The 113,562-nt window shown below is 35.3% G+C and overlaps 8 protein-coding genes, 2 long non-coding RNA genes and 1 pseudogene across 15 annotated transcripts; 8 read left to right on the forward strand and 3 right to left on the reverse strand.

Annotated features, from left to right (window-relative positions):
• Positions 1 to 12,079: 12,079 nt before the first annotated feature.
• On the forward strand, positions 12,080 to 13,515 carry LOC131171744 (uncharacterized). Its single transcript, XR_009142385.1, has 3 exons — positions 12,080 to 12,170; positions 12,614 to 12,671; positions 13,250 to 13,515. It is a non-coding gene; the product is annotated as an uncharacterized LOC131171744 (long non-coding RNA).
• Positions 13,516 to 41,515: 28,000 nt separating this feature from the next.
• LOC110640930 (BTB/POZ and TAZ domain-containing protein 1-like) lies at positions 41,516 to 44,508 on the reverse strand (annotated as a pseudogene).
• A 2,254-nt stretch (positions 44,509 to 46,762) lies between these two features.
• On the forward strand, positions 46,763 to 48,553 carry LOC131171956 (uncharacterized). 2 transcript variants are annotated; one of them, XR_009142636.1, is made up of 4 exons: positions 46,763 to 47,059; positions 47,138 to 47,295; positions 47,745 to 47,803; positions 48,379 to 48,553. It is a non-coding gene; the product is annotated as an uncharacterized LOC131171956 (long non-coding RNA). The 2 variants fall into 2 exon arrangements; XR_009142635.1 differs by having other exon boundaries at positions 46,763 to 47,035.
• An 8,607-nt stretch (positions 48,554 to 57,160) lies between these two features.
• LOC110640925 (probable pectate lyase 18) lies at positions 57,161 to 59,143 on the reverse strand. Its single transcript, XM_021792468.2, has 4 exons — positions 58,986 to 59,143; positions 58,121 to 58,861; positions 57,898 to 58,036; positions 57,161 to 57,801 (listed from the first exon to the last, which is right to left on the reverse strand). Exons 1-4 carry the CDS (start codon positions 59,081 to 59,083, stop codon positions 57,580 to 57,582), a joined length of 1,200 nt encoding a protein of 399 aa, XP_021648160.2. The 5' UTR covers positions 59,084 to 59,143; the 3' UTR covers positions 57,161 to 57,579.
• A 10,391-nt stretch (positions 59,144 to 69,534) lies between these two features.
• LOC110640915 (protein STICHEL-like 2) lies at positions 69,535 to 76,421 on the forward strand. 3 transcript variants are annotated; one of them, XM_058132571.1, is made up of 8 exons: positions 69,535 to 69,902; positions 70,558 to 72,261; positions 72,349 to 72,568; positions 73,324 to 73,509; positions 73,665 to 73,853; positions 74,304 to 75,039; positions 75,686 to 75,743; positions 76,014 to 76,421. In XM_058132571.1, the coding sequence occupies exons 2-8, from the start codon at positions 70,654 to 70,656 to the stop codon at positions 76,086 to 76,088; spliced, it is 3,072 nt and encodes a 1,023-aa protein (XP_057988554.1). In that variant the 5' UTR covers positions 69,535 to 69,902; positions 70,558 to 70,653; the 3' UTR covers positions 76,089 to 76,421. The 3 variants fall into 3 exon arrangements, with proteins under 3 accessions (XP_057988554.1, XP_057988552.1, XP_057988553.1); XM_058132569.1 differs by having other exon boundaries at positions 69,536 to 69,902; positions 73,635 to 73,853; XM_058132570.1 differs by lacking the exon at positions 69,535 to 69,902 and adding an exon at positions 70,006 to 70,212 and having other exon boundaries at positions 73,635 to 73,853.
• Positions 76,422 to 76,834: 413 nt separating this feature from the next.
• Positions 76,835 to 84,342, forward strand: LOC110640904 (probable Ufm1-specific protease). Of its 2 annotated transcripts, XR_009142637.1 has the most exons (14): positions 76,835 to 77,075; positions 77,186 to 77,542; positions 78,607 to 78,878; positions 79,046 to 79,133; positions 79,748 to 79,923; positions 80,954 to 81,044; positions 81,535 to 81,660; positions 81,788 to 81,835; positions 81,924 to 82,000; positions 82,737 to 82,825; positions 83,085 to 83,196; positions 83,327 to 83,429; positions 83,659 to 84,187; positions 84,250 to 84,342. XR_009142637.1 is itself a non-coding variant. In XM_058132572.1 (13 exons), the coding sequence occupies exons 1-13, from the start codon at positions 76,889 to 76,891 to the stop codon at positions 83,886 to 83,888; spliced, it is 1,956 nt and encodes a 651-aa protein (XP_057988555.1). In that variant the 5' UTR covers positions 76,835 to 76,888; the 3' UTR covers positions 83,889 to 84,342. The 2 variants fall into 2 exon arrangements, 1 of the variants encoding a protein (XP_057988555.1); XM_058132572.1 differs by having other exon boundaries at positions 83,659 to 84,342.
• A 515-nt stretch (positions 84,343 to 84,857) lies between these two features.
• Positions 84,858 to 88,273, forward strand: LOC110640896 (pentatricopeptide repeat-containing protein At5g50280, chloroplastic). The gene is made up of 2 exons (XM_021792439.2): positions 84,858 to 85,846; positions 86,599 to 88,273. The coding sequence occupies exons 1-2, from the start codon at positions 85,026 to 85,028 to the stop codon at positions 87,923 to 87,925; spliced, it is 2,148 nt and encodes a 715-aa protein (XP_021648131.2). The 5' UTR covers positions 84,858 to 85,025; the 3' UTR covers positions 87,926 to 88,273.
• Positions 88,274 to 91,460: 3,187 nt separating this feature from the next.
• Positions 91,461 to 97,450, forward strand: LOC110640883 (MA3 DOMAIN-CONTAINING TRANSLATION REGULATORY FACTOR 1). Its single transcript, XM_058132573.1, has 4 exons — positions 91,461 to 91,770; positions 92,234 to 92,510; positions 94,899 to 94,993; positions 95,282 to 97,450. The coding sequence occupies exons 2-4, from the start codon at positions 92,270 to 92,272 to the stop codon at positions 97,097 to 97,099; spliced, it is 2,154 nt and encodes a 717-aa protein (XP_057988556.1). The 5' UTR covers positions 91,461 to 91,770; positions 92,234 to 92,269; the 3' UTR covers positions 97,100 to 97,450.
• Positions 97,451 to 97,998: 548 nt separating this feature from the next.
• LOC110640888 (probable UDP-N-acetylglucosamine--peptide N-acetylglucosaminyltransferase SEC) lies at positions 97,999 to 102,732 on the forward strand. Its single transcript, XM_058132574.1, has 11 exons — positions 97,999 to 98,317; positions 98,566 to 98,785; positions 98,901 to 98,993; positions 99,078 to 99,179; positions 99,292 to 99,459; positions 99,545 to 99,633; positions 100,368 to 100,489; positions 100,648 to 100,829; positions 101,052 to 101,336; positions 101,962 to 102,109; positions 102,204 to 102,732. Exons 1-11 carry the CDS (start codon positions 98,115 to 98,117, stop codon positions 102,551 to 102,553), a joined length of 1,962 nt encoding a protein of 653 aa, XP_057988557.1. The 5' UTR covers positions 97,999 to 98,114; the 3' UTR covers positions 102,554 to 102,732.
• A 1,838-nt stretch (positions 102,733 to 104,570) lies between these two features.
• LOC110640874 (uncharacterized) lies at positions 104,571 to 105,656 on the forward strand. Its single transcript, XM_021792404.2, has one exon. It carries the CDS (start codon positions 104,737 to 104,739, stop codon positions 105,523 to 105,525), a length of 789 nt encoding a protein of 262 aa, XP_021648096.2. The 5' UTR covers positions 104,571 to 104,736; the 3' UTR covers positions 105,526 to 105,656.
• A 2,854-nt stretch (positions 105,657 to 108,510) lies between these two features.
• LOC110640863 (CBBY-like protein) lies at positions 108,511 to 113,184 on the reverse strand. 2 transcript variants are annotated; one of them, XM_021792392.2, is made up of 8 exons: positions 112,774 to 113,181; positions 112,284 to 112,354; positions 112,011 to 112,169; positions 111,344 to 111,410; positions 110,684 to 110,779; positions 110,316 to 110,362; positions 109,935 to 110,015; positions 108,511 to 108,789 (listed from the first exon to the last, which is right to left on the reverse strand). In XM_021792392.2, exons 1-8 carry the CDS (start codon positions 113,077 to 113,079, stop codon positions 108,666 to 108,668), a joined length of 951 nt encoding a protein of 316 aa, XP_021648084.2. In that variant the 5' UTR covers positions 113,080 to 113,181; the 3' UTR covers positions 108,511 to 108,665. The 2 variants fall into 2 exon arrangements, with proteins under 2 accessions (XP_021648084.2, XP_057988558.1); XM_058132575.1 differs by lacking the exons at positions 108,511 to 108,789; positions 109,935 to 110,015 and adding an exon at positions 110,203 to 110,256 and having other exon boundaries at positions 110,291 to 110,362; positions 112,774 to 113,184.
• Between the last annotated feature and the right edge of the window lie 378 nt (positions 113,185 to 113,562).

Here is a 113,562-nt window from a genome sequence, read left to right on the forward strand (position 1 = left end):
TCGTGGAGTACACGAAATGTGAAATAGAGTTAGTAGACATGTGAGATCTATCATGAGGATACGTACTCCAAGAAATGTTATATTTTTGTCGTATGGGTTTAAATGGTGTGCCCATTTAGTGTAAGACACAGTACATAAAAGTGAGTCTTAAAAATGCAGTTGCCTAGATAAGGATGAGGATACCACTCTTGGCGGTCATCGGTAGATGACCCAGTCGAGAATAAGTTTGTGATAATAGAAGATTCAGGAGAGATAAGAAATTAGGAGACCTAGTGCATCGGGCGTATCGTAGTAACTATACAATGTTCTCGATGTCCGCTCTGTAGTCGCAGACATGCATCATGAGATTATTGTGTAGAGCTGCGTGCATCCCCGTGGTGCTCCATAATGAGGGTGTTTGAGATGGCTTCGTTTTGGTACGATTATGCGAGCGAGTTCTATATTTGCAGAGGAGTTGGGAACTCGGCTAAGAGTCTAGAGTTAGAATATTGAAAGGTCACGGTTGGGTGATAACTAGAGTCGGTGACTCGATTACTGACATGAGCTAGAGTTACATCAAGAGTTGCCATCGGACTGCAGGTTTGGACTAGTTGCAAAGTAAAGGTGACACTTATAGAGTGAGAATAGTATACCTTGTGTGTATCAAGATGGAATAAAGTACAACTCTACTACCTAGAGAAGGTCGAAACTATGAATTGATGATTTATAGAGCTATGATATGATAAAAGAGTCATTAACTTGACATGGTTACGGCAAGGTGGTAGATGTAGTACCTTTGTTGCGACAAGTTAGGATATAGTCCTATCTTTTCGTAATGGATCGAAGGTTATTACCGATAATGATGACTTATGGAATAGTGTCCCGGATGGGACCGTAGAGTGTGGTAGAGAGTAGTTGGCTCGGGTATCTGGAGAGGATACAAGTTCCATTATAGGAATCATATATAATCGATCACGATGGATGTAAATCCTTTGAATTGGATGACGGGTTTGGGTGCGAAATCTTAAGTTTTGGAATTGAGTAAACATGGAAAATAATAATAATAATAATAGTGTTAAGAGTAATAAATTAGCGAAGATAAATCACGTAAGGCCAATGGATAAAGAAAGTGCGGAATGAAAGTTTGGGCAATTGATTGCGGATGCAATATAATCTAAATGCTAGTGGAAGTACTAGCTAGAGTGGTCAAAGAACCAAATCTGAGTAGCACGGACATATGATAACGCGATAGAGACTCAAAGATATAGTTAGCAAGTACACTATTATGTTAGGAAGAAGAATGGAACCGGGGATAGAATAGTCAAGTTCTATTTTGGGTAAGACAAAGGAAATAAATGAAAGGACAACCTAAAGAGCGCATAATAAAAGGAACAAAGTTAAGATATAGGATAGGCTAAGTGTTATTCTTGGCAAGGAGAATGACAAGGATGGAAAACCCAAAATGGGACCACATTAGTGAGAAAAGTGATGGAGGTATGGAATACAATAATAATGAGTAAATGTTAGAAGGTGTGCGATGGTATTGCGGACTACCTAAATAGGTAGAGAAAGAGAAGTTAGTAAGCGATAAGTTGAATAAAAGTCCGTCTAAGGGATCAAATAGGTATGATGAGAGGAAAAGAATGATAGATAATGACACATAGGTTTTAGGTTAGACTTTTGAGATAGTGAGAAGGTAGTTAGAGGTTCGTTATGAATGTCAGGCAAACATTTTTAGTGTGATCAACAGAATCACTTTGTAGTGAAGCAATAACGACAGGACAATAGTAGGGGTAGAACGAAAAGTGACAAGTCTGGATGGTTATAAATCAGTAGAAAGTTCAAGGATCAAATTAATGACCCTAGATAAGGGTGGAATTAGTGTTGGAATAATTTATTAGTGAGAGAAATCTTTCAGGAATCAACAAAAGTTAATGGCACAATAAAAACGATGATAGATATGAATCATAGGTCGAGTATAAGTAAAGTTAATAAATTATAAAATATTATGTCAAGAAGGAAAATGGTACGGTAAAGGGTTCATGCAGATGATACCTTATAGGTAGAGCATAATTGTGCTAGGAGATGATGAAATTTGGAGAGAAAGACCAAGAAACTTAGGTGAAACGTTATAATATGACAATCGGGTGTAGTTGAATATAAGAGGATATTTTCTTTCTTTTCAAGTTTAGCTTGTGCTTTTGGTTCTAGAAGGTTATATAAGGAACAGAAACTGAGTCAAGGAGACCTAGTTATTGAGAGTTTAGTAGGCACAAATTCATACATAATTTCCTGATATGAGAATGACAGTAAGTGCATACCTAGTATTAAGTATGAAAGGACGAACAGTAATGACAGGAGTTAAATTGAGTTAGCTACTAAGGCTTGCAACTGTTTTAAACTATGAGTGGAGGAAGTACTATTTATGGTTGAGATTCAATAGATGAAATTGTTCTTTGATGGGTAATTTGAGGTTGAAGTTTAGAAAGCTATGGGCGTATATATGATTATATTAAGGAGAATGAACACGTGAAGTATCTTGTTTGGAATTAAGGCATGACACATATTTCCCTACAGTAGTGTTAGTTCAGATGGAACTTATAGTTTATGGGGCTCATATTCATCCAGGATAAGCAATTTCCTACTAAGGCTGATAGGGAATGATAATGTTCTGATAGTTAAGTTGGAAAAAAAAAAAAAGGGGATACAAGAAAAAAAAAAAAAAAATTTCTATGGGTAATTATAAGTGTTACATAAGGTGAAGAATGTGCTGGTAGGAGTAAATCATAGGGTTAGAATTCTTGAAGTAATGAAACTAGTATTCAAGATAAGACTAAGAAATAAAAAGAAAGTTAAAGTTGATGATGGGATAGACATCTTTGAAGGAAAAGGTGTAAGGATGAGATAGGACTAAAATTAAGGAATAAGTACAGCAGGTTGAAATGATACCAACAATACCAAAAATAGGAAAAGGGAAGTGGATAAGATGCAAAGGACAGGAAGAGAGCTCGATAGAGTCAGTTATAATGATGAGGATAAGGAGTGTCTAACCATTGCCCCTGTGTTAACACTACCTATGAGCGGTGAAGGATACACCGTGTCTTGTGGACGCCTCGAGTTGGCCTAGGGTGTGTTTTGATGCGGAATGGAAAAGTAGTGGCTTATGCTTCAAAGGCGGTGAAGAGGCATGAGCAGAACTATCCCACCCATGATTTGGAAATGGCGGCTGTATTCTTTGCACTAAAAATCTGGAGACACTACCTGTATGGTGAAGTGTGCGAGATATACACCGACCATAAGAGTTTGAAGTACATCTTCCAACAGAGGGATTTAAACTTGAGGCAGAGGAGATGGATGAAGCTTCTGGAAGACTATGATTGCCCCATCCAGTACCACCCTGGGAAGGCCAATGTAGTAGCAGATGCTTTAAGCAGAAAATCTTCTGGCAGTTTGGCGCACATTTCAGCAGAGAAGAAGACGTTGATTCAGGAGGTACATGAGTTGATGGATCAAGGTTTAATCCTAGATCTTTCAGATGATGGGGTATTGTTGGCTCACTTTTCAGTGAGGCCAGACTTGAGGGACAGAGTTAGAGTTTCCCAGCACAGAGATCAACAATTGATGAAGATCATAGAAAGAGTACAGCAAGGTGAAGGTGGTGAGTTTGGGTTTGCCAATGATGGCGCCCTAGTGCAAGGTTCTAGGATATGTGTGCCCGATGTGGACAACCTCAGGAATGAAATCATGCGAGGCACACTATACAACATGCAGATATCCACCCAGGTTCCACCAAGATGTACCATGATGTGAAAGATAGCTATTGGTGGAATGGCATGAAGAGAGACATAGCCGACTTTGTGTCCAAGTGCTTGACTTGTCAGAAGGTGAAGTTTGAACACCAGAGACCGTCAAGGAAGCTGCAAGAGCTCCCTATCCCAGAATGGAAGTGGGAAATGAGTACTATGGATTTTGTGACTGGGTTGCCTCGTACCACGCGAGGATATGATTCGATATGGGTAATTGTAGACCGCTTGACCAAATCAGCTCACTTCTTACCTGTAAAGACTACATACTCTGTGGCACAGTATGCCCGGCTCTACATTCGAGAAATAGTCAGATTGCATGGAGTTCCGGCTTCCATAATATCGGAGGGTCCCATTCACTTCGGTTTTGGAGAAAGTTGCAGGACGCACTTGGCACACGCTGAACTTCGATGCGGCTTTCCACCCTCAGACAGACGGACAGTCCGAAAGGACGATCCAAACACTGGAAGACATGCTTCGCATGAGTGTTTTGGATTTTGGAGGTCAATGGGATGAGCAGCTAGCTTTAGTGGAGTTTGCCTACAACAACAGTTATCACTCCAGCATAGGGTTGGCACCCTATGAGGCACTATATGGAAGAAAGTGTAGGTCTCCTCTGTGTTGGACAGAAATGGGGGAAGCAAGGGTGCATGATGTAGACCTAGTGCAGTACACTTCAGAGGTAGTTCCTTTAATCAGGGAACGACTGAGGCGGCTTTCGATGAAGAGAAAAGTTATGCGGACCACAGACGGAGGGATGTGGAGTTTGCAGTGGGCGACTATGTATTCCTGAAGGTATCTCCAATGAAGGGAGTCATGAGATTCGGAAAGAAGGGCAAGTTGGCACCTCAGTATATCGGACATTTTGAGGTTACGGATAGAGTTGGAGCAGTTGCCTACCGGTTGGAGCTACCACCCAACCTCTCTCACGTTCATCCCGTGTTTCACATCTCCATGCTCAGGAAATACATTCCCGATCCTTCTCATGTACTGCAGCCGGATGTGATAGAGCTAAAAGAAAATTTGACATTTGAGGAGCAGCCTGTAGCCATAGTGGACTACCAAGTGAGACAGCTGAGATCAAAACAGATCCCTATGGTTAAGGTTTTGTGGAGAGTCGATCGGTGGAAGAGTGCACTGGAAGTCGAAGCGGGACATGCGTAGCAAGTACCCTTATTTGTTCAATGTATAATCATGTGCTTTATTCTGCCTTGTGTAAAATTCGAGGACGAATTTTCTGTAAGGGGGGAAGAATGTAACACCCCTGATTTTTTATATATTATTATTGGGCTTCGTGTAGGTATCCTCAATTCGCGGAAATTCGGCGGTTGTCGGATGCGTGAATTTCGGCGAACAGACCGACTCTAGGAAAAGTCTCGGGTGGATCGAGGTTTTGGCTACCCCACCATTGTCGGGCATCGGCGCGTTCAAGTCGGAATCGGCAAAGGTAAACCCGAACCTTGCTTTTTCGTAATTTTCTAGTGCTTAAATAGGATTAAAAATTCATAAAATATTCGTGGTAGCTTAGAAAATTACGATTCTTTTGCAATAGCTTAGTAATATTGCTAAGGACATGGGGCAAAGTTTTATAATTTTTAGAGCTTGTTTGGGCAATTTTTGCAAAAATGATCAATTATAAGGACTAAATTGAAATTTTTCATATTGTGATGAATGATTGATGTGATGGGCCCGGGATGGGCTGTGTGATGTGATTGAGGGGTGGATATATGGATTGTGGATATAGAAGTGTGTTTTGAGCCCTTTTGCAGTTGGGTAGGTCCTAGGTATAGGGAGACTCTGGGATTTTCGGCATGACTTAGGGCGTATTTGGTCTTTTCTTTATTCGTATTGAGTCATTTGTGTTAAATAAATGTAATGTAATTGTCAGGTGAGCGGAATGACCTTCTTCCTCCGCCCGGCCGCCACGATGATTGTCGTCAAGTCTGTGAGTAAAATATTAATTTTAATTATAATTTCGATATTATTATATGTTCAAGATGCCCATGCATCACTTATATGCATATATTTATGTAGTTAAACTCTAGGCACGATTTATGTTGCATTCATAAGCGTTAATGTGCCATGAGTGTTGTTGTGGTAATTTGGAGCAGCGGTGCGTGCGTTGGCGTGCGTGTGATGTGGTGTGGACTATGGATAGGGCGGGGTAGTCACGGCTTGAGTTCTTGGGACCCGTTCCTTCGAGGGGTAGTCACGGCTTGAGTTCTTCTGGGACCCTCGATTTGGTTTATTAAGCGAAAGTCCCGCTTGAGTTCTTCACGGCACGAGTTGGATCTAAGAGAGTGTATAGGGATCGGCTCCCAATATATTATGATTGATGCTACGAGTGCGTGAGTGCTCCAAATTACCTTTTGATGCTATGATGTGAATATGATGTTGATGTTGCATTTCACGCTACAGGTGCATTAGTTCTGAGATAGTTATAGAGATTATGGTTAAAATTGATATTTTACTCTCAGTCGAACGCTCACTCTGTTCAAAAATTTTTACAGCCACAGGAGGATATTTTTTGAGGTTAACTGCTTTCTCCCTCGCAGTCGATTACTCTTGTTTGTATAAACTTGTTAAATCTTAGAATTTCCGCATGTGTTAGAAATGTTTATTTGATTTGGGTCTCAGAACTAAATTATTATTTTTGGACACAGTAAACTTAAATGTGCTATGCATGTTTGATGGATTGGATGAGGAGCCGAGCTCCCATTTATTTTATGTTGATGAGTATGTGGAGGGTGAGCCGAGCTCCCAATTGACTATATATTGTGTTTACAGTCGGGTGAGTCGAAAACTCCCGTTGGAAAGTCCATTTTATGGCCGGACTCTGTCCGCTTGTTTTCTTAATTTGGGCCCAATGGGCCTTAGAATTGGGTAAATGAGCAGTTAAGGCTTACTACGGGCCTCGGGGCTTTAGGTGGCCGTGTCCTAGTCTTGGTCCGGCCCATAGGTTGGGTCGTGACAAATGTGGTATCGAGCTTAGGCTCCAGTTCTTAGGGAATGTTTGTCTAAAATGTTGGGAAGAGTCTACTAGGAGTCACATGCGGAGTATAGGATTACATTTGTCTTTTCTGTAATTCTTTGTTTCTAGATTCTACGTTATACCTCGGAAATATAAGATTACCTCGGTTAGTGTCTTGATTTTTCGTGGAGTACACGAAATGTGAAATAGAGTTAGTAGACATGTGAGATCTATCATGAGGATACGTACTCCAAGAAATGTTATATTTTTGTCGGTATGGGTTTAAATGGTGTGCCCATTTCGTAAGACACGAGTACATAAAAGTGAGTCTTAAAGTAAATGCAGTTGCCTAGATAAGGATGAGGATACCACTCTTGGCGGTCATCGGTAGATGACCCAGTCGAGAATAAGTTTGTGATAATAGAAGATTCGGAGAGATAAGAAATTAGGAGACCTAGTGCATCGGGGCGTATCGTAGTAACTATACAATGTTCTCGATGTCCGCTCTGTAGCTGCAGATTCTGATGCGACATGAGATTATTGTGTAGAGCTGCGTGCATCCCGTGGTGCTCCATAATGAGGGTGTTTGAGATGGCTTCGCTTTGGTACGATTATGCGAGCGAGTTCTATATTTGCAGAGGAGTTGGGAACTCTGGCTAAGACTCTATAGATAGAATATAGAAAGGTCACAGTTGGGTGATAACAAGAGTCAGTGACTCGATTACTGACATGAGCTAGAGTTACATCAAGAGTTGCCATCAGACCAGAGGTTTCGGACTAGTTGCAAAGTAAAGGTGACACTTATAGAGTGAGAATAGTATACCTTGTGTGTATCAGTATGGAATAAAGTACAACTCTACTACCTAGAGAAGGTCGAAACTATGAATTGATGATTTATAGAGCTATGATATGATAAAAGAGTCATTAACTTGACATGGTTCTGGCAAGGTGGTAGATGTAGTACCTTTGTTGCAGCAAGTTAGGATATAGTCCTATCTTTTCAGAATGGATCGAAGGTTATTCGATAATGATGACTTATGGAATAGTGTCCCAGATGGGACTGTAGAGTGTGGTAGAGAGTAGTTGGCTCGGGTATCCTGGAGAGGATACAAGTTCCATTATAGGAATCATATATAATCAGATCACGATGGATGTAAATCCTTTGAATTGGATGACGGGTTTGGGTGCCCGAAATCTTAAGTTTTGGAATTGAGTAAACATGGAAAATAATAATAATAATAATAGTGTTAAGAGTAATAAATTAGCGAAGATAAATCACAGAAGGCCAATGGATAAAGAAAGTGCAGAATGAAAGTTTGGGCAATTGATTGCAGATGCAATATAATCTAAATGCTAGTGGAAGTACTAGCTAGAGTGGTCAAAGGACCAAATCTGAGTAGCACAGACATATGATAACGCGATAGAGACTCTGAAAGATATAGTTAGCAAAGTACTATTATGTTAGGAAGAAGAATGGAACCAGGGATAGAATAGTCAAGTTCTATTTTGGGTAAGACAAAGGAAATAAATGAAAGGACAACCTAAAGAGCGCATAATAAAAGGAACAAAGTTAAGATATAGGATAGGCTAAGTGTTATTCTTGGCAAGGAGAATGACAAGGATGGAAAACCCAAAATGGGACCACATTAGTGAGAAAAGTGATGGAGGTATGGAATACAATAATAATGAGTAAATGTTAGAAGGTGTGCGATGGTATTGCGGACTACCTAAATAGGTAGAGAAAGAGAAGTTAGTAAGCAGTAAGTTGAATAAAAGTCATCTAAGGGATCAAATAGGTATGATGAGAGGAAAAGAATGATAGATAATGACACATAGGTTTTAGGTTAGTCTTTTGAGATTGTGAGATGCTAGTTAGAGGTTCGTTAGGAATGTCAGGCCAAGATTTTTAGTGTGATCAAGTGAATCACTTTGCAGTGACGCAATAACGATGGACAATAGTAGGGTAGAGCGAAAAGTGACAAGTCCGGATGGTTATAAATCGTAGAAAGTTCAAGGATCAAATTAATGACCCTAGATAATGGTGGAATTAGTCTTGGAATAATTTATTAGTGAGAGAAATATTTCAGCAAACAAAAAAAGTAAAACTCACAATCACAACGATCAAAGATATGAATAAAAGTTCGAGTATAAGTAAAGTTAAAAAATTATAAAATATAATTTCAAGAATGAAAATGGTACGTAAAGGGTTCATGCAGATGATACCTTATAGGTAGAGCATAATTGTGCTAGGAGATGATGAAATTTGGAGAGAAAGACCAAGAAACTTAGGTGAAACGTTATAATATGACAATCGGGTGTAGTTGAATATAAGAGGATATTTTCTTTCTTTTCAAGTTTAGCTTGTGCTTTTGGTTCTAGAAGGTTATATAAGGAACAGAAACTGAGTCAAGGAGACCTAGTTATTGAGAGTTTAGTAGGCACAAATTCATACATAATTTCCTGATATGAGAATGACAGTAAGTGCATACCTAGTATTAAGTATGAAAGGACGAACAGAGTAATGACAGGAGTTAAATTGAGTTAGCTACTAAGGCTTGCAACTGTTTTAAACTATGAGCTGGAGGAAGTACTATTTATGGTTGAGATTCAATAGATGAAATTGTTGCTGATGGGTAATTTGAGGTTGAAGTTTAGAAAGCTATGGGCAGTATATATGATTATATTAAGGAGAATGAACACGTGAAGTATCTTGTTTGGAATTAAGGCATGACACATATTTCCTACAGCCGTGTTAGTTCAGATGGAACTTATAGTTTATGGGGCTCATATTCATCCAGGATAAGCAATTTCCTACTAAGGCTGATAGGGAATGATAATGTTCTGATAGTTAAGTTGGAAAAAAAAAAAAAGGGGATACAAGAAAAAAAAAAAAATTTCTATGGGTAATTATAAGTGTTACATAAGGTGAAGAATGTGCTGGTAGGAGTAAATCATAGGGTTAGAATTCTTGAAGTAATGAAACTAGTATTCAAGATAAGACTAAGAAATAAAAAGAAAGTTAAAGTTGATGATGGGATAGACATCTTTGAAGGAAAAGGTGTAAGGATGAGATAGGACTAAAATTAAGGAATAAGTACAGCAGGTTGAAATGATACCAACAATACCAAAAATAGGAAAAGGGAAGTGGATAAGATGCAAAGGACAGGAAGAGAGCTCGATAGAGTCAGTTATAATGATGAGGATAAGGAGTGTCTAACCATTGCCCCTGTGTTAACACTACCTATGAGCGGTGAAGGATACACCGTGTACTGTGACGCCTCCAGAGTTGGCCTAGGGTGTGTTTTGATGCGGAATGGAAAAGTAGTGGCTTATGCTTCAAGGCAGCTGAAGAGGCATGAGCAGAACTATCCCACCCATGATTTGGAAATGGCGGCTGTATTCTTTGCACTAAAAATCTGGAGACACTACCTGTATGGTGAAGTGTGCGAGATATACACCGACCATAAGAGTTTGAAGTACATCTTCCAACAGAGGGATTTAAACTTGAGACAGAGGAGATGGATGAAGCTTCTGGAAGACTATGATTGCCCCATCGGTACCACCACAGGAAGGCCTATGTAGTAGCAGATGCTTTAAGCAGAATATCTTCTGGCAGTTTGGCGCACATTTCAGCAGAGAAGAGACTGTTGATTCAGGAGGTACATGAGTTGATGGATCAAGGTTTAATCCTAGATCTTTCAGATGATGGGGTATTGTTGGCTCACTTTTCAGTGAGGCCAGACTTGAGGGACAGAGTTAGAGTTTCCCAGCACAGAGACCAACAATTGATGAAGATCATAGAAAGAGTACAGCAAGGTGAAGGTGGTGAGTTTGGGTTTGCCAATGATGGCGCCCTAGTGCAAGGTTCTAGGATATGTGTGCCCGATGTGGACAACCTCAGGAATGAAATCATGCGAGAGGCACACTATACACTGTACAGTATCCACCCAGGTTCCACCAAGATGTACCATGATGTGAAAGATAGCTATTGGTGGAATGGCATGAAGAGAGACATAGCCGACTTTGTGTCCAAGTGCTTGACTTGTCAGAAGGTGAAGTTTGAACACCAGAGACCGTCAAGGAAGCTGCAAGAGCTCCCTATCCCAGAATGGAAGTGGGAAATGAGTACTATGGATTTTGTGACTGGGTTGCCTCGTACCACGCGAGGATATGATTCGATATGGGTAATTGTAGACCGCTTGACCAAATCAGCTCACTTCTTACCTGTAAAGACTACATACTGCGTAGCAGTATGCGGCTCTACATTCGAGAAATAGTCGATTGCATGGAGTTAGGCTTCCATAATATCTGACAGAGGGTCCCAGGTCACTTCTCGGTTTTGGAGAAAGTTGCAGGAGGTACTTGGCACACAGTTGAACTTCAGTACGGCTTTCCACCCTCAGACAGACGGACAGTCCGAAAGGACGATCCAAACACTAGAAGACATGCTTCGCATGAGTGTTTTGGATTTTGGAGGTCAATGGGATGAGGAGCTATATTTAGTGGAGTTTGCCTACAACAACGATTATCACTCCAAAGATAGGGTTGGCGCCCTATGAGGCACTATATGGAAGAAAGTGTAGGTCTCCTCCTGTGTTGGGACAGAAATGGGGAAGCAAGGGTGCATGATGTAGACCTAGTGCAAGACACTTGAGGTAGTTCCTTTAATCGTGAACGATCGAGGCGACTTTCGATGAGAAAAGTTATGCACCCGAGACGGAGGGATGTGGAGTTTGCGATGGCGACTATGTATTCCTGAAGGTATCTCCAATGAAGGGAGTCATGAGATTCGGAAAGAAGGGCAAGTTGGCACCTCAGTATATCGGACATTTTGAGGTTACGGATAGAGTTGGAGCAGTTGCCTACCGGTTAGAGCTACCACCCAACCTCTCTCACGTTCATCCCGTGTTTCACATCTCCATGCTCAGGAAATACATTCCCGATCCTTCTCATGTCTTTGCAATGGATGTGATAGAGCTAAAAGAAAATTTGACATTTGAGGAGCGACTGTAGCCATAGTGGACTACCAAGTGAGACAGTGAGATCAAAAGCAGATCCCTATGGTTAAGGTTTTGTGGAGAGTCGATCGGTGGAAGAGTGCACTGAAGTCGAACGGGACATGCGTAGCAAGTACCCTTATTTGTTCAATGTATAATCATGTGCTTTATTCTGCCTTGTGTAAAATTCGAGGACGAATTTTCTGTAAGGGGGGAAGAATGTAACACCCCTGATTTTTTATATATTATTATTGGGCTTCGTGTAGGTATCCTCAATTCGCGGAAATTCGACAGTTGTCGGATCTGTGAATTCCGGCGAACAGACCGACTCTGGAAAAGTCTCCGAATTGGATCGAGGTTTTGGCTACCCCACCATTGTCAGGCATCCCGAGCGCGTTCCCGAAGTCGGAATCGGCAAAGGTAAACCCGAACCTTGCTTTTTCGTAATTTTCTAGTGCTTAAATAGGATTAAAAATTCATAAAATATTCGTGGTAGCTTAGAAAATTACGATTCTTTTGCAATAGCTTAGTAATATTGCTAAGGACAAGGCAAAGTTTTATAATTTTTAGAGCTTGTTTGGGCAATTTTTGCAAAAATGATCAATTATAAGGACTAAATTGAAATTTTTCCATATTGTGATGAATGATTGATTTGATGGGCCCAGGATGGGCTGTGTGATGTGATTGAGTTGTGGATATATGGATTGTGGATATAGAAGTGTGTTTTGAGCCCTTTGCAGGTTGGGTAGGTCCTAGGTATAGGGGAGACTCTGCCGGATTTTCGGCATGACTTAGGACGTATTTGGTCTTTTCTTTATTTGTATTGAGTCATTTGTGTTAAATAAATGTAATGTAATTGTCAGGTGAGCCGGGACAGCCTTCTTCCTCCGCCCAGCCGCCACAGTGATTGTCGTCAAGTCTGTGAGTAAAATATTAATTTTAATTATAATTTCGATATTATTATATGTTCAGCATGCCCATGCATCACTTATATGCATATATTTATGTAGTTAAACTCTAGGCACGATTTATGTTGCATTCATAATCATTAATGTGCCATGAGTGTTGTTGTGGTAATTTGGAGGCGGTGTGCGTGCGTTGGCGTCGTGTGATGTTGTGTGGACTATGGATAGGACGGTGTAGTCACGGCTTGAGTTCTTCGCTGGGACCCGTTCCTTCGAGGGGTAGTCACGGCTTGAGTTCTTCGCTGGGACCCTCGATTTGGTTTATTAAGCGAAAGTCCGGCTTGAGTTCTTCGCTGGCACCAGGTTGGATCTAAGAGAGCTGTATAGGGATCAGCTCCCAATATATTATGATTGATGCTACAGGGTGCGTGAGTGCTCCAAATTACCTTTTTGATGCTATGATGTGAATATGATGTTGATGTTGCATTTCACGCTACAGGGTGCATTAGTTACAGATAGTTATAGAGATTATGGTTAAAATTGATATTTTACTCTCTGAGTCGAACGCTCACTCCTGTTCAAAAATTTTTACAGGCCACAGGAGGATATTTTTTTGAGGTTAACCTGCTTTCTCCCTCGCAGGTCGATTACTACTGTTTGTATAAACTTGTTAAATCTTAGAATTTCCGCATGTGTTAGAAATGTTTATTTGATTTGGGTCTGTAAACTAAATTATTATTTTTGGACCTGTAAACTTAAATGTGCTATGCATGTTTGATGGATTGGATGAGGGAGCTGAGCTCCCATTTATTTTATGTTGATGAGTATGTGGAGGGTGAGCTGAGCTCCCCAATTGACTATATATTGTGTTTACAGGTCGGGTGAGTCGAAAACTCCCCGTTGGAAAGTCCATTTTATGGCCGGACTCTGTCCGTTTGTTTTCTTGAATTTGGGCCCAATGGGCCTTAGAATTGGGTAAATGAACAGTTAAGGCTTACTACGGGCCTCGGGGGCTTTAGGCTGGCCCAGGTCCTAGTGCCGGTCCGGCCCATAGGTTGGGTCGTGACATTATGGTTCATTTACATTAACAATTAGCATCTAATTGAATTGAATAAAAAATAATGATAAAAAGAGTTAAATTTTGAATCTTGAGATCTTAAGCTTATAAAGTGTATATATAAATATAAATAATTATGATTTATCATTTTGATGAATTAAAATATTTATTTAATTAAGAGTTTAAATTTATGAAATGTAGTAAATTAAGATAATGACAAAAATTATCTATTGTTAATCTTGAATTAACACCCTTTAAAGTTAATATTTAATCTCTAAGAAGATATAAATAAGATAAAAAAAAATTAATCTAATTTTTTTAAAATATTTAAATAATATTAATAAAAACTAAAAATTATAAAAATAATAATGATATTTTATTAACCTCGTAATAAATCCATTCTAAGTGGTTTTTTCCGTTAGAAACAGAAATCCATGTGTATTGTAGAGTTAATTACAGGGCTCAGATCATGACGATATCCACCAAGCCAGGGAGTTAATTTTAAGGGCCTCCACCAAACGGGATAGCTAGTCAACACCAATTATAGATTGTATCTTCAGGATGTGCTTAAAATCACACAGCAAATTAAAACATAATTTCTATTCACCCATCAAAATATACTGTGAATTAGAAAGAGACAATATCCAATGAAAATAAACATATATAGATGGTCCAGTAATTAATAATGATTGATGCGGTGACTAATGAGAGATATTTTGTTGCGAGCATCTTTCATGGGTTTTGAGGATGTATCCTCCACAGGATTAGCAGCCAATTGACAAAAATTTGGATAAATTTTAATAATTATTTATGAATTTATATAGTTATAATATTATAATTTTTTAATTTTAAAATATAATATAAAATATTATAAACTTTTAAATTTTATACAGTAAAATCTCTCTAACTTGCAATTACTAATTTTTCAGTTAGAAACTGATGTGAATAACTATTGCATAGTACTTAGTCAATATTTCTCTCTTCTCTTTTGTGTAAAGTGTAAAATTATTCTCTTTATGCATAAAAAATTATTTTGTCTATAAAGAGAAGAAAGATTCAATTTACACATAGTTTAAGAGAAAAAAGAGAAATACTGACTAAGCTCCATACTAAAACTATCCAGGTCAGCATTAAACTGAAAAACTGATAATTAGAGGTTAGAGAAATTTTACTGTGTAAAATTTAAAAGTTGATGAGATTTTATATTACATTTTTTAAATTGAGAGACTGTAATATTGTAGTTAGATAAATTCAGAGATAATTATTAAAATTTATCCGATAAATTTTGACAATTGAAAGTGAAATAGAAAATAGATGTATGCACTTCATGAGATAAATTCAAGGATAATTATCAAAATTTATCTAATAAATTTTGACAATCGAAAGTGAAATAGAAAATAGATGCATGCACTTCATGATTTTGAAAATTACTGCACGCATTTAGGTTCAATCATCATGCATTCTGAATCACTTTTGATAAGACGTTGTTTAATTGAAATGAATCGGTTTCTAAAAAGTTATAAAAAAAATTATTTTTCACATTTTGAAAAGTGAATACTTACTCTAATTAAATAAATTAATTTTGTATATTTTCTAAAAATTTGAAATTCCTAACTCACCTACTCGATCAAAGGTCAGTTCTTAGTTGGGATCTATGAGAAGAAGAAATGCCTAGAGGGGCCTAAAGTATTTTCAAGCAGGGTCAAATGTCAATTATTATAATTTAATTTTTTATATATCATATTAGTTATTTATAGATTAATTTAATAATATATGATATATTTAAAAATTTATAAATTATTTATAATTTTTTTAAATTATAAATGATATTTAAATTAGTCCAAAACCACGTGATAATGTAAATTGTCACGACCTAACCTATGAGCCGGACCGGCACTAGGACCTGAGCCAACTTAAAGCTCCCGAGGCTCGTAGTAAGCCTAACTATTCCTTAACCCAACTCTAAGGCTCATTTGAGCCCAATTTCAAGAATTCAACCGGACAGAGTCTGGCCATAAAATAGACTTTTCAACGGGGAGTTTTTGACTCACCCGACCTGTAAAAACAATATATAATCAATTGGGGAGCTCAGCTCATCCTCCACATACTCAAATGTCATAAAAATAAATGGGAGCTCAGCTCCCTCATCCAGCCCAATACACATGCATAAAATAATAAGTTTACAGGTCCAAATTGATAATTTATATTACAGACCCAATTCAAATAAATATTTCTAACACATGCGGAAATTCTAAGAGTTAACAGGTTTATACAAATATTAATAAACAACCTGCGAGGGAGAAAAGCAGGTTAACCTCAAAAATATCCTCCTGTGGCCTGGAAAAATATTGAACAGGAGTGAGCATTCGACTCAAAGAGTAAAATATCAATTTCAACCATAATCTCTATAACTATCTAAAGCTAATGCACCCTGTAGAGTGAAATGTAACATCAGTAATATTTTCATATCATAACAGCAAATAGGTAATTTGGAGCACTCACACACCCGATAATGTCAAACAATACATATATGGAAGCTGATCCCCTATACAGTTCTCTTAATCCAACCTGTGCCAGCGAAGAACTCAGCTCGGACTTCCACTTAATAACCAAATCGGGGTCCCAGCGAAGAACTCAAGCCGTGTCTACCCCGAAGGACTGGGTCCCAGTGAAGATCTCAAGCCGTGTCTACCCGTCCTATCCATAGTCAACACCACTTCACACGCAAACCAACGCACGCACACTGCTCCAAATTACCACAACAACATCCATGGCACTTTAACAGTTATGAATGTAACATAAAACGTGCCTAGAGTTTAACTACATAGATACATACATATAAGTGATGCATGGGCATGCTTAAACATATAATAATATCGAAATTACAATTAAAATTAATATTTTACTCACAGACTTGATAGCAATCACTGTGGCAGCTGGGTGGAGGAAGAAGGCTGTCCTAGCTCACCTGATAATTTTATTACAATCATTTAATAAATTTGACTCAATACAAACTAAGAAAAGACCAAATACGTCCTAAGTCGTGCCGAAAATCCGACAGAGTCTCCCTTATACCTAGGACCTACCTAACCTGCAAAAGGGCTCAAAACGCACTTCTATATTCACAAATCATACACTCACAACTCCATCACATCACATAGCCCCTCCTGGGCCCCTCCAAACAGTCATCAATTACAATATGTAAATTTACAGTTTAGTCCTTATAATTGATTATTTTTGCAAAAACTGCCCAAATAAGCTCTAAAAATTCTAAAACCTTGCCCTGCGGTCCTTAGCAATATTATTAGGCTATTGCAGAAAGAATCATAATTTTCTGAGCTATCACGAATATTTTATGAATTTTTAATCCCATTTAAGTACTAGAAAATTATGAAAAAGCAAGGTTCGGGTTTACCTATGCCGATTCCGACTTCGGGGACGCGCTCGGGACATCTGACAATGGTGGGGTAGCCAAAATCTCGATCCAATTCGGAGACTTTTTCGATAGCCGGTTTGTCTGGCCGGAAATTCACAAACTCGAACAACTGTCGAATTTCCTCGATTTGAAGATACCTACACGAAGCCCACAACATGAGGGTTAGCACATAAATTTTACGAAATTTTCTAACCTCATTTAATCCTCGGAAAAACACTATGAAGTTTCGTGGGACCCACCGAAAAACAGTGTCAGAAAAATTTGAAATTTATATCACCGCAAAGCTCTCGATGAGTGGAGCGCTTTGGTACTCTCGATTTTCTTATGGGGTTCACGGTTTGTGAGAAATCTAGCCCAAAAGTCAAAATAGGCTAAAACTTTCCGGACAAAAATTGGACAAACTGCTCGATGGATTTTGGTGTTCTTAGTGTCTATGGAAAGCTCTCGAGGTGTAGATGTTGTTTGACACAAGACCCGGCCCGATTGGAGGCCGGATTGGCCGGATTTCGGCCGGGAAGACAAAGAGTCGTGTGCGCATAGGGGAGGTGTTCGCGCGCGTTTTCCGGCCGCCTGAAGCATCGGCCGGTTGTGGGGAGGTGGTGGGGTGGGGCGCCGGCGAGCTGGGGTGGCTAGGGAGGTGGGACACGCGCGGGGGAAAGAGAAAATGGGAGAGAGGAAGAGAGAGGTCGGGACACGCGCGGGGGAAAGAAAAAGGAAGAAGGAGCCGGTTCGATTTGACAGGTCCGATCCGATCCGATCCGATTCGATTCGGCCGGTTCGATTCATGATACAAAATTTTGAATTTTTACTTTGCCTTAGGATCGAAAATGAGGCCCAAAAATTCTGAAAAAATTCTAGAAAACTCAGAAAAATTTATAGACTCCGAATATATTTTTAGTTTTGCCACGTGGTCTTTAAATTAATTTTTAAAAATCATCAAAGTTTTATATTTTCGGGAAATCAAACCCGATTTCGAAAATCAGAAAAATTTCAAATAATTTCCTAAAATTTAAATAAAATTAAAACATCAATATTTGCCCATGAATAATAAATTTAAAAATTGGGGGTGTTACATTCTTCCCCCCTTACAGAAAATTCATTCTCGAATTTTACACAAGGCAGAATAAAGTATAGAATTATACATTGAACATATAAAGGTACTTGCTACGCATGTCCCGTTCTGACTCCCAGGTGCACTCTTCCACTGACTGGCTCCTCCACAAAACCTTAACCATAGAGATCTGTTTTGATCTTAACTGCCTCACTTGGTAGTCCACTATGGCTATAGGTTGCTCCTCAAACGTCAAGTTTTCTTTCAACTCTACTACATCCAGCTGTAGCACATGAGAAGGATCAGGAATGTATTTCCTGAGCATGGAGATGTGAAACACAGGATGAACGTGAGAAAGGTTGGGTGGTAGCTCCAACCAGTAGGCAACTGCTCCAACTCTATCAATAACCTCAAAAGGTCCAATATACCGAGGTGTCAACTTGCCCTTCTTTCCAAATCTCATGACTCCCTTCATCGGAGAAACCTTCAGGAATACATAGTCGCCTACTACAAACTCCACATCCCTCCGTCTGGGGTCTGCATAACTCTTCTGCCTACTGAAAGCTGTTTTCAATCGTTCCCTAATTAAAGGAACTATCTCTGAAGTGTACTGCACTAGGTCTACATCATGCACTTTCGCTTCTCCCATTTCCGTCCAACACAGAGGAGACCTACACTTTCTTCCATATAGTGTCTCATAGGGTGCCATCCCTATGCTGGAATGGTAACTGTTGCTGTAGGCAAACTCTACCAAAGCTAGCTGATCATCCCATTGACCTCCAAAATTCAAATCACTCATGTGAAGCATGTCTTCTAGTGTTTGGATTGTCTTTTCGAACTATCCGTCTGTCTGAGGGTGGAAAGCAGTACTAAAGTTCAACTGTGTGCCAAGTGCCTCCTGCAACTTTCTCCAAAACCGAGAAGTGAACTGGGGCCCTATGTCAGATATTATGGAAGCAGGAACTCCATGCAATCTAACTATTTCTCGAATGTAGAGTCGGGCGTACTATGCCACTGAATATGTAGTCTTCACAGGCAAAAAGTGAGTTGATTTAGTTAGGCAGTCTACAATTACCCATATAGAATCATATCCTCACGTGGTACGAGGCAACCCAGTCACAAAATCTATAGTAATCATTTCCCACTTCCATTCTGGGATAAGGAGCTCTTGCAGCTTCCCTGACGGTCTCTGGTGTTCAAACTTCACCTTCTGACAAGTCAAGCACTTGGACACAAAATCTGCTATGTCTCTCTTCATGCCATTCTATCAATAACTATCTTTCATATCATGGTACATCTTGGTGGAGCCTGGGTGGATATTGTACAGTGTGTAGTGTGCCTCTTACATGATTTCATTTCTAAGATTGTCCACATCGGGCACACATATCCTAGAACCTTGCAAAAAGGCGCCATCATTGGCAAATCCAAACTCACCACCTTCACCTTGATGTACTCTTTCTATGATCTTCATCAATTGTTGATCTCTGTGCTGGGAAACTCTAACTCTGTCTCGCAGGTCTGGTCTCACTGATAAATGAGCCAACAATACCCCCTCTTCTGAAAGATCTAGGATTAAACCTTGATCCATCAACTCACACTACAAGAAAATATCAGAACAGAAATCGACTTTAGAAACGGATTTATATCGGTTTATAATTTAAAACAGCTTTTGCAACGGAAATTGAGTAGAACTAGTTAAATTTATAAAAAACCGATTAGAAACGGATTTGAAACCGAAATTTGAAACAGAAAAACATCGGTTTCAAAATTCTAAATTAGCATCAGTTTAGAAATCGATTAGAAACCGATTAGAAACTAAAATCTAAAACTGACATATGTTCTATTTCTAATTTGAAGGCTCAAAATTAGTTCTATTGTATTAGGTCATATTAGAAACCAAATAACGTCGGTTTCTAATTTATTGAATTGAATTTAGAAACCGAATTTAATTTAGAAACCGATTGAATTCGATTTCCACAATGAATGTATTTTCTATTTATATTTAGAAACCGATTTTTATCGGTTTCAAAATTAATATAATTTCTATTCTATTTATTAAATTTTAAAGTGAAAATAAAAACCAATTATTTTCGGTTTCTAATTTATTGTAGAAACCGATAATTTTTAGTTTCAAATTTTATTTATTGTATATTTTATTTAATAAATTTTAAAGTTAATTTAGAAACCGATTTGTTTCGGTTTCTATTTCTATTAGGTATATTTAGAAACCGATTTTGCCAGTTTCAAAATTAATATTATTTCTACTTTCTTTATGAATTTTAATGTCAAAATAGAAACCGATTTTTATCGGTTTCTAATTTTCTTTTTGAAATTTAGAAACCGATATTTTTCGGTTTTAAAATTTATCTAATTGTATATTTTATTTAATATATTTAAAGTCAACTTAGAAACCGATTTTTATCGGTTTCTATTTCCAGTAATATTTAGAAACCGATTATTTTCGGTTTCAAACTAAATCTATCATCAATTTTATCGATTAAATTTAAAGTCAAATTAGGAACCGATTCATATCGGTTTCTAATTCTTTTGGTTAATTTTAGAAACTGATTATTTTCGATTTCAAAAATTAAAGTGTTATTTAATTTTATTTAGAAATCAATTATTTTTTATTTCAAACTTAATCAAATTAGAAACTGATTCTTATCGGTTTCTAATTCTTCTATTTATATTTCGAAACCGATTAATTTTGGTTTCAAAATTAATCTATTATCTATTTTATTTATTAAAATATTAAAAGGAATTAGAAGCCGAGTTTTATCGGTTCCTAATTTATTTTGTTATAATTAAAAACCGATTTGTGCGGTTTCAAAAGTTTATGTATACTTATATATATTTAGAAACCGAATATTTTCGGTTTCAAAAAACTCTTGAATTAGAAACTGATTTTAGTCAGTTTCTAATTGCCATTTATTTATTTAAGAAAAAAAAACTCTCATCTAATATCACTCAGCTGCCCGTGCCTGTTCTCCCAAATACCCAAATAGCTTTCTTTGCTCTCTAGAATAAATCTCCTCAATTCGGTGGATTGAAGCACGAGTGGGATCTGCTCTTAAGGTTTGCTATTTAATTTGATGGTCATTTTGTTTCTTTGCTTCTGGGTCTTTCACACTAGTTGGTCATCTTTGATGCTTAGGGTTTCTTTCGTCTCGATTTCCTCCTGGAGAGTCGACCAGAGACTTTACTATACGGATTCTTCTTGGCATTTTTACCTCTATTTTCAAGTCAAGCTCCTGTAATTTTCTATTTCCCTCTCTCTCACTCTCTTTTTTTGTTTATTTATTTTTTTTTATTCCTTCTTTCTGCGTTTACTCTTTTGTTTTCTTCTATACTCTATGCAGACCACTGTTATCATATTGTAGTTAGGGGTTTTTCTTTGAATTGCTAGATTTGTGCTTGCTTCTTCTATTTTGAGTTCATTGACCATTGATTTGTGGGCAGATTTGTTCTTTTGGGACAATGGTTATAAAGGGAGATTTGGGTTTTATTGCTTCTTTATGTATTAATTTAGGCCTTTAGATTTGAGGTGTTTTTCTAGAAAATTGCAGGTTGAAATTTTGGATTGAAGTCAAAAGTTCATTGCTTATTAAATATCTACTGTATGATTTTCTTTTGTTGCCTTTTGTGGTGGGATTTTATTATCTGTTAGTTTTTTGGAGCTTAATTCTACAGTTCTGGTGTTAATTTGAAGCTTTCTTGGTGGTACTTCAATACGATATACTATCTAGTTTATTCAAGTTGAGTGTGGAGACAATTATTTTTGCACAATCACATCTAAAGTGTTAACATCCCCAGTTCTTGGACTTTGTCCTTTTCCTTTTTCTTTATTATTTTTTCAAGATTTATATCAGTGATTAGTTGCTAGTTAGTGAAGACAGAAAATGAAAATACTAACCTCTGAAGAAAATATATTACAATGGGAACAGATAAGAGCAGGGGAGGACTGTATAAAATGGTGTTACATTACGGGTTTGGAAATATGGACTACTCTTCTTAGGCTCAGTGCAACAACAAGCAGCTGCCTTGTTTGGTGCTGCGCAATAAACCAAGCATTCAAACACTCTTGTCTTCACTAGCTTCTTCTTTGCAGGGAAAACTCTTCTTAGGCTCAGTAGCTAGCAAACCTTTGTTAAATTGTGAAGTGAACTGGAAAGCAGCATAACTACCACCTCTGATTCATACAGATATGGGTACAGTTCATGAGGTTCTTTCTTGGGCTAGGGCCTATCCTCTTGGCTAGTGAAATTTTCAATGATAGGATAATGGAATTTGATTCAATGTAGGGGGTAGGATTAGAGTGCCTTGTGGATAGGTTTTGCAGGTATAGGGATAGGCTGGATCTTGGATATGCAGTATAGGAGAAAACTAGTTTTAGTAAGGTAACATCAATATACAACTATTACCTAACATTTCTAGTGGTAATATGTAAAAGTGTTTTTCCTTTTCTTTTTCAAGTCAATACAATAGTGTACAATGATAGCATTTCTATTGTAATAAATAAATTTTAACACAAAAAATTCTAAAGGTGCTAAGTGAGAACAATTTGGTGATTATAATATTGACTTTATTTGCATGACATGGCTATTTAATGAAGAGTACAAAGTACATTCTGTTCTGAGCTAAAAAAAAAAAAAACTGCACTTTATAGTGAGATGAAAATTAGTGGGGCTGAGAACTTATCACCTCTAATATCAGCCTATAGCTGGAAATGTTTTGTACCTTCAAATGGGTGAAAATTTAAGATAAACAAGACTAGTCCATGTCATCCCCTTAAAATATTGACATTGCAATTTTTGTGCGACTATATATACTTAGAAATAATAGTTCTGGCAAAGAAGTTTAGCTGCATAATGATAATATAATGAAATATTAATGATCATCCAATCCACTTTACAATTTAGTTCGAGATCACTAATTGGCATTCCTTCTGGATTCATTCTTTTGTTTGTAAAGCCAGCCTTCATTTTTCGGATGGATAGAACAATGAGGCGGGTTGCTAGTTCAAAGTGATTGATTTGTTGGTATCTCTCTCTCCCTCTAACACACACACACACACCCCACACCAACATTGTTAAAGCTCATTTAGGTGATAGTAATGATGCAATAATAATGATGGTGATTGTCCTCTGTACTAATGGAGAGTGGGAAATTGAATATCCAAGTGCTGTTGTCCATTAGTAGTAATGGTGATTGTGAAATGTTGTGAAGTTGAAGTACTACCCAATATAATCGCGATGGCAAAACTTGATGTTGGTGACATAATAATGAGAATGGTGAATGTGATCATTTTTTAGTCTTCCCAATACAAGTTGTCTAGTTTAAATAAAGAAGGAAGAATTAGAGTTTTGGGTAATCAATTAACTAATACAATATTACTTTTAATAGGAGACGCTTAATTATAAAGGAAAAGAAAAAAAAAGGCTTTTTCATAGACTTCTATTTTAAATAATTAATTGATATGTAGAAAATTGATATAAAAAAAAAACTAATATGTAGTACCTCTGATATATATATATATATATATATATATATATATATATATATATATATATATTGGGTAAATACAAATAGTTAATAAATTATTTTATAATTATGTTCGGTACCTCCTAAATAATATGATCAAGTTCTGCCACTGCTTTCTTCCCTGGCAATATCCAACCTAGTGATCGGTAAGGCTTTCCCATCGGTCAAGCACGCACCAGCAACTCCCGAGAGCCTAAGAATGACGACAAACAAGGGCAGCAGAGAGAGAAAGAGGGGGGGGGGGGGATTCTATTCATTATTCTTGGCTACTTTAATATTATATTAAGATATGGGATTCTATTTTCTACTATCATGTCAATAATATATACCCTTTGTTAACATGATCATATTTGGTTACGGTTATGATGTTGTAGGATCAACTAAATCTAGCTGAAGTTAAGTATCCATTGGAACATTTTAAGGCAAATAAATTCATAGTGAAATCTTTATGCACAAAAAGCAATTTTTTTCCTTTTCCTTTTTGTTAGAGCTTGATTAATAGAGAATCTTGATTGCTTAGTCATCTATCTATTTTTGGATAACTGAATTCCATATGGCCTACCTTGTCCTCTAGTGTAAGGCTATATTTTAACCACATTATAGATCTTGATTGCTTATGGACTTCAGTTAGCTTTGCGACATAAATGAATCTATGAACAAATTTCAATATGTTGATATTTAGTAGCTAAATTATTGACGTAGACATTTGTTACCTTAGATGGAAATTTTTTTAATTGATTACTTAGATAATTTACTATGTCTATGAACAAGTTTGAGCCTGATTATATGTAAATCTTCGTTGGACCAAAATAACTCCCGTCAACCAAGTAGAATATTATAAGTAAATCTTCGTTTAATTTAAAAATTAAAAAAATATAGAATTATATATATATATATATATATATATATATATATATATAAAATTTTAACTAATATTTAAAAAACAGTTTTAAGTTATTTTCTATGCTTTTTCTTTATAATAAAAGTCATATTTTTATTTGATTTACAAATAACTTTTTTTATAAATGAAATTATACTATATTTTTCATTATTAAAATTAAATAATTATTTGAAAATTTTTGAATTTACAACAACAACAACAATAATAATAATAATAAATTAATCATATTATTATAAAAAAATAAAAAAAATAATACATATAAAAAAATTATAAAAGCAAAATAAGTTTTTTTAAAAATAAAATAAAAAATTATTTTTATAGTTATTTAGTAGGCTATTAGTTGTGGATGAGTACACTCAAATAGTTCAGATGTAAATTAGCAACCAAACTTACATATTTAATTACAAATAAAAGATTGTATGTTTATTTTATTGCTATACTAATATCTATTTTTTCATGTCCTTTAATTTTAATGATTATTATGTTTTTTAATTTTATACTATTATGCCATATAATGTAGTTATTTATTTATTTATTTACTTTTAGGTGTTAAATTTTATGCAAGAATTTACTGACAGAATTTCTTTTTTTTTTTTTTGGAACTACAGTCTGTCTCACTCTCTTTTGGTCACTATCTCTCGCTATTTTGTCCCTTGCTTTCAGTATCACACAGGTAAGTAATATTTTAATATGGCATTTTAATTTGTAGATGCATGCATATCAAATTTTGAGGTGATAATTTTTTCTATTTGTAGAAATTTCGTAACATCTCTCATTGTTCTTGTCACACTTTACCCCTCTGTAAGGCATAACATGATCCCGTAGAATACCTAATGAACTACCGAACTTCACCTACCGATAACTCATTAAGTACCCTACAAGGGATTTTAAAACAATTTTCTTATTTTTGATAAGTGGTGTGCATTTTCTAATAGGCATTTAAAACATTTAGTTAAAATTAAAACTAGTTAGTATTTTTGGTCCATTTTAGTTTTCCGCAAATTCTATAAAAATTTTGACAGAGTTTCCTCTGTATTTTGAGAAAACCGTTCTTCAAATTCCTGTAAAAAGCACTTCTAAAAGTTTTTCTCAACCACTACTTCGGTTTCACAATCAAACTCAATCAATTTCTCAAAATTCACAAGTTCAATAGTTCTCAAAATACTGTCAATCAATATCATTCGTATTTCATTAAAACAAAATAATTTATACACAACCTTACAAATTTATATCAAAAGAAACACAAACTAAACTTTATTACAAACTTCATACAAAATTGTGTACAAGCTGCTCAAGACCCATTTTTACATGTCCATACATTTATGTGCAATATATACATCAAAAGGAATATTTACAGTTAGGGTATAAATTATACCCGAAGGCTTCAAGCTGATGTCTTCACACACCTCAGCAGCTCAGTCTGCTGCTCTTCTAGTCTCTGTATCTGCGACAGCAATAAAAGCTATCGCTGAGTACTATGACTCAGTGGTGCACAATATACTAAAATAATCTTTATGTAAAACTTAAAGCACATTCATTCAAAAATTTGGCTAAACATGAAAATTAAATACAAATCATGCATTGTAAGATTTTACATGTAAACCAAGTTCATTTCAAAGTATCAAAACACATTTCATAAAACCCACAGCTAGATCATGCCATTCGAAACAAATAGAATCTCAATAGCCAGAGGCTAAAGAGAAATCACATGGATCTCAATAGCCAGAGGCTAAAGAGAAATCATATCACAAGGCTAGCTAGCTCAAATATATGGATATCCATTCACATCCTCTTCTACTGGCACACCTCAACACTTCTCCAGAGAAGGAATCAAAATTCGAAACTAATTACCCCCACTAGTCGTGCTAGTGAGGTGTTCAAATATGTGGTCATGACACTGTGGTTTCAAAACTTATCTTAACAATTTGCTAAACATTGTCTTTTCAAATATACATAATAACTTTCAACAATTTAGATCAAACATCATAAAATGCCATAATCCAATATTTCATATTATTCAAAACGATATGCAAAAGATGATTATAAAAGTATATGTTGTGCACAAACCTCAAACGAGTCGCCTGTTGGCCTTGACTCGACTCCTCAGGTTCTGTCCCGGTATTCTTTTCCACTGAAACACGAAATTTTCCCATGTTTCAGTACTAAAACTTAAAATAAATCCAAAATAAACTTAACTTCACATTTACCTAGCTCTAACGTGTTAAATTCGACGTTCTCGAAATTTTGTGTTTCGGGTTACTATTCACTGCACTATTCAAGTCAAATTATTGACTTTCTAAGGCTTAATAGGTATGGGAACTCCAACTTCACCCACATACCACATTTTGGTCACCAAACTTGTTGGTTTTGGTCATTTGTTTAAAGCTTAGGTCATTTTGGCAAAATTGCCAATTTTCAGTTTTGGTTCTCCGAAGTTGCACTGTTTCATTGGTCGGTCTACTGTTGGAATTTGACAAAAATTCCTTCATAGAAAATGTTCCTTATTGTCTTAAGTGTATTCTCATTTTTGGATCACCTCAATTGGAGTTTTGTAGCTCAAGTTATGGCCAAAATAAGTTTACTGTTCACGTGCACTATTCATACTGCATTTTTGGGTTCTGGCAGATTTTGGTCCAATTTTGGTCAGTAATTTGATTAAGTTAAGTTCATAATTTGGTCTAACTTTCTTCATATGAAATGTTCTAATATGTCTTAGGTTTCCATCGGTTCAAGAATCGCCTAAATCCGAGTTTTCTAGAGGGAGTTATAGCCATCCAAACATTGCTGCTCAAATGGAAATTCTGGAAATCTCAGTACAGTAAATTTCACTTTGCTCAATGATTTAATTAGGTTAATGACATAATTTGGATTGGTTTCCTTCATGAAAGTTTTAGATCTATATCTTATCTAATTACGGTTAAAATTTCAGGTCAATTTGATCTACCTAGCTCGAGTTATGACCAAATGAACAGTTACTGTTCATTTAGTCGATTTAGTGCGAGGCGACTGCTATCAATTCACTTTGGTCAATTGTTTCACCAAGTTTTGGTCAGTTTTTTGCCATGGTTCCTTAATGAAAATTGTGCTCTTTTATGTCTATTTTCATCTCCAATTGGTGGCATATCCATTAGGCTTGTAAAATTTGAGTTTAAAATGACTTCGCAATCGTTCCTGAGAAGGTCACTCATCGCTGTGACTCTCGGCTCGTTTAACCTCTTATGTTCTGTTTTTCTTATCTATAGTTAACTAATTAAACATTACTAATTATTTGTATTTATGGCTTCTCAAGTTGTCTTAAGTGTGGCCCTAATCCCAATAATTGTCCGGACCGACACCGGTCACCGGAACAGTGAAATCTACCAGGCTATGCAACGAGGGTGTTACAATTCTCTGGATGCAAATTTTATGTTGTGCACTTAGAGAACTAATGGGAGATGCTGCCGAAATTTTTACAAATATATGACATGTCATTATTTGTCTGTTATTGGTAGAGATGATACAATTCTAATTGGGTTAGGGCCTTACCTTTCAACGCATGATTGGGAATATGATGTAATTCTGATATATGACATATCATTACTAATATTCACTTAATTATTACACAGCTATTAGCAAAATGGGATCAGATCGGAGATGGATGTATGCTAGGTTAAAAGATGGTCTATTGACCTCAGAATTCATAGAAGGTATTGAACAATTCATAACATTTGCTAAGCAATATCCAGAGTGGATGGATGGGGATAAACTGAAGTGTCCATGTAATCATCGAAAGTGTCAGAATCGTAATTATGCTAATGAGAATACAATTCGGTTACATCTGATGAAGCATGGATTTGTGCCATATTATTATAAATGGATTCTACATGGGGAACCCCGCACAAGTAATATTGATAGTCAAAACATAAATTTTATGATAGCGGAGTCTGTTCAAGAGGTTGATAATAGCTCAAGCAATACCTATGAGCAAATGGTAATGGATGCAGCAGGTCCTGATTTCTTTCAGGATGTAATGGAGGAGCCTCCAAATCCATCAGCTCAAAAATTGTATGACATGTTACAAGCTGTTAATCAAGAGGTGTGGCCAGGTTGTGAAAGCCATTCGCAGCTCTCAGTTATTACAAGGATGTTGAACATCAAGGCAGAACATCATTTGTCAGAAAGGTGTTTTGATGACATTTGTCAACTTATGAAAGAGGTGTTACCGGATGAAAATTTAATGATTGAAAACTTTTACAGTACGAAGAAGTTGGTTCAAGCATTAGGCCTACGTGTTGAGAAGATTCATTGTTGTACTAATGGATGTATGTTATATTGGGCTGAAGATAGTGAGTTAACGAATTGCAAATTTTGTGACCATCCACGGTTCAAATGACATAGTCGAGGCTCTTCTAATTTTCAAACCAATGTGCCACATAAGAAAATGTACTACTTTCCTCTCACACAGAGATTGCAAAGATTATATGCTTCAAATGCAACAGCAAAAGAAATGAGATGGCATGCTGAGCATGACCATGAAGATGGGGTAATGTGTCATTGTTCAGATGCAACTACATGGATTCATTTGCTGCTGAGGTTCGGAATGTAAGGCTAGGACTGTGCACCAATGGGTTTCAACCATTCGATCAGTCTGGACAACAATATTCATCTTGGCCAGTCATTGTCACTCCTTACAATTTGCCTCCTTGGTTATGTATGAAGGAAGAGTACATGTTCCTAATGGTAATAGTTCCTGGTCCGAGAAACCCAAAAGACAAATTGGATGTGTACTTACAGCCCCTTATTGCAGAGTTGAAACAGTTGTGGGAAGTTGGAGTTGAGACATATGATGCATTAAAGAAGAATAATTTTAATATGAGGGTTGCGTTATTATGGACAATAAGTGATTTCCCTGCATATACAATGTTATTCGGTTGGAGCACAGCAGGCAAGACTGCTTGTCCATATTGTAGGGATGATTCAGATGCATTCACATTGACAAAAGGTGGTAAACAATCATGGTTTGACAATTACCTTAAATTCTTACTAGCTAACCATCCTTTCAGACAGAATAAAATTGCTTTTAGAAAGAACAAGACAGTTACAAAAAGTGCTCCCCCCATTCTATCTGGTGAGGAAATGTTAGAACAAATAGAACATCTAGGATTAATGTGTGTCACAGATATGGGCGCAGATGAGAATAATAGTTGCAAAGCAAAAAATACGGGTTGGAAGAGACAGAGCATTTTTTGGGATTTGCCATATTGGAGTACTAACATGCTTCGCCACAACCTGGATGTCATGCATATAGAGAAAAATGTATTTGAAAACATTTTTAATACTGTGATGAATGTTGAAGGGAAGACGAAGGATAACGCAAAATCAAGGGAAGATTTGAAAGAGTTTTATCACCGACCTGAGTTAGAGAGGGATATGGCAACAGGAAAGTATCCTAAAGCATTTACACATTAGATAAACAATCAAAAGCAGTGTTGTGTGAATGGCTTAAAAATCTTAGATTCCCAGATGGTTATGTGTCAAACATGGGTAGGTGTATAGACATGCAAAAACTAAAGTTGTTTGGGATGAAAAGCCATGATTGTCATGTCTTTATGCAAAGATTACTCCTAATAGCATTTAGGGAATTGCTTCCAAAAAATGTGTGGCAAGCATTGACCGAATTGAGCAATTTCTTTAGAGAGTTAACTTCAACAACACTTAGAGAATAAGCCATGTTACAGCTCAATGAAGAGATTCCTATTATATTATGTAAACTAGAGCGTATATTCCCTCCAAGTTTCTTTGACTCCATGGAACATCTCCCAGTGCATTTGGCTTATGAAGCATGGATTGCTGGTCCTGTGCAATATCGGTGGATGTATCCATTTGAGAGGTAACTAGTTTAATGTATTGTTGTATACTATCATTACATGGAGAAATAAAAACTTTGTTGTGACTAAATAGTAAATGGTACAGGTACCTTAGGAAGTTAAAAAATAATGTGAAAAATAAAGCCAAAGTGGAAGGTTCCATATGCAATGCATACTTAGTTGAAGAAGCATCGTCATTCTGCGCTTATTATTTTGAACCCCATGTTAACACAAGGCATCGAAAGGTTCCACGCAATGATGATACAGTCGAACATATGGATGAACATCTAGGGAATCTGTTAATTTTCACTCATTCCGGTAGGTCACTGGGAAAAGGAAAGGTTAGATATCTCACAAAACAAGAATTTCAAGCAGCACAAATGTACATCTTGTTGAATTTTATAGAAGTAAAACCGTACATTGAGTAAGTTTTTCTAACATTCAATTATTGTAATTGTTGCAATGCCATTATTGATTCCAAACATGTAATTAACTATTTTCATTGTGTGCAGCATTTTTGTTAATGAGTTACACATGGCCAATCCAAATATCAATGATAAACAAGTTGATGAGAAACTAGAACGTGAATTTGACAAGTGGTTCAATAAATATGTTCACAATCCCTCCAACAATATATCAAGCCAGTTTTTAAAGGATCTATCAAAGGGTCCATTAAGAAGTGTTATGTCCTATAATAGTTATGTAGTTAATGGTTATAAATTTCACACTAAAAGTCATGGTTCGCATAGGGCAACGATGAACAATGGGGTATGTATCAAGGGGACTAATTACAGTACTAATGAAAGTGAATACTATGGACAATTAATTAAAGTGCTACGATTGGAGTACCCTGGATTACCAATCAAAAGAACTGTATTGTTTAAATGTGATTGGTTTGATCCAACACCAAATGTGGGAACAAAGATTCATCCAAAATATAAACTTGTGGATGTTAATCATAAAAGATCCTTCAATAGGTATGAACCATTTGTTCTTGCTATCCAAGCTGCTCAGGTGAATTATTCCATATATCCAAGCTTAAAGCGTGACAAGGATGATTGGTGGGCCGTGTTCAAAATCAAAGCGAGATCTGTTATTGATCTTCCTGAGCAAGTGAATGTGACAACCCCCCCCTGCACGGGAAGAACCATTTCAAGAAGATGAAATGGAAGTCCCTTTGATTCAAATTGATGATGATGATGATCAACAACAATATTTGAATGATCAACAACAATATTTGAATGATCAAAATGGTGTACTAGTTGAAATTAATGAACAGGATGATGAAGATGAAGAAGAGCTTGAGTTGGACTCAGAAAGCGATGAGGAATGCGATGATGTATATGATAGTGATACTAATTAGAATTAGGTATTTCTCTTAATGAATTTATATTTCTAAACTTGAAGTATAAATTCTAACTATTGGAAAATTTCATCTATATTATGTATCATAAGTTGAATGAAGCTAACTTGTTAATACAATTATTTATGCAGGATGCGAGGCAACGGTCGCAGGGGAGGTTTGTTGGGTCATCACAGTCAAGGCAGTTACCTGTGCAGGATGAGCCCAATGATCAACTAGACCAATATACACAGGGTCAGCCTCAGGTTCCTTCACGATCCACTGGGAGGACGACACCAGATCCGGAGGGGTCTACTGCTTCAACACAGCATCGAGCTACACCTCCACCTCCACTGCCACCACCTATTACCCCATCTTATGAACCTGCAATTGGATCAACCTCTAGTTATGAAGGTCATTCAGTTGGGGCAGCACCAATATCATCAATGGATGGCCTATCACTCACTACATTTGGAAGAAAGAAAAAAATAAAGTTCATTAATGGCACGTAAGTATTAAAAATTAATTAACTTTATCTATGATTTGGTATTACATATCATTGGCAATTGAAGTACCATGTTTCTACATTTACATAAAATCAATATATTTGCTGTCTTTCTTTTGTACAGGTTACATCCATCTGAGGAATGTGCTAAGAAGATGAAGAATATCTTCAAGGAGAGGATGGACCCAGAGGGGCACTGTTGGAAAACTATCACGCCTGAAATAAAAGAGTTTTACTGGGATGAATTTCAGGTAATAAAATAAATATTTAAGTATAATTAGCTATCAGATAACTAATTTGCATAGTTTATGAAACCTCAAAAAAGAATGTTACGAACAAATATCATTTAAGTGATGAGAATTTGTGAATTAATGTAAAAGAACACAATTGAAGTATATTAATGCTTAAATGTTCTATGTACAGCTTGTGTGTTGAGGATCTTGAAAATATATATTGTTGTGAGTTGTTGTAGTTGGGGTGGATGTTATTTGTTGTTGAGAATATATGAAGTGTTTTTAACAGGTGCAATTAATACCTAACAACTAGGCTGGATTGTCCAAAATTAAGGGGAAATGCTGTCAATTTTTTTCTAAAATATTATCATACTAATAAAACTGTCTTAATTTTTATTTGTTTTATAACAGAAATACTTTGATTGGCAAAAGGTGACTCCACTGGAAAAGGAAGTTTGGAGGCGTAAGGCTGTAGAGCGCTACAAGGCGCTAATGTGCAATGTCAAGAAAGGAAAATCCAAGGTCATCGTGCCTAATAGTACAATGCAAAAATGGAAGGAGGCATGGAGTAGCCCAGAGTTTAAAGCCAAGAGCCATCAGTTCACTGCTAACCGCTGTAGTGAGATAAGGGGAGTTGGGGCAGGCATCTCTAGACACACAGGGGGTTCAGTTTCACATGCTACTCACGCAGATAGAATGGTAATGATTTCATATTTACTGGTTTTGTTATTGTCTGTCTACATATTAGTAGCAAATAATCGAACATTATTATAAACATCACTAAAATCATTATATCTTTTCAGAAAGCCCAGCTTGGCTGAAGACCTTTTCCTTATGAACTTTTCCATAAGACCCACACTAGGAAAGGCACCTCTGATATGGTTAATTCACGAGCGCAATCAATTAAGGTAAGTGAACAAGTATTTTATGTCTTTCAATTATACGAAAAAAATGAATAAGTGAGTTTGTTTATTCAATTGCCAAGAAAAATAAATTTAAAATATGTGTATTAACTTATGCAAGATGCATTTTTGGCGCTTAAGGAGCAGTCGTCTCAACCACAAGAGGGGTGAAATGACCCTTCTATTGTAGATGAGGTCGCACTATATTATCAAGTTGTGGGGGGGGGGGGGGAAGAAGAACAGGGTTTATGGCATTGGATCTCAAGCATCAATTTTTTACCCTAGCTCATCACATGGATCATCTTCTACTGCATCCTATTGCGCTCAGTCGGAGGCAATGAAGGAAGAGATTCAACAATTGCATCAGATTGTTTCAACGCTCAAGGATAGTTTGGTTGCAATGGAGGAGAGAGACCGACAACGCGAGTTGATGCTAGAGGAGAGATACAGACAACGTGAGCAGACACTGGAGGAGCGCATGCAACAAATGATGCAAAACATGATGGCACAAATGATGCAGTGCGATTCTGACCCCAACTGCATGCGACTCATCAGGATGATGGTAGAGAGGTTGATAGCGGTGATGAGTGATGATCTTATTGATGACAAGTAGCTTGTTTTTTTTTTTGTTATTATGATATTTTATTTTTCCATACAGTACATTATTGTCATAACCCTTCACTATCATATTTATATATAATATTGACTGATATTTGATATTTGACAGCCTGATATTATAAATATTCTGATATTGAGCATTTAAAATTAATATTATATTATATGCTTCAATACAGGAAATAATATATTAAACAAAAAAAATAAAAACTTTCTACTAGTAATTTGAAATGGATTAGAAACGAATTTTTCCATTTCTAATCCAATAGCATAAGGATCGGTTTCAGAATTTAGAAACCGATTTGAAACAGAATTTAATATTGACTGATATTTGATATTTGACAGCCTGATATTATAAATATTCTGATATTGAGCATTTAAAATTAATATTATATTATATGCTTCAATACAGGAAATAATATATTAAATAAAAAAAATAAAAATTTTCTACTAGTAATTTGAAATGGATTAGAAACGAATTTTTCCATTTCTAATCCAATAGCATAAGGATCGGTTTCAGAATTTAGAAACCGATTTGAAACAGAATTTCTGTTTCGAGAAAATTGAAACCAAAATATCAGTTTTTAAATTGAAACGGATTTTGAAACCGAATATATGTGGTTTCTAACTTTGAAACGGAATAGTGGTTTGAAAACAGCTTCAGAATTTGAAACGGACGCCACTTTTCGTTTCAAATTTATTTAGAAACTTGCGGATTTAAAACTGAATATTTCGGTTTCAAATCGATTTTTAAATTTATTTAGAAATCGATTTTCACTTATTTGAAACCGAATATTCGGTTTCAAATCTCCTTTTTTCTTGTAGTGTCATGTACTTCCTGAATCAACAGTCTCTTCTCTGCTGAAATGTGCGCCAAACTGCCAGAAGATTTTCTGCTCAAAGCATCTGCTACTACATTGGCCTTCCCAGGGTGGTATTGCATGATGCAATCATAGTCCTTTAGAAGCTCCATCCATCTCCTCTGTCTCAAGTTTAAATCCTTCTGTTGGAAGATGTACTTCAAACTCTTTTGGTCGGTGTATATCTCGCACACTTCACCATACAGGTAGTGTCTCCAAATTTTTAGTGCAAAGACTACAGCCGCCATTTCCAAATCATGGGTGGGATAGTTATGCTTATGCCTCTTCAGCTACCTTGAAGCATAAGCCACTACTTTTTCATTCTGCATCAAAACACACCCTAGGCCAACTCTGGAGGCATCACAGTACATGGTGTATCCTTCACCACTCATAGGTAGTGTCAACACAGGGGCGGTGGTTAAATACTCCTTAAGCTTTTGGAAACTCTCCTCACAGTCATCTGTCCAAATGAATGGAGCATTCTTCCTAGTTAACTTAGTTAAGGGAGCTGCTATCCTAGAAAAATCTTGCACAAAACGCCTATGGTAGCCAGCTAGACCTAGAAAACTTCACACCTCAGTGACTGTTATAGGCCTAAACCAATCAGTTACAGCCTCAATTTTCTTGGGATATACTTGAATGCCTTCACTAGAAACCACGTGTCCCAAGAATGAGATGCTTTCTAGCCAAAATTCACATTTTGAAAATTTGGCATATAGCTGGTGCTCCCTCAAAGTCTGCAACACCATCCTCAAGTGCCACACGTGTTCTTCCTCAGTCCGAGAGTATACCAAAATGTCATCTATGAATACGATGACAAAATGGTCCAAAAATGGCTTGAACACCTGGTTCATCAAGTCCATGAAGGCTGCTGGTGCATTAGTGAGTCCAAAAGACATAACCAAGAACTCATAATGACCATATCTTGTCCTGAATGCCATTTTGGACACGTCCTCATTCCTGATTCTCAACTGATGGTAGCCTGATCGCAGGTCTATCTTGGAAAAGAATCTAGCCCCTTGGAGCTGATCAAACAGATCATCGATCCGAGGAAGTGGATACTTGTTCTTCACAGTCACCATGTTTAGCTGTCTATAGTCAATACACAACCTCAATGACCCATCTTTTTTTCTCACAAATAGAACAGGAGCGCCCCAGGGTGAAGTACTCAGACATATAAAACCCTTGTCCAAAAGCTCCTGTAGTTGCTCCTTTAGCTCTTTCAGTTCTGCTGGCACCATCCTGTAAGGCGGCATTGATATGGGGTTTGTACCCGGAATAACATCAATGCAGAACTCTATTCCCCTTTCTGGTGGCAACCCTAGAAGCTCCTCAGGGAAGACATCCATAAATTCTCTGACAACAGGAACATTTTCCATGTTGACACCTTCTACAGATGTATCTCTTACTAATGCCAAATACCCTTGGCATCCACGCCTTTACATTTTTCTAGCACTAATTGCTGACACCAAATTATATGAAGCCACACACCTGTTACCATCAAAACTAAACTCTTCCACACCAGGTATGTGGAAATACACCTTTTTGTTCCTGCAGTCTAAAGTGGCATAATGAGTTGCCAACCAATCCATCCCCAAAATTACATCGAAATCTATTACTGGTAGAGGAACAAAGTCTGCTGGGAGGATCTTTCTATCCACTAATACTGGGCTACCCGGAAAAACCATCTCTACATCTATATTGTCAATAAGTGGGGTAGCTACAGACAAAGGGCATTCTAAAGTTGTAGGATTTCTACCCAATCTCATGGCAAACACTGAGGAGACAAATAAGTGCGTAGCACCCGGATCTATTAAAACACAAGCCTCATAGGAACAGACCAGAAGAATACCTGCCACAACTGCATTGGAAGCCTGAGCATCCTGGTGGGTCAGGGTTAAAACCTGAGCTTGACCCCTACCCTGAGTGGCGTAACCACATCGACTTCTACCTCCTGATCTGCCTCCAAATCCACGTCCCCCTTGTCCTCGGCCCTGTTGGCCACTGAACTGACTGCCTGCCATGCTGGAAGCACCAGGATACAAATGACGAGGAACATTTGCAACAGAACCCTGTGACCCCATCTGTGGCTCACTGAACAAGGGGCATTCCCTAGCAGAGTGACCTTGTTGGCCACACCTGAAGCATACTCCTGAACCCATCATACAAAGTCCTGAATGTCCTCTTCCACACTGTGCACAAGGTGCCAAGGAGGATCCTGAACCAAACCCAGAACTATTGTACCCCGAACTGTGACCACTGCTGGATCCATACCCTGGTCTGAATCCTCGAGATTTTGTCAAAACCACTCCTCTTATTCCTGCTTCTTCCTCTATAATTAGTTTGGCCACCACTATCCGTAGTACCCATGTGGGGAACACCTAAAGAACCCTCTGCTCTGTTTTTCTTTGCCCTTCCACTGTCATCCACAGCATAGCTAATCTCAATCTGTCTGGCTCGATCAACTACCATATCAAAAGACTGATCAGACATCATGGCCAGATTTGCATACCTCCTGTCCAGCCCCTTTAGGAATCTCTTCACCTTCATAGTTTCTGTAGCTACTGCTGTAGGGGCATACCTGCTCAGTTCCAGAAATTCTATTGCATATTCATCTACAGACCTACCATTTTGTCTTAAGGCCTCAAAGGCCCACTGCTTTTGATATCTAAAACTTTCTGGTACAAACCGATTGATAAACAGTTCCACAAACTGAGTCCACGACAAACCTTCCATCTGAGGTAATATGTAATCATTCATCCATTGTCTAGGCATAGGCCCCATGACATGCTGCACACACTCAATAAGTCTTCTATCAGTCAACTGCAATTCTGTTCCTGCCTGTCTGCAGGAATCCAAAAATCGATAGGCATCATCTGACACATCATAAGTACCAGGCACTAACTTCTTGAAATTGATTATCTGTTTGTAAGGTTCCCCTCTTGGTGCGGTGGACTGCTGCTGCTGTGGAGGGTGGACCATATACTGCGTCATCATATCAATGGTTCTCTGCAACCCAGCTAGATTAGCTGCCATGGGATCCATGGGACCCTGTGCCACAAAAGACTGATCCTGAACTGGTAGCAGCTGCTCTTCTACTTGAGCAGCTCTAGGCCTCCTACCCCGCCTCCTCGGGGCAGGCGCCTCATCTTGTGCTGACACCTCATCAGGCACATCTGGTTCTGGTGCAGTAGCAGCTCTCTTACTTCTACGCATTTTCCTAAAATTCAGCAGCATTAGCCTGCAAAATTCAAAACTGCACATTACACAGCTCTATAGACTCATATTTACACACAATATATGAAGCAGAGACTAAAAGCAAAGATGACAATGCAAGACGAATGTGGACCCTATTTTCCACATGTGACTCCTATTAGACTCTTCCAAACACTTTAGACAATTTTTCCCTAAGAATCTGGAGCCTAAGCACTGATACCACATTTGTCACAACCCAACCTATGGGCCGGACCGGCACTAGGACCTGGGTCAGCCTAAAGCCCCTGAGGCCCGTAGTAAGCCTAACTATTCCTTAACCCAACTCTAAGGCCCATTTGGGCCCAATTTTAAAAATTCAACCGGACAGAGTCCGGCCATAAAATGGACCTTTCAACGGGGAGTTTTTGACTTACTCGACCTGTAAACACAATATATAATCAATTGGGGAGCTCAGCTCACCCTCCACATACTCAAATGTCATAAAAATAAATGGGAGCTCAGCTCCCTCATCCAGCCCAACACACATACATAAAATAATAAGTTTACAGATCCAAATTGATAATTTATATTACAGACCCAATTCAAATAAATATTTCTAACACATGCGAAAATTCTAAGAGTTAACAGGTTTATACGAATATTAATAAACAACCTGCGAGGGAGAAAAGCAGGTTAACCTCAAAAATATCCTCCTGTGGCCTGAAAAAATATTGAATAGGAGTGAGCGTTCGACTCAGAGAGTAAAATATCAATTTCAACCATAATCTCTATAACTATCTAAAGCTAATGCACCTTGTAGAGTGAAATGCAACATCAGCAATATTTTCACATCATAACAGCAAATAGGTAATTTGAAGCACTCACACACCCGATAATGTCAAACAATACATATATGGGAGCTGATCCCCTATACAGCTCTCTTAATCCAACCTGTGCCAGCGAAGAACTCAGCTCGGACTTCCACTTAATAACCAAATCGGGGTCCCAGCGAAGAACTCAAGCCGTGTCTACCCCGAATGACCAGGTCCCAGCGAAGATCTCAAGCCGTATATACCCGTCCTATCCATAGTCAAAACTACATCACACGCACGCCAACGCACGCACACTGCTCCAAATTACCACAACAACATCCATGACACTTTAACAATTATGAATGCAACATAAAACGTGCCTAGAGTTTAACTACATAGATACATACATATAAGTGATGCATGGGCATACTTAAACATATAATAATATCGAAATTACAATTAAAATTAATATTTTACTCACAGACTTGACAGCAATCACTGTGGCGGCTGGGAGGAGGAAGAAGGCTGTCCCGGCTCACCTGATAATTTAATTACAATCATTTAATAAATTTGACTCAATACAAACTAAGAAAAGACCAAATACGTTCTAAGTAGTGCCGAAAATCTGGCAGAGTCTCCCCTATACCTAGGACCTACCCAACCTGCAAAAGGGCTCAAAACGCACTTCTATATTCACAAATCATACACTCACAACTCCATCACATCACACAGCCCCTCCTGGACCCATCCAAACAGTCATCAATCACAATATGTAAATTTATAGTTTAGTCCTTGTAATTGATTATTTTTGCAAAAACTGCCCAAATAAGCTCTAAAAATTCTAAAACCTTACCCCGCGGTCCTTAGCAATATTATTAGGCTATTGCAAAAAGAATCATAATTTTCTGAGCTACCACGAATATTTTATGAATTTTTAATCCCATTTAAGTACTAGAAAATTATGAAAAAGCAAGGTTCGGGTTTACCTATGCCGATTCCGACTTCAGGGACGCGCTCTGGACTTCTGACAATGGTGGGGTAGCCAAAATCTCGATCCAATTCGGAGACTTTTTCGATAGCCGGTCTGTCTGGCTGGAAATTCACAGACCTAGACAACTGTCGAATTTCCGCTAATTGAGGATACCTACACGAAGCCCACAACACGGGAGTTAGCACATAAATTTTACAGAATTTTCTAAGCTCATTTAATGCTCAAAAAAACACTACGAAGTTCCGTGGGATCCACCGAAAAACAGTGTCAGAAAAATTTAAAATTTATATCGCCGCAAAGCTCTCGACTAGTGGAGCGCTTTGGTACTCTCGGTTTTCTCGTGGGGTTCACGGTTTGTGAGAAATCTAGCCCAAAAGTCAAAATTGGCTAAAACTTTCCGACAAAAATTGGACAAACCGCTCGATGGATTTTGCTGTTCTTGATGTCTATGGAAAGCTCTCGAGGTGTAGATATTGTTTGACACAAGACCCGGCTCGATTAGTGGCCGGATCATCCAGATTTTGGCCAAGAAGATGGAGCGTCATGCGCACGAAGGGGAGGCGTTCGCCTGCGTTTTTCGGCTGCCTAAAGCGTCGGCCGGCCGTGGGGAGGTGGTGGGGCGGCGCGCCGGCGAGCTGGGGAGGCGGCGGCGCGGCGAGAGAAGGAGGGAGGAGAGAGAAAATGGGAGAGAGGAAGAGAGAGGTCGGGACACGCGCGAAGGAAAGAAAAAGGAAGAAGGAGCTGGTCCAATTCGACCAGTCCGGTTCGATTCGGTCGGTTCAATTCAAAATATAAAATTTTAAATTTTTTACTTTGCCTTGGGACCGAAAACTAGGCTCGAAAATTCTGAAAAAATTCTAGAAAACTTAAAAAAATTTGTAGACTCCAAATATATTTTTAGTTTTGCCATGTGATCTTTAAATTAATTTTTAAAAATCATCAAAATTTTATATTTTCGGGAAATCAAACTCAATTTTGAAAATCTGAAAAATTTCAAATAATTTTTTAAAATTTAAATAAAATTGAAACATCAATATTTATCTATAAATAATAAATTTAAAAATTAGGGGTGTTACATAAATCTACGCAAAAAATTTCTGGCGTGCTCGAGTCTCTCATGTGAATGTCTCTTCTTGTGGAGCTCCCATGGGGGATCAGAAATTTAGCTCCATTCACACTGGTGGACAATACTTTTCTGCCAACTCCCATCATTTCATAGTAAATCTGTTGATATAATAATAATAATAATAATAATAATAATAATAATAATAATAAAATAATAGATGAAATGTCTCTATCATTCGCTCTTATTTATTTTCTAATCACTTTCATTTTATTTTTTGACCCATCTTGAAAAAGCATATTTAAAGGATGACATATATTTGAAGCAACTCCACATGTTATTGTGAAATAAAATTAAAATTTTATTTTACATTAATTAATTATTATTTTAATATATCTAATTAGAAAATAACTACGAAATAACAATTTCATCCAAAAAATCAAATAAAACCTTAAACATTGATAACTAGAGGAATCAAGTAGATAGTTGTTGAAGAAATGAAGGGCAAACTATCAAATACTTGGGTTTATAGAAAATGTAATTTTACAAGCAACTGCTTCATCTACTACCTTTTCCTTCATATACATAATTACTTAACTTCATCATCTAATTTTCACTTTCTTCTCTACTCCTTTACAGGCTCTTTAATAAGAACAAATGGAGTGCAAAGGAACAAACCAAAATGCTTTCTCTCTTTTTCTTTTTCTTTTTTCGTTTTTTTACAACAAACTCGACACAGATTATTTAACCTCCACAAAAAAGAACAAAAATTATCATGAATCTTGCGGCATCATACTTCTTGTTGGATTATAAATTTATATCCGAAGGTCCTAGTCCCACTGTACTGTTTTGTGTCTTTCAGTTGCTCCTCTTTGCCTCTTGGGCAGGTTGAGATAAGACATCACTCTGGCCGACACTACCTTCCTTACCAGCAGCCTCCATAGTGCATCATCGCCCTTTTTCTCTTGTTGCATTTTCAATTTGAATTGCCTATAAAATGCATAAAACAGCCAGGATAAGCATTGGTGCTCATAATTTTGTGATTAAACTCTGACAAAATGACAATTCAACGAATGCAATAAACATAAATTGCTAAAATGAGATACTTGCATGCCAATCAATTAATGTATGGACCCCTTATTGCACCAGAAAAAGGAGGTATCATCAGTACTGCACTTTCAGTACGTTAATTCTTTTCTTTGTAACTATTCCTAACGGACCAGATAATCTTTAATTCGTAGTAGTAGAAGGGAAGTATTAGCCCGTTGTAATGCACCCTAAAAGGCTAAAAGCGAAGAATATTGGTATATTACAAGGTTCCCCCTGCTCCACTCTCAATTCATAAACTGTCCGTCTGGGCTTATTCTCAGCCTCAGATAAACCCATAAATACATTAACGTTGCTTGGTCACAAAACATTAAATTACAAAGTAGACTCTATTGAACAAAATGAAATCAAGATAAAATATCTACTGAAAATGATCTCTTTCTTTGTTCTCTTGGTACGATGTCCTTCTCATCTCATTCAGGAGACAGGAGTTGATAAATCATTAGTGCTTGTTTTTGGAGAGAGTTTATGGGTATGATTGTTTGTTTTCAAGGTTTTTTTTTTTTTTTTTTTAAGAGTCTAGAATAAGAAGAAGGGGAAAATCTACTGCGTCAGAAGTTACAGCCTAGAAAGTTGATATTAGATCAGAATTAACAATTACGGAGACTAGCCAACACTAGTAAACACTATATATATATATATATATATATATAGTACTAGGAAAAATTATTTTTATATGCTCTTAAAATATTATATAATTTCTCCTGCATGCTTAGGAAACAGTGACACAGAATAAAAGTGCCTTAAAATTTTTAAATTCTTCACAGAACCCTTTTAATAAGGATGATCATGTAACAAAATATAAAGGATCTAGGTAATTACCTGCAGAGAGGAACTTTGCAAGAATCGAGGTGGTCACACATGGAAGAATGAAGTCTTAGTAGTTGCCACATCCTCTTGCAACGGGAGCACCCTCCATTTACCCGATTCCTACATGTCGCGAAGTGCTTGATCAGAAGCTGCAGGCCCTGACATGTGGAGAACTTGCTGCATGGGCCTCTCTTCTTGTTGGGCTGAACGTCACACGGCCCAACGCTCGTGCACCCTTCGGTGCATATGTGCTCCAAGCAGTCCATAGCCACACTCAGCTCCATGTACAAGCTCTGCTCCTCCCTGTGCCTCCTCGTTCTCTTCTTCCTCTGTTGATAATTCCCATAATCACTGTTAATAACAGAGTACATAACTTAATTTCAATTACCCATTTAAACAGATTATAAAAGTTTTAGAATTTTAATAGAAACTTACCGATTCAGCTTCATCGATGAATTGGAGAATCTCGAGCTCCAGATACGGGTCGTGATTTTGCATGAACTTCCAGCCTTCAGTCTTCTCTAAAGCCTTGAAATGGCTAGAGATCAACTTCATGCACTTGAGGTAAAGATCCGGTGCATCGCAGAGCTTTGCCAATTGAAGCACATCCACCACATTCTCAATCGTCAACTGTTGACCAACAGCCTTGGCGCATCTCTGCTTCAGACGCGGGACCAGGTACACATGGGATAATGCCAGTAGATGGATCCCAAACTTCTCCAACTCCTCTTCATTGCACCTGCGACAGGGGTATTTTCGTCATCTTGGGAAATAACAACAAAATATCTAGTCAATCAAATTTCTACCTCCAAGTTTGGAGAATCGAAATCCAAATCGCCTAGCTTGCGTAACCGACTAAAATAAATAGCATGAAACATAATTCTTTTCTTTTTTGGTGGAAGCTTGGAATACAATTTTTATCATTTTTTTTTCAAATCAAATCACAAATCAGCCGTCGAATTCGACTTAGATTTTTTTTTTTTTTCCACCCGTAAGATCAGTTTGGAATGATCTAATGGACGGCCGAGATCAACATGTTAGCAAATACGCAAAAAACCAACCTCGAGGAGTAGATGAATCGAACAAACGCCGCAACGGCGTCGAAAGGGACGCCGACGATGGGAATAATTCTCTCGGAGCTGCGATGCTTGCGTGGCCTATCAATGATATTCTCCAATACTGATGATACGGAGGCCTATATCATTGCAAATCGAAAAGGAAAAACCAAAAAAATTAGTTAAATATATCGCAAATCAGTAGTAATTTTTAAATATAAATATATACATATATTTATATATATATATATATAGAGAGAGAGAGAGAGAGAGAGAGAGAGAAATTAAGTACCAGGACACCACTGTGCGCCGGAATGCGTCGGCTACCGGAGGTGATAATTTGGACATCGGGTTTAGGTAATTCACGAGAAATTTGATCGGCGATTTGATAATGAGCGTTCAGGTCGCAGGGGAGGGCGGTAGCGGTAGTGGTTGCTTTAAGAGTTTCTTCCATAGAAGGTGGAGAGGAACAGAAAACACGCCTCTTGAGTCGTTTGCTCTATATTGCAATAGCAGAGGAGTTGGTTGTCCCTGGGCTTTAAAGACATTGACAATGCCAGCCAATTAAAAAAAATATCTAGGATGGCGTGATAGGCGTTTTGGGTAAAACACGCCCTATTGGCTGTGCCTGGATGAACAATCATCTAGTCAAAAGAAATAAAGAATTGCAGTCAAATATTATCCAAGGAAGCACTAGGTCTAGTGTGGGGTAATTTTTATAATTTATTTTTAAATTTAACTGTATTTTATTTTTTTAATTTTAAATTATTACTAAAAAATTTTTATACTTAGAGTAAATTTAAAAAAAAATAAATTATTGTAATAATATTAATATTTTTTAAATAAATTTAAATGATGATTATAATAACAATATTTTTTTAGTGTGAGAAAAAAAGAATAAAAAATTAATTTATTTTAATATAAAAACTTATTATAACAGGTTAAAAAATAAGCTCGATAGTCTGTAATTTGTATACAAAGAAAACCAGTGGAGAAAAAGGCTTTGCCAAATCAATTTTAATTATTATTTGGTACAACGTGATGTGTTCACATACGTCATGGAAGTGTTTATATTATTTTAGATAAATTATTTCTTAGAATTTAACAAAAATATAGTGCTTTGAAATGATAATTATAGTAATTTTATTTTTTTATCAAAAAACACAAATTTATATTAAGTAAATAGAGAAATTTAAATTTGAAATCTCCATCACTCATATAAAAAAATTAACTAAATTATTCATTGACATTTTAAATTAATTTAATTAACTTTCCTTATATTTTAATTTCTTTCTTAATAATTTTAATCCTTTTTCAATGAAATTACAATATTGTTTTAGTAGTATCATATTTGGTATTGTAACAATTTAAGGGCCAAAACACAATTAAAATTTTTAAAATTTAAAATCTAAAGCAAAATCTAACTTAAGAATTTTAAGAATTAAAATGCAGAGAAAAAAAATCTGAGACTTAAAATACTAATTTTGATCAAAATGTATTTTAATAAAATTATAATTTTTTTTATTAAACATATTGTTTTACTCTATGGTTAAAACATTAAAAATAAGAATCTTATTACTATATATGCCTTAATTAGATGTGAAAATATGAAATCCATTAAAAATAATTAGTGTTTAAGATATGAAATATTTTTTAATTTAGTAATTAGAGGGTATTGAAAAATAATCTAAAATTAAATTTGATAAATTTTAATTATAAAAATATTAAAATAATAAAATAACTTTTCTGAAATTATTTTTTTAATGACATTGCTTTTTTTTCAATTTTAGCTCTTAATCATTGTGATCAATAGGTATTTAGAGAATATTTGATTTAATTATTTATTTTTAATTTAAAATATATTTTTTAACTCATTAGTTAAATTAAAATAAATAATTAATTATTTAATTAATTTACTTAAAAATAACTTTTTAAGTAATTTAAATATTTATTTAAGAGGTACTTAAAAGAATTTAATTTATTAAAATTGTTAAAAAATACATAATTAAGAATTATAATTATTAAAATAAGAATAATATTTATATTTTTTAAAAATTATTAAAACAATATAATTTTATATTTTATCGAATAATAATTTTGAAATAAATAGATAAGTCATATTTATTTATAATTTTTAACTTATTTTAAATTACTTTTTTAATTTACAAATCAAATTAAATATTAATTTATTTACGACTCTTTATTTATAAGTTAAATTAAATATTTATAAATTTTTTTTAGTGATATTTAAAATAAATTTTTTATAAAAAATTAATTATAACTTAACTCTAAAACAGATACTTAATTGTACATTCACCGCAATTTACCAAAATTTACCAAACTTAACCAACCAAACTAAATGTAACACCCCAAATTTTATTATTTATGAGTATTTTTGATATTTTAATTTTATTTAAATTTTAGGAATTTTTTTGAGATTTTTCGGATTTTAAAAATCGGGTTCGATTTTCCGAAAATATAAACTTTGATGATTTTTAAAAATTAATTTAAAGACCACGTGGTAAAACTAAAAATATATTTGGAGTCTACGTATTTTTCTGAGTTTTACGGAATTTTTTCGGAATTTTTGGACCTCGTTTTCGGTCCCGAGGCAGAGTAAAAATTCAAAATTTTGTATTTCGAATCGAACCGGCCGAATCGAACTGGACCGAATCGGACCGGTCGAATCGAACCGGCTCCCTTTCCTTTTTCTTCTCCCGCGCGCGTCGTCATTCTCTTTTCTCTTTCTTTTCTCTCTCCTCCCCTGCGGCGCGCTCGCTTCCTCGGCCAAATCCGGCCGATCCGGCCACCGATTGGACCGGGTCTTGTGTCTAAAATCATCTACTCGGCGAGAGCTTTCCATAGACACCAAGAACGCCGAAATCCATCGAGCGGTTTGTCCGATTTTTGCTCGGGAAGATTTTAGCCCATTTCGACTTTTGGGCTAGATTTCTCGAAAACCGTGAATCCCACGAGGAAACCGAGGCCACCAGCACGCTCCATTCGTCGAGAGCTTCGCAACGACATAAATTTCGAATTTTTCCGACACCGTTTTTTGGTGGGTCCCACGGAACTTCGCAGTGTAATTTCGAGCATTAAATGAGCTTAGAAAATTCTGAAAAATTTATGTGCTAACCCCCGTGTTATGGGCTTCGTGTAGGTATCCTCGATTCGCGGAAATTCGACAGTTGACCGGGTCTGCAAATTTCGGGCCAGACAGACCCGTGACCGGAAAAGTCTCCGAATTGGGCCGAGGTTTTGGCTAGCCCCCCATTGTCAGACGTCCCGAGCGCGTCCCCGAAGTCGGAATCGGCAAAGGTAAACCCGAACCTAGTTTTTACGTAATTTTCTAGTGCTTAAATAGGATTAAAAATCCATAAAATATTCGTGGTAGCTTAGAAAATTACGATTCTTTTTGCAATAGCTTAGTAATATTGCTAAGGACCGCGGGGCAAAGTTTTATAATTTTTAGAGCTTGTTTGGGCAGTTTTTGCAAAAATGATCAATAATAAGGACTAAATTGAAATTTTGCGTATTGTGATGGATGATTGATTTGATGGGCCCAGGAGGGGCTGTGTGATATGATTGAACTGTTGATGTATGGATTGTGAGTATAGAAGTGCGTTTTTAGCCCTTTTGCAGGTTGGGTAGGTCCTAGGTATAGGGGAGACTCTGCCGGATTTTCGGCACGACTTAGGACGTAATTGGTCTTTTTCTTTATTTGTATTGAGTCAGATTGTATTAAATAAATGTAATATGATTGTCAGGTGAGCCGGGACAGCCTTCTTCCTCCGCCCAGCCGCCACAGTAATTTGTCGTCAAGTCTGTGAGTAAAATATTAATTTTAATTATAATTTCGATATTATTATATGTTCAGCATGCCCATGCATCACTTATATGCATATATTTATGTAGTTAAACTCTAGGCACGATTTATGTTGCATTCATAACTGTTGATGTACCATGGATGTTGTTGTGGTAATTTAGAGCAGTGTGCGTGCGTTGGCGTGCGTGTGATGTGGTGTGGACTATGGATAGGACGGGGTAGTCACGGCTTGAGTAATTCAGGACCCGATCCTTCGATGGGTAGTCACGGCTTGAGTAATTATCTGTGACCCTCGATTTGGTTATTAAGTGGAAGTCCGAGCTTGAGTAATTCGCTGGCACCAGGTTGGATTTAAGAGAGCTGTATAGGGGATCAGCTCCCATATGTTATGATTGATACTACAGGGTGTGTGAGTGCTCCAAATTATCTTTTTGATGTTATGATGTGAAAATGTTGTGTATGTTGCATTTCACTCTACAGGTTGCATTAGTTTCAGATAGTTATAGAGATTATAGTTAAGATTGATATTTTACTCTCTGAGTCGAACGCTCACTCCTGTTCAAAAATTTTTACAGGCCACAGGAGGATATTTTGTTCTGGGTTAACCTGCCTTTTTACCTCGCAGGTTGTTTATCAATATTGTGTAATTTTAATTACTCCTAGAATTTCCGCATGTGTTAGCAGTAATTATTTGAAATTGGTCTGTAATATTATATTCATGTTGGACCTGTAAACTTAATATTTTAAGTCTGTTTGATGGATTGGAGGAGGGAGCTGAGCTCCCATTTATTATTATGTTGATGAGTATGTGGAGGGTGAGCTGAGCTCCCCAATTGACTATATATTGTGTTTACAGGTCGGGTGAGTCGAAAACTCCCCGTTGGTAAGTCCATTTTATGGCCGGACTCTGTCCGTTTGTTTTCTTGATATTGGGCCCAAATGGGCCTTAGAGTTGGGTTAATGAACAGTTAGGCTTACTACGGGCCTCGGTGACTTTAGGCTGGCCCAGGTCCTAGTGCCGGTCCGGCCCATAGGTTGGGTCGTGACACTAAAAACTAATCTTTAACCAAATCTTGTCATATTTTACCAAATCTTCGCTGGTTTATCTTATTTTGCAATAGGATTGAATAAGAACAAAAGATATTTCTCCATGGGTTACGTGGTGCATCTTTGTCTGGCAGTAATTACACTTCAATGTCTATGTTCTGTCTTCCTCCAGAATTTTTTGTTCCCTCCACTTTGGTTAAAACGGCGTGGATTGGATAGAAGATTATTAAGATAAGGTTAAAAGAGATGACACAAAATTGAAACAGAGAAGCCCCAAAAAATCTGACATGGAATGGATAACCCACTCTGGGAAATGAAGTGAAGTTCGGATCCTACCTCAGTCTGACGTGTGACCCGATCTCATCCATGCCAGCTAAAATTTCGTCCGCTTATATAACAAATGACACATAATCTATTAATTTCGACGTGGCTTATCCCCGTTGAATTCGCAGACATTATATCACAAGCTGTGACATCGTTGTCTCCATTCATATATCCACACGTGTCTGCGCGTTATAATTTTAGCTGCCCGCCTTGCATCAAACGAAATTAGATGGTTCGGTGGTGAGTGGTGCGGGGAACCGACACTATTCTAAGAATGTAATGAGGTCAAAGGTGGTGCGCCGTGATGCCAGATGATACTTCATTATAAGTTTTGGCGTTTTGGAGACAGGTTTATATGAGGCATAGGTAGGATTTTAGCGAAAAGGAAAATTAATTTGTTATTATAACCGGTTGAACAATATTTGCAGAGACCAAAGTCAAGACTTACACTCTGTTTGGATTTAGGAGGAAAAAAAAATTGAAATTTTTATTTTTTATTAGTTAAAAAAAAATAAAATAAAAATAAAGATTATTTTATTTTTATTATTTTTTCTCTAAATAAAAAATAATAACGATGTACTTAATGAAATGTTAACAGCCCCTCTTATAAGGTCCAAGACCTCCTCTCTCTCTTCCTCACCCCGTAGAGCGCTTGGCATGATACGTGGATAAGTAGTTTATGATTACTGATAATTACAATTGGTTTAAATCTCCTTGCTTGAAGCCTATAAAATGAATGAATGCACTATTCTACACTAATTGATATATTATATAAAGTTTTACATCAATTGAGAATTAAGGGCTAAGATTAAAGTATATATAATCTTTATCCTTTAATTAGAATTTTTTTTTATACGATAAATTTGTTAAATTTAATTATCAAAACAAATTAAATAATAGCTTAATATATGGATGCAAATCGATTTGATTTAAATTGATTCATTATTATTTAGCTAGAATAATACAATTATTTTACATTTCCACCTAATTAAATGGGCTAAGGTCAACCTTTTAAAAAGCTCTCTTAACTTACACAGAACATGCATATATATGATGCATCATAATTCAAAAATCTATATATCGATTATGTAACACCCCTCATTTTAAATTTATTATTTTATGAGTAAATATTAATATTTTATTTTATTTAAATTGTGAAAAATTATTTGAGATTTTTCGAGTTTTAGAAATCGGATTCGATTTTTCGAAAATATAAAACTTTGATGATTTTTAAAATTAATTTAAAGACCACGTGGCAAAACTAAAAATATATTTGGACTCTACGAATTTTTATGAGTTTTCTAAAATTTTGTTCGAAATTTTTGGGCTTCATTTTCGGTCCAAAGGCAGAGTAAAAATTTAAAATTTTGTATCCTGAATCGAACTGATCAAATCGAACTGGACTGTTCGAATCGGACCGGCCTCCCTCATTCTTTTCTTCTCTTCCCCGCGCATCCCGACCCTCCTTCCTCTCTCTCCCGTTTTCTCTCTCCTCCCTCCTCCCCACGCCGGCCAGCCACCACCCCAGCCTCCCCACCTCGCCGGTGCGCCACCTCGCCCTTCCCTCCTCTTCGGTCGCCGCTTGGAACGCCGGGAAAGTGCTCGCGAATGCCACCCTACGCCCAGAGTGCCGCTTCAGCTTCCCAACCGAAAATCCAGTCGATCCGGCTACTGATTGGGCCGGGTCTTGTGTCAAACACTATCTACACTTTGAGAGCTTTCCATAGACACCAAGAACACCAAAATCCATCGAGCGGTTTGTCCAATTTTTGCCCGTGAAGTTTTAGCTCATTTCGATTTTTGGGCTAGATTTCTCGCAAACCGTGAACCCCACGAGAAAACCGAGAGTACCAGAGAGCTCCACTCGTCGAGAGCTTTGCAGCAATATAAGTTTCGAAATTTTTCGACACCGTTTTTCGATGGGTCTCATAAAACTTCGTAGTGTTTTTTCGAGCATTAAATGAGCTTATAAAATTTCGTAAAAATTATATACTAACCCCCGTATTGTGGGCTTCGTGTAGATACCTTCAATTCGCAGAAATTCGATGGTTGCCAGGGTCTGTGAATTTCTGACCAGACAGACCGGTTACTGAAAAAGTCTTAGAATTGGATCAAGATTTTGGCTACCCCACTGTTGTCAGACATCCAGAGCGCGTTTCCGATATTGGAATCAGCATAGGTAAACTCGAACCTTACTTTTTCTTAATTTTCTAGTGCTTGAATGGGATTAAAAATTCATAAAATATTCATGGTAGCTCAGAAAATTTTGATTCTTTTTGCAATAGCTTACTAATATTGCTAAGTACCGCGGGGCAAAGTTTTAGAACTTTTAAGAACTTTTAGAGCTTATTTGGGTAGTTTTTGTAAAAAGGGTCAATTATAAGGACTAAACTGTAATTTTACATATTATGATTGTTGACTGTTCGGATAGGCCCAAGAGGGGCTGTGTGATGTGATTGAGTTGTGGGTGTATGGTTTTTGGATATAGAAGTGTGTTTTAAGCCCTTTTGCAGGTTAGGTAGGTCTTAGGTATATGAGAGACTCTGCCGGATTTTCGGCACAACTTAGTACATCTTTGGTCTTTTTCTTAGTTTGTATTGAGTCAAATTTATTAAATGATTGTAATAAAATTGTCAAGTGAGCTGGGACAGCCTTCCTCCTCCGCCCAGCAGCCACAGTGACTTCGGTTGAGTCTGTGAGTAAAATATAAATTTTAATTATAATTTCGATATTATTATATATTCAAGCATGTCCATGCATCACTTATATGTATATATCTATGTAGTTAAACTCTAGGCACGTTTTATGTTGCATTCACAACTGTTAAAATGCCATAGATGTTGTTGTGGTAATTTGGAGTAGCGTGCGTGAGTTGGCGTGTGTGTGGTGTAGTGTTGGCTATAGGGGTGGCTACGGTCTAGTTTTGAACCGGAACCGAACCAGAACCGGTTCGATCAAAACTGGATCAAAACCGATCAAAACTGGAACCTGCTTCGAACCGGGCCAAAATCGTCATTCTGTGGTTTGGTTCAGGTTTATATTTTTTCAGAATCGTGAACCGACGGCTCTTAACTGAATTGAACTGACGATTTCAAACAGGATTAAACCGGTGATTTAAATATAAAAAAATTCAATAAATATGTTACCTCACTCCTAATTCATTTATATATATCATTAATTCTCTACACAATTATTCTCTGCATTTTCTTCAATTCTTAATATTTTTTCAATTTTTCTCAAATTCTCTAAATAATTATTTTCTACACTCATTTTAATTTCCAATACTCTCTCAATTTTCCTACTTTATTATTTTATATACTTACTGAAATTTTCAATACTATCTCAATTACTTTGTTATTACTTTAAATCCTCAATAAAATTTCCAATACCCTCTATTTTAATTTTTTTTCTCTTTTATACTTTTAAATTATCAATTATTATATAATTTTTAAAAAAATGCAAGTAATAGAACTAAAAATTTTTATTCCTCTAAATCCTAAAGGATATTTAGGCAACATTAAATTCATACACTTTTTGCTAATTTCTTTAAAAAAAAATTAATTTCATCTCTAATTTTTTAATCAGGTTCAAGTCTTTATTTATTAAATTTTTCTTAAAGATAAATTATTTTCTTTCTTTTTTTTCTTATTTTATTTTGATTGAAATATTTCTAAGAAAAATTAAAATATTTTTACAAATATAACTTAAATTTTGAATCAATAAAATTTTTCTCTAATTTTTTTTATCTAAACCACCCATAATTTTCGAACCGCCCTTCAAACCTTTTAAAACTGGGGCTCAAACCGGAACCGGCGGTTCAAGAACCGTCTTCCAAATCGTCCCCTGGCGGTTTGGTTCAGGTTCATGATTTCATTGAATCTAAACTGGCGGTTCCTGAACCGTGGTCACCCCTAGTTGGCTATGGATAGGACGGGTAGACACGGATTGAGATCTTCGCTGGAACCCGGTCCTTCGGGGTAGATACGGCTTGAGTTCTTCGCTGGGACCCCGATTTGGTTTATTAAGGAAAAGTCCGGCTTGAGTTCTTCGCTGGCACAGGTTGGATTAAGAGGGCTGTATAAGGGATCAGCTCCCATATATGTATTGTTTGACATTATCAAGTGTGTGAGTGCTCCAAATTGCCTTTTTGATGTGATTTGTATGAAAATTATGACGATGTTACATTTCACTTCACATGGTGCATTAGCTTTAGATAGCTATAGAGATTATAGTTAAAATTAATATTTTACTCTCTAAGTTGAACGTTAACTCATGTTCATTATTTTTTTTCTAGGCTACAGGAGGATTATTGTTGTGGTTAACCTGCTTTTCTTCTTCGCAGGTCGTTTATTAATATTTGCATAATTCTATTAACTCCTAAAATTTTCGCATGTGTTAGAAATATTTATTTGATTTGGGTCTGTAATATAATTTATCATGTTGAACCTGTAAACTTATTATATGCATGTATGTTGGACTGGATGAGAGAGCTGAGCTTCCATTTATTTTTGTGACATTTGAGTATGTGGAGGGTGAGCTGAGCTCCCCAATTGATTATATATTGTGTTTACAGGTCCGGTGAGTCAAAAACTCTCCGTTGAAATGTTCATTTTATGGCCGGATTCTGTTTAGTTGAATTCGTAAAATTGGGCCCAAATGTGCCTTAAAGTTGAGTCGAGGAATAGTTAGGCTTATTACGGGCCTCGGGGGCTTTAGGCTGGCCTAGGTCCTAGTGCCGGTCTAGCCTATAGGTTGGGTCGTGACAAAGGACCATATCTTACTTTATCTCTACCTACATCAATGATTAAGAGTGAAAAGGGACATTTTACATTGATTAAGAGTTAAAAAAAAAACATTTGATATATGATGATATAAAACTTTAAGATGTACAAAATCTTCTAAAAAATTTTTAAAATTTATTAATTTTTATAATTAGATTCTAAAATTCTTATAATTGTCGATTAAATTTTCATATTTAATTGATGTCTTAGATTGATCCAACCGTTAATAAATCATTAGTATACTTAATAAAAATTTCACGTAAATTGTCATATCATCACTAAAAAAATTATATTAGAAATCCCAAATTAAAACTAATTATCAAAAAAAATAGAAAATTTGTTAATTTTATAATTAAGTTTTGAAATTTTCATAATTATTAATTAAACTCTGACATTTAATGATATCTCAAATTGAATACCACGTTAGTAAATTTTCTATTTTAAGTTATACAAAATCTTTTTAAATTTAATGAACAACTTAATATGTGAATATAATCCAATTAAACAGTATATTTTATAAAAAGTACTCACATGCAAGTTATTTCAAAGTATGAAATCAACCAGTTTGAGAACATATTCTACAAACGTATGGTACCTGAATACAATGATGACCACGTGCAAGTTGTTTGCGTTAAAAATGAAAAATTCCTTAAATGGGATCGTATTTGTGCTTATGAAAGCAAAAGTAGCAAGCCAGGCCATGCAAGCGCAGAATTGAAGGCTGTTAAGGTACCTTGAAGCCCATCCATCTACATAAAACCCTGTCAAAAATTGCCATTGGGCCTTCTTGCTTTATACTAATAAGTTTAATCCCATGTGGAATTTGCTGTTAAGGGCGCTTGGGTTGCAGTGCTGGTGTGCATCTGCCACGGCCAGACTCGTGTAGGCATGTACCCACTCATATGGGGTAATGAACCATCATACGCCCAATATGTCTGCCCCTTTTTGTCTGCTAAAATTGTCCTAATTCATACTCAAATCAAACGTCCTCGGCTTCTTTCTCCTGTCAATCATCTTTTTCTCCCCTTTCAAGTTTTTTATTTTTCTTTGCTTTTCTTTTTTAGAAAAAAGAAAATATATCAAAAGGTCCTTCCTTACATACCAGACAACCAGAACTTACTGCTATAATTTAAAGCAACAGAATTCAACTATTAATTGAATGCTTAGGAGGTCCAAGATCTTGGATAGCCCAAAGATAAGGGAAAGCAAGTACCAGTTATAATTCAAGGTGAAAGGGAAGACACACACACACGCACATATATATATATATATATCAAAAGTGTCCAACATCACTAGTAGAATGCAATAGGGTATGGCATTGGTAGGAAGAAAATATATTCTGTAGAGGAAAATTCTTCTCCAAAGAGATTGCTGAAGCCTAAAGACAGCTTTGAATGAAAAGCAATTTCCCATTACAGAGGTCAACTTTAACCTATCATAGTGTTTGAATGAAGAATCTAATAGAAGGAGAATTCAAACATTCATAATTAGGCAGCCTTTGATAGTTGCAAGAATCAAAGTTAGTATAAAATGAGCCATTAAATTGTGACAGAGGCATGAATCTGTGACAATTTCCAATCCTATCAGCAAACCTTTTGCCTCGCAATAAAGCCAGTTAGCTCTGAGGACTGTGACTGCCTGGTCAAAGGTCCAAATCTCAGCCATGTGGCACACATGGTCATGCTTTTTGCTTTTTCGGATTATGGCTTGGCTCATTTTCTATTGGTTATGGTCGCACTCCAGTTAGGTCAGTTTCCATTAATTGTCTGCCACATGGTTTGGTCCATTAATCGAGCAGAAAAGCTCTGAATTGACTTACCAATCAGCCATGTCTTATCACTGAACTCTAAACTCCCTCCAATTAACCAATGTAATTAGGCGAATCTTGACAACCAAAACTGACCCTTTTCTCACACACCCTCAACGTTAAAGATGTCATATGCATCCTCTACAGTAGTCTCAAATAGTCCTGTTGGTTACACCTTAAGTGCTCCGTGCCCCAATGAATGGAGAGCATCCAACATCTGTCAAAAACATATTGTCATCTATGTCCAAATAACACCCAATTAGGATTTCAATGGTTTTATGCTCTTGCCAGAGCATGTGCATCAACTGATGGCCAGAAATCAGGAATGAACCTGCGTGTGTATTCCATGGCCACTCGAATTGAACAATATCGATCTGTTCTACATCAGTGTCCTTGAACTACAGGAACCAAAACGTTAGGGTGGACCCAGTGAAGGCCTGTCTGAAATGCTCTAGTCTCTACCATGCATATTCAGACACTGGCATTTGCCTGGATCATGCTTACAAGGACTAGTGGGAACGGCAAAGCTCAATGGCCCAGGTAAGGTTGAAGTTGAACTACAGATGTCGCCTTCCAGCATCTGTGCCCACCTGGTCGGCTGCTCATCCTAACAAAATCACCTAGCTCAATATACATGCATCTAGAGGTAGGGAGCTTAATACTGTCAGATGAGTGGATGATTCATTATAGCCCACTTAAGATTTGCATGTGCGGGTGCCAGAAGCCATTAATGAAGAAAATTATTCTGAGGATTGAGCGCAACTTTGTCAAAGATGTAGTTGAAACCAGGGTTTAGTCCAACAAGAGATCAATCCATAAAAAGAAGTAAATTCTGGCTTGCATGTGCTCTTCCCTTTTCTCCTCGCGCCACAAATCTTCTACTGCTAGACTCCAAAATCAAAAAGTGGGGCCATTTCATTAGACCTTAGGGAGTTTCCTTTTTGTTAGCATTGCTGCTAGCACTACAATTTCTTGTGTTTAAACGCATTCGGTGAAAGAGATAAAGTGGTCAAAAATGACCATACTGTAAAAACTTAAAAAGGGAGTTTCTTTCTTTTATGCTGTTTGAGATTGAAAATAAATGGGTTGTTTGGACGGACACTTTTGTTTTCTTGTATGAGAATCGTTTCTTGGAATGAACTTAGTTTTTTTCTTGTAGCTTTTCTGTTTCAAACTTTAAAATTTGGAGGCAGCTAAGCTTTAATAAGTTTGGTCGTTGCTTTCATTAGTCACTTGCATTAATTGAAATACTGTATGGTTGAGACTTGATACTTTTCTCATGTGTCTTGACTTGCAATAGGTTTTTCCCTTAGTTTGCCATTATTCCTTGAAGTCATGGTGTCTTGTTTGCATGCGAGGGAGAAACAGAGATAACAGAGTAAAAGACAGAGGGGGAACTTAAATATGAATAGAAAATCATATATTATAACCATACACCAACACTTCTGCACTTGTTTCTCTAAACCCATCTAGATTCTTTAGCAGAATGCTTAATGGTTTTAAGAGTAACAGGCCGAGGTTGTAATCATCGAAGTTGGGTAAAAAGGCGAAGGGGGGTGGGGGTGGGTGTGGGTGGAGGGTGGGGGTGGGTGGAGAGAGAAAAATGAGTAAAATAATAAAAATTTGGCAGGAAGAGGACAGTCCATGAAACTTAACTAAAACGATGTGAGGTGAACTTTGTCGTCATCAGCTTCCACATTTTCCTTAACTTCCATTTTTCTACTCACTTTTTTCTAACTAACCATTGTCCAACATGCTTAATTAAATCTCACTTGTAATTAAGAAATGTTGTGATCATTAATCAACGGATATCACAATCAGCAACGAGCTCCTTTCTTACAATTGAGGGCACCTGATCCCCCAGTTATGGTACCCACAAGTGAAGAAGGTCTAGCACTCAAGCTTGATGCCTTGGCATAGCTTGAAGAAGCTCCAGCACCTGAAGCTGTGAAAAATGCACCATTCACCAATAGGTCTCCCTCAGACCTCCAATTCCAGTTCTTCCATTCACTTTCTGGTGCATCCTCATGTTTTGTGACCTGCATAACATAACATTTTTGTTAATATTTTGTTTTCTGTTAGACATTGGAATTCTCAAAAGGGTTAGTTAATTCTGTTAAATAGAGAATCCTTACCTCTTTGCTGTATCTATAGTCAGGTGCAACAAATCTGTTGCCTTGGCTATTGATGGTTGGGTCTGCACTGCCTCCAATAGCATACATTTCCCAATGGGTGTAGTCATTGTTGACCACATGGAAATACCCATGTCTACATCTGCAAATTTGAAAATTAAAGTTAACTATTAAAGTAGGTGGCCCACAGAAGATTAAATTTACCATAACCTATTTCTTTATTTACCTTGGCATCCTTTGGACAAGCCCTTCTCCAAAGTGATTGAAGGCTATAGTGACCTGCATGTTCTTGTCTTGAGCGTAGGAATCGCTGTGACCTAGTAACATTACTTTATCATGGTGGGTCATGTAATTGTTTGAAATTGTGATGGCTGTGGACCCATGAATTGCATCAACCAGGCCGTCGTTACAATTTGACAACGAGTTATGGTCCACCCAAATGTGGCTGCCACCAAAGATGGACACTCCATCACCGTCTGATACAGTCCTCCACCCATAGTGCTGCGGGGAGTCCCTCACATAAGCATTCCCTCCTTGCTTGCAGTCATGTATGTGCAGTCCATGAATAATAATATTGGTCACAAATTGTATAGTAATGCACGGACCACCAGCAATGTGGACGCTAGCACCTCTACCATCGATAGTCTTAAACGAGTTCATGATCAGCTCTTCCTTCAGTTGAATCGTCATGTCACGAGCGAAAATAATCCACAATGGCTCATCTTGAATCACTGCATGTCTCAGAGTCCCTGGCTTAGGGTTCACAGGATCATCGTCACCAGAATCTGTCACCACGTAAATTTTTCCATCTCTTCCTCCAATGGCATTCTTACCGAACCCAATAGCACAATCCGCCAGGCGCTGGCGGTTCTTATCCCAATTGGGGTCGCACCTCCAGCAATCGTCAATGGGGTTACCGGTTCCACAAGAGAGATAACCCAAGTTCCTCCTGGAGGCATTGATGGCCCTGCATTAAAGAAAATGCAACACATTTTAGACATTGACATATAGATACACATATAATAAAAGAAGCCAGAATGCACATCAATGAAGTGTTTAAATTATGCAGGCTGCAGGGTTAATTAAATTACCTATGCACTTGGTGTACTACAAGCTCTGGGTCCTGAACTGGGGAAGAGGAAACAAGGGAAGGGATGATGAGGACAGAGAAGAGCAATAGGAGAGCCATTGGTGAGGTGTAGTGTGAGAGATGGGAGGGAGAGAGCAAGTGTATATAAAGAGGAAAAAAAAAAGGGATGAAAAATGAACATGTGGGACCCAGGTGAACTTTGTGATTTCTGGATTTACGGGATTCCCTTTGCATTGGGTAGTTTTGGCCGTTAAGCAAGGGCTTTGATAGAGGTGAAGTTAGATAAATACAGTCAAAAAGCTACCGAACACATCAAAGAAAAAGAAAATTCCGTCGCCTGTTTCATGATTTGACGGGCTATACGTGCATCGAATTATCATTTCAGCTCGCTCGGCCTTTTGCAAAACTCAACAGTCGAGTCCTGAGAAGGGGAAAGAAATAGTTTTTTTTTTTTTTTTTTATCAAATTCTTGCATAATTTAAACCAACATTTACGGATGTAAAATCCAATTGCACTCCAGATAGGCCTAATTATGAGCTGATTTAGATTCATGGTCAGATAAGACTATAAACCAGATCCGTAGAACACAAAGAGCTACTAATCAATTTTAATTAAAACTTTATGTGAAATTTATTTAATTTAATAAATCAAATATTAATTGTCTTACATTATTTATATTTTTAAATATTTAAATTAGAAATTTAAACAGTAATAAATTTTAATTGAAAAAAATGCTCATGAGCCATGTCCAAGCAATATTTATTCTGCCTTTTTCACACTTCTAAAAAGTTGTCTAAGTTCTTGGAATATAAAATTCGGCGACTCTTCCTTCATACGCTCTTTGTGGAGTACTCAAGTCTCAATTTTAACTATAGTTAAATTACAATTTTTTTACTAAAAAAAAAAAGGAAAATTATCAAAAAAAAAAAAATTTAAACTTTAAAATTTTTTCAATCCTATATATGAGGAACTAGTGCCCAGAAAAATAAAAACTAAAGCTGGGTTATGTAGGACATTGAAGTTGGGAATGTAGATGTTGAAGCCACCTGTTTTAATTTGTTTATATTAGTTAATTGTGATAGAAATTGTCCATGTTTATAGTACTTAAATTGTACTCCATCCATCTAGTTAAGAGTGAGCTGACTCCTGCTAGGCAAAATAAAAATTAAGATACAAACATTGCTTGCCACCATGTTAGTTGCCATTTTCCACTAGCAGAATATGTTCTTGGATTTTATGGGCCCCCACCCTTTTGCTTGTCTTAGTTGCCAAGATTAACAAGTTTTATAATTACATATCCATCCATTTCATTGATTATTAGGAAAAATAAAAAATAAAAAAAATCCTCTCAAGATTTAAAGTTGAGTTAAAAGCCTCAATAAGTGGATGATGAAGTTTCATATGGCCATGGGACTTATGCATCAATTCCTCATCTTTTTGCCCCACCATTAATGTTAAGATTGTGATTACCTTTATGAACATTTAAAAAAAAAAACCCTTTATGATGGTAATTAATGTTAATTGTAATATGTGAAATATATTGAATTAAATTGAGTTATTTATATTGCGTAAAGTCTGTTAGAAATTAAAAATGAAAAAAATTAAAAATGAATGGAAAGGGGTAGAGGGTGGAATTTACGTGAGATGCATTGAATAATCAAAAGGCATTTTTCCACATAAATTTGGTGGAAGAGGAGGAGGAGAATATCAGAAATTTTGCAGGAATCGCACAAGAAATTGAAATCATATATGATGATACGTTGGACCGAAAATCCTCGTGACACCACACCATCCACGTGCTTTTGCCTTCCAAATCAAACCTCGCACCCCTTTGTAGGCCCAATTTTTATCCTTTTTTCCTAGCCGCAAACTCCGGCGAAATTTCACGGAACCAAACAAGCATAGGCCATAGGGTCCTTCGTGCTGACATGGCACTACGGCGACCAGTTGTTGTGCCACTTGTCTACGACAAGCTCACGACACATGGGCCGCGAGAGAGGCCGTATCATCCGTTGATCTGCTGACTTGTTTGCCTGAAAGCTACGTCTTCACATGGAGGGATTTTGATTCGCTTTCTCGTTTTATTCGGTTGTCGTGTGTGGAGCGTGAAATATGAATTTCGACGGAGAGCTGAGCCGTTGATACCTGATGATCAGCAACTTTTTTTCTATGAAAATTTAAAGTTAGACAAAAGCAACGTGAGGGTCTCTGTTAAGCAGCTAGGGCAGGGAGGATTCGAAAATAGATAAGGACCAGTCATGTTAGTTGCTTTATTTTCATTGTCATTTTTATTTTTTTCTAATAAAAAAGAGAAATTATTATTTAGTATTGCATTTTAATAAAATTAAGTATTTAATTTTTTTTATTTTAAAATTTATACTATTTAATTTATATTTTTAATTAATTAAACTATTTAATTTATTTAATAATTTTTTATTAGGTATATTAATTAAATTATTATTTAATTTATTAATTTTAATAAAAATAATTAATTAATTCATATATTTAAAAAAATATATTATTATTCTAATAACTCTTTATTATTTCTAATTTTTTTATACTACAACTACTACGACCCTCTCTCTTTTTTTTTTCCTCTTCCCATATTTCTTTCTTTTTACAATCATATTTTTTTCATTCATTTTTTCTCTATCTTTCATAGTATAAATTGTCTACGAACAAAAATTAGCATATTTTTTTAAATTTTCAAGTAATTAACGTAATAATCTAAGAAAATTATTTTTTAATAGAGAAAATATAAAAATGATGATTATGAAATTAAATAAAAATATTTAATTAATTCTTAAAAATGTAAATATAAATTTAGTTTTAATATAACAAAAATTTTATTTTCATTAAAAAAATCTTTTTAAAAACATAAGGTTTAATTAATTAATTTTATTAAAATAAAATAACTAAATAAGAATATCTTTAAAATATAAAAATTAATTAACTAATTAATTTTTATTAAAATATAAAAATTAAATAATAATTTAATTTGCGTTAGAATCCTTAAATACTAGAAAATTTAATGGTAAAATTTAAAAAATTTAATGAAAGTAGAATTAATAAGTAAATAACATATTTTTAAAATATAAAAAATAAATAATTAATTTCAAGACGAAATAATAATTTTTCCAAAATAATCTTTGAACTATGGTCTTGGATTGGTTGATGGTGATTGGTTAGTGAAAGCTACTTGGCAACTTCTCTCATCCATCCACACGTGGTACCCAAATATTCTGCCACGTGGTATTTCTCTGTCGCCCGATAGATTTTCTCTTTAGCAAATGCACGATCTTGTTTTTTCACATCGTAGCCAAAATTCTTGTTTTCAACCAAAATTTTAGGAAATTTATAATTTGGTGCTTATTTTTTTGTCATATATTATATTTTAACTTTTAAATTTTAAAAAATTTATTATTTAATTTTTAAATTTTATATTATATTATATTTTAATTCTTAAATTTTAAAAAATAAAATATTTAATATTTTTAATTTTAATATATAAAATAATTTAGTCCCTATAATTTTAATATTTATAATAATTTAACTATTAATAGAATTATTAAATTATTCTATATATTAAAATTATAAAAATTAATATGTGATATAATATGAAATTCAAAGATAAAATAATTTATTTCTATAAATTTAAACACTAAAGTGTAATATAATACAAAATTTAAAAATTAAATAATTAATTCTTTAAAATTTTTATGGACTAAAGTGTAATATAAAAAAGTTCAGAGATTAAATTAAGAATTTCTCTAAAGTTTTCAAAATTTTTATTCTAAATTTATAGGTAATAAAATTGTCCACATTTTCCCCCCAAACGGATGTGGTCAAATGTGAGAAATTGATGAGATTAGTTGTAAGACACTTTCTATTGCTACCGACATTTTAATTTGCTGTTGCTTCATTATTTTTGGTAACAAAGAAGAAAACAAAAAAACTTCAAATTAAACCATCAATCTCCATATACAGCCACCCATATGATTATGAAACAAATACTATAGACATGATGATGAAGCTTGTCTGGGTGGAGGAGGAGGAGAGTGACCCAACATCAACCAATTATCTAAATACATGAAATTTTAAAAGAACATCGTTTAATTGGGTGGATACATAATATTGTTTGTGATAAGATCTATTCACAAAAGACAGTGGGATTGTAGGTGATCTGTCTTCTTAATCTTGATTTTAGTTCATAGTCTGATACCCATCATAGCCAAAGTTTTATGGGGAACATTTGGATATCAGTGAAGCTAAACACACGGTATAAAAAGTATAATTAAGGATAAATACGGATGCTAATTACAATTAGTGCTTCACCAATAATACTCAGCACCTGCATGCAAGAGTCATCATGGTTTTGTACGCCATGCGTAGATTAATTTGGAGAAATGGGATTTTGACAATGCTTGTGAAGAAGGCAATATGGGGGAAATAAACACATGGGATGTGATGATTTGGTTTCATGTGCTTGAGCAGTAAATTTCAATCGAGGTAAGTAACTGGCTATATTCGACAGACCTAATCATTTTCAGTTCATAGCGGCGGATATGCTAGCAGATTTCACTTTAGTTAAGAAAATATATAGGGAGTTTTAAGGTCAAAGCTCTGCCATGATTACGATTTCGCTTTTTGTTGGGCGTGAACATATTGAATTTGGCAGTTAAAAGAAGTCTCCTTCAACGCCCGGCCTCTGCCAATGGATGAATCGGCCATGATTGTTTCTCTTCAAGGCCCAAACCTTTCCTTGTTCTTGGGTCTAGCTTAATTTCTAAGGGACTCTCAGCAAATTTCCTTGTTCTTCTAAATAGCCTTTTTCTTGGGAAACTTGTCCAAGTTAAAAGCAATCCTCAGTTCTTCCTAAAGTTGGGCCATTATGACCCAACTGATGGGCTTTTCTCGTTCCATGGGTTGGTTTTGCCTTCTGTTATTCTGTATTAACTGCGCCCTTTTTCTGAAAAAAAAAATGAATACATCCTCAAAATCAAACCATTGAAAGCTTGGATTCTCCACCAACCAGACAACTAACATTACCATTTCCACTCTATGCAGTCGGTCACTGCTCAAAGAATGCAAAGCAAAACCCACAAATCTATTCAGTGTAATTTCTTTTTTAAAGGAAGACATTGAAATAGAGTGCTGCTATAGAAATTGTAATTATTAAGCACCATTCCCATGTAAAATCAGCAAAAAAATACAAAGACAATATCCCAGAAAAGAAGAGGAGAGAGCTCAGAGCAATAGATAGGTTTTCTTTGCTTGTCAACATCCATGTATTCATGATCTGTATCTCTCAGGGTCTGCTACTGTTGCTATTGTTATACCTAGTTCATAATTACAGTAGCCATTAGACACGCGGCTATGCAGGATCAGTCGCATTCGGCGCTGCTGCGGTTACAGTATCAAAGGTACAGTAATAGGTTGGATTAGTAAAGAGGCTGGTGTGGTGTTTTTAACAGCTTTTTCACGATTCCTTTTAAAGCGTTGTACCATAAAGCGGACCCACTTCAGGTACTTTAGTTTCTTCTTCTTCTTCTCCTTTTCTCCTGTTATTTTTATCCTTCCACTTCGTCACTCTCACTCTATCTGTATATAAGCTTATATGTCCACGCGCTTTTAATGCTTCCATGTGATCTGAATAGTGGTGGACGGTGCTGGGTAGAGCTCACCTATTGCCTAGCTTTCCTTGTGAGTATAGGATAACTTAAATTATCCATTTTTCCCCCTATTTTAATTATTTTAAAATTTGAATTAAATTATAATTTTTAATTGGAATCCTGCAAATACGGGTCCCTCAAAACTCAAAAGACTAGAGTCCATAAACTACTATTAAAAAAATTATTAAATTAATTTTAAATTAAGATTGTGTAAAAATATTTGTACATACAAATTTTAAATATTTAAAAATAAATTAATAAAAAATATTTTAAGTCATTTAAAAAAAATAATTTTTTAAAAATCAAAAAAATATTTTTAAAATTTTGATAATTTTATTAAAATATAAAAAATATTTTTTAAAAAAATTATAAAAATATTTTCTATATATAAATATTTTTTATTAAATAAATAGAGTGTTAATTTAATATATTTTAATTATTAAAATAATATATCAAAATTTTAAATATTGAATAAACTTTCTTGTGGAATAGAGAGAGAAAAGAGGTCATATCTTCTCTATATAACAATGGGAGTTGAGGGAGAGCAGAGCAATCACTAGTGGAGCCGACGAAAATATCCTCAAATCAAGAATTGCCGATTTTAGTTGAGGCTTTATTTGATAAAATTATTATATTATTATTAAATATTATTTTAAAGATACTTATTTAATATTCTTATAAGCTATGCTATATATAAATGTGGAAAAAGAAGTTTATGGATTTCAATGAGGCCTTGGAATTGCTGACATTATTGTTTGATCAAATAGAGATCTGAAATAGTCATTTTATGAGGGATTAATGTCTTTGCTAAGCTTAAAGAGAAGCTTAATAAATAATTTTTTATTTTTCCTTAATAGTGTGAGATGAGAAAATTTTATATGCACGAGATGGCATCAAAAAATTATTGTACTTTTTAAAGTTTGGAGGAGTTTCTGAGAGTGAAAATATTTATTAAATTATGAAAAAAGGTTTTTTATATTTTATCCCACTGTGTAAAATTTAAAACTTTTGAGCTTATTGATATACATCAAAACTAATCAGCAAGTCTTTAGCAGGAAGATCTGTGCTAATTATCTTTGTCCAGATAATACATTTAGGGAAAAACTATATCCCAATGAGTTTTTTTTGTAATAAGATCAGTACTAAATGCTTTTTTATTTGATGCATGAAAGTATTCAGAATGAATAACTCAGGCTTATTTAGGAATAACTTTAGGATTTATCATGCTCTTATAAGCGTCAGTATCAATGAATCCAATGATATAAATAGGTAGCTCACATTTTGATGAAAGAACATGAATCTATACTAAAAGAATTTGAGTAACTGGCTGAACTGAATAGCATAAAGAAACAGTATGAATATTTAAAAATTTTATTAGAGACATCTGTATTAGTATCATTGAGCGATCTATATTCTGGTTCAATAATTTCAAGAGCAAATATAGCCTCTTCGTTGTTTTCATCTTGTTTTGAGAATAGAAATTCAATGTCTGCTTCTTCCATATCTAAATGGGTGCTATGATAGATTTGTTAAATTATTTTTTCTGCTTTCTTCTGATTTTGAGGACATTATTTAGAGAAATGATATTTTTTTTTTCCACAGATAAAATATTTGTTTGACCTTGTTTTGCCTCGAATGGATTTCTTCTTGAAGAACTAAAAATATTTCTTTTTGGGACATTTTTTTGTCTTGTGCATATACTTCTTATGATGAATTTTTTTCTTATTTTTGCATACACGAGCTTTTTCTTTGCATTTGATCTAAATATAGGACTTGTTGTAGGCTTTTTGTAAAGATTTAGTCTTATTTATGACTTATTTTAACAACTTTCTATGCTCACATAGCTTGTCAATAATGGACAAGGTCATTTGGTGAATTTCTCCAATACAGATTTATGTTAGATCCCTTCTAATTGCTTGAATTGTTTCATACAAATCATACTATATCTGCTAAGGGAGAGAGGTAATATATATGCTTTTGAGATTGATAATATCCTTATAAAAGAGCTGGGACATGCGTTGATAGTGAAACTCAAAATCTTTTCTTTTTCAATGAATAATACTTAATTTCAAAAAAAGTATTGCCTCTTCTAATGTCATTCATTTTTTATATTAATTAAAGTTATATTTTTATTAATTAAATTAATATGAATATTTATATAAATTTAAAATTTTTAATTTTATAGTTCATATAGATTTAAAATTCTTAGTCCTTTTATACCTAACTTCAATTAAATATAAAATTTTAGAAGAAATAATTAATTAAAACAAGAAATTAACAAATAAAAAATAAAAAGTACAATTAATTTATAATCTATAATATATAATCTATATCTATAATTTATAATCGATCTATATATGATCTATATGTATAATTTATAATCTATCTACAATATATATATAGAAATGTATGAAGGGGAACATTGGATTGAACAAAAATATCCTCCATGATTTATATTATTTATAATTATATATTTTTTTTATTACTTAGATTATAATTTTAGAGTTTAAATATATTTAAAAAATTTAATTAATCCTAATATTGCTTAAACTTCTTCTTTATTATTATTTTTTATTATAATCCAAAATAAATATTTTGTATAAAAGACATAACTAATATGACAAATAAAAAATATTCACACGTTATTAATCTTAGGTTTTGCTACTTAGGTTTCCCATAATAGGTAGTTTTCTACCTAATAAAGAAAACAAAAAATTATATCAATTAAAACTAATTAATTTGAAGCTATAAAAATTTGAAATTAATTATAATGTTATAATTATAAATAATTAAAATTAAAATAAATATATAATGTGTCTATAATAAGGGATAGATTAAAATATTCATAGTAATTTCTTGATTAAAAAAAAGAATTTAATAAATTAATAATGGTTAACTAAGATCTAATTATCCAAAATTTCAACTTTAAAATTATTTTGAAAGAGCCAACGTGAAAATTTAATATATAAAAGACAATACATATTGAAAATAACTTTGTTTGTTGAATAGAATTAGCCAATTATAGAAATGGCTTGCATATATTAAAATCGTATTTGAGTTTCACGAACATGTTATGTAATTTAATTATTCATAAGTAGTATTAGAAAATTTTAATTTGAAACAATAATACTCAAACACAACATTGCTATAAATTAAAAGCACAAAGATTGATTTAGATAAATATACTTATTTTTATTTGTTCTTTATAAAAGTTTTAAAAAATTTAAAATTTTATTAAGTATAGAAAATAGTAATTTTTAAAATATTAGTTTTATTAAGTTTCATATGTTTTAATTAAAAAATTTAAAATAATAAAATAAAATTTCATACATTTATTATATATATATATATATATATATATATATATATGACTGATTATTTGAGAGTTAAGGGAATGCAGTGCGCTAGGTGGGATATCATTTTCAGAGTGGTATCGAGCTCATAACGTTACTCAGAGTGCCTGGTCGAGTCTGCCCCGCTTAAAAAATAGTTTTATGATAAGAGTGGGCTTGGCGAACTCACAGTCTCTGTAAGTAAAATTGTGGTGGACTTGGACTTGATTGACTGAGAGTCAACGGGAATTTAATACGCTATTAAACTTAAGCGTTGCATGATACGCATATCATGTAATTTTATGCTTTGGTATTTAAAAGCATGTGATTCAATTTTTGTCAAAATGGTATTTTTGACTTTGTCTCTATCTATGCAAATTTTCCAAATTACCCTAACAGCGTTGAATTGCTGACGTGATATTTTACAATAATATTTTTAATATAATGATTTACAAATTAAAAAAATAGAGAAATTTATAATTTAATTTTTAGATTTTATTTTATATTATATTTTAATATATAAATTTTAAAAAATTAATTATTTAGTGTATAAATTTCATATTATATTATATTATTATCTATAAATTTTAAAAAATAAATTATTTAATATATTTAATTTTAATATATAAAATAATATAATTTACATAATTTTAATATTTATAATAATTTCATAAATTGATAAAATAACTAGATTATTTTATATATTAAAATTATAATAGTATAAAATTTAGATATCAAATAATTAATTTATAAAAATTTAAAAATTAAAATATAATATGATAATAAAATTTAAGGTCTAAATAGTTAATTTTTTAAAATTTATGGGTTAAAGTATAATATAGAATAAAATTTAAAATTTTCTTAAAAATATAAAAATAAATGTAAATAAGTATTTTAATAAAAATAAAAATTGAATTAAATTTAGAATATTAAATTTTAATTGATTAGAAAATAGAAATTCACTATTTCTTGTTTCCTGAGAAACAAACAATATGGTACAACCAAAAAAATTATAAAATCATCAGTAATAAAAAAAAAAGGAAAATCACATAACTGACATCTAAATAATCTTCGTCCCACTCTTATCTACCTCAGACTTGGGCTAAAGAACTAGCAAGTTATTTTTCCCCATCTGCATGTATATCAGTAGTGATTAACATACAACCCTCTTTGTTGTCCAGTTTCATTAACTCTCATCTAACCAGAAATCCTTCCATTTTTTATTTATTTATTTTTTAATTAAAATTATTATTTTATTATTTATTTATTTTTTTATATTTAAAAAAATATGCCAGCTCCTGCGAATCTGCCATATATAATCACAATCGGTGGTAGTCACGTGAGTCTACTCTACTGTTTGTCCCTGAGGCGTAGAATGACGCGCCAAAAAGTGACTGATTGACAAAATAAGTATATAGACGGACCACACCACCGAGCTACCTCCAGCTTTTGGCCATAAACCCAAACCAACTAACTGAAACTGCCCATTTTATCAAAATGACCAAACAGCCCTCTAACTAGGCTCATTGGCCGAGACCACCTCTCTGCAACAACTCTGCAACTAGGAACAAGAATTTCTGCACTAATTTTTCTCTATTTTCATTTTTCTGTACACGCTGTCTCCTCTCTCTGTAATGGCCCCTTTTATATTATCACCCTCGCTAATTAATGACATTTACTACTCTGCCACTCACCTCTTCTCTCTATCTCTATCTTCCTTCCCATCCCCATCAGTATTCAGTAATGTACCTTCTCTTGCTACTATTTCTCTGCAGTTAAACTACATTCACAGCTCAGCCATCGAGACCTGGGCTTTAGGGTTTGAGATTTTTTTTTGGTGTCCCGTTTTTTACGCTATTTATTTTTCAAATTTCGTTAACCTCGAAGTTGGAATATGGACATCTCTATTTGCAGGTTTGCGTTTTTCAACTTTGTCGTTTCGCATTGTTTTGTTCTTACCTGTGTATTTTTAATGTTTGGAGTTTGAATTCTTTGATCCCTCCTATTTATTTTGTTTATTTATTTAGGCTTTTTGTTCCCCGCTTTCTAAGTTTGTGTCATTCTCTGTTGTTTGGACTACGGAGAAATGGCAGTGATTTGAGGATTGTGCTGCGTTTGTCTGGTTTATATGTGTTACTGTAGAGAATGGCTTTGCGGTTCTCTGTTTTTTGCTTTTGTTGGAGGCAAAAGGTGCTTTCCTACTGTGTTGTTATGGAATAAAAAGGTGATGCACTACTTTTTTTTTTTTTGGGGGGGGGGGGGAGTTTCAAATTTTGTTCTTCAGTTTTCAAATATTTGTTTTCTCTTTTATACAAAGCTATGCAGGATGTTTTCGAGAGTTAAAAGAGAATTATAATGCTTTTTCCTCCTTTATTTTTAAATATTTTTTGGCCTCTCAAATATTGCATTTTCATATTTCTGTCAGGAATGCAGGATTGTTGAATGGAATACACTGTTCCATTTGGTGTTTGAAATTTTCTGAAGTTTCTTCATGTTTTTCTCATTTAAGTCTTTATGGAAGAAGATTTCTTGCTTACATAGAATGCTTGTTGGATATTTATTCTTTCAGGCTGGGGACGCAGCTTTTCTTTAGTGGTGCATTCTGAAATTTTATTCTACAGAGCGGAAAGGAACTCCTTTGATTCTTTATGCTTGACTTTTGAAAATGATGGACGGGCGGAGACATTCAGTTGACATTCCCATCTCAAGGACTCTTATAGCACTCAGGAGGGTGAGGTCTCTGAGGGATCCATCAACTAATTCTATGAGCAAATTCTCTGCTTTACTTGAAAATGCAAACTGGGAAACCAATTCCACCAATGAGATTTCTTTGCGATTCATGGGTGGTTGTCAACAAGGTGGTTCTGATCATGACGGTCTTACAAGATTGAAAAATTCAGGTCATAAAGGAAAGGAGGATGAAGAAGTTGATGATTTTGAATTGCAATGTCATTTGGGAAAATCCAAGCCTGAGTTGATCTCGTGTGAGAATTCAGGTAGAGTAGAAAAGGTGGGAGCTCCTATTAGGACAAAGAAGCTTGAAGGATTGGATAATTGTGCATTAAATCGGGAAAATATTCATGGAAACAAGTCATTAAGTGAAAGATATTGTAGCAATCAAAGGGACAATGGATTGGAACTAACATGCGTCACACCTATGAGCAACCGTTTGGAGGATGCAGATTCAGCTAATGAACTGATTTTAGGATCACCAAAAGTAGAATGTATGGACCAGTCTATGTCAAGAAAGAAATCCCAATACAAAAATCAAGTTAAATCATCTGGGATGGTGGGTGATGTTTTGAGTCGACTAAGTAGTCCATGCCTATCTGCAAGTGATGCTTTATCAAGCCACAGCATATCATTCCTTGCAAATGAAGAGGCTGATTTCATGATTCAAAATGACTCTGGGTGTAGGATAAGATGCTGCTGGACAAGAACCCCCAGATTCCGAGAATCAAATCCATATTCTGATGCTGAAGGTCGTCCCTTGCTTTTCAAGGATGTGGCTGAGACAACATCATATGAACATCGGAGCTGGAAGCTCATTGCTAATGAAACTCCTAGGAGTTTCAGCCATAAGTTTAGGCCAAAATCTTTTGATGAACTGGTGGGACAAAATGTAGTAGCTAAGTCTCTTTTGAGTGCTATTTCAAAAGGAAGGATAACCTCCTTGTATCTTTTCCATGGTCCCCGTGGCACGGGCAAGACCTCTGCCTCAAAAATCTTTGCCGCTGCATTAAATTGTCTCTCACTTGAGGAGTATAAACCATGTGGTCTATGCCGAGAATGTGTTCTACTCTTTTCTGGAAGGAGCAGGGATGTGAAAGAAGTGGATTCAGTGAGAATTAATCGAGCGGAAAGGATTAGATCCCTAATTAAGAATGCATCAATTCCTCCAGTTTCATCACGGTTCAAAGTTTTCATAGTTGATGAATGTCACTTGTTGCATGGAGAGACCTGGGCAACTGTTCTAAACAGCCTAGAGAACCTTTCTCAACATGTTGTCTTTGTTATTATCACGCCCGATCTGGAAAAGCTGCCAAGAAGTGCAGTAACTCGGTCTCAAAGATATCATTTTCCAAAGATAAAAAATGCTGATATATCAACCAGATTGGGGAATATTTGCGTTGAAGAGGGTATTCAGTTTGATCAGGTTGCTTTAGACTTCATTGCTGCTAAATCAAATGGTTCACTCAGGGATGCAGAAATGATGCTGGATCAACTGAGTTTGCTTGGTAAAAGAATCACCATGTCCTTGGCCTATGAGCTTGTAAGTGCTTATTTTTTATTTCAGAAATGTTCTCATTGTGCATCTCTTTCTCATCCAAATATTGAAGTTCGTTTTATTAATATGCAGATTGGAGTTGTTTCTGATGATGAATTGCTCGATTTGCTGGATCTGGCACTGTCCTCTGACACTTCAAATACAGTTATAAGGGCCAGGGACTTAATGAGATCCAGGATTGACCCTATGCAACTTGTGACACAACTGGCAAATCTCATCATGGATATACTTGCTGGCAAATGCCAAGAAGACACTTCTGAAGTTAGAAGAAAATTTTCAAGGAGGCATGCTTGTAAGTAGCGTATATATGGTTACTATAGTTCAGAAAGAGTTGTTATGGTTAATTACACTTGACACCCTAAACTTTGGGGTTTCTTGCAATTGAACCTCGTACTTTAAAATATGATGATGTCAGCCCTAAATTTTTTAATGTGAATTACAATTCCCACTATCACTGAATTTTCTTTCTGAAATTCCTCTCAACCACTGCATTGGTTGATGAAATTGGTTTAAGGCTTGAAGTACCCATAGAATAATTATATTACTATTATTCATAAAAATGCAACAAGTAAAGCTTTTCTACTCGATACGGGTGTCCTTCAAATATCTCATCTCTAAGATTTCATAAATAAAAATGTATAAAAGTTTGAGAAAGAAAATTTAGTTAGGTGCAAAGGCATATAAATATAAAGTACAGGGTTAATGTTGTAATGTGTTAAACATGTGGTTCAATGTGTAATGACCCTCAAGATTCAGAATTTTTGGTGTGATTATCCATTATCAATTATTATTATTAGACTGAAAAGCATTTTGAAATATCATTCAAGCCTTTGCTCAAAATGTGTTAAAATTTGGTAAAAATATATGCAAGCTTACTGACTTGTGAGTCGATTCCTTGTTCAATTTATATCCAACCAGGTCACATTGCTTGGCACTGTTTGTACTTGCTCTAAACTTTATGTTGTTTTCCAAGTTGTACATGCTCACCTTTTGCTTCTCCAGCTTTGTTTGCATGTTATGCTAATAATAGTGTGTTGTGTTTCATAGCTGAGATGGACATGCAGAGGTTGAGTCATGCATTGAAAATACTTTCTGAAACTGAGAAACAATTGAGGATGTCCAAAAATCAAAGCACATGGCTTACTGTAGCTCTTTTACAGTTGAGCTCTCTAGAATCTCCTTCCCTGGATGCAAATGATCCAAAGTCTTCTTTAAGGAATGCACGTGACAGAGGTCAGGATATGATCTGTAGCTCTAATTAGCGATATATTTCTTCGTGATCTTTTGTACTTTCCAGTAAATTTCCCTTTCCCATAGTGGCATGGCTTTTTCATAAAATAGTAGTCCATTGGATGCAGATGATGATTTTTGCAGTACATCATCCACAGGGGAGAGCTTGAAGCTTCTTTTCCCATGCTTGTGTGAAGACAGCAAGTTAAATAAATTGGGGATGCAAGGGGATTGTAAAGCAACATTGGAGTCCATATGGAAGAAAGCTATAGAATTGTGCCAATCAAATTCACTTAAGAGTTTTTTAAGGAAACAAGGGAAACTGTCTTCTCTTTCCGTTAATCAAGGTACAAGCATCTTGTTATTTTTAGGCTCCTACTTAAATTACCAATCGAATGGACTTGCACCTACAACTCATTTCAAGAAGTTTGCTTTAATGAAGAAGGAAAAAAATAGAAAATATCAAAATTCCTGAGAAGTAAAGAACGCACTGTCCAAATAATTACTCAGTAGGTGGTTAGCAATCTAATGGACTTGCAGCTACAACTGTTTCATGAAATTAAAGAAAGAAAGAAAGTCATGAAGGCAAGGCAATGTGCCTCAACATTTGATTGCTTTTCTCATATATTTCTTTCAACTAAATATATTTTGTTTGTCCTTGCTCCTTGGCAGCTGAAACTGAACACTAGAGCATTCTTCCTTTTCCTTTATCTTCTATATTTTGGACTATTTTGAATATATGGAAAGTGGTTATCTTTATTTTGCAAGTGATGACCGAGCAGCAATTATAATTTCAGATTTGGCTGTAGCTGAATTGGAATTCCAACATCCTGACTATGTATCTAAGGCTGAGAAGTCGTGGAAGACGATAGCAAGTTCTCTGCAGTTAATTTTGGGTCGAAATGTAGAAATTCGAATTAATCTGGTACTTTGTGCTCCTGTATCAAAGTGTCCTAAACTAAGGAAGCTGTCTTTCAGTTTGTTTAGTTGTTCCCGCAGAATGCAGCAGAAATCACAATTACCAGTGGGATGCAGAAGTGATTCTGACTATTCTGATCATGTCTCTGAAAAGCCTATTATAAGTGACGAAGCTATTTTAACTTGTTCTTCTGATTGTAGATCTCAAATGCCACATAACTATCCCAGAGTAGAAGTGGTAAGGGCTTTGAGAAATAGTGAGGGGAATCTATTGAGCATAGGGAAAGCCTCATCCAACAGATCATTACAAGATGATGCGTTAAAAACCCCTGCACATGGAATTGATTCTTCCAAGGAAGTGAGAAGCAGCCTTGAATATGGGGTTTTCTCTAGTCAAGAGACTGAAGGCCAGCCAAACTGTTTTCCTAGAGCTCGGAGGCTCCAAAAGAGGTTACATTCATCTGACAATTCTCAAGTAATTTGGATGGATAACGAGAAAGCAAACAAGCTTGCACTTTCTATTCCTGAGAAGGAATCCCTTCAAACATACAACAGCACCGATGATTCTTATGTCTTCAGCAGCAACAATTACACCAACTCCAGAAGTGAGGATGAGTAAGCAACCATTCCATCTCATATTCAGTACACTGCTCTTCATTTTTTGTGGGATGCAAGTGGCAGAACTACTCAGGTGGTGGAGGGGGCCATGGCCCCCCCAAAGTTTTTGAAAATTAAAATGTCACCCATAAACTTAATATATTTTTTAAAAAAATTACTGTCCTCCCCTCTCCCCTTTTAACTTTTAAAAAAAAAAAAAAATTTTAGTGTATTTTTTTTTTAAATACTAATTGCCCCTTCAATATTTTTATATTTTTCTTGGCCTTAGCACTTTTTGTGTAAAATTTATTTATATTTTCTATAGTATTTAATTTTGATTTCTTAGTATTTTATATTTTTATTTTAGTCTCTATACTTCTATTCCCCCTCCCCCCCCCCAACGGCGACAATTTTCTAGTTCTGCCCATAATAGTACAATTAATGAACAACGCGGACTTCATCTCTGCTCTTATGTCGTGGTACCAAGAAAGGGCCCCCGCCACCCCTTCCCTTCTCTCTTTATACCTTGGTCAATTTATCATCAAGTCATGTTAACCTTCAAATTTTAATGTGGAAGCAATGTTGCCACTTAAGTCATTAGAAGTATCATGTCCTCTCGCTTTGTTTTGAATACTTACTGAACTCCTGTCGTCTCGCTTGGCAGGCTGAGGGAGAACACAGTTGCTTTTTGTTGGAGAACACCCACGTTGCCCGTGAACAAGGTAACAAATACTAAAGCAATCTGGAAATATACAAAAAGTAAACCTCATAATGACCCAACAGTGATATCTAACGGTTGATAATCATAATTAGGAGGAAATTCTCCTTTTATTTAACTGCTTCAAATATTCATTTCTTGTTGTTCAAACACAGAATTGGCAAGCTTGTATATCTAATGATTCTAATCCCTGAGAAGTAATAAACACGACCGTATTTGTCATAAAAACATGTTTTATTTTGACTTGACTTTGAATCGTGTGTCAATGTTGCAGAATTGGCAGTTGACGGATCATCTACGAAGATCACCCTTAGTTGGGTGGGTTCTTTCCTGTGCCTCTGCAAAATAGTTAGATATATGCTATGGGGGATATCAGTAATCCTTCTGTTAGCGGCATGGGAGCGTCATTGATGCTCTACAGTTGTTGTATGTATATATGCAAATGTTGCAGATTTTTTTTTTCTTCCAAGGGAACAAAAACTAGTGGAACCATTTAATCCTCGACTCAAACTCAGGTTTCATTCATTTGGGAAGTAAAGAGAGCGAAAATGGATTAGTTGGGCACTTCCTTTCGTTTTCTTTCCTTTTCCTGTGATGCTAATACTACTGTTCCGTATGTAACGATAATCAACAAAAAAGGCCAATGCCCAATAGAGTAAGCTGATGCCCGATGGATTTGCTTCGTCTTGGTTCCCCCTTCACTCTGACTATTTTCTGATGTCCACGAGGCCTTTTAATTCATTAAAATTATAATAATTGCTCAGAAAAGGAAAATAATTTTACCATCTTTACCGTACATGGACGACAACAAAAACTGTTAAAAATTAATATATATATATATATATATATATATATATATATATATATATATATATATATATATATATATATGGATTTTATTTTTTTAATATGGGGCCTCGAATTCTAAAGTAAAAATTTGGTTTTAGCTTCTTTTGCCAATGCAAAGTCAAATCAAGCGATACCGTTTTATCCCAAACTCTCCGTTCGATATTCTGTGGGGAGCCGTTTCTTTAACCTAGATTTTTAGCCCAAAGCCCTATCATTGATAAGGCCCAAATTGAAACAATATCGCAAGAGATCAAAATCAAGTGAAGAACTCAAGATTGTTGTTTTGGCAGAGGACAAGTCATGGAGAAGGCATCCCAGGACGCAACCGTAACAGTTCTGCCCCCTAAGCTACTTATCAACACAAAGGAACCGGGCCTCCAATGGCTGATTGGATCCCCATTTGTCCCGCCTTTCACAATCATTTCCACCTTCAGATGTATCCATTACCTGGAAAACTCTTCCTCCCCAGATTACAACAAAGAATCTGGTATATCTCCACTTGGTTCTTCACAAATAAATTAATGTGTTTAATTATTATTTTTTTTAAACTGACTGTTTTAGGTCTTATTTGTTTCTTTCTGTTATGTAATTGAGTAGAAGATGCTCGAGCACTGCTGTTGAAGGGATTTGGTGTGATCGGAGCGTTAATTGCTGGAAGCTCTGATTTCGAAAGAACTGCTCGCGAGGCTATCGATGCTGCTCGTCAATTGAGGAAGCTTCTCTCTGATGGAAGAGAATTGACGAGTCAAGAAATAATAGGAGCAGTTGCGGATTTGGATACTGGTCACGTTCATTTTTTTCTCTCAAGATATGGAAATTCAACAAGCGTTTTATCTCCTGCTTCTGTTGTTTACAAAGATCATCCCGAGGAGTATGTTTGGGAAAGAGGTTGTTTGATTCGATGTCAGCTTCCGATTAAGTTGCCATTTTGTATTCCTGTAGGAAATCCGCCTGGTGAGTCTTATTTTGGCGGCGTACCTTCACACAGTCTCTTTTCATGTTGCGTTAATATTGCCTCTAGGAGATGGTAAGTAGATAAATGCTTCTTAAGTTGTGTGATATTACTGTCAAGGTTTGTGTTTACATTTTGGGGATGACTTAAGTTGTACGTCTAGTTAGTTTAGCACATATAATTGCTTTTGGTGTTTAAGCTCCAAGAAGCTTCAAATAATCAATATGAGCAAAAAGAAACAAAAGAGCATGCTTTTTTTAAGCCTCTGGATTCTGATGGCTTAACTAAGGTGTTTGGGCAGCCAGAAATAGAGGGGAAAATGGGAAAGGAGATAAAGAAAGGAGGAGGAGAGAGAGAGAGAGAAGAAGAAGAAGAGAATTGTGTAGAGAGTGAAATTCTTTCTATTGATTTTGATAATCATTTCTTGTTACAATTAATCCCTTGAATAATTTGTACAAGCCTGATCATTTCTTATTACAGTTTTGTTACTGATTTATCTAACCAGCTAAGCCTCTGCTCTCATTCCTAACAGCTTTCACCCATTATGATTATTCCCAGAACATTAGCGTGTTATAGTTCTGATGTGGTATTTTCTAGTCACTTGATATGGAAGATGGATCCAACACGCGTGAGCTTCAAAACTAAGTGCTGAAATAACCCTTGAACTTAATAAAATAAATGTGGTCAAAATAAACCTGTTAACATGAGTGGATGCAGTCCAAGAAAAAGAGAATAGCTTGACTGGGCAATTAGTGTGCATAATTAGGAGCGGCTTAATGCAAGATGAAGCCAGCTGAGAACAGGAGGAAGAGATGAAAAGATTGTGGATTGATATGGTTAGTGAAAATGATAGGATTAGCAGTGATTTGAAGTATAATATTACCCTAGGTACAGGTCATTTGGGTGACTTAAAGTCTGTAGCCTGTAGGATGAAGACTTCATGAGTTGAGTAGAGTTTTACCTTCCAAAATTTTGCTGCTGGTTAATTTGATAGTTTCTTTTTTACCTATTTTGTTTTCACGGGCTAATGTTGCTCAATCATTTGGGTTGGATCACGGTGTCTTAGATGTGGAGAGGATGTACTTGCGTGCAACTGAAGCTGCTGTTGCCCAACTTAAAGATTCACATGTTGTATTCATGCTAGAGAGACTAAGCAAAGGGTCTTCAAACGCAACTCAACCTATCATTCTCCATGGTAGAGAACTGGATTTTAGCACGGATCTCTTAGATATCAAACTTGTGGATGTAGAAGCTTCTCAAGATTCTGATCCAAAAACATTAACATGCAGAAACTTTTGTTTGAAAAGCAAATCTTCTCCAACAGTGATTTCTGTGGAGGTAAAGGAAAGCATATGTAGTTCCTTGTGGTATAATTTGCATGTTGGAGATATGTTGTAGTTTAAATGGCTCCATCTTTATTTGGCAGATTGTCTTGCATTGCTTTCATCATCAGCTCTCACAAATGTCATATCATTTAGTTTTTCTGAATTTTGTTTTCTTCTTAGAATGCAGATACAATCCAAGTGAGTGTTCTGCTTAATAGATCAGAAAAGTCCCAAAAATCCATGGCACCCGTTGCAGAATATTTTCCAGGTATTGACCGTAATCTCAAACACAAAGTGTTACGAAGTGCAAAAAGCGCAGCGACTAATGGGAAAGCGTTTTTACATAAGCTAAGTGAAGCACATTTAGTGAAGCAAGGGCTTTTTGTGCTTAAAGCGCTGAGCACAAAGAGCCTCAAATTCAAGGCCAACATTGGAAGATACTGAGACTGATTTAGATGAAGATTTTGATAGAAATGGATCTTATTTTGGAGATAAGGATGAAAGTGTTGAGGACTTGTGGGAAATCTAGTGAAGATCTCTAGGTTATGACTATGAATTTGAATGCTAAAAACTTTTGAATATTTGATGATTTCTTAAAGGTTTAAATTTTATATAGAGGATTGTATTTTCTTTGCATATTATATTATTAGTTAATTTTTTAATAATTCCGTGTTTCCTTTCAATGAAGCGAGCTCTTTTTTTGTGCTTTGCGCTTTAAGCAATGGGGTGATGCATCGCTTTGAGTGCGTCTTATGCTTTTAGTTACCTCGGATCTCATATATGTTCAATGCGTCTGAATATAATTGTTGTAACATACACAATTTCACAGTGGACATCAATCTCTTAACTCATTCCTTCAGAAATTTGACCTTTTGATTACAGCTTTGGAAGAAGCCAGACTTCTCGTTGTGGATTTTGAGCTAGATGTGCTCTGTTATGCAGCCAAGGATCTTTCACTGATGTATGCAATTTCAAAGTTGGTAATACCTGGTTTAGTTGACCAATTAAACTCAATGAAGAAAGCTGTCTTGCCCAAACTTTTAACAGAACGTCCACAGGTAAGGAAAACCCAATAATGTATCAAATGGTATTAGTATCTCCCTATTGCTAGGCCTCCAATAATACTTGCACCATTGCACATATATAACTAAGTACAGACATTATTTAATTATTTTGTGGTTGTCCCTGTGCTCTGTGTTCCTGTGCATTGCAGTCCTCTGTAGTCAAGGTCGGACCATTGAATTTTTTTAATTTATAGAACTTAATGGTTGACACCCCAGGACACCCAAGTCCTTACCCAAGCAACTTCCTTATTTCCTTATTCATACATATGGAAAACCCTTATATAGGTTCTTCCACCGCTGTTTTCTTTTTTTGGTTTTTCATGTCTGTGTTATCTTAGGACACACCATAATTCGCACACTAATGTTGCTTTCCTTCTCTAAATTAAAATGTCTAGGCTATGGAAGTGTTTGGTTTTAGGAGAGCAAGAGACAGATCAACAACTCATCCCATAGAATGCATCTTCATTAGAACCACGCTAGGGTAGTTAATGGTAAGGAATAAACTTAGCCTTTGATTTCTTTGGATTCAAAACCTTGCAATAAAGTCCTAGATTCTTGTGTCCCTCCCTCCTTTTCTCCTCTTTCCCCTTTCCCTTTTCCATTCTCTGAGAACTAAATATAGGCTGTGTCTAGATTGTTTAGTTGGTGTTATGGTAGTTTGAAACTTTTGATTTTAGATAGAAGAATACTGATGAGTGTTAACATATAGTCAGATGGCATGATGCTTCTAAAGGAATGCCTCTGGAATCTCTAAGAAACAGTACTATAAGTAAAATAAGAAAAATAAGGGATAGTCCTGTACTTTTGTCACCACAATAAGCTGACCTACATGTCCTTGTTACCATTGCCTTTCATCTATTAATTCCGAAATGAGAATGCATGAGGGTTTTGTATATCCCAAAAATATTATTGCTTTAGCTAGAAATATTGGTCTGAGATTTTGTATATCCCATAAATATAATTGATTACAGTTTGTGCTTGTTTATTTTCTGCAAATAAATAGGAAATTTTTTTATTTTTGCAGCTACATTCATACCACTTTAATCCACCTGGGTTTTTGCATCCAATAACTGCCATCTACGAACTCAGTTATGGGGAGACGGAAATGAAACAAGGTAAGCATTAGACAGTAATAACACCTGACTTTTTGTGCTGAGTTATATAAGTACTCACAGAGCATGTGCTTTTTATGATGGGAAAAGTAATATTTTGGCTTTTTAAAGAAAGTCATTCTTGAAGGTTGCAAATTTCAGATCTATCAACTAAGATGGATTCTTCTGTAACCCTCTTTAAGTAGCACATGTAAAATCTAATACACCCAAATAATTGACGTCATCAGTGAGGCAGTTGGAGATGCTCTTTTCTTTATAATCTCTTGATTAATATGTGAAAAGAAAGGGGTGTGTCTCCAATTTATTTGGCAATTAATAAAAAGCTTCAATAGCTAGTCTGCCTATTTTTGACACTAGTATTTCTTGTTGCTTGTTGATGGAGAAAGGGGTATTTGTTTGGTAGATGGAGCTTTAGAGGATAGAGAGGAACCAGGGCATAATCTATATTGTAGTTTGGTCTCTTAAAGAATTCACCAGAACTTATTCTCTGCAGTTGAAGTCAGAAGATCCTTGCACTTGAGGCTGGGGCTACCTTTTGATCGTCCTCTTCTACGAGTCGCTAATGCACTTGATTTCTCTACATTGAACGATAATTCAGGAAGTAACTCAAGACGAAAAGGTAACTGTTTAATTCCTAGCTGGAAACAATATGTTTACAGGAGGCACCTACTATGTCATTCTTCCACTCCTATTTCTCACACATTCTCGTGGACTAACTTTGCATATTTTTGTGGTAATAATACCAGGCCTTTCTCTGCTAAAAGATGTGCATATTGGGATCCCAAGTAGCGGAGGTTAGCGATTGCTGTTGTTTATTTATTTACTCTTTTTGTCATGTGGCTCCTTAATATCATTTTCATTAAAATCTTGATCCTCATGCAGTCTCGGGGGGAATTGTCTCTTTGGTTCAAGGTTCTTATGAATATCATCATTATCTTCAAGATGGCTTTGATGACTCGGTAATGAAGCTTCTCTCTATCAAGAATTATTCAACATCTGGCCAAATCATTGACAGCCAATTCATTTAATGTTCAATAAATTAGCTCTGTTTTACAAATTATTGCAATGTTTTCAGGGTGTATATTTAGAAAGTTCATTGTCGTGTGGTTCATTTTGAACTTCTACAGATCAGATGTGGGTGTAAAATTACAACTTATTTTTATCTGAGTTTGGTATCTCCATGTTTTAGATATTTTGAACTGAACCTTTCCAAGTGGCCGCTAATTAGGGTATAATTATTTTTTCTTGAAATATAGACATCTCTTGAAATCAGACATATAGCAATAAAACTTGGTTGGATAAAGTGATTATTCTTTCTTTGTGACATATGATGGGTATTTCAATTTGTCAATGCAGAGATTCTTAAGGCTCAATAATACGCATGCATGTTACTTCTGCATTAGATGGACCCTTAAGTATGGATGTATCTGTGGTCTTTTTCCATATTTGATCTCGTTTCTACCTTTATCGCATGATTATTTTCTTATGCTTTCTGATCTTGGGTCTAAAGGCTACTTGTCCTTGTTAGATTCACTTTTATTTTCTATCTATAAGCAGATATTCTGCATTTTGTTGCTATTTAAGAGCACAATTATGTTGAAGATCATAACATTGCTACTGAAATTGCTGCTGCAATTGATCATCTTTTATACATGCAGTTCTAATTTGGTATGTCCTTAATCTGTGAATTTTTAGGGCTGGGGTTGTGCTTACCGTTCTCTACAAACTATCATTTCATGGTTCAGACTCCAGCATTATACTTCCATTGAAGTTCCCTCTCATAGGTATGAAAAGTTCCATCACTGGCCACTGGTAATGTACTGAGTTCTCAAGATTCTGTTACTAGTTGTAATCTCGCCTTTCGCATGAGTAATTTTTTAATCTGTTTTATTTTATGTTAAAATTATAGCTATTACCGGAACAACAATAGAAATTTTAATTCCCCTTTTGGGTTGGGGGTGGGGGATAGTGAAGTATTATCATAAAATTCAAGTCCTTACTTTTGGTATTAATATCATTAAATTAAGCAACAATTGTGTGTAGGGAAATACAGCAATCACTAGTGGAAATTGGTGATAAAGATCCTTCTTTTATTGACTCACGTGAATGGATTGGTGCTATTGAGTTGAGCTTTGTTTTGGATAAACTTCTGGGTGTAAGTGTGCCTTTTAGTTTTATTTTATCCTTTGTGATGAATATTGACAATATCTAGTCCACAATGTTTGTTCTGTTCTAAATATGTGGAATGTGAAGGAATGCTGAATTATTGTCGATGGATTTGACAGGTAACTTGCAAAATCATAAATGTCAGATCAGGAGCTGAGCTTCCTGAAAGATGTAGAGAGCTGGCCTTGCACTTTGAGAATCAAGGAACACCTATTATGATAGGTAAGTATGATGCATATAATTTTTTCTTTCTCCAGTTAACTTTCGTTAAATGCTTCTCCTCTCAAAGATGAATCAACTTAGGATGGTTGTGTAACTTGCCAATGTTTGGGTTCTGCTGAGCTTACTGCAACATGTCTCAGATTTTTAAGATGTTCTGGTGAGGAGAAGAATAAAGGTAATGGAATAATCGTATCATGTGTCTCTCTGACTGCACCTTACATGAATGCAGGTGGCGGTGTTCTTGCATATACACTTTTGGGAGTTGATTACAATGAAAGTAGTGGAGATTGTGCTTTTCTAATACTTGATCCTCATTATACTGGAAATGATGAGCACAAGAAAATTATAAATTGTGGTTGGTGTGGATGGAAAAAAGCTGTTGATAGCAAGGGAAAGAATTTCTTCTTGCATGACAAGTTCTATAATCTTCTCCTGCCACAAAGGCCCAACATGGTTTAGTGCGGTCAACTTGGTATCCTCAACACCTCCATACATAAAAGGAAGCTTTATAACAATTTGCATGCCATGAAAAGTTTATAATTTAGCAGTTGGACTGAGGCCACTTTCCAATTACTTAAAATATAGTTTTGGGATTTCTTTTGTGAATGGGGTGAAGTGCTTTGCATCGGCATTCATTCTGGTTGATATTTGATTTTTGCTTATACTCTAGAGAGGAAATGTCAGTGCAAATATAGCAATTGGACTGAGGCCACCAATGGGGGACAATATCTTCTTCCAAGTGTAATGCTTAAAATAGAGTTTTGAGATTTCTGTTGCGAGTGTTAGCTTGTACTTGACAAAGGGAATCTGTATCTTAGAGTTATTTATTGGTGATTTCGAAGGTGACTTGTGATTGTTTTGAGCATGTTATTCTTGTACTGTTACGAAATGAGAAAGATATCTTAATTCTTGACTTCTTTGTCATCTTGTTTGGCTAAAAAAAAAAAAAATTGTAATTCTAAATACTTAATTCTATGGAATTAGTTATACTACTGGAATTTTGTAAAAAAAAAAATTATTAAATTTGATTAATCTGACTTAATTAAATTAGTTGGCTTAATATTCATTAATATGAAATTTCATATTAAAGGATCTGTTAATAAAGTTCGGACGTTAAATTGACATCTTTAACTCGTTGGTTTACCATATTGGTGAAATTCTAATAAGATTTTATTTTTCATTTGATTTGTTTGACTGTGAAATATGTGGAAAAATAAACAAAATGATTATTTGAAGTACGTTTTGAAAAATAAACAATATGTTAATAATAAAAAATTCAAAACGATTAAATTATTTTTTAAAATTTTAAAATGTTTTCTTAAAAATATTTATACTTTTTAATCACAATCTTCAATATAATTTTGATTGATAAAATCAAACCTTATGGGCGTAATAATATAATTTGTAAAATATAAAAACAAAATAATAAATACTACACAGTAATTTATCCTTGGGAAAAAGCAGCAATGCATTGCTAGAAAATAGAGATAACGTCGTCGTTTTAAGGGTTAACGCATCATGGGAATAACCTTGAGCGAGCAATAAGCGCTGATAGGAAAACGAGGGAAATGAAGCGGAGTATCCAATCCAGATACTATGGCTGCTCTCAGTCACCAAATCTGCCCTTCCACTCTACCATTGTTGCACAGTTCCTCCCAAAATCCAATTCTTTCAAAACCTCAGCTTTCTGTTTGTTCTAAGCTTTCGAGGCCTTCATTTTCTCTATTTGCTGCTCAACCCAATTCCTCTTCTCAATCTTCTCCTTCCATTTTCCTCCCTCTCCTAGAAAATGCACGAATTGATCAACGGGAGCAAGAGATAGAGAAACAAGAGGAAGAGGACGAGAACCTCACAGACCCAATCATCAGATTCTTCAAATCCCGCACTTCAACCCAAGATCCGACCCACGAAGGCAAATTCTCCCTCCAGAAAAACCGCCGCACTCTGTGGCGCCTCTCGACGGACTTCCAATCCGATGCTGAACCTGATATTGAAGATGTTTTTACCAAAAATGAAAACCGACATATTGGTTCTGCAAGTTCGGATTCGATTCCATTGCCTGAGGGAATTGTGCGGGAAATAATCCAAGTTGCCAGGGACTTACCTGAGAATTCTACGTTGGGAGAGCAATTGAGTGCTTTTGAGGGGAGGATTAGTGCAACAGAGTGTCTAGAGGTGTTGGGATTGATGGGCGATGAGGGTATGATGACTTGCTGCTTATATTTCTTTGAGTGGATGCGATTGCAGGAGCCATCTCTCGTCACTCCTCGTGCTTGTACTGTTTTGTTTCCAATATTGGGAAGGGCTGGGATGGGTGATAAATTGATGATTCTGTTCAGGAACTTGCCTCAGAATAAGGAGTTTGGAGATGTTCATGTTTACAATGCTGCTATTTCTGGCCTTCTCTGTTGCGAAAGGTATAAGATTCTTTGCTATCAGTGAGCTCTTTCCAATGGTTGTACAGTTCATCTTACAAAGAACACACCAAAAGTTTGATCTATAATTTCTCTGGCTAAGTAATGAGCTTACTATTCTTTCTTGATTTAGTGATTTCAAATGCATATTCTAGGATGCCTTGTGTCTGTTTCTAAAGATGAAGACTACTAGCAAGCATTCATGCGTCCAAAAATTGTATATTTTTTTCATTGTTTGTTTGGTGTTATGGAAAATATGATCTTTTTAGTATATAAGCAAGCATCTTCTTAGTCATCGCTATGCCTCTTGTAGAACACAAATGGAGTTATTTCCTTTTAGCAGCATTTTAGTTTATCACTTTAAATTGCTGAGAGCAAATTTGATGTGGTGTATATGGATATTAAATTGTGTGGTTTTTTAACAAGTATCTTATAACACTAAAACAAAGATAAGCTGCCTTGTGTATCGGCGGTCAATTTGATCAATTTTTTTAAGTCTTGGTTTTCCTTATGAAAAGTTTATATAATTGATCAATAGACTGGCAATTGTCTTTCTTTCCCAGATACCTCCATGAATTAGTTTGGATTCATTTATTTTGTGCAGCTTATTGTTCTCGAATCTTATTGCTATCCAAGCTTATCCGTTGGCAGCATGATTCTGCATCTAGTTTAGTTTACACAAACGGCATAGATAATTTTGATCTGTTTCCTAATGGGATCTCAGCTCATAATTGATGTCTACTGACATATATCAGGTATGATGATGCATGTAAGGTGTATGAGACCATGGAAGCAAATGGCATATCTCCAGATCACGTGACATGTTCTATAATGATTACAGTGATGAGGAAAATGGCCCGTAGTGCAAAAGAGGCTTGGGAGTTTTTTGAGAGAATGAATAGGAAGGGAGTCAAATGGAGTCCAGAAGTTCTGGGTGCTTTGATAAAATCATTCTGTGATGAGGGACTGAAGAATGAAGCCCTAATTATCCAAGTAGAAATGGCAAGGAAAGGGATTTCTTCAAATGTTATTGTATATAACACATTAATGGATGCTTTTAATAAATCCAACCAAATTGAAGAAGTTGAGGGTCTCTTTACTGAGATGAAAGGTAAAGGCCTTAAGCCAACATCTGCTACCTTTAACATTCTTATGGATGCCTACAGCAGAAGAATGCAGCCTGAGATAGTTGAGAAATTGCTGCTAGAAATGCAGGATGCAGGATTACAGCCTGATGCCAGATCATATACATGCTTAATAAGCGCATATGGGAGGCAGAAGAAAATGAGTGATATGGCTGCGGATGCATTCTTGAAAATGAAGAAAGTTGGTATAAAACCTACTTCACATTCTTATACAGCTCTTATCCATGCTTATTCAGTTAGTGGTTGGCATGAAAAAGCCTACATTGCATTTGAGCATATGCAAAGAGAAGGAGTCAAACCCTCTGTAGAAACCTACACTGCTCTGCTGGATGCATTTAGACGTGCTGGTGACGCCCAAATGCTAATGAAAATTTGGAAATTGATGATAAGAGAAAAAGTTGAAGGGACAAGGGTCACATTCAACATTCTTCTTGATGGGTTTGCTAAACAAGGTCACTATGTGGAAGCAAGAGATGTGATATCTGAATTTGGGAAGTTTGGCTTGCAGCCAACAGTGATAACATACAATATGCTGATGAACGCATATGGTCGGGGAGGGCAACACTCAAAGTTGCCACAGCTATTGAAAGAAATGGCAGCTCTCGATTTAAAACCTGATTCTGTTACTTACTTGACCATGATATATGCATTTATCCGTGTTCGAGATTTCAGGAGGGCGTTCTTCTATCACAAGAAGATGGTGAAAAGTGGGCAAGTGCCAGATGCCAAGTCTTATCAAAAGCTTAGGGCATTACTGGAGGTAAAAGCTAAGGTAAAGAACAGGAGGGACCGGAGTGCCATACTTGGTATAATTAATAGCCGGATGGGTTTGTTGAAAGTTAAGAAGAAAGGAAAGAAAGATGAGTTCTGGAAGCACAAGAAAAGGGATCCAAGAATGATCCCAAGAATGCATAATGCTGATCATGAATCACGATAGAGATGGACGATGATTGTGCCTGTTTTGAGCTTTATAATGTAAGAAACGTCTGTTCACCTATGTGGCCTTCTTCAGGCATAATGTATCTTTTGCTCTTCACTTGACAACCTGTCCTCCGGAGGTGTGATCTTTAATTTGTATATAGGGGTGGTGCCAAAAAGATGATGGCTTTTCCAGCTAACCACATTAACATTCTTACGAGTAACTTAGCCAGTTTTTTCGTCCTGTATGAAACAGTACAAGAATATTTGGAAATGGTGGTGGATGTTTCCAAGTCTCCAGGTGCTGCAGGAAGTCATTAATCTAAATTCTTCATGGCGGATGCGTCATAGCTTTCTAACGCACATATACTGTGTTGAAAAAACTTTAGTTAATGCATCAAGGACAACCCCTTCGCTTCCCGTGTGTTTCTGCCTCTGTAGATTATCTAGTGTAATTTCAGAAATTTCCAGCAGAACATCGACGCGGGGAAAAAGTGGAAGGAAAGTGGAAGGCTGAGATAGGACTGCTCGTTATTTATTGGAAAAATTATTATTTAATTTTTATATTTTATAAAAATTTATTATTTAATATTTATATTTTGATAAATATATTATTTAATTTTTATATTTTATTTTAGTTAAATTATTTATTTTTTATTAAAAAATTAATTTATTTTTATATTTTAAAAAATATTATTATTTAATATATTTCTTTTAGTGAAATTAATTAGTTTCTCTTATATTTTGAGAAAATAATATTTTTAAAAATATATTTTTAAATGAAAATGAAAATTTATTGTGTAAAAAATAAATTTAAATTTATAATTTTTTAAAATTATTAAAATATTTTCATTTAATTTCTTGGACATTATTTTTACTCTTTCCTTTATTAGGAAATAATTTTCTTTATCACTTAATTACCGTATAATCTAAATGAATTACTTAAAATTTTACAAATAGATTATATCAATTTCTGTTAAAAGATGAAAAATAGAGAGAGGAAGAGAGGGAATAAAAGAGAAATATGAGTCGGGAGATAGTAAGAGATAAATAATGGAGTTTAAGAGAGAGATAAGGAAGAAATGATTGGGTTTGTATTGATATATATAAAAAAAAAAAAAAAGAGACTAAAGAATTAATCAAACCAAATTATAAGACTAATTAGTGTATTTTTTAAAATATAAGAATTAATTAATTAATTAATTTTATTAAAATAAAAATAATTATAGTTTAATTTGCATTTAAATTCTTTAACTAATAACAAATTTGATCAAATAATTAAATAGATTAACGAAAACAAAATATATGAACATATGAAAGAGTATATTTTTTAAAATATAAAACTAAATAATTAGATTTTTTTATAATACAAAAATTAAATAATAATTTTCCCTTATTCTAATAATTTCCTTGCGATTTCTCTGAAAGGCGTTATCTGTTGATAAGGATGCATTCACGCATTGCGAGTTTAGGACTACTAAGGAAGCAAATGATCCCTAGAGCTTGAGGCTTTTGCCTTCAATTTTGCTTCTTCCTGACTTAAATTCAACTATTTGCAGGTCTCTTTCTCCAACAGCTTGCGAAAAGCAATTGTGGGTACACCATGCCTCCTAATTCAGCAAAGAAGGTGAAGATTATATATATATATATATATATATATATATATATATATATATATATATATATATATAAACTTCATTTTTTCTTTACTAGCGCTTTATTCTTTACCATATTATCTCTGGACCTCAAATTAAATATCGTTACCATGGACTTTATTATGCGCTGCAAATTTTAGCCTTATTAGAATTATCACTGTTCTTGATTAATCACTTAGAATAAGGCACAAAAACAACACATTTATCCAGAAATCACAATCAATAAAAAAAAACAAAGTGAATTTGATTAATAAAAAATTAAGAATCAATAGGAAAAATAAATAAAAACAAACTATACTAACAATTTTTTTAACCACATAGAAAATCCCAAAAATTCAAACTCACAAAAAAAAAAAAAATACAAGAAGTTCAAAAAGCAGTAAACAAGAACATGTCATGCTCTAGAGTTCTCTGAAAAAGGGACTGGATTCTGATGGTGGGCCTTCTCTATATTATTTGTAGGTCTGCGTTCTAAGCTTTTTGGTTATAACTATAATCTCTTCTAAGGCTACAGGGCCTCGTTAAATTCGTAACTCTGCTTATTTAAAGCCGAAGGGCTTAATGGCTAATGCAACTTTTATCTCTTCAAAAAAAAAGAAAAAAAAAAGGAATTCGAATGTTATATTGATTTGTTGGACTCAACCTGAATGTCAAGGTCAAATAAGGTAAGGTCAAGTCGGGCTTTAAGATAGACCACGATCGCTGATCTGGAGCAGCTTTCGGTGTGGACTCCTCTGCCGACATTGGAACGAGGCCAACCGCCGCGAAGTTTGGATTTTCATCTTTCGGCTGGAGTCTGATCCATATTAAAGGTTAAATTAATAGTTCACCACAAGACAAATTTCAAGCCCAAACTCTTTTGAATTGGGCCAAATCAGATGGTTAAGCAATACTTTTGATTAATAGATGACATTCCCTATACTAAATATATTAAAAATAAGTGTATTTAATACATAAAAAAAAAAGGTGAAATTCTTGGTTGGAAAGCCAAAATTGTTAGAGGGATCTATTCTTCTTCGGTGTTAGAAGAATTAGCATGTAGAGAAGCTATTATATTAGTTAAATCAAATGGCTTCAACAATATTATTTTTGAAGGAGATTCAGATACTGTCATTCAAGCCCTTCATGGAGGTCCTTATCCCTTAAAAATTCATGGTATTGTTAATGATGTCAAAATATTAATACGCCGTTTCTCCTCTGTTATTTTTTCTTTTGTCAAAAGGTCATGTGATATGGCTGCTCATGGAATTGCCTCTAATATGCTGTACAATGTCTCTTTTAGATGTAATTCCATGACTCAATTTTTATATGTACTCTTCACATTACCAACTTAATGTTAAATGAATTTTATTCTTTCAAAAAAAAAAGTAAAAAAATAATTCTTTTTTAAATTATAAAAAAATAAAACTCACATTATTATAAATAAAAATATAATACTTTATATATTAAAAATATTAAATTAGATCATTAAACCTTTATCCAAATCCCACCCAAACGAATCAGGGCAGAACATATCCCCAGTTGAATAACTAAAAAGGGGCGAAGGCTGTATGATTTCACTTTTAGAAATGCCAATTTTTTTTTTTTTAAATCTGATTTATTGCAGAAAAATTAAAAAATGGATTTACTCTCCAAAACATGATGATATTTCCTTGCCAATTATAGTGTCGATCTTCTCGCCAAGCAATTGGTCAGCAAAAATTAGGGGAAGAAAGGATATTTTGGTAATTCAAATCATCCGGTAAAAGAACCAAAAACCCTAAACCGGATGGAAGCAAATGACAGGCAATAGCCGGTACTGCACGTGCCACGTGGACACCAAAGCGAGATATAACCGAAAAACTCCTTGACGTGTACCAGTAGCCGTAGCCTCCCTATAAATAGTTCTCCCTCTCTACTTTTCGTTCTCATCCATTTCTCTCCCTTTCTTTCTTGTCCTTTATTCCTCCTTAAGAGATAGGGACACTCGCTCACTCACAGACCCATAAAACAATATCTGAATACGGGATCCACGAACCCGGAGCTCCTTTTGATCTAGGTTTTCAGATTCAATTCTATATACTTCTTCCCTTCCTCCCATCATTTTAGTTCGGATCGGGCGCCCCGTTTTGGGAGATCCGATTGCTTCTATTGCCTTGGCTCGAGATCCGGGCCAAGCACAGAAGTGTCGGATTCGGATATTTGGATTGAACCATCCTCAAGTGTGCAGGTTCGCTCTCTCTTTGTCTTGCGTATTATGTTTCTTTTAGTGGTGGTTTGTTTGATTGCTCGGAATAGGAGGGAAAAGAAAGGGAAATAAACTTTTGAATCTTAGCTTTTTTTACATTGTTTGATATTTTATAAAACCAAGTAATTTTATCTGAACAATTTATTACCAGAGAGTGAATTTTATACTTGGAAAATGGGATTTTTTTGGAAACTATAGTTACTGTTTTAAGTTCTCATCTTTTACAGATAGCTTACAGTTTACTGTTATCGTCATCAAAGGTCAACAATTCATTAGTTCTGCTTATACTTGGAGCTCTAATTGACTTGGTCTTGCTTTTCATTTTAGTTGAATTAAACTTATACTTAATGTTCGTGCTGGCACTATTTTACTTTTTCTAATTAATTATGTAGACTTTCGAATGACCAGATGATTCTCAAAATTTAATTTATTTTTCTTTTTATAGTTTGGATTTAGTGATTCGAGAGTTGGCAAAGTGTAAATGGCGTCTAGGGAGGGATTTCTGACGGATGAGCAGAGGGAAATGTTGAAAATAGCAAGTCTAAATGTGGAAAATTTGTCATCATCCCCAAAGAGTTTGTCACCCTCCCCAAAATCCCCATCAATGTTGCTTTCTGAGCATCAGTTAAAAGTTCCTGCTGCTGGCAAGGCACCAACTGCTGGGATTGCAGTGAGGCATGTGCGAAGGTCGCACTCGGGCAAGTTTGTGCGTGTGAAGAAGGGTGAGTGTATCTGGATCATGTTCAGATATCAACATTTTCTTTTGCATTTATATATACGAACTTTATTATTTTGTGCTTTATTAATTGGCAACATCCTAGGCATTAAATTTTCTTAATGCACGTGTGAAATGTATGAAAAATGTATTGGTTAAAAAATTGCCCAAATAGCTTTTGACCTTCCAAAAGAAGTAGGATAGGAGATCAAAAACAGTAGAAGTGCTTTATAGTATGATAAATATGAAATTTTGGTGGCTGGAAAGTCTCCTAGCTTGATGGCCTAGTTGTTTGAGAATATGGTAAATTATTCACTAGAATGTTTTATTATGTTCTTATAATAAATTCAATATAGGTCTAAGTACGTTAAATTTAGGCTTTTCTGTAAGAACTTTATGGATAATGTTTAGTGATGAGTATGGTATTTATTAATTTTATTCCTAATTATGATTTAGCTATTTATATGTTGCCATAAAGTTCCTTCTATAACCATATGAGAAGATATTTTATCTTTGCATACATTATAATATCAGTGATAACGTCTTGTGTTTGTAATCCAGGAAGCTTCTATATATGTTATGGGGGATACTATTCCCAACTTATGATTAAATTGACATACTTTTATTTTCCATATGGCCATATATTTTTTAGATATCATGTTGTCCATAATATGAAGCCGACAGTCAAGTGTCTTGTTTGCCCATAGTTTCATCAGTGTGGTGCTGAATTAGCGGCCTTTAATTTACATTATGATCTTCATATAGCCGGTTACCTGGGTATTTCACGATTTCTGCATGTTTTAGTTTTATCTATATATGAATTCAGACCATAAATAGTTGATTGACTGTTCGCATTGATAATTTGATTGTATTTACAATTTAAATTTTTAAAATGAATTGGAAAGGCTAATCACTATTGCATTCTTTCCATGGATGGGAACAGTTTGGCTTTCATTTGGCATTTGGATGACTGAAAAATGGCCTGATGCTCGTTTTTGCCATCAATTTGATGTATTATACTATGCTTTACTGTAGGGCACTCATAAATATCCATTATAGTTAAATGAGTACCTGGCAAGTGTGGCCAATGAAGGAAGTTAGGATCATTCTTCTTTTAATAATATATGTTTTCTTGCATCAGCTACTTCTTATCATAATGAAGGAACAAAATCTTCACCCTAACAAACACTAGCAGCACAAGTCTCATATTTGGATGTGTGCCAATATCAGGTTGTCCTGGCTGTTTGTGTGTTCTTTAATGTTTCCCTTTGAAGTGAATTAAGAACAACTTTCTCTGAAATCCCTATGATGTTTGAATGTTATGAAGATATGTTTATACCAGCTTTGAATCAGGCCTATAACTGGTAGATCATGATTTTCTGTGGAGATTGATTTGGTGATGCTTGTTTTGTGCATTTCTCCACCTTCCCCTTTTAACATAATTCTTTTATGCTATATTTTATTCATTACTCTTGGCTAATTATTTGAAATGAAGTGGAAAAAAAAAATTCTGGAATCTCTTAATTGGTGTAAGTCCTTCGTTATAGTGTTTGCATGATTAATTTTTTTTTATTCATATGGGCTTCTCCCTCTGATGATGAATTGTGGTTTTTGTGATATTTGTTATCTTTCAAGTTCATTTTAATCATGAAAACAGTATTGCTATATTTTTCACATTCTGCATGTGATTCTACTGGTTATTCTTTTGTTCTTTCAATTTCTGATAACTCAAATATCATCCCTACAACGTCTTTATTGATCGTAATCAATTTAATTAAAAAAAGAAAGACAAGAGAAGACAATGGAAAAGTCAATGATCATGAACATTACAAGCTCTTGAGCAAGTCTTTGCTTATTGCATTTCTTGTAATAATCATCTATATCTATTTAGAATATCTAATAGGATTTGTTTTAGTGGTGTGAGAACTTTGCAGGAATTTAATTGCCCTTTTTTTTTTCAGATGCTATCACTTAGATGCTCAATGACTGACTAACTTATTTATGATGGTTACAATGTCCATTTTTGGGCATTGAATTGAAATGACTGATTTCCTTTGCTAACGGAAAAAAAAAAAAGTACTGTTACTAAATACTAACAGATAACAAATGGGGAAAAATGACATTTTTTGAAATAAATAAATGCAAGAATATATATTCAGGCTGCATGAAGTTATTGAAAGCGATCTGCATTTATGGTTTTGCAACCTTGCCTGGTTGGTAAATTCTTTTCTGTTTCTTCCAGTTGCTCATTGCATATCGGTGATTGATGTGCTGAATCGATTTGTTCTCCGTGCTGGGTATATTTGAAGTTGTATTTGTAGAAATGCATTTGAAATTGAACTTACAATTAGTTACATGCTCATTAATTTTTTTCTTCTTCAATTAATGGTGGTAGATGGTGGTGGTGGTAAGGGCACATGGGGAAAACTGCTTGATACTGATGGTGAATCACATATTGATCGGAATGATCCTAACTATGACAGTGGAGAGGTAATTTTTTCTTTTGCAATCTAACTTGCCCTTCATGTTCTTGGTTTTATGGATGATTAGTGTATCAAGATGACCCCATAATTTTTGTGACAATTGGGTTGACACAATAATGACAAACATGAAAAAACATTACCAGAACCCACTAATTTCATGCTGTGTTCATGTCTTGTCCAAAATGGCCACCCTCTTGGTCACTCCCTCTCTGCCTTTTTGCTTCACTTGTAAACACTTTTGGATATTATTTGACATCAAATTATCTATTGCTCTCTTCTACTTTCTTTTGAACAGGAGCCATACCAGCTTGTTGGGGCAACTATCTCAGACCCTTTAGATGAGTACAAGAAGGCTGTTGTTTCCATAATAGAGGAATACTTTAGTACTGGTGATGTGGAAGTGGCAGCATCTGATCTTAGAGAACTTGGCTCAAGGAAATATCATCCTTATTTTATCAAGCGGCTTGTTTCCATGGCCATGGACAGGCATGATAAGGAGAAGGAAATGGCTTCTGTTCTGCTATCTGCATTATATGCTGATGTAATCAGCCCATCCCAAATTAGGGATGGATTTGTCATACTTCTTGAGTCTGCTGATGATCTTGCAGTAGACATATTAGATGCTGTTGACATCCTTGCTTTATTCATAGCCCGTGCTGTGGTAGATGATATCCTTCCTCCAGCTTTCGTCACTAGGGCAAAGAAGACCATTCCAGAGTCCTCAAAGGGATTTCAGGTTCTCAAAACTGCTGAGAAGCGCTATCTCTCAGCTCCGCACCATGCAGAACTTGTGGAGAGGAGGTGGGGTGGTAGCACACACATCACTGTTGAGGAAGTAAAGAAAAAGATTGCTGATTTGTTGAGGGAATATGTGGAGAATGGGGATGCTTTTGAGGCATGTAGGTGTATAAGGGAATTGGGGGTTTCATTTTTTCATCATGAGGTTGTCAAGAGGGCTTTAATTCTTGCCATGGAGATTCGGACTGCTGAACAGCTTATGTTAAAGCTGTTAAAGGAGGCTTCTGAGGAAGGCTTGATAAGTTCCAGTCAAATGGTGAAGGGTTTTGCTCGGCTCACAGAGAGCCTTGATGACCTTGCTCTTGACATTCCATCTGCAAAAACCTTGTTTCAAGCCCTTGTTCCAAAGGCTATATCTGAGGGATGGCTAGATGCTTCATTCTTGAAGTCCTCTAGTGAAGATAGACAGGTACTAGCTGAAGACAAAAGGTTGAGACAATATAAGGGGGAGGTTGTGACAATAATTCATGAGTATTTTCTCTCAGATGACATTCCTGAACTAATCCGAAGTCTTGAAGATCTTGGCATGCCCGAGTTTAACCCCATTTTCCTGAAAAAACTCATCACCCTAGCTATGGACAGGAAAAACAGGGAGAAAGAAATGGCATCTGTTTTGCTTTCAGCTCTTCACATTGAGATTTTTTCAACTGAAGATATAGTTAATGGCTTTGTCATGCTTCTGGAATCTGCAGAAGATACAGCACTTGACATTTTGGATGCTTCAAATGAGCTTGCACTCTTTCTGGCTAGGGCTGTAATTGATGATGTCTTGGCTCCATTGAATCTAGAGGAGATCAGCAGCAAATTGCCACCAAATTGCAGTGGGGGTGAGACCGTGTATATGGCTCGATCACTTATTGCTGCACGTCATGCAGGGGAGAGGATCCTGAGATGCTGGGGGGGTGGGACTGGTTGGGCTGTGGAGGATGCAAAGGACAAGATATTGAAGCTATTAGAGGAGTATGAAAGTGGGGGTGTTGTTAGTGAGGCTTGCCAATGCATCCGTGATCTTGGGATGCCCTTCTTTAACCATGAGGTGGTGAAGAAGGCATTGGTTATGGCTATGGAGAAGAAGAATGATAGGATGCTTGATCTGCTGCAGGAGTGTTTCAATGAAGGGCTGATTACTATCAATCAGATGACCAAAGGCTTCACCCGCATAAAGGATGGGCTTGATGATCTGGCTCTCGACATTCCAAATGCAAAGGAGAAATTCAGTTTTTACGCGGAGTATGCCTGTAAGAAGGGTTGGCTCCAAGCTTCTTTTGGGTCATATGTTGCAGATGCATCCTCAACCCCAGCTGCAGCTACTTGAGATGAGCATATATCTTCTGCTAGTTTCTCTCATGTCTGTTATTGCTCAGTACCTCTTTGCACTGTTTAATCGTCTCTATGCTTCAGAGATGGATAGATAGATATGGGATGTTTGAATTCCTTCTGATGTTTCAGTGGTCATCTGATGGAGATCCTTGTGATCCCAACCAATGTATAAAGTTGGTTCGTTGTTATTACTATTGACATAGCTTTAGGAGGATATGTATGTTGAAGAGGGGGATGGGTCATGATGCTATTATCACATGCAATATGATGTTTAGGATGATGATAGTTTCCTTCCCCCCTATAAGTATTATTGGTTTTATCTTTTATTTTCATTTTGCTTCTCTCATTATCCCCTTCTCTAGTCGCAGTATTTTGCTGCAATAGGCATTTATTCTTTTTTTCTCCCAATTTATTAGCTAGTGCATTAGAAATCGCAATACGCTTGCTGTTCTAGCATGTATGTTATTTTGAAAAAAAACCAAAAAAAACTTCATTATACAAGGCAAGTGGCTTCACAATTTGGAATTTTACTTTAAAAGAATAATCGCAATTTGAGCTCTTCATCCTTTTTACAGTATGAGATACCTCGATGGCCGATGCCTACCTTAGTTCTTTTTGGATAAACGTCCAAATTTAGCAGCAAGTGAATTTTCACAAATAGAATCCCATCCCAAAATTTGGGCTTATTGACAAAATTTTAGTGAATTGTGACGAAGAGCTTTGGCCGGCATCAATCAGGTAATCTGACCATAAAAAATTTGAAAAAAATTGAATAATTTTTTAATATTATTTTAAAAAATATTTTTTAGAAACATATTCAACATTTCAATCTCAATCTTAAACGGCCTAAAATGAAGCCCAATCCAAAATGTGTTACGGATATTACCAGAGTCTAAACATCTCCTAGGAAAAACCTAAAGGACCCAAATTGCCTGTTTTCTTCAAGTCATCATCACTCGACTCGATTTCTCGTCCCGTCTATAGCACTCTCAACTTCCAAACGCTAGAATATGTCTGAACCAGAGCACCAACTGCAGGCCTCGCCTGTGCCCATCAAAACAGAGCTCGATACCCTTGACGGCTTCATGGAAGAGATCTCCAACTCCAAGACGCCCCTGCCTCCCAAGGTCGTCGTTTTGGCTGACCTTAACGCCAATCCTCCTGAAACTGACGCCGCCGATTCTGTCCACCTGTCTGCCCCGGACCTTACTAGGTTCCGTTCACTTTACTTGGCTTCTCTACCTTGAGTTTTATCAATTCTTCACCTATTTTATTTGAATTTCTTTTCTTTTCATATTTAGAGGGTTGTTTGATTGCTCAGAGAACTATTGAAGAGTAATCTGCGTTTCAGTTCTTGATAACTGTGAAATTATGATGATGATGTTTCGTGTCCAAGTAATTGACTTCCGCTTATTTTTGTTTATGTTTAAGATATGTAATTAGGATTAGTGTGTGATATAGGTTAACAAATGATGAAAGTCAAGATAAAAGTAGTAACTTGACATCCAAAGATGTGGATGCTGTGGAAGTTGAAGGTAAAAGATTGAACAAATTGGGGAAATGCCGATCAAGAAATAGTAAGATAGATGCCTCTCTTGATTATGGACCTGATACGGATGCTGATCAGCCTGGTCAAGGTCCTACCTCTTCTCGTGAAGAAAAAGTCAGCAGCCTCAAAACTGTTAGTCCCACCTCTTTATCTTTTGGTGCTTAATTTCTTACATGAGAAAAGTTTTGGGCTTGCTTCATTACATGTGTACTCCTTGAGTTTGATGTCCTTTGAGACTCGATTTTAGGGTCTGGTTCATGTTGCAAGGAAGATGCCCAAAAATGCTCATGCACATTTTATACTTGGTCTAATGTATCAAAGGTTGGGTCAACCCCAGAAGGTAGATTTTTGAGACTTCCCAACATGCTTTTGTTTTGGTTGATACGTGTGATTTTGTTTCATTTGATACTGGAAATTCTTTTAGGCAATTTTTGCTTTTGAGAAGGCGGAAGAGATCTTGCTGCAATGCGAGGCTGAGGTAGCTAGGCCAGAGTTGCTTTCACTAGTTCAAATTCACCATGCTCAGGTGCAATTTAATATTTTGTTTTGTGTTGTCCTTTGTTGTTTTACTTTTAGATTTCACATATTGTAGGATTCCTGTGTTGCTAATTTGACAACATGTGTCATCAATTATGCAGTGTATTCTCCTTGAAAATTCTGCTGATAATAGTTTGGATAAAGAACTTGAAGCTGAAGAGCTTGATGAAATCCTTTCTAGATTAAAGGAGTCGATGCAATCAGATATAAGACAAGCAGCTGTTTGGAACACACTGGGCTTGATACTTCTTAAATCTGGTCGTCTGCAGGTACAAGAACAATGCTGTTTTTGTTTGTTATTATTGTGATTTTTTATTTTTATGATCTGACATTTACTACAATTTTTCTGTCTAGAGTGCTATTTCAGTTTTGTCATCTTTGTTGGCAATTGACCCTTACAACTATGATTGCCTTGGAAACCTGGGGATTGCATATCTTCAAAGGTAAGACACTGTTCTTTTACATTCAGGATTTTTCTTGATTAGAGTTTACAGAAGTCTTGCAAGATAAGTGAAGCACCAGTGGAATCATGGGAAAAAAAAAAAAAAGAAAAGAAAAAAATGTTTTATAGTTGTTATGTGACCTTGAAAACAAAAGCAGAACTAGAAATCATCTGAATCTGTCAAACAGAGTAATGCAGTGTTAATTTACATAATATAAACATTTTAGCTTGCATATCTGAAATATAAAATATCTCAATACAGTTTAACGGTGTTTTCTTAAACAATATTGCAAGTTGGTTGCGTCTGAACAATTTGGGGCATTTTGAAGTTCCCTTACCTTCTTGTTTGAAAGATTTGAAGCATATTGTTTCTTGATTTTGAAATTTTCTCTCATGAAAGCATGCTTCTTTATTTTGGCTCATGGTAATTAATGATTGTTGTTGATGTCAGTGAGTTCCTTCAGCAAATTAACTTTATTCAATAAAGTGGTAAAATTGGCACATGGGTTCTCTTATGGGAAGAATGATAATTTATAAATTTTGCTACTCTTATCTAAGTTTTTCTTTATGGGTGCCTTTTAGCAGCGTGTATTATTCACTTCTGTATTGGATGTCTGGATCAATTTTTAGATTACAACTTGTACAATGAGAAATCCATACATGCTTATGGTTTGAGTAACATTTCCTTGAGATTTTAACCACTAGACCTTCACTTATTTCTTAATTGATTTGTAGCGGAAATATGGAGCTATCAGCAAAATGTTTTCAGGAATTGATCCTTAAAGACCAAAATCATCCTGCTGCCTTTGTTAATTATGCTGCCTTTCTTCTTTGTAAATATGGTTCAGTTGTCGCAGGTATGATTTTGGTGAGTTTGGCTGCATGAATCTTGAACTCTATTGACCTCTTACTTATATTCTTCACTTGATGAATCTTTTAAGATGGTGTCACTTGTTACTCATGCAATATTGTCAAGGAACTTGCATGACAACAGCTCTTCTTACTAAATTCTTAGGTGCTGGGGCAAATGCTGGTGAAGGTGCTTCTTCAGATCAGATTGAAGCTGTCAATGTTGCGAAGGAGTGTTTGCTTGCAGCATTAAAAGTTGATCCGAAAGCAGCACATATATGGGCAACTGTTGCTAATGCATATTACTTGACTGGTGACCATAGAAGTTCCAGCAAGTGCTTGGAGAAGGTGCTCTTGGCTCATTGCTACAGTCATTTATTTCTTCTTTGTTGAGCTTGTTCATTGGTTTCCTTGGACTTTTGATGGGAAAATTTTTCTTTGCTTTTTTGACAATGAACAATTGGAAATTTCCTTTTATGTTTTATATTTTTGTATGGAAACATGCATTCTACTCTCTGTTCTGTGTTAAAGCTGAAGTAGTTTTTATTTGATGTGTTTATTGCTCTTCAGGCAGCAAAATTGGAGCCCAACTGTATGTCTACTCGATATGCTGTAGCAGTTCACCGAATCAAGGATGCTGAAAGGTCTCAGGATCCCAGTGAACAGCTTTCCTGGGCTGGAAATGAAATGGCTTCAATTTTGAGAGAAGGAGATTCTGTTCCAATTGAACTTCCCATTGCTTGGGCAGGACTTGCCATGGTGCACAAGGCGCAGCATGAGATTGCAGCAGCATTTGAAACGGAAAAGGATGAGTTGGTGGATGTGGAAGAGTGTGCTCTCTACAGTTTAAAACAGGTAATTTTTGGGGAGAAAGGGAGCTCCACTTGGCTGGCTGTTTCAAGAAGTGGTTTTTCTTTTTTCTTTCAAAAAAATCAATTTTAAACTGCATGAATTTGAAACTTCTACACTTCTGTCATTCATGTATGGGACATAAAAACTTCTTCTCATTTCCTTCTTGCTTTAATTTAAGGATTAATATTTTTCAATGAATACAATTATAAGGTTTTGATAAAATTTTGGATTTAATCTCAGATTCTTGGAGAATATGGTCTCAACTATTTTAATTTGATAAAATTATGAAACAGTGTGATATCATTTTTAACAAAAGAAACAAAGGAAGATGTTTTATTCACGACCTGTTCTAGAGTTGAATTATTATTCATCAATACATGCAAATTGTTTATGGTGGTATCTTTTTTCTCTTGATATTTGACTCTATTGCCCGTTAAATGTACACACGCTTTAAACTGGAAGGGGGGAAACTTCTGTCTTCTTTTAGATTGGGTTCAAAAGTGTAATGTTTTTGTCATGGCTTCTGAATTTAAGAATTAGTTATTGTCTTCCAGTAGTATATAAAAATCTACTTTTTCATGTTAAAATTACATATGTTCTTTTCATTATTAGTGTGTGTATGAATTAGGCAATAGCAGAGGACCCAGATGATGGGGTGCCATGGCACCAACTTGGCCTGCATTGTCTCTGTTCCAGACAGTTTGAAATAGCACAGAAGTATCTCAAGGTTGCAGTCACTCGATTTAAAAAATGCAGTTATGCATGGTCAAATCTTGGTGAGTGCAGATTCGTGAACATTCATTTTTTGTACTTATGGTGGTTAAATTTTTCTTTTAAAGAATTGTCCTTATAGTCATTTAAATGCTCTAGGTATCTCACTTCAATTATCAGAGGAATCATCACAAGCTGAAGATGTATATAAGCAGGCTTTGGCATTTGCAGCATCTGAACAAGCACATGCAATATTTTGCAATATTGGAAATCTCTACCGGCAGCAAAAGCAATATGAACGTGCCAAGGCAATGTTTACTAAGTCTCTGGAACTCCAGCCAGGCTATGCTCCTTCATTTAACAATCTCGGTCTTGTGTTTGTAGCAGAAGGTCGATGGGAGGAGGCCAAGTTCTGCTTCGACAGAGCTCTTCAGACAGATCCATTGCTGGATGCGGCCAAGTCCAACCTGATTAAAGCGGTGGTCATGTCTAGATTGTGTGCAGGGTAGTCTTGTCTCTTCTACAGGATTACTACTTAAACAAATCTGGATGAGGCAGGTAGTTTTCTTTCAATCCTGAAACAAGGGTCATGAAATATGTGTATGAGTAGATTTTCTTGATAAAAATATTTGTCCTTGTATCACAACGCGTAATTTTGAAAGGGAGACACTATTTGTTATGGTTTTAATCTTAAGATGCAAAAATTTTGAAGGATGACTATTACGGTGCTTCCCCAGAGTCCATTCTAACGTTGACCAACCAGTCCATTTGAATCGTTATTGCACCTGAAATTTCCAAGTTGTTTTAACTATACGAAGAAAGTGCGTAAATTTATGCCATATTGATAGTACTGAGGATTCGATGTGTTAACTGCCTAATCTAAGCTGCTGATTATTAAGGGTCTTTAAGATGGATGAGCAATGGAAGTGTCCAAATTAAGCTGACTGGTGGTTCTTTGATATAAATATCCTTTTGTTTAAAATATTTATCTGTTTGTCGTGGTCTTAGCAATTGAAGTATTCACTCGCAAATGCACGATCCAATTTCCAGAATTAAGGAGAGAGATAGGTGGAATATATAAAAGATATGGCCATAATGTTGTTGGTTTGATAAGAAAGGAATCTAAAGTGTAATTTTTTTAAGACACCTTTTCGGTTTCAATTTCAAGCACAACTGGTAGCCACTGTTGCTTATTTAGACCTGTTTGGTAACAGTTTTTAAGGTAGCATGTCTCTGATATGTTGATTATAATTAAAATACTATATATCTTATTTATATTGTTAGGTAATATGATATTTATATTAATATTTAGAGGGTGATGGAGTGGTTTAGAAAAAGTTACTTCTAACTTTTAGAGGTTAAGTGTGTATTTTGATTATTAACAGCTAATCTAATATCTATCTTTATCGAGTACTTTTTGTTTTAAATAATCATATAAATAGTTAATCACTAACAGCTAATTGATAGTAAAATAGCTGGCAGTTGCTAAAACAGCTACTAGAACAATTGATATTATTGAATAAGTCCATAACATGTTTATTTATTAATTTCTTTTGGCTTAGAATCGAATTAGACTGAACTGGTCCGTTTGGGTGTGATTCAAAACAAAGTAGGGGTGATCAGAGTGTTGAAATCAGTGATTTCGGCTCAAAGATCAAGATACCTAAACTAAAACTGCGGAGTGTATTGGCTCTCAATTAAAATAGTCAAAATCATGCGTCCTTGCAAGCTGGTTTTGGGTGTATTAGCTATTACAACACATGTAATCGATTTAATTAAATGATGTGTGATGTTGGTATTGCCTCCGGGTTCAATAACCCTCCAATCTCCGAGAGAATTTACAAGCCAGGATTGCAGTTGCCTAAACGATATTCAGTCAGAATTCCTAGGCCATTTTCCTGGTCAGGACTGGGTTATAATCAAATTGGATCGGCTTTAAACAGGATTGAAATTGGTCTAAAATCATGGTTGACTTGAATCCAAGTAAGTTACTTGACTCAATTCAAAGTAACTAAGTTTCTTATTATAAATTATCTTACTTTAACCTTCCTCAAATATTACACTAATATTTTGAGTAAAAATATTCATATCATTTTTGTTGTCACCTTTTAATTACACAGACTATTTTAAACCCAAAGAAGCCTAAAAGGCCGTCTAACATTTTTATATGAGGATTGATATTAGGGATTCTTACATATGCGAATGAAATTATAAATAAGCATTGCACAAACCATATAATAAATATAATAGTTGGACCTCAAATTCTCATTAGTTAGAATAGTGATGAGTTATCCAGCAGGGAATTAACCCTAGGATGTTATCAGTACCTACCTTTGCTGCTAGCACGTGAATGATTGATGCTGGATTTATGCATGTCATGGATTTTTTTTTTTAAGGAATAATAAGGTCATGAAATTGACTTTTATCTAACATTCTTACGATTAAAATTTTGTTATCGCGCTAGCCGTTAAAAACAGCATAGACCGATAGCTTAGGCCTTAGGGTATCATACGCGTTCCAAAATAATTATCCAAACCCAAACATAAAAATGTTTGCCACTTCCAACATATCTTCCCTTCCCAAACGCTAATACCAACTTCGTCACGGGTCCTAAACCCACCAAAACTTCCCCTCTTACATACCACCACCATTAAAATACCACCGTCAACGCCAAATAACAACGCATGCAGAGATGAACACGTTCATTCCTAAACTCCCTCTCATCCTCAGACCCTTCCTTCTCTCTCTCTTTCTCTCTATTTCAGCCCTCATTTTCATAGCTTCCCTTACTTCCCGTCACCACAGAATAAACACCACCTCCGAACAACTCACCGAAACGCCGCCCTTCTCTGTCAATAACTCCGCCAGAGACCTCCGCATCCGACCCGGATACTCCTCCTACAATGCATACATCCAGCATCAACTCAACAAGAGCCTCAACCCCAAACTCCGGAATATTTGGAAAACTCGCGATTGGGACCGCAAAGTCCGCGTCTTTGCCCAGTTCTTCGACTCCTTAAAGCAAAGAAACCTCTTGTCCAACGCTTCAAAGGCCTTATCCATTGGAGCCAGAGTAGGCCAGGAGGTGGAAGCGCTGAGACGCATCGGCGTCTCCGACTCCATCGGAATAGACCTGGTGCCGTGCCCACCATTGGTGGTGAAAGGAGACTTCCATGCACAGCCGTTCGAAAACGAAACTTATGATTTTGAGTTCTCAAACGTGTTTGACCACGCGCTGTATCCGTGGAAGTTTGTCGGGGAAATCGAACGGACGTTAAAGGAAGGAGGAGTTTGTGTTCTACACGTGGCGTTATCGCGACGGGCAGATAAGTATTCGGCGAATGATTTGTATAGTGTGGGGCCATTAGTGGAGCTGTTTAAGGAGTCGGAGTTGATAGAGGTAAAGAAGGTGGATGGTTTTGGTCTGGACACTGAGGTGGTCTTTAGGAAAAAGCGAAAGAGCAATCTACGGCTTGATTGATTTTTTTTTTTTTAAATAATTATTATTAATTATTATTTATTTGCTCTCTCTTTTTGAGTTGAACATATGAACATGTATTATTGGGTTTTTGTTGAAAATGATATGATGATATGCCAGCCAGTTCAAGCAAACAGCTAACATGCAAATACCAATTTCTCAACTAATTAATCATATGCATATGCATAATGCACGCATTGCCACTCCCTTTAATAAATAAATTATGATAAATTTCCTTTCATCGCTCAACTTTGTTAATTATTACATTATAGTTATTATATTTTAATTTATTTTAATAAAATTATTTATTTTTTATTTTTTATTTACCAGTAATTACTCAGGTCAAATAGAATATTTGAAAAAATTTATACATGTCATGTTTTATATAATTTTAAATTATAAAAAATTTATTTTATTGTCAGATTAGATTAAAAAATTAAAAAAAGAAATAAAATTTATCTCAATGTTGCTTATTATATTTATTAATCTCTATTTTTATTTTTTTTTTAAAAATTAATCTAACTAACAAAAATATAAATTTTTTTATGATTTAAAGCCGTGTAAAACATACCACATAAAAGTTTTATCAGAGATTTTATGGGATTCTCTTAAGTGATTGTTAGTGAAAAAAAAAATAAAAGATGAGCAATTTTATTGAGATAAATTAAAATATAATGAATAAAATAAAATAATTAGTAAAATTGAGTGATTGTTAATAAAATCTATTCAAATAAATTATTTTTAAATAATATTAATAAACATATTTGTATAATCAATTATAATTAATTTAGAATTAAAATAAATTATTATTGTATAAAAAATTGCTGAATTTTGATTTAATATGCAACAGAAAAAAAGATTTCAATGAGACAATGTGGAAGATCACTTTGATGTCTCCAACATGTAAGGCTAAAAGAGAAAATAATTAGCTTTCTTTAAAAAAGAACAAAAAAAAAAAGTACAACTGAAATAATTGGGCAAACCCTAATTTAGACAAACAGCAGCATATCTACCACTTTATAGAAGTAAGAGTAGTGGCTTAAAGTGGTCAACAACTGGTGCAGTAATTAAAATTTCCAAATTATTATTTAATACCTAATATTAATTATAGTTAACAGGGCAGTAATTATGTAAGATTTACAAACTAGCTGGGTAGATGACCACATAGAATATAATATATAGCATTTTGGCAATATTTATACATATGTTGATAGAAACTAAAATTGTATTAATTATATGAATAAGAGTACCCTATGGTTTTATGCATTTTATTAATAGGGAATGATTTTTTTTTTTATTTAAAGATTAGTGTTATTACGTCGTTAGCACATAAAAATATAATTACTAGATAACGTCAATATATGTTAATATAACAAATCTTCCTATGCACTTAAATTGATATATTAGCTATACAGAGGGATTAATGTCAGCATATTATATTTTTTTTTTTCATTTTTTCTATCTTGATACTGAATGGATAATATAATTATACAGCCAAATAGATAGAGTTCACTTGCAATGCCAGTTTAAAAGTACAAAGAAACTTATTATGTTAGCATATATGAACGCTATTTAATAATTTTATTCTTAAGAACTAACTGCTTAATAACACAGACCTTTAAATGAAAAAAAAAAATTATCAGACCCCTACTAATAGAACACATAAACTGTAAAGTATTAAAGTATACTTATTCCTTAATTATATTATTCAAACATGCCATAAATATTAAGCATTAGAAATAATTGAATGTGCCCATTAATTAGAAAATTGAAATTAACCTTATACTTTTAATTTGAATTGGTTTGATTAATTATTCAAAAAATCTCCATAATATATAGATATGTATATGTGTGATTTGGTGTGTGGCAGTGTGCATGAAAGCTGTGGATAAGAATCATACGTATATGGCTACGATAAGGATAAGAAACAATGCATAACTCTAATAAACCACCATAACAATGGGATGATCTTGAATGCCTTTTCTCAAAGGGTATGCAAGAAAAAAGTTGTATTGTTTATATATGGAATCATTTCCTCAATAACAATATATGAGTTAATAAAAAACCTATCCCTTCCCATTATAATAAATGAAAACCAATTAGGGATTTGCTCATTTAGATTCTAATTCTAATAATTAATATGCATCTATGGAAGATGACTGTAAATTAAATGTGGAGAGAGTTTTCCATTTTAAAAAGTAAGATAAGGACTGTTCATCATGGGGCTAGGTCTCTATTCCTCTCAAGTCTCTGTACCTTTAGGCAAAGGAAATTTCCTAGAATCATTCTCTTCAATCGTTCTTAGTTTTGATGCTATGGATTTTAGTCCATGCTACCATTACCATCCTTTGTAGAACTTTGAAACCATTTATTAGTTCCTCCAACCAAATTCCACTATACGTGAGCTTTAAATGCATAGCTCCAAGGATCCAGCTGCATTTCATCTTAAATTAAAGGACCACCTACAGACAGGACACATGATGTGCTAATATGGCATTTCTCCCCAACACTGCCATTAATTCTCACCGGCGGCCTTCAACATCACAACAAACTTCCATTCTGTGCATGTCCTTTTCATGGTTTTGTCAAAAGGTGGGCGCTATTGCTACCAGATTGTAAGACTTAACTTCAGTTTTGTTTTCTTCATTGTGTTTCTCTTTTTTTTTTTTTTTTTTTTTGAAAAGAAATATGTAATATTAAAGGGCCTTCTTTCATACCTTTGAGCTTTAGCTAATGGTACTAAAATAATTTTCAGAGTAGTCTCAATTAGAGCTAATCATACAAAAAAAAAAAAAAAAAAAAAAGCTGCCTTTGTAAACAACGCTTCACAGGTTTTATGCCTCACCTGCTGGCATTGAATACTCGAGAAAGTAAAGGTATCTTTGGCCAGTTGGCCGAATCCTGTGCAGCCTGAGCTAGCTAACACATTGATTGGAAATAGAAAGACCTTCTTAGATCAGCTTGTTCACAGAAGCAGAGATGTATTCCTTAGAAAAAGGCAAGATGCATAATAAAACTACAAAAATAAAATGTAATAGCATATCAGCTTTTGTTTTATTTCAGGGTTCAAAACATAATTGGCTAGATAATAAATAAAGGTAAGAAACCATAAGGAATTGCTACAGTTAAGAGAATAACATGATCTAGCTGACATATTGCTTTTCAAGAAGGCTTCCACAGAATGCCAAGTCAAAACGCTCTTCTGGAGGATCTCCAATGCAATCAAACACTGCATCTGCATTTAAGAAGTCCTCATCCGCTGTGTAACTGTAGACCAAGATTAAGATTAATATGTAAATATCCTGGCCAAATTTTACACTCATATAGTTTAGAAAAAATCATAACGACATGTAAACTATGACATCATTCTGGGTTTAGATCATTTACTGGTTGAAGATTTGAGGAAGAAGAGTTCTTAGGGAAAGTTTCAGAGGGCTCACTAGAAAGGGGGATTGGGAATGAGGAACATTTCACGTACAGTGATATGACTTATAAGCACTGCCAGTGGCTCAAACATAGACCAGTATCAGGAAAATCATACCTCAGGAAGTTCTATGCAAAAGTTTGAAAGGAGGGGAGTTTTTCTTTTCCTAATGTTCTATCTTGCTCCTTCCAAATGCTTCATTTGAATAAGGCAGTTTCAGTTCCCAAACTTGTACAACCCAACATTTTCTAATTTCCACTCAGAAAACAATCCTACATGAGATGGAAAGCTTCTCCTATCTCATGCTAGACTGTGCTTGCCCAAATCTTCCAGTTCATGAGGCAGCAGTCAAGCAGCCATTTACAGATTAGTCTCATCCACATAGAACAATGGAAGATCACCTAACCTAACTTGCCCATTTCACCACGAAGATTTTAGAGGAGCAAAAGAGCCCCTTGGTTCTCTAACTGAAGTCTTAAACACTAGAGTGTGGTTTCAAAAATCTTGTTTGTCCACCCTTCATAGAGAAATAAAGCCAACATCGCCCCATGGTGTCCATAAATCAAGTTCTAGAAATGTGGAAAAAGGACACTTCAGCCATCACTGAAGTGATCGAAGGACTAAATCAAGGTTACAGGTTCCATGGCACAATAAGCAACCGCTATGGAGCTTTAGTTGCCTCAGAAAGCTTGGATTGCAAAATTAGACATTACATAGTTCATCTGTACATCATACCAAAAAAAAAAAAAAGAAAAAAAAAATCATTCCCTACTCCCTAGTCCTACAATCAACCAAGGCATTGAGAAATGTTTTCCCTCCTTTGCTTAATTGTGAAAAAATAAAGCTTTCCAAAGATGGAGGGCAATTCCCTCTCAAAAATTTAAACTGATATATTCAAGCTTTTCATGAAAAGCATGCTCATTAATGAAATTCCTAACAGAAGTAAGAGGCTTAAGCAGTCTGCTTTTACAGTAGAACAGTAACATACCCACTCTTTGTTACTATGCACTTCATTGCAGCAGCTTTGGCAGCTGCAAGGCCAATCGCGCTGTCCTCCACCACTACACAACTGCAGAAATGAAGATCATGTGTTTTTGCTCTTAATAAATTGAAACTTGTTATTTCTCAGTCGTTGCCAATTAAAGAAAATATAAGGCATAGAACATGCATAAAACAAGTCAAACTGCAGGACAATTTAAAAGTATAAAATTGCTAGCAGTAGACTTGAATTTGCATGACTTAGTTGATTTTATTTCAAAACAATTCATGATTTAGTGGACATATATTGATCCCTCGCAATTTATTTCATGCTTAATTTAAATGAAACATGACCTTATTGCTTACTATAACATAAAATAAGCCCTCATACCTTGAAGGATCAACACCCAGAGTGTTGGCTGCTAATGTGTATATGGCCTGTTAGGAACAATCAAACATCTTTGTAATCAGTGGCACATGAACTCATTTTTTCCTACCATTAGCAAGTTTAATGATAAAGTCAAGCTGAGTGAAGACTAAAAGGATATTCCATAAATTGCAACTTCAAAACTGAAAACTTTTGTTCAGTTTCAGAACTGATTGATAATGACAAGACTCAACAGATCTTAAAATTTGATGACATGTCATCATAAAAATCCCATTTGGAGATGACTATCACCACTTAAATTATATGATGAACTTGCAGCTACAACCAAATAAAACTAAAATCAAAATGTATTACTTCCATATAAAGCATACCGGGTCAGGTTTTTTACGGGAAACCACATCTCCTGCAAATACCTTGATCTTCTCTGCTCTCTCAGGTCCCAGCAAAAATGAAACTACTGCAGAGACCTGAAATTAAATCATATGGTTTAGTCACCAAAATGAGAAATGGATTCAAGTATTAGCACCAATATAATTTAACAAAACACTAACATAATCACAACAAAAAGTAATTTATGTTCAGAGCAAAGAAATATGAACAATGTGAAAGCTAACACAGAAAATGATCCCAGATCAAATTAAAGCCCCTGGGTTCACTTGTTATTCTTAAAAATATTGACAACACAGTTCATCAGGGATTTAAATCACAGTTATCGCCGTGGTTGCACCATTGCAGTGTGGCCATTTTGCAAAGGACCATTACACCTGTGAATGTCATTCTCAAATATCTCTTGCAAAACTAATTGCAACATATTAGTAGGCCAAAAAACTGAAATATGATGGCCGTGACGTTGCATAACACCCATATTTAAAACCCCTGCCATGCATTAAGCAAGAATTTGGTCTCTTAAGAAAATGATTCTTAGTCCTGTGATATTTAACGCTTTCTAGGTTTAATATCCACTGCAAATTAATCTCAATCATGGTTAACAAATTGCAGAAAAAAAAATAGAAGAACCTGATTGTGCATACCGCCTTCTCATTGGAAGTGCTGCAGACAGCAACTTTGACTCCTTTGCCCAAAGCCTGATCAACCAGCCTGTAAATTTCGATAAGTGAACCATCTGCTTTTGGTTATGACCATATTCATATTTGTAGAACATATAGCTGATACAGGGAAAGCTAAAAATTTCTTGCATGATTATAGTTCCTCATTCATAAATGTTTTTAGCTTCAACTGTAACTAAGGAGTGGGAGCTGCTGCTCCCCTCATCAACTCAGAGATTGAGTAGAACATAGATTTTTATGAAGCAAAGGAGTCACTTATTCTTTCTATCAATGGTAACAATGTGAAAAAAACAAACTACATTGACAGGATAAATTCATTGATAATGACTTGAAGGGAAATGCTTATTCTTAATTGACGCATTCACAAGGATGGATGAGAATAAATTGGAGCCCAAATCGTCAAGATATTGGGTACCAAATTAAAGTATTTATTCAGCAAGCAACTTTTACTGTAAGTTTTAAGAAGAACAATAACTTACAAGCCAGGTTTTAGTTCCTGCTAAATTTTTCTCAACCTGTTCTATTTTAAGTCTTAATTACTGCCAAAAGATATATATGCAGCAAATTAAACAAAAGCATCAAGTATTTATTAAATGTTATTAGATAAGCAAAAGATCTGGTAGTGACCAACTTTGCAACGCCTGGCCGAAGAGGTAACAATTTCTTCTCAATAAGAGCCATAAACAACTCTGTCTTTCGCTTATGAAGTGAAGCTATGAATTCTTTTCGTTCTTCTTCACTCTTTGGAGCCTTTTCTGGCCAACCAGTCTTGTTAAAGTAGGCTGTCATCCTACAAATACAAGAATTGACTAAAACCAATTCAATGATGCATAGTTAAAACATACTAGTTCAGATTTCACAAACATACTCGAAAAAACAAGTAGTTAATGAGGGGAAACGTTACCTTTCTTTTCCACCTCCGATTTTGAGCAACTCGCCATACAAATCCACGTCCCATGTAACCCCCAACTCTTTCTGTGAAGCCAATTGTAAGTTGATATCAACCCATAAAACTCAAAGGCATCCATAATATAATAACTGTGTGAAAAAAAAAAAGGCATCTATAATAACATCTGTTTCTAATCCAGTTCAAGTAAAGCTAATTTCTCACCCTCATTACACGTATACACAGATACAAACCAAAAGTCTATTTCGGGATTATATTTCCCTCTCTTTTCCATTTACTTGCTGCCAAAAATTATAATATTCAAGTAATTCAATTAGTGAAACATAATCTAAAGGTAAAATAAAAACTCCAAGACCACATTCACCAAATCACCGCAAAAAGCAAAGCCCTACAAAAAGCAAAGCCCTCTCTCAAGAGCAACACATACAAGTACAAACGAATTACAAAATCAGATAATAAAATAAAGAGAATGGAAATATATAATTACTTCATTGAAAGTATCGTTGAAAGAAACCCTGTGACCATCTTTCTCAGTATCAACAAGCACGCCATCGCAGTCGAAGAGAAGAGCTGAAGGAAGAACAGAAGAAGCAGCAGCAAAGCAAGTAATCCCACTAGAAGTGCTTATCTTGGTAATTGATTTTGATCTGAGTGTACTGTCGACCCATACTTTTGCACCAAACAATGTCGATGACAAGTTGGTTTGATGGGATTTAATTGAAGTCTTGGTTTGAGAGGAGAAAGATGCTGAAGAACATGTAGATAAGGAAAGAGAGATGGTCATTGATGCCATTGGAGTCTCTCTTCCTTCTTTCCTAGACTGTTTTTTCAGTTTTGTTTGGTTTGTTGTTAACGGTTTGGGTAACCAACTTATCCTCTAGCATAGAAGCAAAAAAGCACCGTAGTGCGTCTCATATCTGTTGGGGGATTGAATATGTGGCTCATAGGCCTAATTTCACACGTGTCTCGCTTGATTTCCTACCCCTTGTTCATTGTTACGTATGCTGTAGGAATTTAGAAATTTAGCCTTTTTTATTTTACAAAGAAAATACGGGCGTTTGACTTTATTCAATTTTGAAGGTATACTTATTATTAGGTTAAATATATGTTTAAATTATTATTAAAGTGTTTTAATTTAATAGTATTATTTTTTTAAAATTATGAGATTTTATGTTTAAGTTCAATTAAAATTAATTAAATTAAAAAAGTTATATATATATATATATATATATATATATATAAAGCAGACAGATTTTTCTCTCGTACTCAACTCAAC

The sequence above is a fragment of the Hevea brasiliensis genome, chromosome 13, assembly GCF_030052815.1.
Source record: "Hevea brasiliensis isolate MT/VB/25A 57/8 chromosome 13, ASM3005281v1, whole genome shotgun sequence".
In the NCBI taxonomy this organism is placed as follows: Eukaryota; Viridiplantae; Streptophyta; class Magnoliopsida; order Malpighiales; family Euphorbiaceae; genus Hevea; species Hevea brasiliensis.

Excerpts from the sequence above, each read along its gene's own strand:
- LOC110640925 (XM_021792468.2), bottom strand. The coding sequence starts at position 59,083 with ATGGCTCTCCTATTGCTCTTCTCTGTCCTCATCATCCCTTCCCTTGTT. Across the intron at positions 58,862-58,985 it reads GTAGTACACCAAGTGCATAG|GGCCATCAATGCCTCCAGGA; the intron begins GTAATTTAATTA and ends TCTTTAATGCAG. Across the intron at positions 58,037-58,120 it reads CTTGTCCAAAGGATGCCAAG|ATGTAGACATGGGTATTTCC; the intron begins GTAAATAAAGAA and ends TCAAATTTGCAG.
- LOC110640915 (XM_058132569.1), top strand. The coding sequence starts at position 70,654 with ATGATGGACGGGCGGAGACATTCAGTTGACATTCCCATCTCAAGGACT. Across the intron at positions 72,569-73,323 it reads ATTTTCAAGGAGGCATGCTT|CTGAGATGGACATGCAGAGG; the intron begins GTAAGTAGCGTA and ends TGTGTTTCATAG. Across the intron at positions 75,040-75,685 it reads AACTCCAGAAGTGAGGATGA|GCTGAGGGAGAACACAGTTG; the intron begins GTAAGCAACCAT and ends CTCGCTTGGCAG.
- LOC110640904 (XM_058132572.1), top strand. The coding sequence starts at position 76,889 with ATGGAGAAGGCATCCCAGGACGCAACCGTAACAGTTCTGCCCCCTAAG. Across the intron at positions 81,836-81,923 it reads TGGGATCCCAAGTAGCGGAG|TCTCGGGGGGAATTGTCTCT; the intron begins GTTAGCGATTGC and ends ATCCTCATGCAG. Across the intron at positions 83,197-83,326 it reads TTTTGGATAAACTTCTGGGT|GTAACTTGCAAAATCATAAA; the intron begins GTAAGTGTGCCT and ends TGGATTTGACAG.
- LOC110640896 (XM_021792439.2), top strand. The coding sequence starts at position 85,026 with ATGGCTGCTCTCAGTCACCAAATCTGCCCTTCCACTCTACCATTGTTG. Across the intron at positions 85,847-86,598 it reads GGCCTTCTCTGTTGCGAAAG|GTATGATGATGCATGTAAGG; the intron begins GTATAAGATTCT and ends GACATATATCAG.
- LOC110640883 (XM_058132573.1), top strand. The coding sequence starts at position 92,270 with ATGGCGTCTAGGGAGGGATTTCTGACGGATGAGCAGAGGGAAATGTTG. Across the intron at positions 92,511-94,898 it reads GTTTGTGCGTGTGAAGAAGG|ATGGTGGTGGTGGTAAGGGC; the intron begins GTGAGTGTATCT and ends TAATGGTGGTAG. Across the intron at positions 94,994-95,281 it reads CTAACTATGACAGTGGAGAG|GAGCCATACCAGCTTGTTGG; the intron begins GTAATTTTTTCT and ends TCTTTTGAACAG.
- LOC110640888 (XM_058132574.1), top strand. The coding sequence starts at position 98,115 with ATGTCTGAACCAGAGCACCAACTGCAGGCCTCGCCTGTGCCCATCAAA. Across the intron at positions 99,460-99,544 it reads TTAAATCTGGTCGTCTGCAG|AGTGCTATTTCAGTTTTGTC; the intron begins GTACAAGAACAA and ends TTTTCTGTCTAG. Across the intron at positions 99,634-100,367 it reads GGGATTGCATATCTTCAAAG|CGGAAATATGGAGCTATCAG; the intron begins GTAAGACACTGT and ends ATTGATTTGTAG.
- LOC110640874 (XM_021792404.2), top strand. The coding sequence starts at position 104,737 with ATGAACACGTTCATTCCTAAACTCCCTCTCATCCTCAGACCCTTCCTT.
- LOC110640863 (XM_021792392.2), bottom strand. The coding sequence starts at position 113,079 with ATGGCATCAATGACCATCTCTCTTTCCTTATCTACATGTTCTTCAGCA. Across the intron at positions 111,411-112,010 it reads CTTCGGCCAGGCGTTGCAAA|GCTGGTTGATCAGGCTTTGG; the intron begins GTTGGTCACTAC and ends CGAAATTTACAG. Across the intron at positions 110,780-111,343 it reads GCACTTCCAATGAGAAGGCG|GTCTCTGCAGTAGTTTCATT; the intron begins GTATGCACAATC and ends ATTTAATTTCAG.